General features: G+C 38.4%; 2 protein-coding genes and 1 non-coding gene across 15 annotated transcripts; all 3 read right to left on the bottom strand.

The window, feature by feature from the left end:
* Nucleotides 1-807: 807 nt before the first annotated feature.
* Nucleotides 808-56,106, bottom strand: SLC35D1 (solute carrier family 35 member D1). Of its 3 annotated transcripts, XM_054483760.2 has the most exons (13): nt 55,254-56,106; nt 54,382-54,415; nt 54,198-54,284; nt 53,445-53,512; nt 51,868-51,939; nt 51,209-51,277; nt 48,688-48,790; nt 43,644-43,736; nt 22,969-23,036; nt 21,827-21,905; nt 10,538-10,620; nt 5,756-5,888; nt 808-5,458 (listed from the first exon to the last, which is right to left on the bottom strand). In XM_054483760.2, exons 1-12 carry the CDS (start codon nt 55,454-55,456, stop codon nt 5,780-5,782), a joined length of 1,068 nt encoding a protein of 355 aa, XP_054339735.1. In that variant the 5' UTR covers nt 55,457-56,106; the 3' UTR covers nt 808-5,458; nt 5,756-5,779. The 3 variants fall into 3 exon arrangements, with proteins under 3 accessions (XP_054339735.1, XP_054339730.1, XP_063510459.1); XM_054483755.2 differs by having other exon boundaries at nt 808-5,888; XM_063654389.1 differs by lacking the exons at nt 808-5,458; nt 5,756-5,888; nt 10,538-10,620 and adding exons at nt 10,754-11,982; nt 12,864-12,898.
* A 31,510-nt stretch (nt 56,107-87,616) lies between these two features.
* C1H1orf141 (chromosome 1 C1orf141 homolog) lies at nt 87,617-136,842 on the bottom strand. Of its 11 annotated transcripts, none has more exons than XM_054483678.1 (10): nt 136,765-136,842; nt 132,975-133,060; nt 129,029-129,120; nt 127,597-127,754; nt 111,930-112,042; nt 108,101-108,168; nt 98,846-98,990; nt 91,860-91,929; nt 90,842-91,028; nt 87,617-89,210 (listed from the first exon to the last, which is right to left on the bottom strand). In XM_054483678.1, the coding sequence occupies exons 3-10, from the start codon at nt 129,101-129,103 to the stop codon at nt 88,611-88,613; spliced, it is 1,416 nt and encodes a 471-aa protein (XP_054339653.1). In that variant the 5' UTR covers nt 129,104-129,120; nt 132,975-133,060; nt 136,765-136,842; the 3' UTR covers nt 87,617-88,610. The 11 variants fall into 11 exon arrangements, with proteins under 11 accessions (XP_054339653.1, XP_054339693.1, XP_054339674.1 ...); XM_054483718.1 differs by having other exon boundaries at nt 98,846-98,951; XM_054483699.1 differs by having other exon boundaries at nt 136,753-136,802.
* On the bottom strand, nt 98,252-98,386 carry LOC129023804 (small nucleolar RNA SNORA31). Its single transcript, XR_008496933.1, has one exon. It is a non-coding gene; the product is annotated as a small nucleolar RNA SNORA31 (small nucleolar RNA).
* Nucleotides 136,843-138,175: the final 1,333 nt, after the last annotated feature.

The raw sequence follows: 138,175 nt of genomic DNA, 5'->3' as shown, positions 1-138,175 counted from the left end.
CAATAGCCGAGAGGTAGAAGCAACCCAAGTACCCATCAACCAAAGGCTGGATAAACAAAATGGTACACCTACAATGGAATATTATCCAGACTTAAGGAAGGAAGGAAATTCTGACATATGTTACACAACATGGAATAATGTGAAGGGCATTATGCTATGTGAAATAAGCCAGCCACAAAAAGACAAATATGGTACGATTCCACTTATATAAAATACCTAGAGTAGTCAAATTCATAGAAACGTAAAGAACGGTGGTTATTGATGACTGAGGTGAGGGGAAAATGGTGAGTTTCTGTTTAATGGGTATGGAGTTTTAATTTTGCAAGGAAATGTTCTGGAGATTGGTTGAACAACTGAATATATGTAACACTACTAAACTGTATGCTTAAAAATGTCTAAGATGGTATATTTTATGTGTATTTTACCACAATCTTTTTCTTTAAAAAAGGTTTAATATGCTTCTCCCTCTGACACAACTTAATGTGCTTCCACCTCTGCTGAGTCTGCTTGTACCAAAATGCCTCTACTTGATGAGTAAAGCTACTCAGAAGCTTGGAAACCTGATAATGCAGTTGAAATACCCTGAAAACAGAAAGATTAGCACTTCTTTCCTTCTAATTTACCACAAGTATGCCACAAGACACTGGATATTCAGTCATACGTACTATTCATAAAAGCAATTGTATATAAAACAGTATTTTCTACATACGGAGTCTCAACTAACAGGATGCCAACCTCTAAAATATGGGCAGACTTCTGGCTCTGGATTAGTCTCTGTATGCAGTTACAAAGGAATTTTAATACTTGTTTTCAGGAAAAAGTATTTATTTTACACCATTACAAAAATATTTAGGCACATAATTTTCATGTTTATGTCACCTGATTTACAGATCTCAATTCCTCAGTACCTTTTAACACTAAAAATGGTCATTTGGTAAATAGACTCTAAAATGAAAAAATACTGTGAGAAGCTAACACCTGTAGACAAAAATCAGTTGATCATCAGCATGAGAAAGAAAACATTTGTGAAAAAAATAATCTCTAAAAACATTTTTGTGAGACAATAAATCTAACCAGTAGATTTCTTTTTAAAAAGTATTTTCAAAGAACAAAGCTTTAAAAAAAAAACAAAACTACAACACTGTAAACTATATCCTCATACCATGAAGCAGCATCCTGAAAGTAAGACCTAGAAGACTGGCTTAGAAAACAGTAATGGTGCCAGGGACTCACAATATATGACAACTGAGACAGGCCTGCAAGCAGGGGCAGCATGGGGTCAAGTGCTTTCAATTCAGAGAGGGGAAAAGGAACGCTGGCCTTTCCAGGAGCCATCTTAAGGTAAAAAACTGAGAAAGATTTAACTGAATTGCCATTCTAAAATGTAATTATCTTTCTTTAAGATAGAAAATAATTTTCCTGGCCGGACATGTGGCACACACCTGTAATCCCAGCACTTTGGGAGGCTGAGACAGAAGAGTTACTTGAGGCCAGGAGTTTGAGACCAGTCTGGCAACACAGTGAGACCCTGTCTTTACCAGAAAAAAAAAAAAAAAAAAAGGAAGAAATGAGCCAGGCGTAATGGCACATGCCTATAGTCGTAGCTACTTAGCAGGCTAAGGCAGGAGGATCACTTGAGCCTAGGAGTTTGAGACTGTGGTGAGCTGCTATGATTACGCCATTACACTCCAGCCTGGCTGGCGACAGAGCAAGACCTTGTTTATTTAAAAAAAAAAAAAAAAAAAAAAAAACGAGGGGGAGGAGGGGGAAGAAAATAATTTTCCTTTATTAAAATGTACCGTCACAATATAAAAGCAATTTTGTTCTTTTTTAAAAATAGGTAGAATCACTTGCATCATGTAATGGCCATAATTGTGTCCAGCAGATATTTTTAAAAAAGAAGAGACAGTGAACAGAAACTGCTACCTAAGGATTCTAGAGGCAATGAGACACAGGGTCCTGTTTTTCAGGATATACCATACTGCCCAAACCTCTAGCATTTACAGAGCATAAATTAAGAATCTTGTTTTGCCTTGAGTCTCACCATGAAATAATGACACGGTAGCCACATTTGCTGAGTGCCTAATATGTACCAGGCATTGTGCTAAGTAGTTTCATATCCATGTCTCATTTATTCTGAACTTTTTTCCTCAGGGAGAGAAAAATCAATTACAGTCCTGTTTATAGGAAAAACCAAACTTACAGTTTTGGGAAAGCAAGAACATGTACAGTAGAGGAGAAGGCCTCAAGCTACTTACAGAATTCTAAGAGCTGTGTTGCTATCTCAGAGCTAGAAGATTAATATGAGTTACAAAAGTCCTCTCAGATTAAAAAAATGCTTTAGCTCTGTGGGATGCCCCTAAAATCAGTGATACTCATAACTATGCAGGCAGCTCTTGGTTACAAAATCAGGGACTCCTTTCATCTGTCTCCTTTCTCCCACTCAGGGTCCAGGTTACCATATCTGGTTAAAGAATTACACACTCCTTGAAAGCAAGAACCATGTCTTGTTTATCTTTTTTCCAGAGCTTAGCAAAATGCTTGGCATACAACAGCTGCTCACTAAATTTTTGCTCACTGAACGAGGCTATAAAGTAAGGCAGGCCCAAAGTCCTGGGGTGCCATTTCAAACCAATTCAATGTGAAACTCCACTGTTTCTCTGTGAGGATCCTGCACCAGCTGTACTGACCAAAACCCTCCATGGATTCTTGATAAAACAGGACTACCAAAAGCGTATAAATGCACTTTTTTAAAAAAAAACTAGGTGCAAACTGGAGCCTATAAATGATTGACTCATAAAGTCCACAGCCACATGGGGCAATTAAAACTCAACGGGACATGTTGGCAATGTGTAGCCTGGCCAACTAGGGTTATTCCAATCCATTTAGCCTTGACTAGAAGCAGATTGGCCAAAGAGGGTCTCACTTACATTGAACAGGAGCCACTAGTCATAGAATTTGTCTTTTGGAATACCACAGCTCATCTGTCTCAGTGGGCAAATTTAGGATTTAACTCTATATTGCCTCTTTTTCTCCCAGGAGGCAGTTAACAGGACAAAGAATTTCTGCCTAGTAAATATCAAACATGGGGCAAAAACCAGACTTTCTGGGAGGTGCCACAGTACCAGGTAAATCACCAGTATATTATAACAGGCCTGCAATAATCAAAACACAAAATCCAAAAGACTATTCAGTCTCCAGCTTGTTCACCCTGCTCCATCCTGCAATGCTGGTTAGCAGCTGAAGGAGGCATCCAGGAAGCAGAACACAGACAGGGCAGAAGTTGCTGTACTGCTCTGGTCAGCCAGAAGTTTCAGCATAAGCCAGGGCTCCCAAGGCACAGAAGCCTGTCAGGTGCATTTAGTGAAGCTGTAGCTACACAATGTTCTCAAATACTCCTGAAGAGGTGACAGATCTCCTAGGGAACCTGACCCCCAAAAGGCAGTTCAACTCCTGGTGGGGCTCTAGCCCAACACCTGTTAAAGACACCCAAAAGCCTTTCATGAAGAAATATTCTACAACAAAAATTATTCAAACATCCCTCCTTCATGTTGCTGACAGAAGGAACAGAATCACTAAAAATAGCTCTCACTATGCCCTTTCACTGTACCTAAGCAAAACCAGGAAGTGTTGGCAACATTTACAGCCAGAAGTGCATTAACAACTAAAGTCAGCCTGGAAGTGGGATAAGGGTTCCAGGACAGGGTAACCTGTCACTCTTCCTGATTTGCAAAGTATGCTCCTCTCTGACACCAAATTCAATCAACTGCTTGCTTTTTTGAAAGTGCTCAAGTGAACTCAGGATCTGTTTCCCTACTCCCTCAGAGGGGAAGGGCGGTTAATTAAATGGCAGCATAGTTCAATAAAAAGGAAATGGGTTTGATGTATTAGCAAGTCATCTTTCTCTGAGTTTTGTTTTCTCATTGGTAAAATAGGGAGAGTAAGACGCATATGACACAAGATAATATCCTTTACTCCCAGTGGAATTTTCTCAGGTCAGAAGATGCTAGAAAAAAGTGAGTCTAAGGCTCTTAATGAAGCTTGTAACTTGGGAGTTGGCTGCAGGGATAATTCTAGGGACATAGCACCACCAGCCAAGCTTTAGTAAAGACAAACCAAAAGAGAAAGACAGGAATATGAAAATGATCTCAATATAAATTTGCAAATCAAAAAAAAAAAAAATCAAAACCCTAACTGTTTAGGTCAACAGAGTTCAGTGGATTCCAAACCCAATGAAATAGACACTGGTGTGTGCATTAGTGCAAAGGTACCAAATCTCTTGCACACTGGCTGCACAACTGGCCTAAGCAAACACACTAATCCTCAAAGTCAATGGATATCTCTGAGTCAAGTCATACGATTATGTTTGAGTTAACACCTCCACCCTCCAGATTACCCCAAGAGGCAATTTAGGCAGTGCCCATTCACAGCTGCTCTCCCAAAATGCAGCACTGGTTTTGAGAGAAGTTGGCAAGCTCAGTAGGTGAGCCAAGGGGCATATGATGTAGGTGAGAATGTTGAAAGGAGGGAAGTTTGCTCATTGCTCATGCCATTTAAGAAGGAAGATGATAGTTCTAACACTGACACTGCCAGACAAAAACCAACCATTGACAATACAAAGACATCTAACCAGCCTTTCCCCTCAAACCAATAAATTCAGAAATGTGGGATCTCATCATATTCATCTAAAGAGCAACCAAACCCAAAGGAAGGAGGCAAGGGAAAACAGACTTGCCTGTCTGCAATTTTCACTTAGAGAGGGAGTCAATGCTGAGCTGCACTGGTTTACAAAACACAGCTCTTTACTTGTACCTCATCTCACATTGCAGCATTTGGATTCACACTATTGCTGGATAGGTAGGGCAGGTGTTTTTAATCCAATTTACAGATTTGAGGCTTTTGAGTGCTGAAACAACTTACTTCTAGTGACATCTTCTGAATGGATTAACAGAGCTAAATTCTCAACCTTACCTCAGTCACTATGGCAGGAGTGAGATGTTTCAACTACCTCTGCAAACACCTCTGTATCTCCAGCATTTAGCACAATGCCTGGCACATATACTTAAAACATTTTAGTTGAATCAATAAATCAAATAGATGAAAAATTAGTAAAAGGCCTACTTTCTCACCCCCTTCATTATCCCCATTCTACACAACAAAAAAAGAACGTTTTCAAGGAATGCACTCTGCTCATCCTATGAAAATCAGGGAAGCCAACATAGCAATACACTTCAAACCCCACATATTTTTATAGTGCCAAAGTTGTTTTCCTTGGCAAATGGAATGATGATATGATGAAGACAATGCAATCATAAGAAATAAGATTCAGAGAAGAGAAATTTCACATATTCGTCTGCATTTCCAGCAGAGGAAAGGCTAAACTGCCTCCAGATGCAGCAACAATTTGAATGATGAAGCTCCAGTTGGCAAACATTATATATGCAGCTCTCAGGGACACCTGGATATCAAATTATGAAATAAAATACTTTCAAAACACTGATGTTTCACTGTCGGCATAGAAAAAAATTAAATTAAAAAGCCCAGTACATTTTCCAGTCTGATATAAATTAATTCAAACAACGTATTTAAAATAGAGTCAATTATAAGTTTCTCTCTTCATAAAATTTTAAAAGGCAGCAATCAATCCTCAGATTGTACAAGTGCAAAGGAATGGTTATTTCCTCCATAATCAAGACACCTCAGTGTCTGTGTAGGAACTGCCAGTGTTCTGAGTTGATTAAAAACTTAGGCCTACGTATCAGATGAAGCAATCCTCCGGTCACACTGCTCCTTTCCCCTTAATATCCAGCTTGTTATTAGCCTCTGACTGTTTGCTCAGCTGCTCTTCAGTGAAAGTGATATAGGAATACACCAGGCTCCCAGCAATGCTGCAAAACAGAAAGTCACTATCAGAGATGGAGGAAGGGAAGGTTTTAGTGTAAACACTCTACTCGGTAAAAAAACTTAACGCCAAAAAATTAGATGAAGGGTAAAGTTTCACAGTGGGGAAATTCATACAACGAAGTACTATGCATCTATTAAAATGGTATAAAATACAAACAGGCATTGACACATTAAATTTTATAAGACGGCTTAAATTTTTATGAGAAAATATATCATAAAACATCAAGCATTGTCTAATCCCATTTTATTTAAATGAACATGAATATGTACATCAGTATGCACTGGAATAGACAAAAGTCTGTAAGGAACACACCAAGAATATTAACAGTGGTTGCAGCTGGATGCTGACAATACAGGTAAATTTTTACTTGTATTTTTTTTACATTTTGAAAAATAGGCGTTAATAGGAAACATCCCAAATTAGTTAAATATGCAGACCCTAGGAGATTCAACAGAGCTGATTTTTCTCTGACTAAAAGCAAGTTCACAGTGGGGAACTTATCATCTGGGCCGTCAGCCTATGACAGGTGGTTGCTGGTACCCCTCACTTATCCATCGCACCTACCACCAGGAAGGATCCCTCTTTGGTGACAATGATTACTTGGTCCATTCTCTGTGGGGACCTGAAACTCACCTAGGATACACAGCCTCCTACCCAATTCACTAAGTGGAAAGTAGGCTGGAGGAGCTCACAGATCCGACCACTCCTGCCCTGCCCTCCCTGGCTCTTCCACTGAGACTGCCACCCAGGACTCCCTTGGATTCCAGCCAGCTGGATGCCTGACCTGGGCTCCAATTCTTCTGCCCTGGTTTTGGCCCTCATCTTCTGCCTGACCACTTGACTCATGAACTTGCTGCTTATTTGAAATCAATTCTGTTCTCCTCTGGGCTCTGACATCAGCCCCAGACCAGCTGCAGAAGGGTGAGAGATGCCTAGCTCTTGTTCCCACTAGGAAGAAAGCGGGATCAGGCACTGGCGCTTGTTCTTTACTGCACACGCTCGCATAATACTAGCCATTCTCTGAGACTCCAATCAATCCAAAATAAAGCCTTTTCCAGTTTAACCTTCCCAACCAGATTCTTCCTTTTCCTCATCTGCACCTCACGGCACTTAAGAGCAATCAAATTATTAAAGTCTACCTGTCAAGCATTTTATATACATTTCCTGTTTTTGCAATATTTCTGCAAGGTACACTATCCCTCCAAGGTGTCCATTTTATAGATGAGGAAAGTCCCAGAGTCATAAGATAAATTGCTCAGGGTCACAAAGCATCCTAATGATGGACCAGAATAAAACCTAGGTCAGTCTTTCTCCACTCCAACTGCTGCCTCCCTTATGACCCTTGTGCCACTGAATATTAGTTATCCATCCTCACTTTGTCCTTATCATCTTGTTAATTTCCCATGGCCTTAATTCTTTTAGCTGTACAGAGTCTCTTGCAATTGGCCTGGCACTTCTTAGCAACACAATAAGTAACTGCTGAACTGAGTATCCCCTATCACCCCACTTGAGGAAAGGGGGCCTCATGAACCCAATTCTTACACTTTTTTTTGTCTTTTTCCCCCCTTTCTGTGGAAAATGGGGTCTCGCTATATTGCCCAGGCAGGTCGTGAACTCCTGGGCTCAAGCTATCCTCCTGCCTCTACCTCCCTAAGAGCTAGGATTACAGGTGTGAGCCACCACGCCTAGCATGAACCCAATTCTTATGCCAATGTTCAGAGAGCTTCATCTTTTCCTTCATCTAGCAGCTTTTTCCCATTTAATTTTTTCTGGAATTTGATATGACTCTCCTAGAAACTTTTCTGGTTTTTCTAGTCCCTCAAGTAGATTACTTCCCTGCTAGCTGGCCTGGACCCAAGAAGATGGCTTACTGAAGTCTTTTTTGACTGAAGCTAAAAGTTCTTTAAGGTTCACATGTACATCCATCCACATGACAGTCAATTTCCCTTTGCCTCCAAACCCACCCCAAAACAAAGTAGAAGGGCTACCTCTCCTTTCTTTCATCCTACCTTCCTCTAGCTTCCCCTTCCCACAACAACCTAAAAAATAAAAATGCTTTCTTATTTTTCCTGTTAAGATGATCTTTGATGTTCATATTAACCCTATTTAAACTGAATAGGAATACTGGGGAAGCACAGGGTAGAAGAAGACAAAGAATGTCCTGGAATTTATTCCAGGTTTAGCCCTAATGATAATTCCAGACCCTATATTCCCGGCATAGTCAGTGTATTGAAAAAACATTGACTCTACAGTTAGGTCTTGGTTCAAATCCTGAATGTACTATAGGTTGAGTATCTCTTATCTACAATGCTTGGGACCAGAAGTGTTTCCAATGTCAAATTTTGGAATATCTGCATTATACTTACCAGCCGAGCATCCAAATCCCAAATCTGAAATGTTCCAAAGAGCATTTCCTTTGAGCGTCCTGTTAGCATTCAAAAATTCCAGATTTTGGAGCATTTTGGATCATAGATGTTCAATCTACACTAGCTATGTGACCCTGGGCAAATTAATTAATCCACTTCTGTATTCATCAAGTAAGAATAATGTTATCTATCTAAGCTTGTCTGAGGATTAAATGAGATTACACGGATAATCTTCTCTTCATTCTCTTCTCCCCTACCTTCCCTGTCAGCCCTGACACTGACAGACCAGAGGGGAGATGTACTGCTAACAAAAGGTAAGGTACTATAATTTATAAACGTCTTACTCCATTTGGGTTGCTATAACAAAATACCACAAATGGTGGCTTATAAACAACAGAAATTTATTTCTCACAGTCCTAGAGGCTGGGGAGTCTAAGATCAAGGCAGGTTCAATGTCTAGAGAGGGCTCTCTTTCTGGTTCACAGACAGTATCTTCTCATCATGCTCTGGGATCTCTTACATAAGGGCACTAATCTCATTCATGAGGATGCCAACTCCATGACCTAATCACCTCCCAAAGCCCTACCTCCTAATACCATCACTTTGGGAGTTCAGAGTTCAACAAACTGGGGGAACACAAACATTCAGACCATACAGCAAGGAAATGTAACATTATGAAAGAGGGGGCACACTATTGCCACATGGTTGTAACTTGAGGCAACAATAAAATATTTTTAATTTCATCTTTATTACTGACTCGATCATTATCAAATATAGATTTACAGAAAGGGCAATTCATGAACCACCTGAAGAGAACTGAATATTCATCAACGAGCATACTATGTGTTACGCAGTGATGAGTAAACGCTTTGGAAAGGAACTATAATTTGCTCTCTAGCAGCCTTGGGGAAGGGGAAAACTAGAAGGAAGGGAAAGGGAAAATGAGGAAAAGCCCAGATTTGAAGGAGAGAGGGGTTATATCTGAATTTTTATACATCACTACCAAATGATTCTAAATCAGGATCTTCTACTACTTCAAACAGAGACCCTTTAACTAATCTATTGGCCCCCATAAATATTCACATTAAAGTTGATACCTTCTAGTACTATTAAATTGGTGTTAATACATTAGATCATCCTAAATATTCATTTTTCAAAAGCAGAATCCCTGGTATTAGTACTGGTCAACAAGATTTTTCTTTTAAAAAGTTAAAACATGCATATTGAAAATAAGGTGGAATCATTATGCAAGCCTAAGTTTATGCCTTTTAAAAAATTTTCAAGCAATTTTCCATCTGTCTAATCTTCAAACAACAGCACTACCAACTCTTTTATTTTGTTGGGACGGAGTCTCACTCTGTTGCCAGGCTGGAGTGCAGTGGCGCAATCTCGGCTCACTGCAACCTCCACCTCCTGGGTTCAAGCGATCCTCCTGCCTCAGCCTCCTGAGTAGCTGGGACTACAGGTGCCTGCCACCACATCCAGCTAATTTTTGTATTTTTAGTAGAGACGGGGTATCACCATGTTGGCCAGGGTGGTCTCGATCTCTTGACCTTGTGATCTGCCCGCCTCAGCCTCCCAAAGTGGCACTACCAACTCTTAACTCACAGAGACTTCTGTGGCAGACACAGCTGGGAGACAACCAGAAGAAAAAGACAAAGCTACAGTTCCTGAGACAGGAGCCTTGTTAGAATACTTCAGATCTGACTGGAATGTGCCGAACTGCTTCCTAATCGATTGAATCTACTAAATCTACTTCATCTGCTCTGATCCACTTTTGATCTTCAAAAGCAAGGCAAACAGTCTACTTCTCCTAAACCTACAGTCATGGACATATTCATTAGCCCCTGACAATGAGATATCTATTCCAAAAATATACACTAAAAATCTTTCAATATAGCAACCCCGTGGCCAGGGAACAACAGTCCTAACGTCCACCACCACGCCCAGGTAATTTTGTCATTTTTTTTGTAGAGACGGGGTTTCACAATGTTGCCCAGACTAGTCTCAAACTCCTGGACTCAAGCAATCTGTCCACCTCAGCCTCCCAAACTGTTGGGATTATAGGTATAAGCCACTATGCCTGACCTCTCCCTGCTTCTTAAAAAGCATTATGTAGAGACATTAAATATGTAGCATATAGAAGGCACTCCACATATGTTTAATAATGAATAAATGTTCCATTAATTTAATAGCCTAACTTTATTGTGACACTATTTGAATATCCGATTCCGATTTTGCAATTTAATTAAATATTTTTACTTACCTGATATTTAAACCAATGAAGTTTGTCCACGTGAAAATATAATCTCCACCAAAGACCATTCCAATATAAGTTATTAATATATTCTAAAAATAAAAATAGTAATATACTGTTACATAGGTTTAACTGAGCTTCTTAAATATATATAAAACTCATCCAAATATCTGTCCTTAAAATACAAAAACAAATAAAAGACAAACAACGAAAACCCACCAACCCTAATAAGAGTATAGTATAAGGAAGAACACTATTAAGGAATCAGTGACATTAGCCTCTTCCCAATCGATTTCTCCAGAAGATAAACGCTTTTGCCAATACTGAAGAATACTACCAACAGAATGGGAGAAAATATTCACAAACTATGCATTGGACAAAGGTCTAATATCCAGAATTGATAAGCAACCTAATTCAACAAACACAACCCCATTAAAAGATGGGCAAAGGACATGAACAGATATTTCTCAAAAGAAAACATACATGCAGCAAACAAATATATGAAAAAAGGCTCATCACCAATCATCAGAGAAATACAAATCATAACCACAATGTGATACCATCTCATACCAGTCAGAATGTCTATTATTAAAATGTCAAAAAGCAACAGATGTTGGCGAGGTTGGGGAGAAAAAGGAATGCTTATTTATACACTGTTGGGGGGAATGTAAATTTAGTTCAGCCACTGTGGAAAGCAGTGTGGACATTTGTCAAAGAACTTAAAACAAATACCATTTGACCCAGTAATCCCACTAACTGGGTTATATCCCCAAAGGAAAATAAATTGTTCTACCAAAGAGACACATGTACTCTTAGGTTCACTGCAGCATGATTCCCAATAGCAAAGACATGCAATCAACCAAGATGCCCATTAATGATGGACTGGATTAAGAAAATGTGGTACATATACATCATGGAATACAATGCAGCCATAAAAAAGAAAGAAATCATGTCCTTTGCAGCAACATGGATGCAGCAGGAGGCCATTATCCTAAGCAAACTAACGCAGGAACAGAAAACCAAACACCACCTGCTCTCACTTGAAAGTGGGAGCTAAACACTGAATATACATGGATACAAAGATGGGAGCAATAGACACTGGGGGCTGCTTGAGGTAGGAGGGTAAAAGGAGGGTGTGAGTTGGATGACCACCTGTTGAGTACTATGCTCACTACCTAGGTGACAGGATCGTTTGTATACCAGGCCTCAGTGACACACAATTTACCCACATAACAAACCTGCACATGCACCCCCAGAACCTAAAATATCTTTGCTTCTTCTTCTAAAATGGAAAAAAGGGAATGGTGGGGACTTTACCAATATAATGACTGTTTTTAGAGGAATCTTCCTTGGTATCTTAAGAAAACACATGGGAAGTCATCTCAAGATATTATACCTAAAATCACTTCTGACACTCCCAGGTGCAAACATCTTCTGGCTCCCTTTTAATTATCCTAAGACCATAAAAACAAAAAATAAGTTTCTAAAATTTAAACTAGAGGCTGAATATCCCTTATCAGGGTCCCAAATACTTGGGACCTGAAATATTTCAGATTTCATATTTTGTAATGTTTCCATTACACTTACCAGTTGAATATCTCAAATTCAAAAATCCAAATGCCTCAATGATTATTTCCCTTGAATATCATGTTGGCATTCAAAGAGTTTTAGATTTTGGAGCAAGCATTTTGGATTTCAGATTTAGGGTTGCAAGAAATCAAAAAATTTTACTCCCAAATATATTTCTTTAACATACAGTAATTAAGATAGCAGTCAGAAAGCCAGCAAACAGAAGTAGCTCTGCAAAGCTGTCTTTTGTGAGGGAAATTTACATTTGTAGAAAAATCTACACTGACTGCAGCCAGGCCTCCCCTTGTCCAGATCTAGGACACATTAACTGAGAGTCTGACACCTTTCAAGGTCTAAAAAAGCATTTATCATCTATTCTCTCCAAGGGCTGCTACCTGTGAGGTTTCAACTGTATAACAAGACCACTTTTGCTAGCCAAGCCTCCTCTTCTCTCCCTCCTATAACCTATTTTGCCCAATCTAAGCCCCCATTCTTTCTGTAACTTCAAGATAGTATATAAGCTTCTACACTCCACTGGGGGTTTAGGTAGTCACTCTGCAATATTCTCCATATACACATTAATAAATTAGATACTTTTTCTTTTACTAGTTTGTCTTTTGTGAGCTGATTTTTAAGCAAATTTTCCCTTCATCCCTACAGTTTTGATGCAGTAAGCAGGGTCACCAAAGCTGTTCTGCTCTTTTGGAAGCTGCAGCAAAGATAATCCAGGACTTCACCAGCCAGCATAAGGATAAAAATTTCTTACCAGCCAGGCTCCAGACCTCTTTCTCCCTGTGGAATCTGGTCAAGTGGATGGTAAAACAACAATCAGTTTCTTTTTCCTCTCCAAAATCTTTTTTTTAATTTTTTGCCACCAGGTCTCACTCTGTCTCTCAAGTTGGAGTGCAGTGGCACAATCTCAGCTCACTGCAATCTCTGCCTCCTAGGCTCAAGCAATCCTTCCACCTCAGCCTCCCAAGCAGCTGGGACCACAGGTGTGCACCACGATGCCTGGCTAATTTTTTGTATTTTTGGTAGCAATGAAGTTTCACCATGTTGCCCAGGCTGGTCTTGAGCTCCTGAGCTCAGGCAATCCACCCGCCTCAGCCTCCCAGAGTGCTGGGATTATAGGAGGTGAGCCACCACACCCACCCATAGAGCCACAGAGCCCAAATCTTGATTAATGGGAGAAAAAGATTTGCGTGACAAGTCTTGGTTATAGCTTTTGGTTCTCTGTGGCATGAATACTCAAATTGTTTGATTCCTTTCTTCCCCAAAATAGTCTTTTCCTTTATCTCTGTCTGTGTTGCTCTGTCATAAAAATTAGGGTACTGCTTGAGGTTCTCTTGTCATTGTATGCCCTTGAAAGTTTGACTTCTGATCAAGTGGAAGCACTCTCTCTTGGTCTCTGCCATCTGGGGGCATGATTTTTGAGTCACGTCAGGTGGCCAGTCTAAAAATGGCTAGAAACCCAAGACTTTGTTCCAAATGTGTCAAGCTCTTAGGACAGTCTGTCATAAAAAGTCTCACCTACAAGGGGTTTTTGTCATCTCAACCTTTGTTGCCTGGTTAGTACTAAAAAAGTCCAGTCCCATGAGGGCCTACCTATTGTCACAGATTAACAGGTCTGTGACTGGTGGTACCCCACATATTTGTGGGTTACTGGAGACCGTCTATGATAATCAGAATCTTTCACTATCTGAGCCTATCCCTGGCAATACATTTTTGGTGGCAGGGGGGTGGGGCATGGGAACTTTGGGATAGGCTCTTCTATGCCCTCTCCAAGAAAACATTTCTAAACCTAAAAAATTACATCCTAGGTTTTCCATAAAGAGACTATTAGATTGAGTCACTATTAAAATAAGTACACCATTAAAAATTCAACAGCCAAAAGATGGATCCTTTAAATTAGACTCCTAAATTAAAAAAACATTTTAAGAGATTTCTTATTCTAAACAATTGATGAGAAGGTCACATTTTTTTTAGAAGACACATAATAGTGTCACGGTTAGTTTTAAAAATTTTTCTCTTGACAAAATTAAAAGAGCAAAAATCTGACCTAAAACAAAGTTAAAATCCTTTGTAAGCTCACACTCCCTGCTTTAAATCCCCTGTGGGATTCACAATAAAGGCTGCTGTACCTTATGGCTGGCAATTCAAGTTGTACACTTTCACCACCATAGCCTGGGTTCAATTCCTGGTCAGAGAATCAGCCCCTTTTGGCTCAATATTCATGTGACTTTGACTTTTTGGGGTACCCATTCACCTCTTCAGAGATGCCAGGTGCATCTTTAGTTAAGTCATAACTTTGGTTAAGTCTTACTAGTTTCACTTGCGAAGGTATCTTCAATAAAAAAAAAATTCAAAAGGCAAAAATATCATCTGTTTGTCCCCCCAGCTAAAATCTGATAATAGATTTTAAAAGATTTTTTAAAAAGAGCTCTGTGGTTAAAAGTCAGCTTAATTAAAAACTGATATTCAAATTATACATGCATATATAATTTAAGAACATATATCCTGGATATATATATATATATATATCCTGTTCTTAAATCTTTTTTCAGTAGACTAAAACTCTTTTAAAATTATGTTTTTAAAATTAGACTCTTAAATTTTACTTCCTTTCTTAGAAATTGGGCCAGGCACAGAGGCTCACACCTGTAATCCCAGCACTTTGGGAAGCAGAGGTGAGCAAATCACTCGAGCCTAGGAGTTCAAGACTAGCCTGGGCAACACAGCAAAACCCTGTTTCTATAAAAAATAAAATAAAATAAAAGTTGGCCAGTCATGATCGCAGGTGTCTGTAGTCCCAGTTACTCAGGAGGCTAAGATGGGGGGATCAATTGAGCCCGGGAGGTCAAGGCTGCAGTGAGCCATGATTGTGTCACTAAAGCCTGGGCAACAGAGTGAGACCCTGTCTCAAAAAATATATATTTTTCTCCCATTTACTCTTATTCCTTCCTACTCCTCCTTCCTCCTCTTTGCTGTCTTTGGTACAACATAAAAGAAAATAGAGGGGACTCCTAATGATTCAGATCCCTTAAGAAACACAAAAAAAGGTGCCATCTACCTTTTTCTTGTACTGTGGGAGAAACGTGACTTGTGTGTGTGTGAGATGAGTGGTGAGTCATCACCACGGTAAGAGCTACAGTTTTAGAGGTGACTGGTAACAGCTGTTTACAGTAAACGATTATTACTACAAGAGACTACTTGTTCCTTTGTGAGTTTAGATTTAGAAGATGTAGTTTAAATACTTTTAAAAATGTCTTTGTATCAAAGTACACTATACAAGCACTGCATAACCTGGTTTCATGGCATTTTTCTTTCTGGGGATGTGGGATTCAATGTAAAAGTAAAATTCTACATTTGTAAAGCTCTATATGTTCTGCCTTTCAACGGTGACTACTTTCCACATATTTTAATTATTAGGCCTTAAAAACTACAGATACTTTGTTGACTCTGTTGCTTAATGGGCTCTGCCTTGAGCTCAGTGATCCAGTTAAAAAACAGACTAAATTTTACAATGCCCCTCTAAATAAAATTAGTCCCCTTATAAAATCCTATGATAAGTTCCTATAAGTCTGTTACCTTGACATCCGTTTTTAATCTTCCACTAACACATTTAAACTCCTTTTAAAAAATGTAAATTCTCTCTCTGCACTTTAAAATATAATTTACTACCCTATTTTCTCTAAAACACAATAAGGGCTTGGGCCATGTGAGGCAGATAAACTTTAATCTTTTTCACTTACAAAGACAAAGTTTACATCCAACTGTTCTTTTAAACTAGTGAATTTTACTGGTCTTATGGCTAAAATTTAAAAACCAAAGCTATAAAGTCTTTATTTCTTTCCATCTATATTTTTATATATACATGACTATATGTATATACTGTCTACATAATATCAAATTAATTTATAAGTTAGTACTCACAAATTAAATAAGCCCAAATAATTTTCAAGTCATTGTGATTTTAGTAATCCTTAATAAATTAAAAGTTTAAAAATTATTAGTAAAATAAAATTAAAATATTTTCAAATTTTTAGGTTTTTTTTTTTTTTTGGCCTGGTTGGATTGATCAGACAGGTTTATACTGTCTCTACTAAATGTTTTAAGGTCACAGAACTGTTACTTCTATAATATCTTTAATGCTTACTTAATTTATCTGTAAGCTTATGTCTGCAAATTTGAGACTTTAGATTCTAATGTCTAGACAAAAAGGTCTGGGGACAACACCCAGGCCCTGCCCTCCCTAGCCCAACCATGTCTCTTGGCCATACTAAGGATTAACTCCTCCAGGCATTGTGTTCACAGCTCTATTCTTTGTCTTGCACTGCACATAGTTAAAATTAATTATTTCCTAGGTTTTTCACTAAAAGTAAGTTACTAAGAGATACTATCATAATTAATATATAATTTAAACTACTAGATATTAAAATAAACAATTCCATATGCAAAGTATATTCAAAAAGGAAAATGTGTTTTTCATAAAAAAGGTTATAAAACACATAAAAATGTGTTTTTGTAAAAAAAAAAAAAGATTTTGCCTAGTATAAAAGTTTAAAAAGTTTTCAATTAAAAAAACAAAAATAAAAATTTTAAAAAATGTTTAAATTTAAGAGGCTATTTAAAAACGTACAAAAATCTTGTGGTTAAACTAACTAAAATTAAATAGTTTTATTTACAAGGTTTTATTAAAAATTAACTTTAACATTAATAATACACTAATACAAAAATAAAATCTAATTTTCTCTGGTTTTTTTTGAGACAGGATCTCACTCTGTTGCCCAGGCTGGAGTGCAGTGGCATGATCTCAGCTCACTGCAACCTCTGCCTCCTGGGTTCAAGCCATTCTCCTGCCTCAGCCTCCCAAGTAGCTGGGACTACAGGCGCATGCCACCATGCTCAGCTAATTTTTATATTTTTGGTAGAAACAGGTTTCACTGTGTTGGCCAGGTTGGTCTAAAACTCCTGGCCTCAAGTGATCCCCCTGCCTTGGCCTCCCAAAAGTGCTGGGATTACAGACGTGAGCCACCAAGCCCGGGCAGTTTTCTCTTTCAAACAAAATTTTCATGTACTATTAATAAAAAATAATTTTTAAAAGTTTATTTACCTTCTAAATAAATTACGAAAAACAAAGAGGGGGTAGAGGGAAAAACAGATTCAGTATGACTCATGGTATCTTTATGTCTTATAAGTCTCCACCAAGAGTAAAAGGTTTTGCTTTTTAAAATCTTTAAATTATCACGTTGACCAAATAAATGATATCTTTTAGTGGCCTGTAATCCTGTTTTAAACCTTTGTTATCTGACATATTTCCCCAAATCAAAATTTCAAATTCAGTTTTTTTGACCTCAAACTAACTTTTTAGATAATAGGGCCCCTAGAAGTCCAAGAGAAACATATTAGCCTTATTTAGTATGTTAAAATCAAATGGAAATCATTTAAAAAAATGGTGCTTAACTTTCTCTGCATTATATTTATATAAATGTGTTATTATGTTCTAAACCTGTATGAGATTCCTAAAGATTTGAAATGTCTTCAGATATATTATCAGTAATAATTATGATTATGTTAAATTGGTATATGCCAATGAAATAATGAAATTTCCTTGTCGATTGTTAACTATTCTAAGACTTTTGTTTTCCATTGACAATCATTGTTTTACTTTGATTCTTCTCAAAATGTAGTTTACAATCGGTAGAGTCCAAAATTTGCTTCTTCTTTGGAGAAATTCATAAAAAAGACCCTGATAAGTAGTTGTAAATACAGGTTTCTGGTAACTTTATTGATCAGACCATTAGACTAGGTAAAAACTTTCAGTACTCTAGTTAAAAAACTGATATATTCATGAGGATTGCTAACCTAACATCCAGCAGAATAAGAATTAATTACACAGAATTACATTAGTAAAAGACTAATTTTTATGACTTCAAAAAAAATGCTGTGTTTTCCAGAGTCAAAAAACTTTTTTTTCTTTTAAACTATTTATAATTTACAACGATTGGGTAAAATATACTTTGTGAACAAATTTAAAACATCTTTCTAACTAATTTCTCCAAATTTAAAAACTATTTATAAATATTCTTAACTTATCAGAATATAATTATTTAGATAAGTTCAATACGCATCTGTTTTCTTTGTAACAGGACACTGGTTATTTTACCAAGGCTTTGACTAAAATAACATATTTGCAGATATGACCAGACTACTTTAAGAAATTAAAGTTGACTTTATAAAGCCAATAAAAAGACCCTTGTCTACACAGTTCCTTTATAAGCTTCCTGACCTGTGATAAAAAATGTAACTTTCTGACAGACCAAGGGACCTCGAGTTATTTTATGATATCAAAAGGAGAAAGATTCACCCAATTTGTTACAGGTATTAGAGTCTGGTGGCAAATCCTTGGCTTAGCCTCCTGGCCTTGAGGCTTTTAAAAGTCTAATAATCTAAGATTCCTTATTAAAAAGTTCCAATAAAACTAATCTAAGAAGAGCCTATATGGCCAATCGCTATTCTTATTACACTTTATACAAATAAGCAGGCCAAGTATAATAAGACTAAAATTTATTTTACAAATAAATTGATCCTACTATGATTTATCTTTGGTAAAAATGGGAGACTAGAGGAAAAAAATTATGTTTCAAATAAAACTATAGCACATCTGTTTAAATTAGATTCTAGCCTCATTAATTGTTATTGTTTTTATTACTTCTCTAATATTTAGACTAAAACCTAAATTCTTTCCTGGCTACAAGTTTCCAAACTAACATTTTCAAATTTTTCTTCCATTTTTGACTTTAAGCCACTGAAAGTTGAAACTGTGCTTTTCTTAAAGCCCTACAAACTGAAACTAGACAACGTAAACTTCAGGAAAAATCACACGTTACACACAAACAGCCTTCATGCCTACTGATGTATAGAATACTCAGAAAGTTCACTTCAATACTGATTTGAACTATAATCCAGTAAAATCTGTCAGATTGCCACTGCAATCTGAAGATACCTCAAGGACTCTAAAAAACTCTATACACTACTCCAGACATTAACCTTGGTTTTTTCTTCTGTTTCCACAAAAACATCTCTTATTAAAGATCTGTTTCCCTTCATCATACGTAGAGGCCTAGTGTATCTACAATGCCACCTCCTAAAATGGGACACAAATGTTTAATCCATTCTTAGGACTATGACTAAAAAAGATATGGGGCAAATACATTTAAATTTACTCTTTTCTGCTTATCTAAATTTGTTTTTTCACTTCTTAGTCTATCTCTGATGACCTCTGGCCCAAATGGCTTTTAATATATAAAACTTTCTGAAGTTTTAAAGTAAGAACTGAAGGAAATTAAAATGTTTTACCCCAAAATATATTTATCTGACTTATTTCTCACAGGCCTCTAGATTAGGCCTATGAGACACAAAGTAAATTGACACAGTGAAAAAGGCCAAAAAGAAACTTCAAAATTATTTTTCTAATAAAACGCCCTTTGAGAGAACCTTCAAAATTATGTCAGCCTCTTCTAGGCCTAAGGATGAAGACAGGAGGTTGCCTTAGAAAGGATTTTCCTATTATTTGAAGGGAAAAAATAAAATTAAGTATCATGTAACAATAAACAAGGCTAGCAGGCAACTTAGGAAAGTGTATAACAGGACCTCATTTGAATACAAAGATCCAGGGAGGTGGATTAATTTACATAAGTTGCCCAGGGAACTTCAGAAATGAAGGTGACAGAGAATCCAACCCATGCTGCTCAAAATCAGAAGTTGGAAAACCTGTAGGTATATATTAGGGTATCCTAAGCAAGGCTGGCTATCAAGAAAAGACACTAACGTCTTCAAAAAAGAAATTATCAAGAAGTACAGAAGAGTCATGATAGCTCAAAACTAAGACTGCAATTCTCAAACTTTAGTATTCCCGACAACTGCCTGGAAACCCTGCTAAACATAAACATTTCTAAGCTTTACTCTAGAGATTCTGACTGAGTCTATCTGGGTAGGCCTTGGAATTTCTACTTTAGTGAGTTATCCTAAGTGATTTTCCCACCATGCTGAAGAGAAAAAGGAATGCTGACCTAAGGATCTGCAGGGGATTCTCAAGCACAGAAGGAAGCTTAAAGCCTCTTGTAGGAGGAATGGCTGAGCTAAACGGGTTATAACTGGGACGCTAATGACAGAAGCTGCACTGTGTCCTGTGAGACTTCAGCCCTGCAAGGTTATCAGCAGATTCCCAGCTGTCTGCATGTGCAAGCCATCCTTCAACAGTGATACCCTGCACCAGTATGAAGCAAGAGCAGTAGTGAACTAATCAGACAATTCAGTTTTTGCCTCCCTGTGGAGTTTGTAGGTAAAATTAATCACCCTGGAATGAGTAAATCCATGGAGTTCTTGGACTACTGTGAGGAGAAACATATATCAAAAGGAAAAGTATAAACTTTATATAAGCAAGAATGACTTTATTTGTATCCCATGTTGATAATGATAAAGTACACTAAGAAATTCCAGGCAAATAGGTTTACTTATTAAAATTAAACATAGGCTTTCCTGCATCATCCCTCTCCTTAACTAAAAACATGGCCTATTTCTCACATTCTCGCTGCTCTTATGCTCAAGACGAAAGCCATCCACTTTGCCCTTGAAGCATTCACTTTACAAAACCAAAACATAGCTAGAGCTAATTTGGGGGAGGGGCCTAAAACTGTCTCAGCCAGCCCAATCCCTGACATATAGATTGTCTCTAGCTTTCTAAAGGAATTCACACAAATTGACCTGTTACAGCTTCATTTGGAATTCTATTCACAACAAACAGTTCAATTTCATGATTTGAAACCACAGACTTTCTGGATTTTAACCCAATCTAGTTTCTAAAATGAGATCAGGTGGGCACCACTCTATTGAGACTACAAAGATAAACAGCAGAGCAGTAAAAACTTGACCTTTCTCTGAAATCCCTTCCCTCACTACTGAGTAATGGGGCATCAGAAAGGAAGTCACAAGGGTAATGGCCCTCTTTTCCCCAAACGTTAAGGACCTACCTCTCTGGGTTTTGCCTTTTTAAGGAAGCAGGCCCACTTGGCTAATTCATTTGGAATTCAGACAAGCTGTGGCCTCTTGAATCATAAAGCACTAGAATCACAAAGTCAGATGAAAGAGGCCTCAGGCTTCAAGCCACCAACTTTAGCTCAATATTCAAGTCAACTTGGCTCTCCTGGCTGAAGACAAATTAGTCTGCCTCAAATAAAATGGATCAGAAGGAAATGAGATCATTGGAAATGTCAGACACAGCTTTCAAAAGTGAGCCATTTAAGGTTTGGCTCAGGCATAGGGAAACTCCCCCAATTAGCTTCTGGCCAGCATCCTTTCCCTACAAAACAGCCAGATCTCAGTGAGGCAGAGAACACAGCAGTTCTCACTGGGGGTTAAAGGGACAAGGTTATCACTACCAAGCTATTAATCTGCCCTGTCAGAAATAGACCTAATTCTACTCTTTCCTCTATTCAGATAATACATTTTCCTTTTCCCATGCTCTTCAGAGCTAAGCTGCCTCCAAGTAGAGACTATGCCCTCCCTGCATTCTTAAAGAATATTTCAGAAACTGTCACCACAATTTGTCAAACTAAGTATGTGAGGAAATAACGATTTGGGTCTTAAGGCCATCACCAGACTCTTATCTTAAAGGAACAATTTTCAAATAACGCAGGTACCAAAAGGTAACAGTATTTTTCTACTTACCTTAATGCAGCCAACTATTGTAGTTGTAAGAGCAGAATTATACTGGGTGCAGAGTACTGTGGCGTACATTAAGATAAACCTAGAATGAAGAAAGAGGTATAAAATCCAGTTTCTCACTTTATAGTAATCTCTAGCCAAGATAAACAATCAGCATTGGCCAAGCCAGCACATTCTAGTCACTGACCAGCTATGAATTTTCCCCACCTCACTGCTTCTTATACTGCAGCTTCAGAATTTTTAAAATTTCACTAAATAGAAACACATTCATCTCCTTACCAAGAATTTTTCTTTGCTGCCCTCACCAAAACCCTGAACCATCTCTTACAATCATGACTATTTTTATAGATCATGCTTCCTACTAATACACCTAAGCCAGCCAGAAAGCTCAGAGCTCACAGACCCTAAAATGCAGTTATGCACCTTCCATAAGGCCAACATGTCCTCTGGGCCAGAGGAAGACGAGAGATCCTTGAATATTGAAGAAAACCAAATTAAAACTACTTCACTTAACAACTAAGTGGCAGCAGTTGGAACTCTCTGATTTGCACTGAGGCTTCTGAGCCTGACTTAGTACCAAGGCATCAGGTCAACTTTATTTTGAAGCACCTGCTCACTGTGCGCCAGATCCAGTCACAAATAGCAACTAAACTGACTGGCTGAGGAAAAAAAACACATTAGAGAAATATGGACATGAGGATAAGAGGCATGTTTGCAGGTATCCTCTCAACCTCTATATATTCTCTCCTATGAGGAAGAAAACATGGTAAAGAGGGGTCAAACTGCCCCAAATTCAAATGCTGCCACTGCCACCTACAAACTGCGCAAATTTAGACAATTCACTAAAGTTCTGTCAAATGGTCAGTATAGAGATAAAACTATATAATGCATGTTGAAATATAATGGTGCTTACTAAACAGCAGGTTATCAGGTAAATTGTTTCTTTTCTTCATCCTTCTAAGGTATCAATTCAGTAGCCCTAACAGCACATTCCCAAGAGCTATGAAACCACCTGAATCTGGAGGCTTAATTATCCTAGGCTGACACACTCAGGAGACCTAAAGATATTGAGAAAAGATGCACGCAAATTTCTCTAACCTATTTCTTTAGGAAAACTATCTGCTAACAAGGTAACAAAGGCTCACCCCATCACACAGGAGAGGGTGAACTGCAGAAGAAACAGGGTGTCAGCCCAGCCTTCAAACTCCACAGCCTGCAACACACAAGAAAGCATTAAATTTTAGACCAGGCCTTCAAAATCAGCTATCCCGTTTTAATGTAAATCCTTCTATGAGTCTGCCTCCAACACAGACACAGACACACACACACACACATACAGGTATATGTTTCCCTGAATTACTCCAAGGGTAGAGAGTGATGTTCAAAGATTTCATGTATACAGAGTTGAACTAGCAAGCAGTTTCATAAGATTTTCTCCCATCCAAAATGTAACGTGGGGATTTTATACTTCTCACTATTGGTGCAAAGAAACTGATATTTCCTTGAAGGCACAAGCCACATTTGGCTAATCTCAGTTCTTTCAGATGGCTATTAACGTGCTAGTACTAAAGGCTTTCTCAAACATTAAAACATGTTTCCTTTCTGTAACATGTGAAAGCTTAAATACAGCCTTAGTTATACAAATTCAGCTGAGGTCTATTCAAGGAGAATTACTGTTTTAAAACGGTTCATTCTAAAAACAAGGTATTTTGTGTTGTTGTTGTTGTCTGTGTTAAGCCAAAAGGAAAGGAATAAAGAGAAATGAAAGGGTACACTGATCATCTCATCTCTTGTCCAAGAGGAATGGATTCTCAAGTACCTAGTTGTTTTTGCAATAGGAGTTTGATAAGCAAATGTGAGAAACATTCCACCTTTTATCTCTGCCAACCTGTCCAGCTTCAACTTTTGCTACTTCCACATAAATCTCATGGCACCAGGGCTCCAACAATACCAGGCTCCCTGTGGCTTATAAAACATACCATACACTTTCTTACTTGCATGCCTTTGCCTGGAATGTCCTTCCCCTCAACATTCGTCTGACTCCTGTTCAGCCATCAAATTAAAACTCAAGGCTCCCTTGTGGGGCCTTCCCTGAACAAGTACTCCTTCCTTTGTGCCTCAATACTCCTCTCTAGAGCTCTTGTCTCTTCAAACTGTAAATCTTTCTATACCATGTCTACAGAATGAACTCCCTGAAGGGAGGACCCACATCACATTTATCTAATCATATTCCTAACAGTGCTTGACAGTTTGTTTATAATTCTTTGTTGAGGTAGAAAACATGAAAAATAAATTAATTTTAAGTGTTCAATTCAATGAGTAGTCACAAATGTATAATCATGTAACCACCATTACAATCATGATAAAGAAATCAACTCCTTCCAAAGTTCCCTCCTCTCCATTGAGTCAATCTCCCCTCCATTTCTAGCCCCTGGCAACCTCTGATCTACTTTCTGTTACTATAACTTTGCTGTTCAACAATTTCCTACAAGTGGAATTTCCTACAAGTATAGCATGTACTCTAGCGTCTTCCCTCTCTTTCATTTGGCATTATGCTCCTAGGACTCATCCATCCTATGTATGTATCAGTAATTCATTCATTTTTATTGCCAATTAGTATTCTATCTTATGGGTATACCACAATTTGCTTATCCAAACACCAGGTAACTGACATTTATTTGGGTTATTTCCACAAGGTATTATGAACCTTTGAACCTTCGGTTACAAGTCTCCCAATTGACATGTTTTTATTTATCTTGGGTAAATAGCTAGAAAATGGGATTGCTGGTTCATTTGGTTAGGTGTATCTTTAACTTCGTAAGAAACTGCCAAGCTGTTTTCCAAAGTAGCTACACAATTTTGTATTCTCACCAGCACTATATGAGAGTTCCCACTGATCTATATTCTCACCAACACTTGTGACTGTTACAGGCCAATCTAATAAGTGGCTAAGTGGTATTTTGTCATTTTAATTTGCATTTCCCTAAAGACTATCAAGATTGAGTATCTTTTAATCTTTGACATTAGCATTTCTTCTTTGGTGAAGTGTCTGTCTAAATCTTTTGCCAATTTTTTTTTTTTTTTTTGAGACAGTCTCACCCTGTCACCCAGGCTGGAGTGTAGTAGTGTGATCTCAGCTCACTGCAACCTCCGCCTCCTGGGTTCAAGTGATTCTCCTGCCTCCACCTCCTGGGTAGCTGGGATTACAGGCACATGCCACCACACCCGGCTAATTTTTGTATTTTTAGTAGAGACAGGGTTTCACCATGTTAGCCAGGCTGGTCACGAACTCCTGACTTCAAGTGATCCACCTGCCCTAGCTTCCCAAAGTGCTAGGATTACAGAGGTGAGCCACCACACCCAGCCTCTTTTGCCAAATTTTTATTCACATTATTTGTCTTATTATTGAGTTGCACAAGTTTTTAAAAATATATTCTAGATAAAAGTCCTTAATCATACATATGCTATATACACACATATATAAAATACAAATATTTTTTCCCAGTCTGTGACTCACCTTCCATTTTTTTTTTTTTTAAGACAGAGTCTCACTATGTCGCCCAGGCTGAAGTGCAGTGGCACGAACTCAGCTCACTGCAACCTCTGCCTCTTGGGTTCAAGTGATTCTCCTGCCTCCGCCTTCCAAGTAGCTGGGATTACAGGTGCATGCCACCATACCCAGCTAATTTTTGTATTTTTTAGTAGAGATGGGGTTTTGCCATGTTGGCCAGGCTGGTCCTGAACTCCAGACCTCAAGTGATCCTCCTGCCTCAGCCTCCCAAAGCACTGGGATTACAGGCGTGAGTCACTGTGCCCGGCCTCACCTTGCATTTTCTTAATAGTGTCTTTTGAAGAGCATAAAATGTTAATGTTGATGTAGTCTAACATCAATATTGTCTTTTATAATTCTTGCTTATAACTTTTTAATGAAACCTGAGTGTAATCAAAAGTCAAAGATCTTCTCCTATCTTTTCTTCTAGTTTTATGGTTTTAGCTTTTACAGTTAGGTCTATGAACCTTTTAATATTAGTTTGCTAGAGCTGCCGTAACAAAGCCACAAAGCTGAGTAGCTTAAATGGCAAAAATTTGTTGTCTCACAATTCTGGAGGCTAGAAGTCCAAGATCAAAGTGTCTACAGGATTGGCTCCTTCTAAGAACTGAGAGACAGAATCTTTTTCTTGCCTCTCCCCTAGCTTCTAGTGGTTTGTTGGCAATCTTTGGTATTTTTTAGCTTGTAGAGGTATCACCCTGATGTCTAACTTCATGTTCACATGGTGTTCTCCCTGTGTGCATACCTGTGTCCTAATTTCCCACCCCCCTCCCACCTTTTTTTTAAGCAAGGTCTTGCTTTGTCAACCAGTCTGGAGTACAGTGGCGTGATCATGGCTCACAGCATCCTTGAACTCCGAGACTTAAATAATCCTTCCACCTCAGCCTCCTGAATAGCTAGGACTATAGGTGTGCACCACCATACCTGGCTAATATTTTTTAAGTTCTTTTGTAGAGACAGGGTCTTGCTTTGTTGCCCAGGTTGGTCTCAAACTTCTGGCCTCAAGTGATTCTTCCACCATGGCCTCCCAAAGCACTAGGATTATAGGTGTGAGCCACCCTGCTGGCCCTTGATTTCCCTTCTTAGTAAGAACACCAGTCATATTGAATTAGAGATCCACCCTACTCCCGTATGACCTGATCCTAACTAATTACACCTCAATCATCACATTTTAAAATAAGATTTATTGTGAGGTACTAAGGGTTAGGACTTCAATATATGAATCTGGAAGGGGAGGGACACAATTTAACCTATAACACTTTCCTGATTAATGTTTGTACATTCCACAAGGTCATAGTCAAGGTTCACTATTTTGCATACAGATGTCAAATTGTTCTACCAACATTTGTTGAAGACATTATCTTTTCCTCATTGATTTATTTTCACACCTTTGACAAAAATGATTGCCCACATGGTATATTTCTATTTCTAGATTCTCTGTTCTGTTTCACTGGTCTGTCTACTCTTAATCCAATATCACAGTGTCTTGATTACTGAAGCTTTATAAGAAGTGTTGAAATCAAGTAGGATAAATCCTCTAAAGCTATTATTTTTGAAAACTGATTTGACTATATTAAGTCCTTTGCAATTCCACATAAATTTTAAAATCTGCTTGTCAATTTCTACAAAAATCTTCTGATAGAGTTGGGGTGGTGTTGAATCTGTAGATGAATCTGATAAGAACTGACAAATTAATATCAAACCATCTAATTAATAAACATAAAAATCACTTATTTAGGTCTTTTAAAATTTATCTCACTAGTGTTTTGTAGTTTTCAGCATACAGGTAACATACTTTGTTAAATTTATCCCCAAGTACTTTATAATCTGAAGCTATTATAAATGGTATTTTTTACTTAGTTTCCAAGTGTTCACTGCTGTTGTGTGGAGCTACAGTTAATTTTTGCATATTGACCTTGTACTGTGCAAACTTGCTAATTAGTTCCAATCACTTTTTTCTAGATTCTTTAAGATTTTCTACATATATCATCATGTTTTCAATACACACAGTTTTGTTTCTTCCTTTCAAATCTATATTATACAGATGGAGTTCTTCAACATAACGCTGAATAGAACACTGTATGAGTACAGACATCCTTGCCTTGTTCTCAAATCTTAGTGAAAAAGTATTCAGTCTTTCTTTCACCATTAAATATGTTAGCAATAGATTCTTTGGTAGATGTCCTTTATTATGCTGAGAAAGTTCCCTTCTATTCCTAGTTTATTGAGAATTTTACACTCATGAGTGGGTGTCACCTTTTGTCAAATAGGTTTTCTGCATCTATTTAGGATAGTTCTACTATATTCTTGTTAATATGGTAAACTACACTGATCGATTTTCAAATGTTAAACTAACCTTAATTCCTGAGATAAACACAATATGGTCATGATATACTGCCCTTTTAATATATTGCTGGATTTTTTTGTACTGTACTTTCTCCCTCCTTGTAATGTTTTTGTCAGATTTTGGCAGAAGGTAATCCTAGCCATATAAAATCAACAAGGAAGTGTTCTATCTTCTATTTTCTGGAAGAATTTATGTAGAATTATTATTTCTTCCTTAAATTTTTTGTCAAATTCTCCAGTGAAGCAATCGGGGCCTGAAATTTTATTCTGAGGAAAGTTTTTAACTACAAATTCAATTTCTTTAACATAAATAGGGCTATAATAGCCCTATTATTAATTAAGGCTTATGATTAATTTCAATTAAACAGAACTATTTAATTACTGTATTAGTCTCCTCTCATGCTGCTATAAAGGAATACCTGAGACTGGGTAATTTATAAAGGAAAGAGGTTTAATTGACTCACAGCGCCGCATGGCCGGGGAGGCCTCAGGAAACTTACAATCATGGCAGAAGGCACCTCTTCACAGGGTGGCAAGAATGAGTGCCCAGCAAAGGGGGAAGACCCTTATAAAATCATCAGATCTCGTAAGAACTCACTATCACGAGAACAGGATGGGGAAACTGCCCCCCATGATTCAATTATCTTCACCTGGTCCCTCCCATGACACATGGGGATTATGGGAACTACAATTCAAGATGAGATTTGGGTGGGGACACGGCCAAACCATATCAATTACTTAACAGAGTAGAGCTATTCATACATTACCTATTTCTTCTTGAGTGAGCTTTGGTACATAGTTTGTCTTTTCCAAGAATCTATTTTGTCTCAGTTGTCAAGTTTATTGGCATAATATTGTTCATAATATTCCCTCGCTATTCTTTTAAAATATACCTGCTCTGTAATGAGGTCCTTCTTTAATTTCTGATATTGATAATTTATGTAAACTCACTTTTTGGTCTGATCAATTGGCTATGAATTAGCAATTTTATTAATCTTTTTTTTTTTAAATCCTAGCTTTTAGTTTCATTGGTTTTCATTGCATTGATTTCTATTCTTATCTTATAATCTTACATTTCTTATGTTTATTTTGGGTTTAATTTTCTAGTTTCCTTTTTTTTTCTTCCTTCTTAAAAGACAGGTCTCACTATATTGCCCAGGCTGGCTGTGAACTCCTGACCTCAAGTAATCTTCCTACTTCAGGCTCCCAAAGCATTGGAATTACAGGCATGAGCCACCTCATCCCAGCTACTTTCTTAAGACAGAGGCTTAGATCACTCATTTTAGATCTTTCTTCTTTTCTAAAATAAACATTTAGGGTTTTAATTTATATAATTAATTTTATGGATTTCCCTCTATATACTGTTTTGGCTGCATTCCAGAAATTTTCCTATGTTGTAGTTTTTTTGTTTTTTGAGACAGACACAAAAACAGCCAGGGTCTGTTGCCCAGGCTGGAATGCAGTGGTGCTATCTTGGCTCACTGCAGTCTCTGCCTCCTGGATTCAAGTGATTCTCGTGCTTCAGTATCCCAAGTAGCTAGGATTACAGGTGTGAGACACCACGCCTGGCTAATTTTTGTATTTTTAGTAGACACGAGGTTTTGCCATGTTGACCAGGCTGGTCTCAAACTCCTGACCTCAAGTGACCCACCTGCCTCAGCCTCTCAAAGTGCTGGGATTGCAGGAGTGAGCCACCACGCCCAGCCACTATGTTGTGCTTTGATTTTCATTCAGTTCAAAATATTTTCTAATTTTCTTTGTGATTTTTCTTCGTCTATGAATTATTTAGAGGTGTGCTAATTTGCAAATATTTGGAGATTTTCCAAATATCTTTATGCCATTAATTTCTATCTTAATATTGTTCTGGTCAGGGAATATACTTTGTATGGTTTCAATTCTTTTAAACTATTAAGACTCGTTTTATGGCCCAGAATATAGTTTATCTTGGTATATACCCAATGTGAACTTGAAAAGAATGTGTACGCTGCTGTTGTTGAGTGGAATGTTCTTTAATGTCAAGTAGATCAAGCTTGTTGACAGTATTATCCAAGTCTTCTATACTTTACTGACTTTCAGTTTCACTGTTTTATCAATTGCTGAGTTAAAAATATTAAGATCCCAATCGTAATTGTGGGTTGGTCTATTTCTCCTTTCTGTTCTATCAGTTTTTACTTCATATATTTTGGAGCTCTCTCATCAAGAATATATACACTTAGGACCATTATGTCCTTTTGAGGAATTAACCCATTTTATCATTATGAAATGTTCCTCTTTATGGTACAGTTTCCTTTACATTCTATGTTTACTGAGCTCCTTGTGTGTGTGCCTTTAAAGTTTTCATCCAATTTGGGGAAAAAAAATTTCTACCCCCATCCTTCATAAACTTCTTGATATTGCCCCACAGGTCACTAATATTGTGTTCATTTGCTTTACAATCTTTTTTCCTCTATACGCTTCATCTTGGACAGTTTCCATTACTGTCTTTAATGCACTGATCTTTTCTCCTAATCTGTTTCATTCCTTCCACTTTATTTTTCAATTCAGATATTTTTCATCCCTAAAAGTTCCAATTGAGTCTTTTTTTATAGCTTTCTTTTCTCTTCTCGTCCTTTCTTAACAATCCTTCACAGCCTGTCATCCAAAGACTGAAAAATGTTGTTTGATAAATGTTAGATTTTCTAGTACCTTAATGCAGGAAGGTAAACCCTGTCCGTGTTATTCCATCATGGCTAGGAAATGAAAGACCACATTCAGTTCCTGATTTGAATTATAAACCTGTACCAAATGATGCTTCTACTAGGAAGCTTTCACAAAAACCTAAGTTGCACATTAGTATCTTTCCTGCCAAGCTCAACAGAAGAATAAATGCTACTTTTATCAGGTTCCTTACTGAGCATGTGTACATATATGGACATCTTTATGTATGTGACTATCTCTCCAGACAGACACTGCAAATACCTTGATGATTTATCACTGTATCCATGGTATTTAACAAGTGATCAGAAAATAGTAGGTGTTTAATAACTGTTTGCTGGATGAATGGAAGATATGAGAACTCATGCATACAATCTCATGCTACGCTCTTTCATACCTGTAAACACAACCTCCTCTCTGATGAAAAATCAGTAATGCACAATGAACTGGCCTACAACTCAGGAGACCAGCTTCTGCTGGCAAGACTATAAGTTCCTTGGGAGCAGGAAATGTATTACATGTCATTTCTGCAGAGTTCCATGCACTTAGAAGCGCTAAGCACAAATACTAGTGGTAGTGGATTAAACATCCATGATCTGTGGCCCAGCATCATTTTCTACACACAGATGAGTTGAACTTTGCTTTTTTTTCTTTAATCCCTGACCCCCTCTGAACTTTGCTTTTTAATATACCCACACACCTGCTTGTACATGCTACTAACTGTATTTAAGTTGAATGTTAAATCTACATAATTTGTTTTTAAAAAAATTTTATTTCACATTTATCTGAAACTGGACCAGAATCTCAAGTATGTTTACATTTTAATTGTTCACATTTTAACTGTTTCTTACACTTTCAGTTTGCCCTGTTTCCTGCCCGCCCCCCAGCTTTATTAAGGTATAGTTAACAAAATATATAATTTTAACTTTTCTTCTAATAATTAAAGGTCATTTGAACTGCATATAACTCATTAGCTTTGCACTAAGTTTTTTTGTTTTTTGTTTTTTTCTTTGAACAGACAAGGCATAACCCAGTAAACCAACAATTAGGCAATGGAAAGGTTACGCACACCCTGCAAGAAAAGCCATTGCACCTAGAAAAGTAGGTGGACCAGAATTCAGAAGCCTGGTATCTTGTACCACCTCACCACTGCTTCATTATGCTAGACTGAACTTCTGTAAAAGTGAACTGCACGGGTATTAAGGCTTCTTCCAGTTGTGCCAAGAGTATTAGATCAGCTTGAAAAGTAGAGAGTTTATTTTACTCAAGCTAAAACACATAAAAGAAATCTCAGCCCTAAAACGTTTCCTCCAACTCTAAATTATCTTCGTTTCCTGGCTAAGCTATTCTTTTACCCCAAAGTCATTAAGAATAGAGAATAAGTTGTTATAAGGGACAATGATAATTCTCTGAACCTTAGTTTCTACATATGTAAAAAGAGGAATAGTAAGGCCTCACCTACAGGGTTGTTATCAGAATTACAAAAAATATATATTTGGATACAATCACTGACATGGAGAGAATCTGGCTCAATAAACGATGTCAGCTACTATATATAATCATTATTTTTAATTTTTTTATCAGTGACCTAATCAGTGGTCAGTAATCAGAATTATTTGGCAATGACCTCAAATAAACCTCTCATAAACCTAAGTTTCTTCTCTCCTTTAGCTCTAAATATATCCTCTGCTTTTGGTGTACAATTCTGACATCTATTAAGTCCCATGTGCCAGGCCCCAGGCAGGCTTTGAGGCACAATACTAAAGATGGTTTAATCAGGCTTCCTGATAATCAAGGAGCAAATGATTAAAAAAGTGCTGCCATACATTTTTGGAGTGCTTTATGGTTTACCAAGTGCTTCTGCATGTATCATGTCATTTGATTGTCATGACAACCTCTGGGACAGAAAGGCCAGATTTTATACCCAGAAGACGGATAACTTACTTTAGGTCACACAGGTTATATATGGTAAACATGAGTCTACATATGCTAAGCCCCAAGGCTGTCTACACTGAATGTTACATTTGATTCAGAAAAATGCCCCAAATATATACTGCACAGTCTCCTTTGGGGACATAATAATGATATCTGCAGGATATTAAAATAAATCTCATGGATATGATTCCAGATAAAAATCAAAAACAGAAAAATAATTCTCATGGGATTTTTTTAATTTCTCTAAGTATTTGGCCTGTCTCTGGAGAAAGTCAGTCTATGGCACAAGAACGCTGTTGCATTCCTCTGCTTTGCCACAGGAATAGATCTTTGGCTGCAACAAAAGCAGCAGCAGCCATTTGAAAGTACAGCTGTAGGAAAAACAGAACCCTGGGAGTCCCTACAGTGCAAAGGAGCCCATTCTCCCTGCCATAAAGACAGCATTAAAAAAAATAAAAACTGCTGCTTATTAAGTGCCTATTATGTACCAGGCTCAGAAACATTCAGTAACTTTTCCAAAATTATCTAGCCAGTAAGTACCTGTTCAGCTCCATAGCCTATAGTCTTTCCATCTGTACTGCTGGAAAAAAAACAAAGGCAAGGCAACAACATGTTCTCAATTTTTTTTTCCTTTATGGCTCCACGTGGTTATCAATCAGTGAGTCAAATAGCAGGAGTTCTAATTCTAACTGCCATTAACTTTCCATGTGGCCATGATAGTTATTTAACATCAGTGAGCCTCTACCTATGTCATGAATGTAGAAAACAGTCTGCTCTGTCTGCCTCCTGTGAGGATCAACTGAGAGACTAAAATGCAGTTACTTTAAATGTAGACAGAATTTACATACAGAAGAAATTATTCGCTTAAACTTCCACCACTGTTATCTCTTGGTGGTAGATTTGCAAGTGAATTTTTTATTCTCCCTAAGATAGGAAATAGAAGGCACGGTGAACATACATTTTGTCAATCAGGAAAAAAACAAAACATTTAAAATGAAACAAAACTTCTGCTTCTAGAGAAAGTTCTGATAAAGAGCCATTGTGAAGAGAATGACCTACCTGGTCATTCTGTGTGTGACACAGAACTAAAGAGGCTCTCTGCCACAAGGCCTGGAATCTTCGGTCTTGGCTGACTGGTAGCTGTGATTACAGATTTAATATACAAAGATGCTTTCTTAGGCTTTCCTTCTGTTTTGAATAAAGTCTTTAGTGCTACAGGTGCCAGCAGTATAATTTAAATACCCCAGGAGTGAAAACAATGTCCCATAATCAACGGGAGACAGCAAATGTTATATGGAACTACCACTACCTATAATTACGCTTTTATTTTTTTTAAATTTTTTTAATTGTTATTTTTTGTGGGTACATGGTAGGTATATATTTATGGGTTATTTGAGGCTATTTTGATACAGGCATGCAATGTATAATAATTACATCAGAGGCTGGGCTCAGTGGCTCACACCTATAATCCCAGAACTTTGGGAGGCCAAGGCAGGCGGATCACCTGAGGTCAGGAGTTCAAGATCAGCTTGACCAACACGGAGAAACCCCATCTCTACTAAAAATACAAAAATTAGCTGGGCGTGGTGGTGTGCACCTGTAATCCCAGCTACTCAGGAGGCTGAGGCAGGAGAATAACTTGAACCCAGGAGGCAGAGGTTGCAGTGAGCCGAGATCGCACCATTGCACTCCAGCCTGGGCAAGAAGAGTGAAACTCTGTCTCAAAATAATCATCATCATCATCATCATCACATCAGGGTAAATGGGGTATCCATCCCCTCAAGCATTTATCCTTTGTATTACAAACAATCCAATTATACTCTTTTAGCTATATTTTGAAATGAACAATTATTTTGTTGTGCTACCAAATACTAGTTCTTATTCATTTTTTCTAACCATTTTTTGTATCTCTTAACCCTTCCAGCTTTCCTCCCACACCCCCCTACTACCCTTGCCAGCCTCTGGTAAACCACCTACTCTATCTCCATCAGATCAATTGTTTTAATGTTTAGTTCCCATAAATAAGTGAGAACACATGAAGTTTGTCTTTCTGTGCCTGCCTTATTTCCTTAACATAATGACCTCCAGTTCCATCCATGTTGTTGCAAATTTCAGCATCTCCTTTTTTTTAATGGCTGAATAGTACTCCATTGTTTATATGTACCACATTTTCTTTATCCATTCATCCGTTGATGGACACTTAAGTTGCTTCCAAATCTTGGCTACTGTGAATAGTGCTACAATAAAAATAGGGGTATCTCCTCAATATACTGATTTCCTTTCTTTTGGGTTTTACCCAGCAGTGGGATTGCTAGATTGTATGGTAGCTGTATTTTTAGTTTTTTGAGGAACCTCCAAACTGTTCTCCATAGTGCTTGTACTAATTTACATTCCCACCAAGAGTGTATGAGGGTTCCCTTTTACTCACATCCTTGCCAGCATTTGTTATTGCCTGACTTTTGGATAAAAGCCTTTTTAACTAAGGTGAGATGATATCTCATTGTAGTTTTGGTTTGCATTTCTCTGATGATCAACAATGTTTAGCACTTTTTGTATATGACTGTTTGCCATCTGTATGTCTTCTTTTGAGAAATGTCTACTCAGATCTTTTGCCAATTATTTTAATCAGATTACTAGATTTCTTCCTATAGAGTTGTTTTTCAAATATTTACAAATATTTTCTCCCATTCTGTGGGTTGTCTCTTGACTGTTGTTTTCTTCACTGTGCAGAAGTTAACTTGATGTGATTCCATTTGTCCATTTTTACTTTGGTTGTCTGTGCTTGTGGGGTATTACTAAGAAATCCTTGTCCAGTCCAATATGCTGGAGACTTTCCCCAATATTTTCTTCTACTAGTTTCATACTTTGAAGTTTTAGGTAAGTCTTTAATCCATTTTGATCTGATTTTTGTCCAAGGCAGGAGATAGGGATCTAGCGTCATTCTTTTGCATATGTATACCCGGCTTTCCCTGAACCATACATTGAAGAGACTGTCCTTTCCCCAGTGTATGTTCTTGGCACTATTGTCAAAAATTAGTTTACTGTAGATGTATGGATTTAGTTCTGTGTTCTATTCAGACACATAGATTTCACTGATCTATATATTTGTTTTTACGACAGTACCATGCTGTTTTGGTTACTATAGCTCTGTAATATAATTTGAAGTCAGGTAATGTGATTCCTCCAGTTTTGTTCTCTTTGCTTAGGATGGCTTTGGCTATTCTGGGTCTTTTGTGGTTCCACATAAATTTTAGGATAGTTTTTTCTACTTATGTGAAGAATTTCACTGATATTTTGACAGGGGTTGAATTAAATCTGTAGATTGCTTCAGGAAGTATGAACATTTTAACAATATTGATTTTTCCAATCCATGAACATGGAATAGCTTTCCATTTTCTTGTGTCCTCTTCAATTTCTTGCATCAGTGTTTTATGGCTTTCACTGTAGAGACTTTTCACTTCTTTGGTTAATTTTAAGTTAAAGTATTTTATTTCATTTGTAGCTATTATAAATGGAATTACTTCCTTGATTTCCTTTTCAAATTGTTTGCTATAGCCATATGGAAATGCCACTGATTTTTGTATGTTGATTTTGTATCCTGCAATTTTAGTGAACTTGTTTATCAGTTCTAACAGTTTTTTGGTGGAGTCTTTAGGTTTTTCTAAGTACATGATCATATCATCTGCAAACCAGGATAATTTGACTTCTTTTTCAATCTGGATGCCCTTTCTCTTGTCTGACTGATTTAGCTAGGACTTCCAGTATTACACTGAGTAACAGTGGTGAAAGTGGGCATCCTTGTTGTGTTCTGATCTTAGAAAAAAGGCTTTCCATTTTTCCCTATTCAGTATGACACTACCCATTCATCCGTCATATATTGTTTTTCCTTCTATACTCAGTTTTTTGAGGATTTTTATCATGAAGGGATTTTGAATTTTATCAAATTTTTTTCCACCATCAATCAATTGAAATGATTATTTGGTTTTTGTCCTTCATTCTGTTGATATGATGTATTACATTAATTGATTCGTGTATCCTGAACCATCCTTGCATCCCTGGGATAAATCCCACTTGGTCATGATGAATCATCTTTTTAATTTGTTGTTGAATTTGGTTTGCTAGTATTTTTGTTGAGGATTTCTCCATTACTATTCATCAGTGACACTGGCCTACAGTTCTGTGTTGTGTGTGTGTGTAATGCATCTTTGTCTGATTTTGGTATCAGGGTAATACTGGCCTTGCAGAATGAATTTGGAAGTGTGCCCTCCTCCTCTATTTTTTGGAATAGTTTCAGTAAGATTGGCATTAGTTCTTCTTTAAATGTTTCATAGAATTCAGTAGTGAAGTCATATCCAGGCTTTCCTTTGCTTGGAGAGTTTTTATTACGGCTTTGATCTCATTCCTTGCTACTGGTCTATTCAGGTTTTGGATTTCTACATGATTCAATCTTAGCAGGTTGTATGTGTCCAGAATTTATCCATTTGTTTCAGCTTTTCCAATCTATTGGCATATAGTTGCTCATAGTAGCCAATAATGATCTTTTGAATTTCTGTGGTATCAGTTGTAACATCTCCTTTCTTAGCTCTGATATTATTTATTTGGGTCTTCTTTTTTTCTTAGTCTGGCTAAAGGTTTGTCAATTTTTTCTTTTCAGAAAACCAACTTTTTGTTTCATTAATCTTTTGTGTTGTTTTCTTCATTTCAAATTCATTTATTTCTGCCTGATTTTTATTATTTCTTTTCTTCTACTAATTTTGGGTTTGGAACCCAAAAGAACTTGCTTTTCTAGTTCTTTAAGATGTATCATTAGGTTGTTTATTTGAAGTTTTTTTTTTTTTTTTGATGTAGGCATTTACAGCTGTAAACTTATCCTCTTAGTACTGTTTTTGCTGTATACCATAAGTTTTGCTTTTCCATTATCATTTGTTTCAAGAAATTTTTTAATTTCCATCTTAATTTCTTCATTAACCCATTTGTCATTCAGGAACATATTGTTTAATTTCCATGTATTCCAAAATTCCTCGTTATTAACTTCTAGCTTTATTCCATTGTGGTCAGAGAAGATGCTGGATATTATTTCAATTTTTTGAATGTTTTAAGACTTGTCTTGTGACCTAACATATGGTCTATCCTTGAGAAGGATCCATGCATGTGCTGGGAAAAAGAATGTGTATCCTGCAGCCACTGGATGAAATGTTCCATAAATATTTATTAGGCCCATTTGGTCTACAGTGCAGATTAAATCCAATGTTTCTTTTGTTGATTTTCTGTCTGAAAGATCTGTCCAATGCTGAAACTGGGGTGTTGTAGTTTCCAGCTATTACTGTATTGGGATCTATCTCTCTCTTTAGCTCTAGTAGTATTTGTTTTATATATCGGTGCATTCTTGCATCAGTGTTTTATAGTTTTCACTGTACAGATCTTTCATTTATTTGGTTAATTTAAGTTAATGTATATTAACTTAAAATATATCCGGGTGTTCCAGTGTTGGGTGCGTATACATTTATAACTGTTATATCCTCTTGCTGAATTTACCCCTTTATCATTATATAGTGACCTTCTTTGTCTCTTCTTACAGTTTTTGTCTTAAAATTTATACTGTCTGACGTAAGTATAGCTACTTCTGCTCTTTTTTGGTTTCCATTGGCATGGAATATATTTTTCCATCCCTTTATTTTCAGTCTATGTGCATCTTTACAAGTGAAGTGTGTGTCTTGTAAGCAACAGATCACTGGGTCTTTTTTTTTTTTTTTTCTTTTTTTATCCATTCAGCTACTGTATGTCTTTTGATTGGAGAATTTGGTCCATTTACATTCAATATTATTACTGTTAAATAAGGACTTGCTCCTGCCATTTTGTTCTGGTAGCTCTGTGGTCTTCTCCTCCTTCTTTCCTTCCTTCCTGTCTTCCTTTTAGTGAAGGTGATTTTCTGTGGTGGTACAATTTCATTTCTTGCTTTTCATTTTTTATGTATCTGTTGTATGCTTTTTTATTTGACATTACCATGAGGCTTGCAAACACAACCTAATAACCCAGTATTTTAAGCTGACAACAACTTAACACTGTGCGCATAAACAAACAAGCAAAAAGAAAACTAATAAAAACTCTACACCTTAATTTCATCCCCTCACTTTTTAACTTTCTGTTGTTTCTCTTGATATCTTATTGTACTGTCAATGTGTTGAAAAGTTGTTGTAGGTATTATTTTTGATGGGTTCATCTTTTTGTCTTTATATGTAAAATAAGAGTAGTTTACATACCACAGTTACAGTGTATAAGTAGACATTTTGTTGAAAACTTTTAGTTAAATAAAAATATTTGAAAAAATTTTTAATTTTAAAAATTTTGTTTTTGTTGTTGCCTAGGTTAAGGAAATTAAGAGAGAAAGGGAGTATCTGAGTAAGATTAGCACAAAAACTACACAATCAATACAAAGGGTAAACTCTCATCCAGGGATGCAATCAGATTTTGTCTTTTGTACCAGCTCTGATCAACTGATTCTGGCTGTCTAAACTCCTGTCTTGGTAAACAGTCTCAGGCTATGTGTAAGCATAGCAAGAAAGTGGTGTGACTACTTGGTAATGTCTACAACGAGCACAGGATAACTTAGCACCAATTTACAATTTACCAACCCTAATCTAGTCAGAAGTATGGAAAAATTTCAATGTCCACTTGAGGCAACCATTCCCCATTTCTGAGTCATCAACTCATTTGAAATCTGAACTAAAATCCAAAATGTGACAGATAGTTTCTTAGTGTTTTGATACATCTCTGTTTACCATGAAGTCTAAAAATAAACCACTGAGTTTGCATGTCATGGTAAAGAAAAAAGATTAATAAATGATATTCTATTCCAAAAATTCTTTCCTTGAAAAATTACTAAGAAAAAAATTGAATCCTTATCTGAAAGTAAACTGTTAGGAAACTTGCTAAGGCAGAAAGAAGATAATGTCAGTGGTGCCACCTATATAAAATAATACCTACAGATCATGTCAAAACTACACATTCCAGCTTGCCAAGTAGGTCACTTGCTCTTATTTGAAAAGAGATATCTCAGAGGTAAGAATGGTTAAAAACATAACAGTATCAGTCAAATAATATACTGGCAAAGAGAAAGGTCTATTCATTCATAACTAAAGAATAATTGATCCAACCCACCTGTTTTACATATGGGAACACCAAGGCCCAGAAAACAGAAGGAATCTGTCTCTATGTGGTGAGAATAATTCAGAGTCTGAAAATCAATCTGTATGGTCCACAAAGCAATCCAGAAAAGATGAATAACTCTAAACAGGCTAACTTAACAGCCTAAAATTTCTTCATTATTTAGTCAGCAATGCTTAGCAGGAGACACCTCCAGGCAGACAATTTGTACAGCAACTTTTCCTGTAACTCCCCTAAACCATATCACTAGCCAGTGATATAATGGAGACATTATACAGCGTACCACAGAACTAGCCTTGTGAGATCTACAGCAAGGGGTATATTCTTCCATCCCTATGTAAGAACACCTAGCAGGGTGTGCTGCCAGAAAGCCAAGCTCCAACTCCCGTGACTGAATCACTGGCTTTGTACTAAAAAAAAAAAATCCCATCTGGAGGTAGCAATTAGTAAGTTTAAACACAATCTGTACTGATGCTTTGGAAAGTCATTGGTTAAGTGATGTCCACTCTGCCTTTATCTATGTTAACTAGGTATCTTTTATTAACAGTAAGCTGGTTTTTGCATGAGGTATAGTTTAAAAAAATGTTTTTAAGTTAGAAGATATATGTTTTAAAAACTAAGTGCTGAATATATTTATTTGTTCCTTGGTTTCTGGTAAACCCAGAACTTTGAGAACCTTGGATAAACTTTAAATATGTACACACACACACACACACACACACACACACACACACACACACACTAGATTGGTTTCTTAAAATGCTTTGCCAAGACCTTGCATTATGTGCTCACCGGGATGAGTTTTTCAAATGGAACTTTCCTTTACATTTTTATGGTATTATAATTTCGTTTTTTTCATCCTTGGCCTCCAACTCTTGCTTAAAGGCTGTATCAACCCCATCAACTGCTGTATCCAACTCCTGCCTCTCCGGGGAGCTGACCTTTCAGAGCCCCCTTGCTGGATTCTTGTCCTAACGAAGGGAAGTTTTCCTTATTCTGCCTACTAAATTTAACAGTGAGACTTTCAGAATAATTTGCATCAATTTTGCTTCAGTTTGCAATGTGGGTCAAGAGTCTGCAACTTAGGATAATAACAAACTGACTTGCCATGTCCCCAGTTATTTTCAAATTTAGGGTTAATCACAGGATACTAGTCATTTATAGAAAAACTATCTTTTCCTTATTGTTCCTTTGATATAGTTTTTAAATACATTTACATGGTCCTATAATCAAAAAAATATAGAAAGTTGAATAGTTTGAGAAGTCTCCCTCCCATTCCTGTTCTACTTACCCTGTTCCCACAATATGCACAAAAATTATTTATTAGTTTCATGTATATTTTTCCATACTTTCTTTATTTAAATAAGTGAAAAAATTGTGTGTGTGTGTGTGTGTGTGTGCGCGTGTGTGCATGGGGGGTATTCTTATTTTTCTTTTTATTTTACCCAAAAGGTAGGATACTATATGCACCATTTTGCACTGTGCTTTTTCATTTAACCATTTATCTTGGAGATCTTTTCATTCAATACACAGAAAGTTTCCATTCAAAGTGGCCCCCATTCAAAGTGGGTCAGGAAAGTCTGCAGTCCAACAAATGAGAGCAGTTTATCAGCACTGATTATCGGGGAGTAGTGGGCTCATGCCAGCTGTGAGAATAGCTGCCTGTTTCCACAATGACATGGCTTTTCTCCTCAGAAACTCTGTCTCAACCCCAGAAAGGGCTGTATCTAGAGACTCATTTTACAAGTGATAAAGCTAGGTGGGAGAGCAGAAGGGATTTATCCAAAGTCAGATGGTGGTCAGGCACAGAACTGGAGGTAGCTAGTTTTCTGCATTCTGAGAGCCCTAAATGCTCCCCACTGTACCACTTACATCACAATTTTTTTTTTTTTTTTTTTTTTTGAGACACGGTCTTGCTTTGTCACCCAGGCTGGAGTGCAGTGGCACAATCATGGCTCACTGCAGCCTGGACCTCCTGGGCTCAAGTGACCCTCCCACATCAGCCTCCGCAGTAGCTGGGACTACAGACACACCCGACCATGCATGCTAATTTTTTTGGAATTTTTTGTAGAGATGGGGTTTTGCCATGTTGCCCAGGCTGGTCTTGAATTCCTGGGCTCAAGCAATCTGCTCACCTCCCCAAGAGCTAGGATTATAGGCGGGAGCCACTGCACCCAGCCCTTTGTCACAAACTTTTAAGGACTTGTCACTACCTGCAGAGTAAATGTCAAATTCTTGTGTCTAGCATTGGTCCTAATTTAGAAGGAATCAGGGTGTGGTATGGTGGGAATGGTAATAACACCTGCTTAGAATTTAAAAATTTAGGTTCTAGTCCTCTCTGGGGCCCAGTTTCCCCAACTATGAAATAAGAGGCTCAAACCAGATGTTCTCTAAGGCCTCTGCTAATGTTTCTAAGGTCTTTGACTTCTACCTTCTAATTTGAAGAGTCTGGTCTTTGCAGGTGTGCCTGAGCTCATGCTGTTAGTTCTATCTGGAATGCACCTTTTGTTTCTCTTCCTCCACATTCTTCAAGGTCCACTTTGACTTTTCCTGGTATTTGCCCATTTAAAAAACGCGAAGCACTCTCACCTCAGGACTTGGAACCTGCTGTTCCTCGACCTAGATTAGTCTCCCTCCAAAGGGCCACACAAATTGCTCTCTTAGTCCATTTGGTTCAATGTCTGCTAAAAGAAACTTTATACATTCCCCAAGCAAATTAACTCTTCCAGCTTTCTCAGATTGGCTTCAAGATTTAGAACCATATATCACACCATATTCTTGTCCCAAAGCTGGAGAGTGAGGGGTGCTTCTGCTAGTCGCTAGTCTGCTCCAAAGCCCACAGCCTTTGGAGTCAGGCTTGGGTTTAAATCTTGACTCCACTATTCCCCAATAGTATGATACTGGACAAGTTTCTTAGTCTCTCTGAACCTCTCCTTCCACATTAGTAAAATAGGTATAATTAAAATTTTCTTGACTGTTACAAAAACCACATTATATTAAATATATAAAGTGACTAACACATAATAGGGATTCAATAAACGTTAGTTTCTTGTCCCATTTTTTTTCACAGCCACAAAATACTTATTCAATACTCTTTATTAGAGAAATAGCTGTTTCCTACTTTGCTGTCATTTTTAAGCCTGCTGGCAGGTAGGTCACAGTTCATTAAAACATTTACACGTATATTCAAGATGACCTGGACCAGTTCTTTAAAAGAAAGAGGTATGATGGGGCGGGGGGCGGGGGGGAAACAGCTTCATACGCTGTCAGTCTCCAGCCTTTGGTTCAAGAACAATTTAATAGTCCAACTGCTTTTAAAAATCTCTTTTATTTTAGCTCCCACAAATTTGTAAAAATCACGGTCTTTAGAGTAAATGACCAACATACTTATTCTGAAGAAGTTACTAGCCAGGGGAATCATTAGAAGGAATCTTGGTACAGAAATCCTTGCCATAATTCTGGATTTCCATTTAGTTTGCAGAATTTTGTGAATTCTAACAATATGTTATCAATTTGCCTCCTATATGGGCTTGTTTTAGAGAAAAATTCTTCTCCAGATTTATTTTACTACTCTATTCTGTATTTATTTAGCTAGACATTTGCAGAAAATTGGTAAACACTATATTAGTTGTTCTTTATACGGTTAAGGTGTCACACAATGCTAAACATCTCCTGAGGAAAAAAAGCAAGTTGGGAGTTAAACCAGGATGACAACTGTACACTAAAACTGAGAACTTCTAGCAATGCCTAGCATTTTGTTTAGGATTTGGAGAATTTTACTATTTCAAGATTTTTGTTTCTCAAGGATAGTTTACTACTATTCCTATTTTATAGTTTAGCAGAAATGTAAAAATTCCCTTCCTCTATCCTTCTGGCATGTAAGAAAAGGACACTAGCTGGCAAGCACTATTTTTATGTTGACAGCAAAGCTATTTTGAGTCATCTTAGTACTATCCAATGTTTACGCCAAGAAAAGAGGTTAGCATGACATTAGCAATTTAAAGAGTAAATGCTCAGTTTTTGGTCACTTAATAAGCATATTTCTTTTGAACAACGAAGTCTATCTTTTCATCATAAATAATAATGCAGTTCATCAACATAAGCCATTAAACCATAATTAGAAAGTCCTACCTTTTGTGCATCTCCTGTGAAATACGCAATGGCCAGGGTGGGCAGAATCATGAACAGTGCATTATAATAGAGCAGTCCATATTTTCCCAGCTCCTAGGACAGTAAATAATTAGGTATTTCATCTGCATTTGGTTCTAGCAGATACAACACTGTACAAATTACCACTCAAACCACACACAAATACACAAACACACACACCCTCCCCTACAACATACACAGCAAATGAATTAAGTTAGAAGTTTTGCAAACATTAGGAAATAATCTAAACTTTCATGATCAAACAAAGCAAACTTACAAAATTTTATACTTACTTGAAATAAATTCCTCAAGTGCTTAAGATCAGAGAAATTAAAATGACTACTGGCTGCCTCAAAATAGCAAGTAGAAAAGAGGTTATTTTGAACACATACACACACACACAAACACACACACAGCAATATCAAAACATCTCTCTGAAGCCATTCTCTTTCCAGAACTGAATCAAGAGTCATTGAGTATGTCTTGGGCTTTTCAGAAGCCTAGCACAGTGTCATTTAAGAAAGATGGATGAGGCCGGATACGGTGGCTCACACCTGTAAACTTAGCACTTTGGGAGGCTGAGGCAGATAGATTGCTTGAGCCCAGGAGTTCAAGACCAGCATGGGCAACATGGTGAAACACCGTCTCTACAAAAAATACAAAAACAGCCAGGCGCGGTGGTTCACGCCTGTAATATCAGCACTTTGGGAGGCTGAGGCAGGCAGATCACCTGAGGTCAGCAGTTCAAGACCAGCCTGGCCAACATAGTGAAACTGTCTCTACAAAAATACAAAAATTAGCCGGGCATAATGGTGGGTGCCTGTAATCCCAGCTACTTGGGAGGGTGAGGCGGGAGAATCGCTTGAACCCAGGAGGTGGAGGTGCAGTGAGCCAAGATCTCGCCATTGCACTTCAGCCTGGATGACAGAGTGAGACACTCCATCTCAAAAAAAAAAAAAAAAAAAAAAACCTAGCCGAGCATGGCGGCACGTTCCTGTAAATCCCAGCTACTGCGGAGGCTGATGTGGGTGGATCACTTGAGCCTGGGAGTTCAAGGCTGCAGTGAGCCAAGATCGAGATTATGCCCCTGTACTCCAACCTGGGTAACAGAGCAAGAACCTATCTTAAATTAAGAAAAAAAAAAAAAATAGGCCAGGAATGGTGGTGTACACCTGTAGTCCCAGCTACTCAGGAGACTGAGGTGGGAGGATCCCTTGAACCCAGGAATCCAAGGGAGGCTGCAGTGAGCTCTGATTGTGCCACTGCATTCCAACTTGGGCAACAGAGCAAGACCCTGGCTCAAAAACAAAACAAACAAAAAGCACAAAGCAAACAAACAAAAAAAAGATGGCCAGATTCAGACACACAGACTCAGGCCTAGACCAATACCAACAGACAGCACTTCTCAGTGAAGTATTTCCAAAAATGTGTACATGAAGTACAATGAAGATTAAGATTACTGTAACTACAACTCCTAGAACATGATATGACTCACTGGGTTCTTAGCTACTAGGGAGCAACAAAGGACAACACACATCTTCAAACACAGGGAGCCTATAAGAACTCTGAGTCCACCTTTGATTCACACACTTCTGGGACATTCAGCATGAAGCAGTCTCCTGAAAATGCAGGCCAGGGTTTGAGAGGTGGGAAGTGGGGACAGTGAGGGAGTGGTAAGGATCAGGGCATAACACTTGCCTAACTCCTGTGATTGAAAGATTACTGACTGATGAGAAAAGTCGAACTGCCTTCTCAAAAGCAGCCCTGAAAAACTGGAAATAAATACCCAACAACAGAAAACTAGCTGATTAGGCTGGGTGCAGTGGCTCATGCCTGTCATCCCAGCACTTGGGGAGGCCAAGACAGGCGGATCGCCTGAGGTCAGGAATTTGAGACCAGCCTGGCCAACATACAGAAACCCCGTCTCTAATAAAAATACAAAAATTAGCCTGGCATGGTGGTGCACACCTGTAATCCCAGCTATTCAAGAGGCTGAGGCACAAGAATCACTTGAACCCAGGCGACAGAGGTTGCAGTAAGCTGATGTGCCACTGCACTCCAGGCTGGGCGACAGTGAGACTCCATCTCAAAAAAAAAAAAAAACAAAGGAAAACTAGCTGATTAGATGATTAGACTATAACTAGCTGTACAATGAAACATTACACAGCCACTAAAAATGTTTAATGATGCTGATTGACATAAAAAGGTGTTCAAGAAATGGTATTAAGCGAAAAATACAAGTTAGAAACTATATCATCCCTCTTTTGCTTAAAATTTTAACATACAGATAAGTGTGCACACACATACACATACACACACAAAATAATGGATATCCACCAAAACAGTGCTTCTCGCTCTATGATAGTACTAAGGGAGATTTATGTTTTCTTCCTCTTGCTTATCCATGTTTTCTACTACTTCTATCATAAACATGCATTATTTTATGTAATATTTTAAAGTTAAAAAGTTTTAAATTCGATAGCCACATTCAGGTCTAAAATGCAGCACAAAATCTTTATGCCATATGACTCATACTCAATGGACTATGATTGTAAGCAGTCCTGATATTATCAGTAATAAAACTCCTGACTGGCTGCCCTGCCTATGGAGTAGCCATTCTTTTGTTTCTCTACTTCTAAAAACAAAAGAAAACAAGAAAACTCCTGATGTATTAAAAAGCACCTCAGCATGGCCGTACTGCCTTACTGCCTCTGGGATAAACCAAGTAACTGATTGCTTATGGTCACCACAAGCATCAGTGTAAAGGTGTGCCTCATGTGTACGGCAGCAAAAAAAAAAGCCATACTGGGACTGCCTTTAAGAAGGGTGCCCCGTCAGCCAGAGGCATGAGTGTTATCCAGGAAGTAGAGGATATGCATGGAGGCACACATACACACAAATACACATCATCCAGTAACTGACAAACAGCAAAAACTTAAATGCCAAAACTTCTGTTTTTCTTTATACATTTTAATTGTTTTGAATGTGTTTCTCCCTGCCTTCTCAAATAAAGTACACTGACTAAAACTAGATTTAGGGCATCATCATAAACATGTATTATTACGTCTTATGATACATTGTTATGCATCATGAATCTGTATTATTATGTTTATGTATTATGTTCTTATTCAGTGTTGCCCTTACTGCTGTTTAATAGACCCTACATCTTTTTTTTCTTTTTCAGTATTTCTGTCTTTTATAATCTGACTGTTTCTCTTGTTAGCTGACCTTTTATACTGCTGGTAAACATCTCTGCCTCTAAATAGAACTCTACCTTCTAGTTTGTTGCTTGTAAGATATGAGCTAGGAGAAGTAATCAAGGAACTTAAAAGTTCTAGTACAAATAAGTCATAGTCATTTCTAAGTGAGAAACTGAAGGGCTCTCCTAGGAATAAAACACTCAGAAACTTTCTTGATTTTTTTTCTAGGTTCTAGGATATACTATAGATTGTACTAATATGGTAGCCACTAGCCACATTTAGCTATTTCAATTTAATTATAATCACATAAAACTACTGATTTCAGTTTCTCAGTTATTTTTAAGTGCTCAAGGGTCATGCATGGCTAATGACCAGTTAATGGAAAGCAGAAATATAAATTTTCAATGTCACAGAAAATTCTATTAACAGTGCTGTTTTAGACAACTGAAGCTGCTGGACAAATAAAATGTCATTAATAGTATCTATTTTCCAAAACAGCAAATGGGCTGAAGAAAAGAGTAAGATCAATCACTAACCGCTATCTTTTCTCTAGCTATTTTAAAAACATAAAAATTCTTACTAGTAGCTTCCATTAAAATGCAACCATCATATAGATTCATCAAAGCAAATAAATGGAGGCCAAGACATGTATATTTAAAGAAAATGGATTGGAAACAAATCAACACCGTCCTTGGTTCTTCAAGCCTGTTCCAAAAACAAACAAACAAACAAAAAAAAACTATCTGCAAAATAATGAAACCTACTGGGATAGACATTCAATCTATACTTGTTTTCTAGAGGAGCAGGCAAAGCCCCTGGCCAAGGCAAGGTCAATTCAATACCAATAGTACTATCAAGCAGGTAGGACACTTGTATTTATTTATTATCTAAGCTCCCAAAAAAGAGCTTAAGTAGTTTCAGAAACATTCTACGCATTATAGAAAAGACTAAAAACTAAGCAGTTAAAGTCATCTGACTAAAGAGAAAATATGGGTAGGAAAATAAGATAAAGTCATGGTCAGTTACAAGATGTAATTATGAGATAAAAATGTACCAGCTACTCAGGAAAAACTATGGTGACATCTAAGATAAGTATCTCATATGAGTCCTCAGATAGGATACATTATGATATCAAGGACAATTCCTTCAATTAGCAACCCTAGGATATATAAAGTTGAGGTTCATTTAGTTGTTTCTTACAGTAATGTAATCTCATAACATAATGTTGCAAAAGCAATATGATTCAAATACTCAGCTTTCTAATAATCTGGCTTGATCCAAAAATAATATATTTAAAGTATATAGTAAACAAACAAACAATATCTGGTAAAGCCAAGGCCAGGAAACACTGTGTTGCCCCTAAGAGAGACAGAGATATTAATGTTCCCTAAAATTTCCCATTATTTATAGGGCAAATACATAAAGGCCATTTCTGTTTTGCAGCCCCTTCCAACATTCATTTCCCTTCAAGCCTGCCCAAAGGTTTCCAGGTAGTTCTCTTTCTGCCTCCCAGGTCCCCCGGAAAGTCCTCTTGAATACAGCTATGAACATTTAAAGACACTGCAGTGAACACGCTTTACTTTCCCTACCCCACACAAAGTCAAAATTCATGCAATCCCAGAAAAGCCTGGAATAAAACCTAATTGCTAATTAATTAAAAAATAAAGTTTCTTATATGAACATCAAAGTGCAGGAATTTTACCCTCAGAGAGCCACTATGTCTTTCTCATCCCTGGTAAGTACTTTCTTTATTCCCCACTTTTTCTCCGATGAATTGACATTCCAACATCAGTACACATCTGTTAAAGCTTTAGATTGCTACTTACTTTTGAATCTAATTTTTGTTTTACGTATGCACCATTTGCTGCTGTCAGGACATCGTTTATCAGAATAAAAACATATCCTTCCAGATCAAATGCCAAGTCAGAGCTGCAAAACATAAGCAACACTTTAAGAACAACTTAAAGAACACGCATTTAATTTTAAATAGATATGAGCTAAAATATTTACAAGAACATATTCTCATCTAGGGAAGTGAATATTAGGCATTTTATCAGCTACTAGTATTTCTTGATTTCTGGTCATAGTTTGCAATTTCACCTCAATAAGGGATTCCTCAGAAATAAGAGGCACTAACATTTAAACATATAATTAGCAACAATCATTCATGTCATTTAATAGCACACTGCTCTGCATTCAAAGCCAGATGACAACAAGCACCAAATTACCATTAAGTACATCTGTGAAGCAGGCAGAGCAGGCAGAGCTCAATTTCATAGACAAGAAAACCAAAAGGACGAAGCTGTTAACAAGTCATTTTCTGAAGGTCCACATGAAAGGTAGGACTATCTTGCATAGGCAGCTGGGCCCCTGGGTGAAATTTCTGAAGTGTGGATCATGGTTAGTTCTGAGATCAAGCTAGAACAATGTCTAAGCACATAGCAGGAACTCAAATACTTAAATAGTGCTCAATGAACCTGTGAAGTACAACTTGGGGGTTTAGGGAAACTGAAAATTTCTGGAACTTAGAGTACCAGGCACAAGGTAAGAATTTAGTAAATTAAACAGAATAAATGAAAATCTGAGAAAGGTATGCCTTCAGCATACTTCAGCACCATAGCTAAAATAGTGGCTCCACAGACTATGATTTTGCAGAGATACTGTATAGGAACCAAGACTTACCTAATGAGTTCTATGCCACTGTAATTTTAGGCAGGCCTAACTTAATGCACACTCCCTACCCCAAGCAGTCTAACAACCTTCTGACTGACTCCAGAGGTCTGAGTTCCTTTCCTTTCAATCTTTTTCCAAGTCAAAGGGTCTAACCAGATAAGGCTGGTCCAGACAGTAATCCTTTTCAGAAGTTTTTTGTAGACCCAAGAAAGCCCTGAGGAACCCCTGTTGTTTGGTACAATTTTGGGTCCCATCAGCTTCAAGGAAATGTTTCAAAGACTAGCAGGGCACCTCTAAAAAGAAAGGTAGGAGGCTAGTATAGAATTTTTCTCCAAGGGGGGAATATGACATAAAAGGAAAAGCAGTTAGCTATATAGCCAATTTCTAGTAACCAATTATGCCACTCTTTTTTAGAATGAAATTTTACTTGGAGACTGGACTTGTAAAATAGGACTGGACTGATAATATTTTCTTCCACTTATACTACGGGAATGTGATGAAGGTAAATGAGTCCATTCAAGAAGTACACTGGAACTCCTGGATGGAAAACATAAGTCTGGCAGAATATGTGGCATTAGCAAATACATATATGCATGCCCTAGGCTGATTAAAATGTTGTAGAAGACTTCTAGCAATCATTATAATTTTCTCAGTCTGTAGGTATACATTTCCCTCATGTATTTTAAAACTAAAACTTAAGAAAAACGGGAAAAGCTTTAATAACCTAATAGAATATCTAAGTTATGGCATTTGTGACATATCTTATGTGAGGCCAATTAAAGCAATGTTATTATTCATTATTCGAAAAGGCAAGCAAATGTTTCACAGTCATTTTCCTCACCTCACAGAAGAGGAGACATGCTTTTCTTTAGCAGCATGCAAAATTCAGAAATGCCAGGCCAGGCGTGGTGGCTCACGCCTGTAATCCCAGCACTTTGGGAGGCCAAGACAGGCAGATCACGAGGTCAGGAGATTGAGATCATCCTGGCTAACATGGTGAAACTCCGTCTCTACTAAAAATACAAAAAATTAGCTGGGCGTGGTGGCGGGCACCTGTAGTCCCAGCTACTTGGGAGGCTGAGGCAGGAGAATGGCGTGAACCCGGGAGGCAGAACTTGCAGTGAGCCGAGATCCCACCACTGGACTCCAGCCTGGAAGACAGAGCGAGACTCCATCTCAAAAAAAAAAAAAAAAAAAAAAAAAAAGAAATGCCATATGGTTTACAAAAACACACAGGCTCTGAGGAAAGCCACAGATTCAAATTTCAGCTCTGCCATTAGCTCTGTGACCTTAAGCAAGTTACTGAAGTTTTAGTTTCTTCAACTATAAAATAGGAAAATTATACCCATACCTCTCAGAGGTGTTGTGAAGAATACACAATAAGATGTGTAAAATGCCAAACATATTGTGTGGCACATGCTATGTATTCAGCACAACAACAGTAACAAATTCTAAATTACATCAATTTAAATTTTAACAATCCCAAGAATCTTATTTTTGTCAACCTTTATCTTAATACAGCCAAAAAGATTTAACCTTTTCAAGAGTCTTCTAGATGCTTTTCAAAGATATAATTCTTATTTAGGCTATAAAAAACTGTTATTGATAAGTAATCATTTATTATCAATAATTATTGACAATTTATAATGTGCTAGTAATAGGCCCACATCTTACCTGGCAGCTACAAAGGCTCCAATAATCATTGCAAATACAGTCATTTTAATACCCCAAGAAAAAGTCTTCCTATAAAATAAAAAATTTTAAAATACACACATGACTTTATTCCCACACTCATTTTACAACAGAAGCAAAAAATGTGATATGCTTTCTCAAAAGCTATAAACAATCATATTTTAAACATTTCTGAGAAACTGGATATTTAAAAGAACCCCTTTGATAAAGCAAAAATTTATTGTTGTATGTTATTACACCCACTTTTAAAATTTTCACCTATTGTTACTATTAGTGAGTTTGAATTTTGTAAGGCAGAATTTCTTTAACAGAAATATGTCACATTCATTTGTAGTAAAAGGAGCTAAGACATGAACACTATTTAAAACCTATACCTATGATTCTGATCCAGCTTCTCCCAGTGGCAGTAGTACAGAAATTCTAGAAAGTAAATCTCACATTCAGGTAAGATTTTCAACTCCAATTCATAACCTTCCCAACTACCACTCCCACAAACTATCAATTCCAGCAGCCAAGAGAGAAGGTTGCTTAAACTTCTCAAAAAGTAAGGTAGGAACAAGACAAATAATTTAATATCTCACATATGCTGGGCACCTTTTCAAGGTGATTTAAAGAACAGATATATTAGAAACTTAGCTCACTTGAGTAAAACTCCTTCAGCAAACATTGTAAACAGGATGGAGAACCTTCTCAGAACTGTAAACATTGGCAAGCTGGAAAAAAAAAAGATAATTAGGTAAAATAGAATTTAACAATTTGTTTTAAACTAAGATGTTCCAAATTGGTAGTTAAAATAATGCTATTCTTCCATTATGGAAATTCCATACTGATTCATTTATGGTTAAACCCCTGCTTCTCTCTAGAAACAATTCCTACTTGAAAGCCTATAAGAGTTGCTTTTAAAAAACTACTAGAAGTGAGAAACGTTAAATTAACTACAAAACTTTATCCTGCTAATTATGCAAAGCCCTAAGCTGTAAATATGTCAGTTTTTAATAGAAAAAGGCTTCCTTCTCATTTTTTCACTAGTCTAACCTCCCTTCCCACCCCCTAGACCAGCCAAAAACCATCTATGAAAATCTTACCCCATGAAATGCCTTGACTGTCATTTTGTGGATGTAATTTTGTCTTCATCTAAATTCCCAGAGCATTTTGCTTGTACTAATCAAACATACAGCCTCTTGCAATATAGTTATTTCTGAATATATCTTATCTCACTCCAAAGTGCCTTATACTTAGCTGGCAATCAAAGATAGGTGTGAATGAATGGCTGGATGAGATGGATGAAAAAAAGCAAACTCTACACAAGGAGCACTTTGCAGAAGGCCTGCATTTCTTTCCTGGTGGGTAATGAAATGGAAAAAAATGTGCCACCCATGATAAATCTGACTTCCTTGGAACCTTCTTCAGAGATACCATCTTGGTCATTCTGTCAGGTTTCTTGGGTTTTAAAGGAAGAAATGAAAAACACCTTGTCCCTGATCCTCAGAAATCTCTCCATTCTATTTTACAATGCCAGGGTTTCAGCTTGTGTGGTAGTGGTGAAGCCACTGGGTTTCTGTTAAATGCTTTCTCTATTTGTGTCATTTTAATACCACACACAACCAATACGTACACTACAACAAGAGCAGAAGCCAGAAACCGGGAGGTTAGAGGGAAAGACAGTGTTACCACGGAGAGGAGAGCTACTGCTTCTTTCTGAAAATAAGTATGTTGCCTCTACAGTTACATGCCATGGGTAAGATATTAATAATATTTTTATCAGGGTTCTAGCTGATGTTACCTTACTTCACATGAAAAGAAAAACTGCAAAAGTTCTTGTGCCTACCCTCTAATTTTGCTGTGTGGAAGTTGCCTAAAATATTTATGAACTATATTAAAGAACTGAAATCCCAGAAGCCTAGTACATATCTTCACTATTGTAGCTCTAGAAAAATAATAAAAATTTCCTATCATAGCATTTTATAACATTTTAAGACTTCTAACATCAAAATGAGGGGTAAAAAAACAAAAACAAAAAACTTCTCTTTCTCTTCAAAGAAAAGAGCATAAACTATAAACTAAAACCTTTGGCACCACCTTCATTATTTAGTAGTAATAGAAGCTTTCTGGTCCTTTCATTTTTTTCCAGAATCAATAACAATGTGTTAAATATTTGACATTCAAGTACAATTTTAAGAATACATTAACCTCAGTAGTAAAATAAAGTTATCCATACTTCAGTTTCTTTGTGCTGAACAGTCCCGTGATTTGGTTCCCAAAATATAGTAGAGGTAGTGGAAACGTCTAGAAAATTTAAAAAAGGATAACAAAACTCAATAATAAAGACAGCTAAAACAAGGTCCTTTCAAACAGAAACAATTTTGTTTATATGATCAAAACTTTTTCCACTTAAAACATAAGATTAGTTATCATACACAATTTTGACACCCAAACACCCAAACAACACTTATGCTTGGATAAACAACATTACTATAGCAGAAAGAAAGGGAGGAAGGCAGGGAGAAAAGACAGAAATATGAATATGATCAATGTGAGACAGAAACATCATTTGCTGTAAAATATGATAATGTATTAGAGCCCATAGCTCTAATGTCAGCAGAAAAAGTAAAGGCATTTCATCTTCGTTTGGAGTCAAGCAGAGGCAGACAGTATAAAATAAGCCCAGAGAATAATGAATGCAGGATACACTGGCTAGATGGATAGAGAAACTGCAAAACTATTGTACCTCAACAAGTGTGCATTAATTAAAAACAGAAGAATATTCCTAGGTTATTTTTTCTCTTAAGTTTAAAGAGATTGTAGGCCTTCTTTGACACATATCACTACTTTTATTCTTTACATTCATTATAACCACTCTAGACTGGGCAATTTTGAGGCTGCAATTTTTAAATACGCAAGGCACTGATAAAATATGTGAATACATACTGACTTCATTTCACAAAATAAAGTATCGCTTTTCTTCTTTTACCTTTCGAGGTACGTTTCTGTCAAGGTCAGGAAACTTGACTACTCTGAGCGCCTTTCCCACCCAGAGAACTGCCACTGTGGCCACCATCTGTAAACAGAGAACACAGATTCACTGTTCTACACATAAAGACACACACAGAAGTTCTAACAACATAAACCACGTAATGGTGAGGATTCCAACTAACCTGGCCAAGTCCAACACATAGTGAGGAGGGAAATCTACAAAAAGGGCAAAGAAAAAAACAAGATCAGAACAAATCTAACTTAGCTCCGTGAATTCAATTTGCACATCGGCAACGTTAATAAGGCATTCCGATACAAGCCACACCAACGTCCGCCCCTAAATCAAACAAAAATCTTGGGAGAAAATTCCCTGCCTGTTGGTTGTCAGGCCACCCCGCTGATGTAGCCTCGGGCGGCCGCTTGTCTCATCTTGTCCGAGTCTACAATTTCAGTCCGCTGCCTGCAAAGGATTTCTCAAGGCAGTGCAGATACAGACCTCTGCAACGGTTTCACATACCTTTAAAAAACAAAACAAAAAAAAAAAAACTTCTGCCTCTGGGTTCCAGTGTTAGCAAGGGAATAATTGTCCGCGGGGGTGAGGATGCGTACGTCCCCAGAGGCTGTCAGCGGGTGCAGGGGACACTGAAGCCCCGGCCCCCTGTCCAGGCTGCGGAGGAGGGAGGCTTCCCTCGCTCTCCTCCCTGATCGACAGGCATAAGGGCTCAAAAGTCACCAAGCGAGTCACTTTGCTCCATCTCTCTGAAGGGCAGGGTTTTCGGGGCGGTGAGCCCAGGGCATGGCAAGCAAGCCCCAAACGCGCCGGGCCGGCCGGAGCTCCGCGCAGGGAGCGGACCCCTGCCACAGGCCTGCGCGCCAGGCGGGCTCCGCTGCCCCGGCCGCGCGCGTCAGCCGCCCGCCCTCCCCAGCTCCCGCCCAACTTTGTTCGGCTTTAACTTTGGCAGTCAAAGTCCAGGGAGCCGGCTCCCCGCCGCCGCCGCCGCCGCAGCCGCCCGCTCCTCCTCCGCGGCCTCGGCCGCCGCCGCCTCGGCCCTACCTGTAATTGGTGAGCACGCTCTTATTCACCACCACGATCAGGAAGGAGCTCACGCCGTAAAAGCCGGCGGCCAGCAGCTTCAGAAAAACGGTCAGCGTTTCGGCCGACGCCATCCCCAGCTCCTCCTCATCTCGGAGTGTGGAGGATTTCGCGGGGGCTTCTCCTTTAACCCGAGCATGCTGACGTCTATGAACTTCCGCCATGGCTGCCGCAGCGGCGCTGGCTTGGCGGCGGGGCCTAGCGGCTCGGGGGCCTGCAGCGGCGGCTCCCAGGGGACTCGAGGAGTTGGGGACCGCAGACTAGGCCAGCTGCGCGCTCGCCGCCTCGACTCCCCGCTTGGCCGCCGCCCGTCCCCGCCCAGGGGCAGGGACGCCGGGGTTCACACCCCTGGAGACTTTGCTCGGGCATTGTGCAACGCGAGGTCAGAGGGTAGGGCCGCGCCGGGCTTAGCCTGGGCAGGGGTTGGAGAGAGCCTGGAGAAGGGGCAGTGGCGACCCCCCTGCCCGAGGCGGACAAGGAGAAGCCAGGGGAACTACATCGAGACACCAGAGCGCCGAGTGACAAACCACAGACGCCGGGTGACAGTCGCCGTGCGCTTGCGCACGAGCACGCGCTTGGTCTCTCCGCGGGGCGCGTACCTGGGGCGGGGGAGTCTGGTGGCAGAGGGGCTGGAAGGCCGTATTCTCCAGATAACTGCCGCAACTAAGTGCAGATCCTCCTCCCCTCTGTTACAGGTGGCCGGCCAAGTAGTTACAGTACACTGCGTCTAGACTAATTTTGAATGCTCTTTTAGTCTCTCTTGGAGGGGTTAAAAACCCTTCAAAAGTATCAGATATGGATCAACAGTAAACACTCAACGAAATTTCATTCTGCAATGCCTCGGGCTTCTTACACTTTCTGAACCCAGAAAACACCAAACAATACTTTCTTTTCAGATTGAGAAGTTTTGTTTGTTTGTTTTAAGAAAAATGTTGACATATCCCAAAAAGTAGCAAGATAAGCAGCTTGGGGATTGGTGAAAGCACAAGGTGTTTGGAGCCTAAAAGACTTGATTTCCAATGGTAGGATTCCTAGAAATAACGACCTCCCACCCCCGACACACACACTCTTTATTGTGTGTCTTGGACCAATTAGATGACCTCCCTGAACCTGATCTCTGTGGATGTGTAGCTAGCAAAGAGCTAGTTTTCGGTAAATGGTAGTCATTATTGTATAACAGAAGCAAATCATTATGATCGGTTTAAGCAAAGAAATTACGTATTGAACTTTAATAGATTAGGAAAGAAGAACTTTGAATTATTTTTCTAAGTGCTTGGTCTGTATCTTTTTAAATTTCTTCTTTTTTTTATTTTTTTATTTTTATATTTTGGTAAACCAGGTATAGTGGTTCACACCTGTAATACCAGCACTTTGGGAGCAGGTGGAATGCCTGAGCCGGGGAGTTTGAGACCATGCTGGGCAACAAAGTGAGACCCTGTCTCTACAAGAAAATAAAAAAATTAGCCAGATGTGGTGGTGCACGCCTGTGGTCCCAGCTACTCAGGAGGCTGAGGTGGGCGGATGGCTTGAGCCCAGGAGGTCAAGGCTGCAGTGAGCTATGATCATGCTACTGCACTCCAGCCTGGGCAACAGCACAAGACCATCTTAAAGAAATAAATAAATTGTGGCAAAATATACAAAGTATAAAATATCATTTTAACCCTTTTTGAGTATACAATTGCATGGCATTAACTGCATTCACATCGTTTTGCAACCATCATCACTAATCCATCTTTAGAACTTTTTCACCATCCCAAAGTGAAACTCTTTCCCCTTTAAACAATCACTCCCTGTTTCCCTACTTCCTTCCCTCTCTGCTATTAACCAGTGTTCTACTTTCTGTCTCTGTGAATTTGACTACTCTAGGTGCCTCATAAAAGTGGAATCATGTAGTATTTGTCCTTTTGTGATGAACTTACTTCATTAACATAGTGTCTTCAAGTTTCAGCCACGTTGTAGCATATGTTAGAATGTCATCCCTTTTTAAGGCTGAATAATATTCAATTATATGTGTATAATTGGTTTATATCTTTTGAGTTACCTTGAGAACACCTATGTTCTTCAAGTGTTCCTGAAAAAACTGGCACACAGGATGAGGTTCTTAACGTAGCCTACAAGGTCCTAGATAATGTGGTTCCTACCCACATCTCCAGAGGCACTATTCACATTTCCCTCCCTTAAGGTGCAGATAAATCAACAATGTGGGTTCCGGCTTCTGTGTCTTTACTCTCATTATTCCCCCCATCTGGGCTGCTTTTTCTTTTCCTCCTGTCACCCAGCTCCTGAAAAACTCTTACATTTCCTTCCGTATTTTGGCAGAACATTACCTCTTCTCTGGGCAGCCTTCCTTCACACTGCCCCCCACTTCCCTCTACATAATTGATCTCTCTCCTTTGTGCCTCTCCTACCGCATCTTTATATACCCCCTTTATAGAGTGTCCATCTGCTCCTGCTGCTATAAAAAAATACCTGAGACTGGATAACATAAAAAATAGAAATTTATTTTCTCACACTTCTGGAGGCTGAGAAGTCCAAGATCAGGGTGCTACCTTAACCACTGCATCCTCTGAAGGGGAAGAACACCATGTCCTCACATGGCAGAAGGGACAGAAGGTCAGAAAGGGACAAACACTGTGTGAAACCTCTCTCATAAGGCATGAATCCTACTCACAAAGGCAGAGCCCTCGTGACTTAGTCACCTCCTAAAGGGCCTGCCTCTTAATAATATCACATTGGTGATTAAGTTTCAACATATGAATTTTGGAGGACACATATAGACCATAGCAAAGGGGCTCTGCATTACATGTTTACATATCACTGTCTTCTACTAGACAGTTGCTTCTTGAGGACAGGGGCAGGCAAGGATGCCTAACACAGTTTAGATATTTTAGTTGATTGAATCAATGAAAACAAGGAAAATGATTAAATTTTTTCCTTGACTGCTAGCTTCAAAAGGAAAAAGAACTAAAACATTGTATTTTAAGAAACATCCTTGTAAAAAAAAAATTATAGAAGTAACAATGCCCCTCATAATAAAAAGCAAATATATACATATGTACACATTTTTACACATTTTAAAAAACATATCTGGAATAGAACCAGAGAAGAACACTAATCCTCAAGCCACACACTGCCGCTGACACTTAGTAGTTTTGTGACCTTGGACAAATTACTAGACATCACTGTGCTTCAATTTCCTCACCTGTAAAATGGGGATAACAATATTACCCACCTCATAGAGTTACAATGAGAATTAAATGAGTTAATGAATGTAAAGTGCTTAGAACATAATATGTGTTTATTATAATTACTATTATCGCTAGTATTATTAGGCAGTCTTTCTCTTTTCACTTACTATTCCTTGATGGTCTTTCTGTGGCAACACTTAAACTTAACCTCATTCTTTTCAAAGGCTTCAGAGTATTCCATTAGTTGGATGCATCATCATGTAACACTATAGACATTTAAGTTATTGCTATTTTTCAGTGTACAAACAATCCTTGTCCATTCAACTTCGTGCATGTATAAATTTCTAGAAGTAGAATTGCTTAGTTAAGGCTACTTTTTAATAAAAAAATTAATAGAATTGAGGAAATTCCAAATTAACAACCTCCAAAGAGTTTATACTCATTTTTTATTCCTGCTAACACGGTATGAAAATGAAACCCTCTTTTATAAAGTCAAGAGGGCAGCAATGGAGAACAATGGAAGAAACTTAATATTTCAAGTTCTACCCTGTGGAAATATGAAATGCCAGGTACAAATTTTCAAAATCATAAGTTATGACTACACAAAATAAAAATAAGAGTGCTGATCCAGGCAACTACTGTTTTTCTCAGCATGATTACTTTATTAATTAACAAATATTTAAGACCTATCACAGACCATGAACTGCGTTGGATTTTCTCAGCCCCAGTAATGATTTGCTTGCTGTAGACCCTCAGTAAAATGCTATGGAGTTTAATGGAGTCAAGCATTCTCATTAGGTACTCACAAAGATAAGATAGGTGCCATCTCTAGTGGGATTTTTATCTCTTTCCCATGTTATAGGTACTTAGACTTTGGGGTAAATTTTGGTATTGTAGGTCCTCAGATCTGTTTCCTAACCTCAGTAATATTAATCACAGAATTATATATGGAGTATTTATACATCATTGGGTGAAACTGAATAAATATTGAAATATATCTTAAAAAGTTGTTCAAGATAAGAAAGACTGAATTAAATGTTCTCACTTAGGTACAAGTATACTCTATTTGGAAAGGTCAACTTTGTGGGTTGATAACTTTTACATCTTACTGGGTAGAATTACTAGCAAAAACTCTTCTTAGTATTAAATGATGTCTGTTTATCAAAACATTGCCTTTAGGTATCCTGTTTTTCATTGAGGGAATATTGATTCTATACACAGTTTTTTAAAACATAGCTTATATTACTTATTTTCCCCACACTTCTCCCTTTCCCTTGGCCCACTTGCTCCTCTCATAGTGGAATGTATATAGGCCTCTTTTGTTATCCACCTGCATTCACCAGTTTCCTATTTCACTGCCAACCTAGATCATACCCAGTGACCTGCTGTGTTGCACAGCTGGTTACTTTATAGTCAAGGAGCGAAGGTCATACATGTTTCCTATTTGAACAATACTTTAAAAATTCTGAGAATCAGAGAGCATGGAGCTTTTCTGCAGTGCCTTGTACTTTTCTGTATTGGACTGCAAGGAATGAACTTATTGACCACTGATGATGAGCCTCACAATGTGCTACTCTTGTAATTCATTATCTCATTTCACCCTAACCACTGTGAGAAGCAGGTATGGTGAAACAACATATAAACAGGAAAACAAGGGCTGAGAGGGAGTATTAGACATACACTGCATCCCACAGCTCTAAGTGACTGTGTACAGATTTGGTCCTAGGTTTGTTTAGCATTTATTCTGTGTTCCTCCACTGGACACTCGTGCCTCCTTTGGGGCAGATGGACAAGACCTACTTTTACAAGACATTCTGGCAACGTCAATGCTTTCTTCAATGACCAAGTTTAGTGTTTATCAACCCTATGAAGAAGGATAAGCAGGATAAAGGAACAGTAATGTGTTGAAGTCATAGTCAATCGTGACTCATTCACAAATAGCATACCAGACACCAAGTTAGGCACTGGAAATACAAAGACATTTCAAGCTCAATGTATTTACAACTGAACTTTATATAAATCTCTCCCAAATAAGTTGCTTCTTTGAATCTCCAATTTTAGTGAATTGACCTCACTGTCCACCTATTTACCATGGTTCTGATCTCTCTATAATCACCCTGCAAGCACTCTTTAACCCCCGCCAAACTAGTTTTACCGCCTCCACTACACTGAAGCTGTTCACTGCAAAGTTACCCATGACCTCCATGGGACTAAACACAATGAACACTCTTAGGCCTCCTGCTTGACCACTCTACAGCATTTACATTGCTGATATTCTCCCTTCTTTTAGCTACACTCTCTTCCCTTGACTTCTGGAGCCCCATACTCTCTGAAACCTCTCGTGGTACTCTCTGAAACCTCTCGTGGTACTCTGGCTGCTCCTTCTCATCCTGCTTTGCTGGTTCCTCCTCTTCTCACAGACCTTTAAAGTTTTACATTCCTTAGGGCTCAGTCTTGGGTCTTCTCTATGCTATGTATTCTTACTAAATCTTATTCCATTCCATGGTTTCAGTTATGACTTATTGTTTGCCAGTGCTTACCAAATCTACATTACTTATGTTCTCTCTAACTCCAGATTAATGTGTCTGACTGCCTCCTGAATATCTTCACTTGGATAACTCTCTGGTATGCTGCTCAACATGCCTGAAACTAATCTTGTCATTATCCCTTTTACTCCAACATTCTGCTTCTCTATTGTTCTTTACTGTTATCAGGTAATGAATCCTGACAGTTGAGATCCTAGTTGTCTTATTTTCCCATCCAAAATACTTACTGCTTTGCATTTATCAGATCTGAACAACATAATTTAATCAATGTGTTGAACCAGTTTATTTTGTATGAGAATATTAAGATGATCAAGATCTCTGTGAACTATATTATGGCAAAGAGTAAAAGATTAGATGTCAATCCAGTGATGCTACACTGCTGGCCCTGACATATAAGAGGTAAACTGTTTTAGTTGGACCCTATAAATTAATATAGAGACAAAACATTTGCGATGTTAATAGCCACACACTAGGTGTCAGGAAACGTCATGGTGGTTAGTCCTAGTAACACTACATCTGGAGCATCAACTAACATTGGAGTCACCTCCTGATTAAGTTTATAACCACACTCAGTTATTTGCTAAGATTTCTCTTCTGCATTGGACAAATAGGTGACTTAAATGGAGATGTGATAGGATTCATCCATCTTTCAAGTCTTTGATGATGGCACTAATCTCTGCAGCTCTTCTAAAGATGTGGTATATCTTTTTTTGTACTGTCCTGAAAGGGAAGGAAAGCTCCAGAGGCTTCCTCTTTCTACTATCGTGGTCCTTATTCCATGGGTCACATAGACACTGTGAGGATTTTACCAGCTGCCAAGCATATCTATTATGCCTAAACATATGTCTCTTCCAATTATACGTTCAAGAGCTGGAGACAAAAACACAGTGGATTTGTGGACCTACTGAGCACATCATGTTTCAAAGTTGGGCTAGGTCTCCAATTATCACCTGACTCACTTCTATGGTCTAAATGTGTGTGTCCCCCAACAAATTCATATATTGAAATTGTCATGTAAAAATAGAGATTAATCTCTAAGTAAAAAGGTTTTATTTGGGAATAGTATACGAGAAGTAGGATTGTAATTTGGGACATATATACAAACCAGGATGGCCTCCAGTATATATGGAGAACAGAGTAAAAGGTTAGGATTTTAATGGAGAAAGAGGAGATTTATGCAAGTTGTTTTAAAAGAAAGTTTTTTGATGCTGGCAGCATCTTACAAGAGCTGGAGAGTTCTGATATGTGAATGTCAGTAGTCCTTAGGGAGGACTTGTATTCTTGGAGTTTCAGTTAGGCCTTTACATTTAGAATTGGGTTTGTGAGTCAGTGTGTCAGGCCTGTGTTCTTGTGTAAGCGGCTAGCTGTCCTTGTGCTGCCAGCTGTCTTTGTGTGACTCACGTAGTAAACTGTGGTTTGGAAAAATGTCTTGTGATAGTTTGTGTTATCAGGCAAATTGTTATCGGAGCATAGCCTTCCCTAGCTCCATTTTGCTAGGGTTTGACACAAGTGACTACATTTTGAATCTGACAGTGTTCACAAAATCCTAACCTCTAAGGTGATAGTTTTAGGAGGTAAGGCCTTTAGGAGGTGATTAGGTCAGGAGGGTGAAGACTTCATGAAAAGAATTGGTACCCTTACAAAAGAGCCCTGAGAGAGACCCCTTATGCCTTCCAACACATGAGGACACAGCTAGAAGACACCACCTATGAACCAGAAAGCAGGCACTCACCAGACACCAAATCAGCCTGCATCTTGATCTTGGATTTCCCAGCCTTCGACTGGGAGAAATGAATTTCTGTTGTTTATAAGCTACCCAATAATATTTCATTAAAACAGCTTGAACTGACTAAGACACTACATAAGCCCCCAGTTTAACTGGTAGACTGCAGGGCTGTGAGTGCCCAGGAATTAGTATCGGTTGGCCAGTGTTTGATAATCCCACAAAAGGTCTGGGTATTTCCCTTTTGTTACTACACAGTTACCCTAGTAAATGGCTGCAGCTTCCTTTGAGGAAGACTTGAAAGAAGATACACAGTATACACTTGTGGCTATGATATAGGGCCTTCCTCAAAGAGACCTGATCTCTCCTTCAATCCAAGAGCTTCTCGTACTGTACATAGCTTAGGTCTGGAAACTGAATAAAAGACCGTGACTGTCCATTTCTGAGATTCCAGTCAGTTTTCTTTGCTGTCAGGTCTGGTTTTTACTGTTATAGAGATTAAGGACCATTTTACTAGGTTGTGTAACTATTTCATTCTAGGGACATTATAATCAATAGGATACTGCCCAAAATTCCTACGGCTCAAAACTATGATTACCACTATGTTACTGCTTTCCTTTTGTAATAAATATGCCCGCCACCTTGTCTTCTGTGGTTAAGTACTACTGCTTGCCTCTGATACTCCAGAACTTCCAACATCTCTATTAAATTGCGGAGCCCATCTCAATACTGAAAATTCCCATTATACCTAGCTTACAGAGCACAGCCACAACAGAACTTCTCAAGGATGTACATGGTCTATACACAAGTGTGTTTCTCCACATGTCAGTTATGGGATTTCCTCTGGATTCTCTCAAGGATGTTGTTGAGGGATGGGTGTGTAGATTACATGTGATAAATATGCTTCACCATTCCTGTTTCCCTAAGCACTGGAATCTTTTCCTCAACATTATAATATGGAAAGTTCTGGTATCTCAACCTCATTAAATAGACGCTGCTGTTGTGCCCAACTGTCAGTAAACCAACATATTAAATTGTTAGAATGCTTCCACCTGCATGAGCCAACACATTAAATCCAGAACCTCAGGTAAGTACACCCTTATCAATACATATGGCCCAATCCAGTGTTATATTTAATCTTCCTTAAGCTCCATTCCTATACATATTCCCTAGGTTGATGGTGATATAAATTAGAAAAATCTTGCAATTCTTTTGGTTTACCACCTGCTTCCTCCTAAATTAAACTTCATGCTGGCTCTTTAGGGTATGTTGATATCTGACCTAGTTATTAGAAAAATCTTGCAATTCTTTTGGTTTACCACCTGCTTCCTCCTAAATTAAACTTCATGCTGGCTCTTTAGGGTATGTTGATATCTGACCTAGTTATGGGTATAGTGGGTAGAGTTTTCAAGCAAGAGAAGGCTAATCTCTCAGACACAGGAGGACTAACTGCTCCCACTCTCAGAAGAGGCTCAAAATGACTTGACAACTCAAAATTCTTAACCCCATTTAAGCCCAAACAAATGTGTACTCATTCCAAGTTTTAGGGTCATTTTCTTTCCTTTTTTTTAACTTCTACATGAGAGACCTAGCAAGGTTGTAAATTCAACTGATGTTGTAAAAATTGTAAACTGGCCTATTAAGCCTTTTTTTATTTTTAACAATATCAGCCCTGTGACTGCAAGAAAAGAGAGATTCTTCTAGGACTGCCGTAGAATCATTTTGGCACTCTAATGAGACTTTATGAAGAATGTAAAGACCTGAGTTTGTTATTCTTTCTGTATGTGTTTTATTAAACTCAAGAATCTATCCCACACCACAGTCCTCACAGTCATTACTACTGCTAACAGTTAGATGCAGCAGGCCCATGCTCCTAAGGCACTTGGTTCAGTAGGAATGTCATCACAATTAACTGCAGGTGACAATTTAATGAATCATGATACTTCTGCATGACATGGGTTACCAGAATTTATTTCACATTAGTGGGGAGCTCAGCACTTCATTCAAGCTCAAGGACAAAACCAAACAAATCCCAAATCCCAACTTCTAAAGTCTTTTCTAGAACCAATTTCTATATCAATCAAGGTCCAGTCAAGAGACAGAAACCACACACGTTATTTGATTAGAGATAATTTTACATTAAAAAATGTTAACTAGGTAAATGAAAGCTTAAAAAGAAACACTTCAAAAGCCCCCCAAACCATAAGATATCATGGAGGTAGCAACTGCAGGAAGGGCTGAGGGAACAAACGAAAGAGGCTAGAATTATCAAAACTTAGAAACTTAGAGGAGGAACTCCAATAGCTAAAACTCAGACTTCTGAGGAAGAAATGCTGCTCAAGTGATTCCAGGGTCTCTGGGTTCAAAAAAGGATCCCCATAAGCCTGAAATTCAGACCTTTGAAGAGAGAACACTATCTGGTTAGTGCTGTGGGCTCAGTGTCACATGGCGGTGGGAGGGGAGTAGGGGAGAGGGGTAGGAGGGGGAGTGGAATGGGAACACAGTGTTGTGATATAGGCTGTTCTCTAAATTTAGGGAAAACTGCAAACTGCATTCAACTACTGCTAAGGGAAGAACTTGCTACTTCTGGGACGAACAATCATTGCTACTTCTGGGACGAAGAATCATTGCTACTTCTGGGATGAAGAATCATTGCTAGACTGATGCTACCAGGAAGCACACGGGAAAAAGCATTTCTTTTCTCCTCCTCCAGCTACCCAGTATCCCTCTAGTGCCATGTATGGAAGAGTTTACATACAGCCAGCCAGCAAAGCAGAAATGTGTTTTGCAAAATACAAGCATCAGCTTCACAAAGTAGAATATAGAAGAGTAGGTTTGCAGCTGAGAAACAATTAATATGTGGCACACCCATTTTAGTAAACGTATCGCCATATGCCAAGTTGCCACCTTAGAAGTCTAGTAGTCATTCTCAGAGCCTGTCTCTTCTAACTTGCCATATATAAGCTGCTAAATATCTCTCAAGTCTGAATCCACTACCATAGCCATCATTATCAAGATGTCTGCAATGACATCCTAACTAGTCTTCAGGCTAGATGACTCTTCCCCTCCAATTCATTCTGTAAAAATGCAGATCTGGGCCGGGCATGGTGGCTCGCACCTGTAATCCTAGCACTTTGGGAGGCCAAGGCTGGTGGATCACAAGGTTGGGAGTTTGAGACCAGCCTGGCCAACATGCTGAAACCCCATCTATACTAAAGATACAAAAATTAGCTGAGCATGGTGGCGGATGCTTGTAATCCCAGCTACTTTGGAGGCTAAGGCAGGAGAATCACTTGAACTCCAGAGGTGGAGGCTGCAGTGAGCCGAGATCACACCACTGCACTCCAGCCTAAGCAACAGGGTGAGACTCCATCTCAAAAAAAAAAAAAATGCAGATCTTGTTATTAGAATAAAATCTATCTCCTGCTTTATTTCACAATACTCTCAATTTGGCTCTCCCTTCTCTATTTATGCTTGTTGTTATTTTACTTTGTCAAACACATCTTCTCATTCTTGGACCTTTGCATCTGTTCATCACTTGGCTTATGGACTAACCTCCCATTCCTACAAACTCCAACTTCCTCCTCTGGCTAACTCCTTTAAGTCTCAGGTACATAATCTTCAGTGAGGTCTTCCTGAGCCCCAGATATCATTCCTACATGCTCCTTTAGAGGCATAATAACTTGAGTTACTAATTAAAATATTATTTTCCTCCCCTCTGCCTATTGCCTTACCCTCACCATTCACATTCAAGCCATAATGCATAGGCTGCTGTTTATCCCGGATGGTTGCTATTAGAATGTACTAAGATGTATGATGCAGGTTCTTAGATCCTGTACTTAAAATTTAATAAATATTTTAGAATCTTTTTTCCCCTGCCTATTCATTCTAAACTAGATAAACAATTTTGAAACCTCTACTCTCACAGTCTTCCCCAACTTAGCTGATGGACATGCTATCCTTCTAGTTGCTTGGAACAAAAACCTTTCATTCCTTTCTTTCTCTCACAGCCCACATCTAACCCTCAGCCACTCACATCAGTGCTATCTTTAAAATAGATCTATATTCCAACATTTATTACTTCCTGTACACATGCCTTAGTCCAAGCCACCATCTGCTCTTGCTGAAATATTGTAATTGTCTCATCATTAGTTCCCTGCTTCTATCTTGGACTCATCTTTTCCCATCAATCCTTTCTGCACACAGCACTCAGAATGATCTTTTAAAAGATAAGTCAGACATCACTCCTCTGCTCAAAAACATTCAGTCACTTCTGTTCTTTCTCTGAATAAAATTCAATGCCTTACAGTGGCTGTAAGACCTTATATAATCTGGCCTTTTGTTACTTTTGTGATATGATCCTCTACTCCTCTTCACACCACTTCACTCCACTCCACTGGTTGGTGCTGTTCACTAATGAGGGTGGTAGGGGAAGTGGCAGGGGTGGTGTGGGAATGAGGCCAATTCTGCAAATTCAAGAAGAACTACAGACTCCATTCAGCTACTGCTATGGGAAGACCTTGCTGCTGCTGGGGTGAAGAAATAATTGTTGGAGTAATGCTACCAGGAATCAAACAAGAAGAATTTTCCACCTCCTCCTCTAGCCTCCTTACTGTTCTTAGACTACTTCAACCACACTTTACTTCAGGACCTTTGCATTTATTATTATACTGCCTGCCTGAAACACTATTTGCACTTATTATTATACTGCCTGCCTGAAACACTCTTTCTACAGATGGTTCACTTCCTCACTTAATTCAGGTCTTAACTCAAATGTCTCCTTATCAAAGTGGTCTTCTCAAAACTGAAAAAAGAAATGAATGAACTAAATAAATGAAGAGCTGTACTATGTTCGTAGATAGAAATGCTCAATATTGTTAGGATATTAATTCTCTCCAAATTTATCTACAGTTTTAAGGTAATTCCTATCAAAATTCCAGCAAGATTTTTTATAGATAATGACAAGATTATTCTAAAATGTATATGAAAAGACAAAGAAAATAGAATGATCAAAAAATTATAAATAGAAGAAAAAACTTGTAGAACCCACACTACCCAATTTCATGAGTCACTATAAAGCTACAGTAATTAAGACTGTGGTACTAGCATAAGGATATTCATATAGATAAGTGGGGTGGAATAGAGAGCCCAGAAACAAATACGCAAATATGGTTGCCTAATTTTTGACAAAGGCACACAATTTCAATGGAAAAAGAATAGTCATTCACATAAATAGTGATGGAATAATTGGATGTTCATATGCCAAAAAGAAACCTCACCATATACTTCACAGCTTATATAAAAATTAACTAAAAATAGATCATAGATCTAAATGTAAAACCTAAAACCATAAAACTTCTAGAAGAAAACAGGAGAAAATCTCTATGAATTTGATGATGAATTTTGTGTTTTTTCATTAAAAAACATGCTGATATGATTTGGCTGTGTCCCCACCCAAATCTCCTCTTGAACTGTAGTTCCCATAAGCCCTACATGTTGTGGGAGAGACCCAGTGGGAAGTAATGGAATCATGGGCGTGGTTACTTCCATGCTGCTCCCATGATAGTGAGTGAGTTCTCACAAGATCTGATGTATAAAGGGCTTTTCCCCCTTTTGTCTGGCACTTCTCCTTGCTGCTGCCATGTGAAGAAGAATGTGTTTGCTTCCCCATTTGCTTCTGCCATGATTGTAAGGTTCCTGAGGCTTACCCAGCCTCTGTGGAACTGTGAGTCAATTAAACCTCTTTCCTTTATAAATTATGCCGTCTTGGGTATGTCTTTATTAGCAGTGTGAGAACAGACTAATACAGTAAATTGGTACCACACAGAGTGGAGCACTGCTGTAAAAATATCCAAAAATGTTGAAGTGACTTTGAAACTGGGTAACAAACAGAAGTTGGAACAGTTTGGTGGGCTCAGAAGAAGATAGGAGAATGCCAGAAATCTTGGAACTTCCTAGAGACTTGTTGAATGGCTTTAACCAAAATGCTGATAGTGATATGGACAATGGTCCAGGCTGAGGTGGTCTCCGATGGAGGTGGAGAACTTGTTGAGAACTGTAGTAAAGGTCATTCTTGCTATGCAAAGAGAATGACAGCATTTTGCCCCTGCCCCAGAGATCTGTGGAACTTTGAACTTGAGAGAGGTGATTTAGGGCATCTGGTGAAAGAAATTTCTAAGCAACAAAGCATTCAAGAGGAAGCAGAGCATAGAAGTTTGGAAAATTTGCAGCCTGCCAATGCTATAGAAAAGAAAACCCCATTTTCTGGGGAGAAATTCAAGCTGACTGCAGAAATTTGCATAAGTAATGAGGAGTCAAATATTAATCACCAAGACAATGGGGAAGACGTCTCCTGGATATGTCAGAGACATTCATAGCAGTGCCCCCACCTCCCACCATCACAGGCCCAGAGCCTAGGAGGGAAAAATGGTTTCATGGGCTGGGCCCAGGGCATCCCTACTGTGTACAGCCTTGGGACATGGTGCCCTGCATCCCAAATGCTTCAGCACCAGCCTTGGCTAAAAGAGGCCAATGTACAACTCAGGCCATTGCTTCAGAGGGTGCAAGCCCCAAGCCTTGGCAGCTTACACATGGTGTTGGGCCTGTGGGTGTGCAGAAGTCAAGAATTGAGGTTTGGGAACCTCTGCCTAAATTTCAGAGGAGGTGTGGAAAGGCCTGGATGTCCAGGCAGAAGTCTGCTGCACAGGGGAGCCCTCATAGAGAACCTCTGCTAGAGCAGTGCACAAGGGAAAGGTGGGGTTTGAACCCCCACAGAGAGTCCCCACCAGGGCACTGCCTAGTGGAGCTGTGTGAAGAGGGCCACTGTCTCCAGACCCCAGAATGGTAGATCCACTGACAGCTTGCACTGGGCACCTGGAAAAGCCACAGGCACTCCATGCCAGCCTGTGAAAGCAGCCGGGAGGGGGGCTATAACCTGCAAAGCCACAACAGTGGAGGTGCCCAAGGCCCTGGGAGACCACCTCTTGCATCAGCATGACCTGGATGTGAAACATGGAGTCAAAGGAGATCATTTTGGAACTTTAAGGTTTAATGACTACCCTATTGGATTTCAGACTTGAATAAGACCTATGGCCCCTTTGTTTTGGCCAATTTTTCCCATTTGGAATGGGTGTACTTATCCAATGCCTATATCCCCCATTGTATCTAGAAGTAACTAACTTGCTTTTGATTTTACAGGCTCACAGGTGGAAGGGGCTTGCCTTGGGCTTGGACTTTGAGTTAATGCTGGAATGAGTTAAGACTTTGGGGAACTGTTGGAAGGTCATGATTGTGTTTTGAATTGTGAGGACATAAGATTTGAGAGGAGCCGGGGTGGAATGATATGGTTTGGCTGTGTCCCCACCCAAATCTCATCTTAAACTGTAGTTCCCATAATCCCCATGTGTCATGGGAGGGACCTGGTGGGAGGTAGTGGAATCATAGGAGTGGTTCCCTCCATACTGCTCTCATGATAGTGAGTTGTCATGAAATTCTGATGGTTTTATAAGGGGCTATTTTTTTTTTGAGATGGAGTCTCACTCTGTCTCCCAGGCTGGAGTGCAGTGGCATGATCTCAGCTCACTGCAATCTCTGCCTTCAGGGTTCACACCATTCTCCTGCCTCAGCCTCCCGAGTAGCTGGGACTACAGGTGCCCACCACCATGCCCTGCTAATTTTTTATATTTTTAGTAGAGACGGGGTTTCACCGTGTTAGCCAGGATGGTCTTGATCTCCTGACCTTGTGATCTGCTCACCTTGGCCTCCCAAAGTGCTGGGATTACAGGCGTGAGCCACCACACCTGGCCTATTTTTCCTTTCAATTGGCCCTTCTACTTGCTGCTGCCATGTGAAGAAGGATGTGTTTGCTTCCCTTTCCGTCATGAATGTAAGTTTCCTGAGGCTTCCCCAGCCCTGCAGAACTGTGAGTCAATTAAATCTCTTTCCTTTATAAATTACCCAGTCTTGGGTATGTCTTTATGAGCAGCATGAGAATGGACTAATACAACCATTATACTTTATGCTTCTAAAAGTTTGACATCTTTAGATACCTCATATTAGTGGAATCATGCAATGATTGTCCTTCTGTGACTGACTTATTTCACTTATCATAATATCCTCAAGTTTCATCCAAGGTGTAGCATATGACATGATTTCCTTCTTTTTAAAGACTGAATAATATTCCATTGTAAATATATACCACGTTCTCTTAATTCATTCATCCATTGATGGACACACAGATTGTTTCTACCTCTTGACTATTGTAAAATGCTGCCAATGAACACTGAGGTGCAAATGTCTTTTCAAGTTCTTATGTTTAATTCTTTTGGATATATACCTAACAGTAAAATTATGAGATCATATGGTAGCTCTATTTTTTAATTTTTTGAGGAATTTTATACCGTTTTCTATAGTGGCTGCACCATTTTATATTACCAAAAACAGTGCACAAGAATACCAAAGTTTCCACATCCTTGCCAACATTTGTTATTTTCTTTTTTCTTTTTTTTGAGACAGAATCTCACTCTGTCACCCAGGCTGGAGTGCAGTGGTGCAATCTTGGCTCATTGCAACCTCCGCCTGTCAGGTTCAAGTGATTCTCCTGCCTCATCCTCCTGAGTAGCTAGGACTACAGGTGTGTGCCACCACGCCTGGCTAAGTTTTTGTATTTTTAGTAGAGATGGGGTTTTACTGTGTTAGCCAGGATAGTCTCAATCTCCTGACCTTATGATCCACCTGCCTCAGCCTCCCAAAGTGCTGGGATTACAGGCGTCAGCCACCATGCCTGGCTTATTTTCTATCTTGTTGCTAATGGCCATCCTAACAGGTGGAATCAATTTGCATTTCCCTGATGATTTGTGAGATTGAGCACCTTTTTATATACCTGTTGGCAATTTGTATGTCTTCTATGGAGGAATGTCTATTCAAGTCCTTTGCCCATTTATAAAATTGGGTTATCTAGGATTTGTGTTTGTTTGTTTTTGCTATTGAGTCATAGAAGTTCCTTTTTTTTAATATTAACCCCATCAGATATATGAATTGCAAATATTTCTTCCCATTCTGTATTTTGTCTTTCCATTGTGTTGATTATTCTATTTGCTACACAGAAGTTTTTTAAAGTCCTATTGGTCTATTTGTACTTTTGATGCCTGTATTTTTGGTGTCAGATCCAAGAAATTATTGCCAAGACCAATGTCATGGAGATTTTCCCCTATGCTTCTGTTAGTGTTGTTCAAGTACTGTTTCCTTATTGGTCTTCTATATGGATGTCCTATCCACTAAATTTAAAGTGGATAATCAAATTATCCTACTATGATTGTGTTGCTGTCTATTTCTCTCTTCAATTCTGTCAGTGTTTGAGTCTGATATTTGGGTGCTCTGATGTTTGGCACATATGTATTTATCATTGTATATATCTTGATGAATTTGCCATTGTATCATTATATAACGTCCTTTGTCTCCTATGACTTTTTAAACTTAGTGTCTCCTTTTTTCTGATATAAGTATGACTATCTCTGCTCTTTTTTGTTACCTTTTGCATGAAATATCTTTTTCCATCTTCATTACTTTCAGCCTATATGTGTCCTTAACTCTAATGTGAGTTTCCTGTAGACAGCATATAGTTGACTTGTTTTTTAAATCCATTCAGTGCTACTCTGTTTTTTGATTGGGAAGTTTAATCCATTTACATTAAAAGTAATTACTGGCCGGGTGCTGTTCCCAGCACTTTGGGAGGTGGAGGCGGGCGTATCACCTGAGGTCAGGAGTTTGAGACCAGCCTTGCCAACATGGTGAAACCCTGTCTCTACTAAAAATACAAAAATTTTTGGCATGGTGGCAGACACCTGTAATCCCAGCTACTTGGGATGTGAGGCAAGAGAATGACTTGAACCTGAGAGGCGGAGATTGCAGTGCACCATGATCGTGCCATTGCACTCTAGCATGGGTGACAGGAGCAAAACTCTATCCCCCTGCCCCCGCAAAAAAAGTAATTACTGACATGGAAGAAGTTATTATTGCCATTTTGTTAATTGTGTTCTGTCTGTCCTATAACTTTTTTGTCCCTCTTTTCCTCTCTTATTGTCTTCCTTTGTGTTTCCATGATTTTTTAGTGACATGTTGTGACTCTTTTCTCATTTTCTTTTGTGTATTTTCTATAGGTATTTTCTTTGTGGCTACCATGGAGCTTACATAAAAAATCTTATAACAATGTATCTTAAGTTGCTAACAGTTTAACTTCAATTGCATACAAAATCTTTACTCTTTTAATCCCCTCACACACTTTATGTTATTAATGTCACAAATTACATATTTTTATAATATGTAACATTAGCATATTTTATAGTCACAGTTATTTTTATACTTTTGTCTTGTAACTTCTATACCAAAATTAAAAGTATGTTATGCACTACCATTTCAGTATTACACTATCTATATTTATAAGTGAGTTTTCTACTTTCATATGTTTTCATGTTGCTGTTTAGCATTCTTCTTTTCAACTTAAAGAATTCCCTTTAGCACTTTTTGTAAAGCGATGAATTCCTTCAGCTTCTGTTTACCTGGGAAAGTTTCTATTTTTCCTTTTTTTTTGTTGTTTGTTTTAATTAGAAATGGGTTTCACTACGTCACCGAGGCTGAAATGCAGTGGCTCTGCGGTGGCTATTCATAGGTGATATCATAGTGCACTATGCAGCCTCAAACTCTTGGGCTCAAATGATTCTCCCAACTCAGCCTCCTGAATGGCTGAGGCTACAGGTGCACAACACTGTCCGCAGCTCTGTTAATTTCTGAAGGATAGTTTTGTCAGTTACACTGTTCTTGGCCGACAATTTTTTTTTCTTTCAGCACTTTGAACATTCATCCCCCCTCCTTCTGGCTTGCAAATGTTTCTGCTGAGAAATTCACTCATAGCCTAATAAATGATGAGTAGCTTTTCTCTTGCTGTCTTCAAAATTATTTTTTTTTTTTGCCATTTGACATTTGATTATATTTTGGTATTGATAAAAGAAAAACTTCACCTGAATTAAATTTAAAGGAGTTTAATTGAGAATGAATGATTCACACATTGAGCAGCCCCCAGAATCACAGCAGATTCACAGAGACTTCAGTGCAGCCACACGGTGGAAGAAGATTTATAGACAAAAAAAAAAGGAAATGATATATAGAAATCAGCAGTGAGGTACAGAAACAGCTGGATTGGTTACAGGTTGGTGTTTGCCTTATTTGAACACAGTTTGAACAATTTACGGTTTAGGAGTGGTTAAAGTATGGCCGCTGGGATTGGCCAAGACTCAGTTATTGTTACAGGCACATACTCCTAAGTTAGGTTTTAAATCTTGTCTAACTATTAAGCTGTGTTACGGTGCATCCACAAGGATTCACATACAGAAGTATGGAGTCCTTCTCAGGCCATATTTAGTTTGCTTTAACAGTGTACACTTCTTTGGAATCATCTGGTTGGAGTGTTTTGTGCTTGCTGAATCTGGATGTTCATTTTCCAGATTTGTGAAATTTTTGGCCTTTGTTTCTGCAAATAAACTTTCTGCCTCTCTCTCCTTCTCTTCTCTTCTCCCATACGCATAAGTTGGCCCACTTGCTATTGTCACATTAGTCCCTTAGATTTTCTTAACCCATCCTACTTTGTTGTTGTTGTTGTTGCTCTGGATGGAAAATTTCAAATGGCTTGTCTTTGTCTTTGCTGATTCTTTCTTCTGCTTGATTAAGTTGACAGTTGAATCTCTCTAGTGAATTGTTCAATTCAGTTATTGTATTCATCAGCTCCAAAATTCCTGTTTGGTTCCTTTCAATATTTTCTATCTCTGTCGATATTTTCATTTTGTTGATGAATCATTTTCCTGAGCTTGTTGAACACCTTTACAACAGCTATTTTGAGTTTTTTAGGTAATTACACTCTTTAAGGTTAATTTAGGAGATATTTTGGTCCTTTAAGTGGACCATGTTTCCCTGTTTCTTAATGTGTTATAACTGTGCTGACATTTATACACTGAAACAAACAACCACCACCCCTTCCAGTCTTCATGGACTGTCTTCATACAGAGAAAGGCCTTCATCAAGCAGCCCAGCTAAAGACTGTGAGGGTTTCTCAAACCTTTTCTGTGGATGCATTTTCTCTGGAGTTGTGCATATAAATTCCCAAATAGAAGGATTTACTGGTTTCTTTTTTTCAGGAGCCCTTATCTCTTGCTCTCTTTGGTGTCTGTCTGTAGTGCTGTTGGTTCTCTAGAGCTTATGCAAGCCACTCAGCTCTTGGTTTTTCTCAGTGCCCCCTAGGCTTCTAGAGTATGTTGAATCCTATCAGCAATTCAAGTCAGGTAAGGCAGAAACCAGTTCTTTGGGCAGCTCCTTTAAAAGCCAGAGCGTTGGATGTATAATTCACTGTTTCCTTCTATCTTTAAAGGAGAGGTTGCTGAGCTGTATGACTTTTGTCTGCTGTTGCACAAATCCTCTGGAGCAGCAACAAACTGTCTAGCTATCTTTTGTTGTCAGTGGCCCTGACAACAAAGTATCTATAACATACTACATATTGCCCATGCTCTGAGGTAGGAGAGACAGAAATCAGTCCCCTGAAAAGCCAGAACATTGGATACATGTTCCAAGTCTTTCCCTTCCCAGGAAGAAGCTAGGAGTTGAGGGTTTTCTTCCACTTGTTCTGCACTGAGCCAACAGGAGGAATTATGATGAATAAGTGCATGCTACTTCACACTGTCACCTTTAGTGGTCCCCATCCTCACAGACTTTCCTGTTAGCACCTAGATTTCGGCAAGACAGAAACCAGTCCCTTGATCAACCACCCCCAAAAATCAAATGTTTAAAGTATGCTTCAATCTTCACCTTCTCTCTACAGGGAGAAGGCAGAAGCTAGGAATTTTATCCTGATCCTACCACACTGATCCAGGCAGAGGACTATGGTCAGTGAGTGGCACAAATTTTCACATTGGCTTTGACGCAGCTGGTTTCATGCTCTTCAGGAGTGCAGGGGCATCTTAAGGGGTTTCTCGATTTCTCATAAATGAAATTGATCCATGCATTGTTGCTGCAAGTTGGTGTCTTTGTCAGGCCAAGGAAGCTCTCTGCCTTCCTATTGTGCCATATTGCTGATACCAGCCTCTTATGATGAGTTTTAAGATACAACACCAAAATCACATTCCATAAAATTAAAAAACAGGTAAGTTGGACTTTATCAAAATTAAAAACTTTTGTTTTGCCAAAGACAATGCTAAGAGAATGATAAGGCATGCCATAGACAAAGGGAAAATACTTGTAAATTACATATTGTATAAGACTTCTATCCAGAATGTAGGAGCTCTTACAACTCATTAATAAGAAACAAATAAGCAATTAAAAATGGGAAACATCTGAATAGACACTTTGCCAAAGAAGATATATAGTTAGAAAATAGATATGTGAAAAGATGCTTGACATCATTTCTCTTTCGGAAAATGTAAATTAAAACCACAATGAAATACCACTACACACCTATTACAATATGTGTTCACAAATACTTGATATTTCTTCCTTCAGGAGGTAGAGCTTATTTCTCCTACCCTTGAATGCATGCTGACTTTTAGTGATTCTAGCAAATATTCTGACAAATAAGAGTAAGGAAAAGGAAAAATAATAGCTTTACAACAGAAAAACATGAAAGACACTACCTTAACCAAGTGATCAAGTTTAATATCACCAGTAAAATTATGTTGTTGACATGTACTAATGGATATGATGTGATAAGAAGAACACTTCACTTCTATAGTATTGTTCCCCAGAACTCATAACCCCAGTCTAACCATAAGAAAACATCAGATAGACCTTCTACAAAATATTTGGCCAATATTCTTCAAAACTTTCAAGGTCATAAAAATAAGAAAGGACTGAACAATTATCACGGATTGGAGAACAGTTTGGAGACATGATGATTAAATTCAGTGGGACACCCTGAATTGGATCCTGGAACAGAAAAAGGACATTGTAGAAAAACTGATGTGATTCAAATAAAATTTGAGTTTTTTTTGTTTTTGTTTTTGTTTTTTTTTAGTGCTCTTCCTTGGCCAATCTATCTAAAATGTCGTACTTCCTGGGCTTCCTGTCCTCTAACCTTGTCTTATTTTTCCTTTTAGCTTTGCCACTTTTTGACTATGTTATATTTGTTTATTGTTTGTCTTCTCCCAACAAAATATCAGCTCTATGAGGAGTGGATCCAAGTTTTATGATTCACAAACAAGAAGATTTTGTAAGCCCTATATAAGAAAAATAAAGAATGTTAAATGAGGTACAAAACATACGTCTAATTAAAATAAGAAAAGAAATCAGAACAAAGACTTTTTAAAAATCTAGGTAGCAAAAAATTAATACAATATTTTTATTAATTCAGCACCTGTCATGCTTCTCTATTTTTTTCTGTTTGGGGCTACATATTCATTTGACTGTCTCTGTATGTGAAAATAATTTTGCAATATATTTCTGATAATAGAAACATAATTCAGTCTTTCTTCTAGCACTTGGACAGTTTTGTTTTGTTTTGTTTTGTTTTGTTTTGTTTTGTTTTGTTTGACACTGAGTCTCACTCTGTTGCCCAGGCTGGAGTGCAGTGACATGATCTCAGCTCACTGCAACCTCTACCTCCTGGGTTCAAGCGATTCTCATGCCTCAGCCTCTCGAGTAGCTGAGACTACAGGTGTGAGCCACCGTGCCGGGCTAAATTTTTTTTTCTTTTTTTTGTATTTTTAGTAGAGACGGGGTTTCACCATGTTGCCCAGGTTGGGCTCAAATTCCTGACCTCAGGTGATCCACTCGTGGAGGCCTCCCAAAGTGCCAGGATTACAGGCATGAGCCACTGCGCCTGGCTGGCCAGTTTGTTTTTATTATTGATAAATGGAACTTCCAAAACATGCATCCTAACACCCAGACAAGCCTACTGAAATATTGCTACAAATCTGTGCCCTACAAACACAGGAATTCTAATGAATTCTATTTTGTACAATTCCCATTAAGAAATGTATAGTGCATTTATAACTGTATACTTTATTGAGTATATTGCCAACAAGAGAGAAGTTGTTTGAGTAAGAATTAATGTAACTCAAATTCTCTGTAATAATTATATTTGTCTAATGACTGGAAGAGTGTTTCACAACTAGCTTCTGACTCAAATCTTGTTTCAATCTTGCTTCTCCTACTCTGGTTACAGACTTTTAGAACTTGTTTCTGTAGGACAATTTTATTTCATGGTATATTTTTTGGGTCTGTACTGTTGTGTCACACAGTTGGTAAATTAGTACAATAGGCAGTGGTAGTAACCTTGGAAGCTATCCCTACATGAGAACAACTAAATAACTTCATACAGAAGTAACTGCATGCCACCTATATACATCCTATTAAGCCTAGATTAGATCTATTCCTAACCCAACTTCTCCTTTAGATGGAGTCCAAAAAATATCTTCTGCCACTCAAATATTACCTGATATAAAAAGAAGTGTAATGGTGAAAAAATTGGAGTGAAGACAGCATTGTTAACAAATTGCAACTAAAATACCTTCTGCAGATTTCATAATTTTTAAAAAATATATAAATGAGTTGAATAAGTTGCTAGGGCCCCTCTTGGGGCCTAAGAAAAATCTCATGCAAGTGAAGAGCCCTGAAGCTTAAACTTCATTAGTTTTTCATCCATGTCCCTAAGAGTAGAAGACTTTGTTTTTGGTTACATCTATATTCTCAGTACTTAGAATAGTGCCTTACATGAAGTAGGTATACAATAAACATATTTTAAATGAATAAATAACAAAGGAGTGGGAGGAGGAAGGAAGGGAAGTAAGGGAGGAAGGGAATGAGGAAGGGAAGATGTGGAATAGTACTTTGCATAATTTGTGTTATGGAAGCATAACATGGTTTTCCTACACTTGGCGGAAAATAACTAGTGTTACACTATTTCCAAGGAAGAACATTACACTGGGACACATGAGGTAGTCCAGGACCCTAAGCTGCACCACATTTTAAGAGAACAAGTCAATACAAGGAGGTAATGGATGAGCCTACTTTGGACTCAGAAGAAGGAAGAACTATGATATGGCCCAGGAGAGTGGAGTACTGGGTAGAAGAAATTTGGATAGAGTCAAAAGAAGAAACTAAAGTTATGATTAAAGGTTTATATACACACATAAATCCAAGAAAGCACCTCTAAGAAATGTTGGGTTCCTGAAGTCTTCTCCTGGTGACTCTGGAAAGGCAAGTGTTATTGATAAATCACATAGCTGTGTGTCTACATTGGCTCATCATTTCTACTTAGGGTTGATATTCAGTAGCAACATACCGGTATGGCCATCCTGCAGTTGGAATATTTAAATATTTCCATAAGAGCTGGGAAAGAGTAATCTCCCCAGCTCCTTCAAGACTTGACCTACTGCTATGGTCACCCTAGCCCCTAATCTGGAATTCCCTAGATCCCCAGCAACTAAAAGAGTAAGTCTAGGGTCAAATCCTGCTTCATCCATAAGTTTGTTTTAATAGGCTGACACCTTTACTGTGCTCATTGTTGAGTCATTTGCATATATTCTGTGGTTCTACTGAGCAGTCAACATAGCTGTATGGAAGAAACCATGAACTAAGGGGAGGTCTTGTCTCACTCTTTGGTACCCCGTGTGTTAGCCTAGGAATACAGCAATACAATCATTTGCTTAGACTGATGGCTCTCTAGGGTTGGGCTTTCCTAGGGTGGAGCACTGGACAGGTAGTCAGCTTTCCCACAATGCTACATGAGGGCAGAAAACAAATCTCTTCTAGTCACTGTTGCATTTTTAGCAGCTAGCCCAGTGATGGAACATAGTAAACACTTACAAACATTTTTTGTTTACAAGTTGAACAGTAAAGAAGATTACTGTTATGATTAAAGGTTTATATACACACATAAATCCAAGAAAGCACCTCTAAGAAATGTTGGGTTCCTGAAGTCTTCTCCTGGTGACTCTGGAAAGGCAAGTGTTATTGATAAATCACATAGCTGTGTGTCTACTTTAAAGTTCTAGACCTGAAAAAGATCATCTAAAAATCTTAGAAAAAAATTATTTAAAAAATTTCCCTTTTATGCAGTAGCGAATCTGAGGCCTGAAATACTGAGGGTCTTGCCCAGAAACCATGAGTTATTAACAGGATCTGTTGCAGAACCCTGGCCTCTTGTATCTTCATTCAGTGTTTTTTTTCCCCTATATTGGGCTTCTCCGCTCAGATCCAAGGAGACAGGTAACCCCAGTACAAATTTCTCACAGCATGGAGAAATTCAGAGATGAGCACAATTCTCTATTACCCTGTAGGAACTGAAAATTTTAAGTGAATATCAGAGTTACACAAGGAAGTAATCTCATATAACAGCTGCAACTGTTTTGCTTTGCTCCTGTTCTTGGAACTGGTGGGCAGGGTGAGGTCAAGAGTTTGAGCAGAGTAGGAAAGTTTGGAAGAGCCACTGTGGAATGTGTGAGGAGAAGACAATAGGAGTTGAATATGAAGATTGTTGAAGGCTGGAAGAATGAGGAAGAAGTTGAATAGGATGACTGCCCATGGACCAGTTACTCAGCATGGTAGATTTATTTATTTATTTATTTATTTATTTATTTATTTATTTGAAAGTCTTGCTTTGTCACCCAGGCTGGAGTGCAGTGGCATCTTGACTCACTGCAGCCTTGACCTCCTGGGCTTAAGGTGATACTCCCATGTCAGCCTCCTGAGTAGCTGGGATGACAGGTGACAGGCATGCACCACTGTAACCAGCTGGTTTTTTAGTGTTTTTTTTTTGTTTTTTTTTTTGAGAGAGGGCTCTTGCTATGTTTCCCAGGGTGCTTTTGAACTCCTGGCCTGGCCTCAAGTTATCCTCCCATCTTGGCTTCTCAAAGTGTGGAATTACAGGCATGAACTACCAGGCCCAGCCAGTAGAGGAATTTTAATAAATAATTATCTAGTCCCAACTTTCAAAAATGCTGAGTTTGAGAAATCCTGTCCTAGAAAAATTTTAAGTGTTTAGTAGTCACTTGTGACTAGTAGCTATTAACAGCTCTGATAATAGAACATTTCTAATCATCATTCTATCAGACAATTCTAGTCTAGAAGATTTTCAAGACTCTTTTTACCTCTGAGGTCCTAAGCAAAACAGTGAAAGAAACAATAAAAACAGCAAGATAGTAAGGATAAATCTTACTATCCTTACTAGAAAGACAAAAAAGACAATGAAAAAAATAAGCAAAAAAATAAAATAGAACTGCCTTTGAGGCATTAATTTCCGATTAAAGCACTTAAACCTGCATAGTTCTTTACTGAAATAGAAAGCTCATATTTTGATTCTGCATTTATTATTCCCACAAAAGTGTGGTATTTGGATCAAATGAACTATGGTCTCTCTGTGGGCTCGTTGACAAACTAGATGCTGCTTTGTAATCTACTGCTGTGCGTTACTTGTCTCACTAATCCTATGCTTCTTTCTTGTTATCCTGCTGTTATAGCTATAAATGCATAGTCTTACCTCTTTTCTTGGCAGACACTTTAGAGTGCAATAGAGAGTAAATGGGATTTACATTTACTATTATCCCCTCAGCTTTAATAAAGACTGGTTTTAATTTTCCCTTTGAGTGCTGAAATAAAACACCTTCCTGCTCATACCACACCTGCATCCAATCCTGGGCACCTGATTTCTGGAGAAAAATGAGATGTCTCTGGTATTTTAAAATATCCGAATAGCTTCCAGGCAGAACATAAATGTTTTAAAAAATTATCCAGTACTTAGAAATAAGAGAGGTGATTACTGAAGGTCCTTTCAGTGGAATGCTGGGCAATTGTTTGATGGATACTTAATGAATTAAGTCTATAAGTTTGTGCACCTTTGATCGACTCTCTATTTGGAAGAGGTTAACTGGTGGAAAACCAATAGCAGTGCAAATGATTCTTGCCCATAGCAATGCAAATGGAATTTATCTATAGAGATATAATTGATTTTCCCCAGTAGAAAAGATAATTCTAAAGTTTTCAATTTATCACCTTATAGGGTATTAGCCAGTTTTGCACATATTAGCATATTCACTTTAGTATTGACTGCCTTGACTACATAAATCTGTCTTTACATTTTCCTTCAAACTAGTTTTAACATCTTACTCTTTATTCACTAATGGGTGGAATAAAATCTTTGACCCATTCATGTTATATTTCTATGAGAGTCATGCTTTTTAACTTTTTGAAAAGTATATTTAGAAGAAATCTAGCTTGGTCAGCTGTTGCTCCTGGATTAAGTGCTCCTTAATTGTGCCCCGGGTGCCTCTTACCTCCCTAGCCTCACAGTAGTGCTAGCCTTGTCTTAACCCCCAACTTCTGGTCGATTTTAGCCAATGGGAGGTAGCACAGGTTCAAGAGGGCAAGGGGAGAGTGAGGTTCTGGTATTTATTACTCCAGATTCCTCCGTGGGATTTTGCCTTGGATGGGCAACATGCTGCTGTCTATTTTAGGATTCCTGTAATCTCTTCTTTTCTTCAGTTCGGTAGGCCTGGGGTGGTTGCTAGCTACATTATCTCTGTGGTTTTCCCACACAATGGCCCCTTATTAAATTCCACTTTTGTACCACCCGATTTCTGTTGCAAGGCCTGCAAATAGAATGGGCTGCTTTTAGAAAAGTGACTCCACTCCATTCCAGGGGTGTTCAAGTCAAGGCTAGATGGTCAGAAGACACTAGTGCCATGAAGGAATTCTCTGCTCTCGGAGAAGGCAAAACTGTGCAATTATGATTTCTAAATATGGAGGCTGCATAGGTCTACAAAAAGCTATCTTGCTTCTGTGTGTGTGTGTGTGTGTATGCACGTGCGTGTGTGTTGTATGCAGGAGTGATGGGGATTGGGAAAGAGAAATGTCAGAAAGGAGAAACATATTGTCATGTTATCATATACGTAGCCAAGGGAGGTTTGTTGATGGTCTGGAAGAGACATCTAGGTTAGTAAAAGAGAGGGCTGAAATTGAGGGAGAGATTTTGCTGGATTAAATTGAGAGACAGGACTAGTTGGATTTCCTAGGCCGACTAAAAATTCCTAAGCCTAGCTGGGGAAGGTGACTGCACCTACCTTTAAACACGGGGCTTGTAACTCAGCTCACACCTGACACATCAGGTAGTAAAGAGGGGTCACTAAAATACAAATTAGGCTAAAAGCAGGAGGTAAAGAAATAGTCAAATCATATATCACCTGAGAGCACAAGGGAGGGACAATGATTGGGATATAAACCCCAGGCATTCAAGCTGGGAGTAGGCAACCCCCTTTGGGTCCCCTCTCATTGTATGGGAGCTCTGTTTTCACTCTATCAAATCTTGCAACTGCACACTCTTCTGGTCCGTGTTTATTCTGGCTCGAGCTGAGCTTTTGCTCACCGTCCACCACTTCTGTTTGCCGCCATCGCCCACCCGCCGTTGACTTCCACCCCTCCAGATCTGGCAGGGTGTCCGCTGCTTTTCTGATCCAGTGAGGCGCCCATTGCCACTCCGGTTTGGGCTAAAGGCTCGCCATTGTTCCTGTGCAGCTAAGTGCCTGGGTTTATCCTAATCGAGCTGAACACTAGTCACTGGGTTCCACGGTTCTCTTCCATGACCCACAGCTTCTAATAGAGCTATTAACACTCACCACATGGCCCAAGGTTCCATTCCTTGGAATCCGTGAGGCCAAGAACCCCAGGTCAGAGAACAAAAGGCTTGCTGCCATCTTGGGAGTGGACACCACCATCGTGGGAGTTCTAAGAACAAAGATCCACCAGTAACAAAATGTGTCAAAATTGGTGAATGTTTAGGTCTGCTTTTAAAAAATGTGACTACCTAACTGTGTGCTCCGAGTAAGAGTATACCAGTCTTGTGTTCAGGTATAGATTTAACTTGGATATGCTAAGAACTTAGTACTCTATGTAACAGAAAAAAGTTTCCGGATGTGCTGCCTATAGTATGATCAAGATGGTGAAATGTCATCTCAGATTTAACTGTGCAATATTCTCATAAAAGGCCTTCTTTGTGGTAGAGAACCCATGTTAAATTTCAGTCCCCATGCTAGAACAAGTAGAGGCCTATGCTCAGCCTCGGCTGTTTTTATTTTTAAATTTTTATTTTTATTTTTATTTTTTTTTGAGACAGAGTCTTGCTCTGTAACCCAGGCTGGAGCACAGCGGCATGATCTCAGCTCACTGCAACCTCCACCTTCTGAGTTCAAGCGATTCTCCTGCCTCAGCCTCCCGAGTAGCTGGGACTACAGGCGTGCACCACCATGCCCAGCTGATTTTTGTATTTTTAGTAGAGATGGGGTTTCACCATGTTGGCCAGGCTGGTCTTGAACTCCTGACCTCAAAGTGATCCACCTGCCTCAGCTTCCCAAAGTGCTGGGATTACAGGTGTGAGCCATTGCTCTGGCTGGTGCTTTAAGAGCTGGTGTAGGTATGGAAATGGGTGAAGCTGGCCCAGGTTACCAGAATCTCAGTTCCAGGAAAGTGTGGCTCAGCAAGGAAGGGAAGATTGATGACTTGTAAACAGTTTGAATTGCTCTAGTGGTTCTCCCTGCCACCCCATCCACACTCACTGTGGGCTACTACCTGTGTCAGATGCTGGGGATCCAAAAATCACTAGTAAGACATAGATCTGCCCTACAAGACTTTCCCACCTCTGACAATATCAACTGAGTGATCTTTTAAATCTTAAATATTATGTAATGAAATCAATATCTTTGACAAGAGGCCTTTTGGGAAAGCACATTGGAAGATATGTGTTGGGGCTTGAGGGGACTAAAAAATAATGCCCGTCTTCACCACCCAAATTTGAAAGCAATTGATAGATGCAGCAGGTATGTTGATGACAATTATAACATAGTTATATGTTTGCACAGCATGGCTTAGGTTCAAAGATGAATGGACTTGTTTAGGACACTGTTCTGCCTCCCAATCTCCAAGTATGGCATTGCTCATCCAGTTGGAGATTCAGTAGACCATCTGAGTCTACTGAATGCACACATCAACCAAGGAATGCTGCTCCCTCTAAACTGGGACAAAAAGGGAAGAAAGTAATCAATTGTCTAGTGCTTACAATCTTTTAATAAATTAGTCTTACAGTTCAGAAACGGGCTAACTGCTGTCACCCCAAATCAGATTTCACACTCATCAGTGGGGAAAAGTAAGTAATAGATGGGGTGGAGGTTATGAGTGTTTCTACAGATAAAACTTTCTTCCAATGGGAAACAAGAGGAGTGGGGAAATAAATGTTCGTTCTAATTTTCCCCTACCTTTTGATCTTAATCATTAAGTTTATGGTCAATCAGGGTCTATCTATCACCCCTTGGAAAGGAGATGAGCAGCTACGAGGGAAGTCTTGCTCCTAACTTTTGAGATTGCTTCAGTTTTGTGCCTTTTTGGCTTCTCCTAGGAGTGTTGGTGAAGAGTGTTAATTTTGTAGCCAGGGGTTCTTATTTCAGATAAATACATTTTAATCATCATATTAATTAACTCCAAGACCATTATGTGTCAAGATAAAAACATCTGGCTGCTAGGTCCTTTACATGGGTTATTATTTTTTCTAGTTGGCTCAGGGAAGCTCAGCTCTGTTTATTGCAGTACCTTAGTGACCATAGTTCTGTAAGGGGTGGAAGGTAAATGCCTTGCCCACTGTGGGCTGGTACTATAAAAATGTTAAAAGAAAAACTTTAGACAAATTAAATTTCACAGTTTATCTGAACAAAGAACAACTCATGAATTGGGCAGCACTCAGAACCAGAAGAGGTACAAAGGATTCTGCTTAGCATTGTTAGTGGAAGCTTTTATAGGCTGAACACAGAAGCAAAATAGAGAAATCACCTGATTGGCTACAGCTAAGTGTCTGCCTTATTTGGGCTTGGTGTGATGAGTTGGCTGCCTATGATTGGCAGAAACCTGGCTGAAATCTGGCTGCTTGTGATCAGAAGAAACTCAACTATTTGTTATACTCCTAAGTTTCAGTTTGCTTATGTATGAAATTAGGTTGCAGTTTGTTATATAAAAACTCAAAGTACAGAGACAACCTCAGGCAAATGGCCTCCTGCTTATTTAATTTAACAGAAGTAAGCAGACCACAGTCCCCTGATGAGGCATTTGAAAGAAAATTGATGGATCTCTGGTTTCCCAGCTATCTTACAGACATAGTGGCTCCTTTTTGGCGTCCTAGGGGCCAGTAAGACCAGGAACATTTACAGAGGGACAAAGACAACCTTTACCTAGAGTAATCCACAGATCCCAATTAGTCCAGGAAACAGCACAAACTCCATCCTCTGCCTGGAACAGAGACTGGCCTCCAAGGCCATACTCAGATCTCAGTATCAGAATAGAAACCAAGTCTGGCCTTGCACTCTGCTGCTTGAAGACCCTAGTAGCTGTTTAGTTTAGGAGATGATAAATTAAAGCTGGAGTAGAGCTTAGGTTGTCATCTTCTCAGAATCCACTGCTCCTTGTTCTTGAGCTGCTTTAATGGAGAATCCTTAGCCAAATGTAATTTTAAAGTTAATTTAGTGCCTTCTTAAAGGATAAAGCTCACAAGCTCAAGCAGAAACTCCCAAAAATAACTAACACAGAAATTCTCAGTAGTAGTTTCAGCCCACCTTGGGTTAAAATCTGAATACTGTAGTTTTTAGCATTTGATTTAGAAAAGATTGGAGTGAGAGATTTTTGGGAGTATCTTTTTAGAAATTACACCGGCTGGGCGTGGTGGCTCACTCCTGTAATCCTAGCTCTTTGGGAGGCCAAGGTGGGTGGATCACTTGAGGCCAACATGGTAAAACCCCCGTCTCAACTAAAAATGCAAAAATTAGCCAGGCGTGGTGGCACACACCTGGTGTGTGCCAGTTAACTTGGGAGGCTGAGGCAGGAGAATGGCTTGAACCCGGGATGCAGAGGTTGCAGTGAGCCAAGATCGCGCTACTGCTGCGCTCCAGCCTGGGTGACAGAGCGAGACTCCATCTCAAAAAGGAAAAAAAAAAAAGAAAGAAAAGAAATCACACTTACATTAAGAGCAGGCTTACAGGGAAAGGGAGGGAGTAGAAAGGAAATTTCTACTGAATGCTACAAGGCTCAAAGCACTAGATGCTGTTTTATTTAATCCTGAGAATAGCAGTGTAATAAATTATTGTTGTCTCCATTTTAAGGTGGAGATACAATTTAACTGAAGCACAGATAATTTACATTATTTGCCCCAATTTGCTCCTATCTGCCCTATTCCAAGGCCCAAACTTGTTTCTCTGATACTAAGTATCAACACAAACTACCATAATGACTAGTACTAATATTAGGTATATTTTCTAATTCTTGTTATTCTGATCGTTAGTGCTTAAAAAGAGTTTGTGTTTTATGTTCTGAGTTGGCAGTGTAGTTAGGGAAGCTGTTCTGCTTTGCAGTAAGTCTGGATGGAGGGAAAACAGGGGGAGAACGTATAACAGCAACCAGAAAAGAATGAAGGGGAAAAGAGAAAGACAGCTTCATGACTTGGAGCTGCAGCAGCTTCTCCTTTTCCCAGCCAGCAACCGGAAGCAAGGGAACCTGGTATGCCCCTTCCCTACCTCCTACAGACCCGAGCCCAACACCTTATCTCGAAGCTTTTCTCTGTTTCTCTTCTCTCATTCACACAATCTCCAGGTACATCTCTCTTCCTCCATCTCCATTTTTCTCTCCTTGTCATTCTTTTTGAGAGTCCAACCTCCCTCTCATTGTGAAGATGCTCCTGAGTGGTATTGATGATTATGCACAATAAAGAAAATCTCCAGTCTGAAGTAGAAGCAGAGGAACCTAAACCAGTTTCCCTCCTCACCCTTAAATGTTCCAAAAGACCCCCGAAAGCCTTTTCTTAACTTAAATGCATTTAATTCAATCTGTTTCTCTTCAAGTAGTAACAGTCAAGATTGAAAAATTCTTTCCTTACTCAGTTTTCTCTATTAGTTATTGGAATTACAAAATTATTGCTTTTTACGATTTTCACATAAGCTCTATGGGATAAAATTTTAAGTAAGCTTTTGTTAGTTAATTTTGGAATTTATTACTTCCAAGATTATTTTTATGTGAAATACATTTCTGAATTCCAAACAAATGGATTACAAATAAACTTTCAAAATGCAACTTATTTCTAAGTTGAATTCTGCCTTTAAACTGTTTGGGTTAATGAGAAACAGTAAAACAGCAATGTAATAATATACTTTAAAATGTTTAATACCTTATAGGATTTGCTACCAAAATTATTTAGATTAAGGATAGTTATTCTTTTATTTAAGAATTCAGAAAAAAGTTAAAGTTTGCAAAAACATTATATAGTAATGAAGTTCCAACATCTACTAACAACAATAAAAAACTATTCAAAGTTTTACAAAGCCTTTTTAATTGCATAAATTGCTAATGTAATACTATTGATGATTTGCTGAAATGCTGATATACAATTAACTCCACAGTCATTAAATTAATGGTAATTTGTCTTATTTGATATTCAATTATAGAACAAGAGTATTGATGTTATTTGGCTTCCAACAGCGCATTTCCAGAGTCAGACTATGCCTTTCTTGGTCCTGAATCAGAGTTTAGTATAGGAAGGCTGATGATTGAGCAATCTAATTGAGATAATAGAAAGTCATGAACTAGATCCTCTTGGTGATAATTATTTCCTAATTTTGTCCTATTATTTTCTAAAAATGTTGATTGTTCTTGAACAGACCACTGCTGACTTGTAATTCTAATGTCTATGCTTTGCTTTCTTATATGATCAATTAGAACATTACTATTTGGGTAAGAATTTCTTTTATAATTTTGGAACTTGGATATTTGCTTTTTGTTACTCAAATATTTCTGCATGCATGATATTTTATGAGGCATTTAAAATTTCATTTGACAAGTTTAACAAATTATCCAGTGGTGTTACATTATTTAGTTTATATATATATTTAAAAGGCTTTGAGTAACATTTGACAGGTAAGGCACTGGATGTGGGTATGCTCGTTGGTTTTCCTGCAGAAAACATTCTTTCAAATTTTCCAGTTTGGGCACTCATTTCATGAATAACAGCTTTATCAAGGTAATCCACAAATTGTTTTGTTAGGCTAGAAAAATTCTGTGAGAAATTATAGAGTGTATTCCAAGATCTGTTTTCTAGTGTCTGCTTATTAGTTTTCTTCTTTAGTTTATCATCTACGGTTGTGTGGCCCACTTTAAAAGACATGGGGATCTGTATATCTTTTCTCTGTACTGTAGGCATAGTTTTTTGGGGTTTGAAAAGAGAAATAGATTGATTGCCAGTTACAGATTTGAGGATTTCACAATTTCTTTCTAAAACGAAATTTGTTCTTTTATGTGGGTAAATGTTTTCATTTTCCAAAGGATGAGAAGAAAATCTATTTTTTGTCAAAAGTAACATTCGTACATATTCTGTGTCATGGAAAATTATGGGATTTGTGTCCTTTTGTTCCTGTAGATTAAAGAAAAGAATAATTAGTCGTAAGTTCATTGAATCAAGAAAGCTCCATATATTTTAAAACATGTAAATAAAATTGTAAAATATTCTAAAAATGACTACATACAAATATTTAATATGAACAGTAGCATTATTCAAATACATGAAAATACTGTACATGTATGTAACATACATCCTTCTTATCTTAATATTCTATAGAGATGTTAGTGATAAAACTTGAACTTTTGGCCTTAAATGTTTTTTGAAATAAATTGGAATATGAAAAACTTAATATATTTGTTAAATATCTGAGGTACTGCCATTGAGAAATAAGGTAGTTGTTCTGGCATTTCTTAGGTTTCCATGTTCTAGAAATTAAAAAGCATACCAAAAAATGGATTGAGTCAAAGTTCAGAAGAGACATAACTGATTACAGGCCAAAATTACAAATCTGGATATTCTAGTAAATAATTCAAAAAATTAAAAATTATCTCTACAACTGTTATTATTGTACCCTAATACTTAGCACAATACCTGACACCTAAAAAGTGCTCAATATATATTTGTGGAATAAAATAGCCAAAGTAATAGATTGACTTAAGAATAGATCATTTTTATCACAGTAATATCCAAGTCTGCTATGATTACTGAAAAGATGACAAAGATCTAGTTTTGCAATCCACTGGTGAGGCCAATATTACCTATTTAGCCATAGTAATGGATGTTTGTAATGTTTTTGGTCTGTCCAACACCTTAGGGAATTTTCCACTTGACAAGTCTATGTACCCTTAGGTAGAGGCAAGAACCATGTTTGTCACCTTCTTTGCAGTTAGGACATAGGCATTTGCCCTAGGCTGTGCCATTCAGATACACCTATGAAGTCTTCAGTTCAGAGAAAGCAAGGACTGTGAAAAAGTATTGGGAAAACTATTCTAGTGAGGGTGGTAGGAGTTACATCTAGCCTTGAATGACAGCAGTAGCAAATGTCTTAGAGTATTCCCTGCTCAGCATCAGAGTTGTAAACTTTTATCTGTGACAATAGCTTGGGCCTCAGTGGAGCAGTCTGGGGCTATATAATTAGGTGATTCCTGACTAGGCAGCTTTCGAGCCATACTGCCTCTCTAGAGAGCATGAGTTACTAAATAGCCTTTAATAAATGCACTTTCTGGTTGAAAAAGCCAAAACAGATTGTTAGAAAAATTGACACATGGTCAAGGTCCCATCATTTTAGAACTGGGGTCTTGTTATATTGCCCAGGCTGGATTCAAATGCCTGGGCTCAAGCAGTTCCCCTGCCTCAGACTGCCGAGTAGCAGGGATTACAGGTGCACACCACTGCATTCTGCTAGATTGGTACAGCCATTTTTAAAAAATTCTTTTTATTCTACAGTTCTATTATAATCAAGCAAATTTGGTAAAGCCTTCTTCTTAAAGAAAAACACTGAATTTTCAGCTGGTGTGAAGGAATCCTCGGTTTGGGGGTTGTGCAAAGTGCATTAAGAACTTAAGTGCTGTTATCACTTTGGAATATGAAACCAAGAGGTAAGAAGGATTTATCAAAGATTCTGGTCACTAAAATATATGGGTGATTCCCATGAGTCATATGACTACACATATTTACTTAACGATAGATGATATGCTTATTACCATGTGAGAAGTTACTGTCTTTGTTGGACTAACGTTGATTATCTTGGCATGTGGATTTTTCAATTCATCCTCAAAGCACAACGGGAGCAAGCTTTTCTTTCTTACTGACCTATACTTACTTAATTGATAATTTCTGACCAATTTGTTTTCTTTTATATTAAAATCATTCATCTGTGAAGATTTTTTTCTGAAAATAAACACAGTTCAGGGTAATGTTCATGGGGCTGATTACAGCTTGTCAGTTTTTGTCTGCCTCCTTTTATCCCTGGAAGTCACTGCCAACTTCTGCACCAACCTCTCTCCCACAGACTTTCAAACTGACAAGATCATCCCGTCCTGCCTGGTTTGTGGGAGAAAACAGCAAGAGTAGGAGTGGAAGCAAGAGAGTCATATATATGCCTCTTTGGATTTTGAGTGGGGATGAGTTGTACAATTACGTAGGTTGAGGAGAACACCAAAGGTAGAGAGGTATTTGCAACGTCCTATGTTGAAATTCTGGAAGAAGCTTCACAGGGCAGCTTCATGCCAACACAGGGTGGCCCCAGCTTTGTTAAAAGGATAGAATAGTGTGGTCAGGCAGAGACAGGATATAGTTTTTAAACTGAGTTAAACCTAAAGTGGTTGTTCATTATTGATTCAAACAAAATTTGAAACACACTGGATTAATGATTTTTTTCATTATATAGAGATTGAAGGGTTCATGAGAAAAATGAGAACTTTATCCAAAGAAAAGCTACTTTTTCATGTCCATGTTGTCATGTAAGTAAATGTGTGTATTTACTAAAAAAAAAAAAATTGTATTCCCTCTATTCATTTTTCCATGCCTTTCTCTCCATTTGACAACACTCAAGGTCTGGATGTGATATCTAGTGGCTAAGCAGTCTTGGACCATTCATTGGATTGTGCTATGGAACTAAATAATAAGGCAGAATAAATTTATTCTTGTCAATTATAAAATGTGTCCTACTAGAAACATCATTAAACAGAACAAAATATTAAGCATTTTAAAATAAATTACCTTTTATTTCTATCACCTTCTATGTGACCAACAGAATCCAATGGTTTCCTAGGTTTTTTTTCAATTTGAGCTGAAATTTTAAAAGATTTTCATAAAAGACACATAGATATTCTGACATTTAGGAAAATATCTTGCACAAAATATTTTACAATTTAAAATAACATATGGAAAACACCAAGTATAGTGCCTGGTCTGTAGTAGCTACCCAGTAAATATTTCTTGAATGAACTAGATAGAACTGGAAAAGACTGAGATCAAAGCCCTAGTATTTGGCTAAAACAGATCAAACATAAAAGTGGTCTTGGAGATTTTTTTGTGGAAGAAAGACATTCCTAAATTTTCAAATCTCTCTGATATGTGGAGTCATTATTAACCAGTAGGAAGCTTCAGACGGTTATCACTTGGTAGGCAGGGAAGACAGTTTGCAGATATCAAACAGATCTTGCCATGTGGCATGAAGTAAGCATCATCCAAGGTTGATCTCTTCCAAATATGTCTGGTGGCCACTCCAGCATTTTTCTAGATACACATGCTATTAGCAACAGTTTTAGCTTTTTCCTTGTCCTCAAGTAGTTTATATTCTAGTGCAGTACTTCCCAGTCTTTCCTATATAATGGCAAGCATACTAATTAATATTATTTGTACAGTATACTGGAATAAATGCTTGAGTCTGGGCAGGCTACCATAGGGCCAATTGAGCAGCCTTGATGGCCAAGGAATCAATATTTCAGCACACCTAAAACCCCCTCCAAGCACAACAGGTTACCACAGTACTATTTGGGAAGCTCTGTTCTAGAGGGAGGAAATGGTCAATAAACAAGTAAAGAAGGGGCATGGTGGTGTGCCCCTGTAATCCCAGCTACTCAGGAGGCTGAAGTGGGAGGACTGCTTAAGGCCAGGAGTTTGAGGCCAGCTGGGGCAGTATAGTAAGACCCCCATCTCAAAAAAACAAAAACAAAAACAAACAAAAAAAACCCGACAACAACAAAAACAAGTAAACCAACCAACAAATGAATGTATAATATAATTTCGAATAATTTGGAAGTATTTGCAGCATTCAAGTACTATGGAAGAATATAAACATGGTACTTCACCTAGAGTGGCTATAGAAGGACTCTTTTAAGAGGGGATATTTGAGCTGAAATCTGAGTAAAGAGAAAGAGGCAGAGGAAATAGCAAGTGTGGAGGTCTCAGTGTGAAGCCAGCATGGAATGCTGAAAGAACAAAGAGGCCAGTGTTGCTTGGGTGTGGTGAATTAGGAGGAGAGCAGAGTAAGATGGGTTGAAACATGTAGCAGGGCAAAGTCATCTAGGGTCACATAAGCCATGGTGAAGAGTTAAGATATTATTCTGGTTACAATAGAGATCCTTAGGAGGGTTTTCAACAGAACAATAATGCAGTTTCATTTATGCTTTAGAAAGATCACTCTGCTTGCTCAGAGATGGATGGTCTGTGGGAGAAGGGGGAATGTGGGTGGCAAGAGCAGCAATGGAGTAACCAATTAGGAGGCTGTTGCTGTTGTCTAGATGAACATGTTGGTGGACTCGATAAGGATTGTAGCAGTGTAAGTGGTGGGAAATCATTGGCTTCAGTTTCTACTTAGAGGGAGATCCAACTTTTTCCCATTTGCAGGAATGGGATAGGTAAGAGAAAAACAGGCCCACTGACTGAAACAAGGTGCTGGGTTAAGGATCCCTGGCTTGTGAAAGGAGAATAAAAATCACTCCTTTCCATTGCCAATTGGCTAACCTGGAACTAAGTCAAACTACACCAGAGATGGATGACTGAATCTGCCAATCTGCCATATCCCCAACTGTCACCCCGGCAGAGGAATTCCATTCACAACTCTAAAATCTGGTCTGGCCTGAGGGTCAGGAGGTCTGAGTAATGGCAACTGCAAAACTTCTGGAAAGGAAAGAGTGACATATAGTGAGTGGTGAATAAGACACAGAGAACCTTCTAAAATTCTAAAACCTATGAAAAATATTGCCAGTTGCGGTGGCTCACACCTATAATCCCAGCGCTTTGAGAGGCTGAGGTGGGTGGATCACTTGAGGTCAGGAGTTTGAGACCAGCCTGGCCAACATGGTGAAACCCATCTCTACTAAAAGTACAAAAATCAGCTGGGCACTGTGGTGAACGCCTTTAGTCTCAGCTACTTGGGAGGCTAAGGCAGGAGAATCGCTTGAACCAGAGTCGGAGGTGGCAGTGAGTGGAGATCGTGCCACCGCACTCCAGCCTGGGTGACAGGGTGAGACTCAGTTTCAAGAAAAAAAAATTATAATAAAAAAATATGAAAAATATAAATTTTAGAAAGGCAGCCAACAAAATCTACAAGAGGGTCAGCAATACAGTTAAATAGAAGAATCTAAAAATAACCTGAAAACGCTTGCCATCTTAAGACACACACCTCAATTTTAAGATGTATATTAGCATGTGTCATAGTTTAATTAACAGTGTCAATTGATGACATCTTAGATTTGATGAAATATATTTAGAAATTTCAAGGTATAAATAAAAAATACTCACATTAGAGAATAAGCTAGTATTCGATAAAAACAGACTAAGGTAAAAATAAAAACAGGTCAATATTTTAAAAACCGGAAATCTTGGAAGTAAGAAATATAAATCTAGATTACATGGACAAAGGGAGAATTAACAAATTGAGAAAAAATGTTGAGGGATTTGCCAAGAATGCACAGAAAGATAAATAAAAAACCTGAAAGAACAGTTCAAAATCATGAAAAACAGACTGCAAGTCTTGGACATTTATCCAATAGCTTTGGAAGAAGAAAATAGAGGAAATGGTAAAGAATCTATATTTGAAGAGATAATAACCAATAATTCTAACTGACAGAAGTGTATTTCAAGGATTGAAGATGACAGACAGAATACATCTATATCCAGATACTTTGTACTAAAAATGCAGATCGTAAAGAATAAAGAGAAAAATCCTAAAACTAACAGAAAGTTAAAAACATTTTGTCTGTAGAGGAATGACAATTGGACCATGAACAGAATTCTAATCTATGAATGATTCAAGAAGATAATAAAGTTATCTGTAAAGTGCTGAGAAAAAATAATTTACAGTGTAGAAATTTACATAAACTCAACTGTCATTCAAGAGTGACAGCAAAATAAAGGCACTTCAGATATACAAGGATGAAAAGAGTTAACAGCCAACAGGTCACCATTGAAAGAATGACTAACACATGTTCTTCAGGAAAAATGTAATAGAACACAGACGGGGCTGAGTGTGGTGGCTCACGCCTGTAATCCCAGCACTCTGGGAGGCCAAGGCAGGTGGATCACCCGAGGACAGGAGTTTGAGAGCAGCCTGACCAATATGGTGAAACCCCATCTCTACTAAAAATACAAAATTTGCCGGGCGTGGTGGTGCACACCTGTAATCCCAGCTACTTGGGAGGAGGCAGGAGAATCTCTTGAACCCAGGAGGCGGAGGTTGCAGTGAGCCAGGGTCATGCCATTGCACTCCAGCCTGGGCAACAAGAGTGAAACTCTGTCTCAAAAGAAATAAATAAATAAACCACAAATGGCAGGATACAGGAGTCAATGATGAGCACAGAATTTGATAAACTACTATGTATTTAATCGGCATTGTCTTTAAAAACTAACAGTATTTTGTATTTTAAATGAAATATTGTGAATATTTGCTGCACTTGTGTAAGCTTTTTGCAGTTATTTTAATCTATTGTATTTTTGGCGTTTTAGACTTCTGTCATGTCAGCCTTTTGTTTTTTTCTTTAACTTTGCTTTACTGAGGTATAATTTACATACAATAAAATACACATATTTTAATGTAATGCACAGTTTGATAAACATTGATAAATATATGCACTCATGTAAGTAAAATCAAGATATAGAGTATTTCCATTATTCTCAGATCGTTTTCCCCTGCCCCCATTTAGTCAATTCATTTGATTTGTTTTGTTCTTTCCTTCAGACACACTGGTTATCTCAGTGTCGGATACCTGTTTTCTTCCCTCAATATCTTGTCTAATGTGGTCATATTTTTGTCCCCTTACACTGCACGCTGTATATATTCCTACACCTGCTTTTCAGATTTCAATTCGGTTTACTTCAACGTTCATTTTACTCTTTGCTGCTTTTAATACAATTTTAAGTTACCTATTAGCATTACTTGTTTCTTTAAAAATATTTTTAAATTCTGGTAGCATCATTTCATCCTTGATGATTATCTTTTACATTTCCAAATCTTATTTCATAAAATTCTGATTTTCTTTAACTCCTTCAGCATATAGAACAATTATTGTTTAAGTTTTTTCCTGGTTCATGGGGTACAAATTCTGCCAAAATGTGACCATAAGCTATCTTTTAAAGTATGACCTCTCTTTGCTACGGAACTTTTTCATAGGTCTCATGCTTTGTTCTTATTTTCTTTCTGCTCAACTTTGAATCAGATCACTTAAATCTGGGCTTATTATTTGTCCAAAAACAACAGATGTACATTTTTTTGATGTTCTCCCTGTTTACTCGGGCACTGTTAAACTCTCCCCTTAGAAATTAACATGTAAATCCAGATGTTGTTACCTTATATTATGAGTTCAGGCACTCAGCTACCTGAGTAGGCTGCTAAGGAAGCTGGAGCCCTGGAAGATTGTGGAGAAATTTGTTTCTGGGCACTGTATATTTTGTGAAACCTTTTCATGACCCCAGGGTGGTGGTGGTGGTGAGTACTCTGTTTATGTGTGAGGTGTCACTTGGGTTTCATTTTTTTATCTCTTTCTTGGGGTAAGCAACTTAGTTTGGTAGTTGGGGGGAGGAATTTAGTCAAGTAAGGGCCTCATGGCTCACAGGCTATTTGATGGAATCATGTTTTTTCTTTGCACAGTTATCGTTGGTCACAATCCAAAAATCGTTCCTAGAAAACTGTATTTTGTCTCTTCTGTTATCAACCCTCCTTTCAAGTCCCTGCTCCTTCAAGTTAGGAGGTTTTTACCCTAGCTCTGAGTACATCTAAAGCATACGAGGAAGCCAGAGAAAAAAAGTGACAAGTTATGATCGTTATATTTCTCTCCAAATATTGCTAACACGGACTCTGAATGCTGCTGACTTACAATGAGGAAAGTAATCCCAAGGGGGAGAATTTCGCATCTTTCTCTGACCTATCATTGATAATGATAAAACTCTATTGTTTTATGTTGAATGTAAGACTGTGTGTGTGTGTGTGTGTGTGTGTGTGTGTGTGTGTGTGATGGAGCAGGTGTTATAATAGGGGATTTTTTTTTCAGAATATTCTCCACTGGCTCTTTCAATGGTTATTCCTTTCTCCTAAGAAATGAAATTGTGCACTGACTTCTGGAAGATTCTGTCAAACTGCTTCATATTATAATATGAGGCAGATTTTCTTTGAGTTAGGGATAAAATGTCCCACTTTCAATTTGATAAATTTTTCTTCTCTATTTTCAGTGTTATTCATTTTGGCCAGGATGAACTGAACTTGTATTTATGTTGACAACTTTCCCAGAAGTCTTACTTTGAGACTTTGATAAAAAGTATAAAATGCTTCTTTAGAGAGGCTTAAGAACTTTTCTAAAGGGAGATTGCTTTGTGAACTAATAGAACATCCTGTCACTGCTTTCAGGGAACACTTCAGAGAACACTTCAGAGAAGATGTGGCATCTGAATGGAACCTTAAAGGATAATGTAGTAAACAGAGGGTTGCCTACTTCACAGTCCTTTTTTGCCCTTCTTTACTAACAGCACTCCAATCTTATCTCCTTCCAAGCAACCACATCCTTCAAAGAAGGCTGGGATCTTTCCCGGCTCAATAGAGTAAATATTGAGTAATCTAAGCTGTGTTTTTCAAAATGGTGAGCTACAAACCGCTCATGTCTTGTGAAATCAATTTAGTGTATCCTGAACAGCATTTTGAAAAATGAGGTAGAATAGAGTATAACAGAATGTATCATCTGGATCCTTAGTAATTACTGTACAAAATACAGAAATACTACAATCAAATTCAACTGACAGAAAAAGAGATAATTAGGACTCTAGGAAGCTGAATCTTCTGCTCCATATATATGTGTGTGTGTGTGTGCGTGTGTGTGTGTGTAATATAAAAAGTATTTCTTGCTGTGGCCATGTTAAAAGTTGGAAAAAGTGATCTAAGCCAATGATGATTTATTGGTTTAGATGTGGATGCATGAGGCTATTTGAGTCAAAGAAACATAAGGGGGGGTCGGCTTTGGGAAAACATTTTTTTTTCATTCTTACCAAGGCATAAAAAGCATTTCCAGTCACACAAGCTATCTTGAATAGTTGTCATCATATTGTACAGCAAGGATAGGAGGACAAGCTACCTGCTAAGACCATTGAGGAAAGAGAGAGGAACTGGACATTTTTTCCCCCACTGTATTCCTCTATTCAATCTCAGCAGCCACAATCAGACAGACAGAAAACTCGAGAATATTTTTTTTCTTGCATCTGTAGTGGAAACCTTAGCAGCAGACAGTAACTACTCCAGGTCTGTCAAATAGATGCATGGAACTGAATATCTGATGACATTATAAAGCCCCTGAATGAACCAACCCTGCAAATACCTTTCTGATGCACTTCTTGTTTTTTTTTTTAGATAATAAATATCTTTACTGTTTAAGCTACAGGCGGTTGGATTTTCTGTTACTTAGGGCTAAAATCTCTTAACTATTAAAGACAATCAGGAATCCATCAGGTGAAAACATATGTTTTAACCATAGACAACGGACAATGAATCAAATCACACAGTAATTTGGTTAACTAAGTAAAACAGCCTATTAAATATGACTAGAATCAGTGTGGTATGGATAGGTTTAAGAGGAAGAAAAGAAGGCTGGAGAAAGATCGTTATGGTAGTGTGATCAAAGACTAATATTCCTTGGTTAAAGATTTTCTTAATGCTTACACACTAATTTTAGATGCAGATAACTTTCAGTTATTTCAATGTAAACATGCAATTTGTATACCTGTAAATAAAGTAGAGTCTTTTTCCTTTTTGTGAGCATTAGACTGAATGTTGAATGTAGGAGAAAAGTCTGTAGAACCCAGTGATCTTCTACATGCTTGTCTATGCTGTGAATATAGAACATTCAAAGGCCCTGCATTTTCCATCTAAACATCAGGAAAAATGGAAAATTATCTTAGAAACTATTTCTTTCCATGTATATTAATAATTTATGCTTGAGTATTCACATTTGCAATATTGAATTATGATAACTAACAGCTGTCTGGTTCTTTAAATATTTTCAAATGTGATTTATTTAATTCTCAAAAAAATCTACTATGAGATGGGCATTATCAATAAGAAAACAAACCTTCAGAAGTTAAAAGATCTGCTTATGCTCACATTTTTTACTAATTTTTATTTTCTTTGTCTATAAAACTTAGCCTCTATATTCACATAAAATTTATCTCTCTAAGTTCAGGGGAAGTCTAAAGTTCAAATGCTGAGAAATAAAGCCTTCTCTGTTTTGACAAACTATCACTCTCTCTAACACAGAGTAGGTACAGCAGATCAGTTCTGAGTAGAGAAGAAACTGAAAAACAATGATCCGGCTTTTCCTAAGCTAGAGTATCAGATTGGCAGATTGGGTCCATATATTTTTTATTAAAATGCACATATCTAGGCACTCAAAATATACACATGCACATGTTAATATAAACTGAATACTTTGTGATTCTCTGTTAACGAGCTAAACAAATAAATGTTTAGAACCCATATGTTTTTCACACTAGGCACAGAATATATTTAGTTCTGGATAATATGAAATAAAAATAAGGTATATGACAAAAGTCTAGGCCACAAAGACCTCACATTTTTATGGTATAGATAGGATTTGCATACACAAAACAGTAGTAAATAAAATAGAGTAATATTACTAAAAAGCAAACCAATCAATACAATCTACAAATGACAAAGAGTTTTAAAAGGGAGGGATATCAATGAAGACTAGAATAGACAGGAAAGATTTCATAGAGGAAGAAGAAAATGCTAAGATTTAAAAGATGAGGGCATTTCAGGCGAGGTCAACAGCATAAGCCTGGAATGTTCATAAGACAGGCAGAAAAATAGCATATTTATAGTAGGAAGGCATTTATTGTTTATTGGGATTAAAAGATAAGTTCACATAGGTAAGAAGACGAGTTGTGAGAGGGATAGACCACAGATGTCTTGTAAGACAAATAAAGCAACTTTATCCTAAAGAAAAATTAACAAAATTGTCATGAGGAATAGAAAATTGGAGCATATCAATAATTCTTAAAAGGAATGTAGGGGAGTTTCAAATAACTACCTTTAAAACATAGTTTAAAAGAGTAACCAGCCCCAGATAGATTTACAAATAAGTTGTTTTAAGCTTTCATGGAACAAATTGTTCTCATGCAATATAATATCAATTAAATTAAAAAGTAAACAGCTTTTCAGTTCTTTTCATAAGCTGGCATAGTCTTAAAAGCCAAAGTCTGAAAAAATATAAAGAAGCCTACAAGATAATCTTACCTATGACTTCAGGATTTTTCACAAATTTAAAATAAAATACCAATCAACACTAGACTAGTACAAGTTTACAACAGCCAAATAAAATCATCGAGCAATTAAAGGTTTCTATATGTTATTATAACTAATTACCCATAAGTCAAAAAGGATTAAAATGATGTAATTATTTTAATAGCTGCAATACTGATAAATCTGATAAATTTAACAACTATTATTGATAAGAACTACAATAAAACTACATAGAGATAATACTTTCTTAATGTGATAAAGAATATTGGCCAGGTATGGTGGCTCATGCCTGTAATCCCAGCACTTTGGGAGGCTGAGGCGGGTGGATCACCTGAGGTCAGGAGTTCAAGACCAGCCTAGCCAACATGGTGAAACCCCGTCTCTACTAAAAATCCAAAATAAGCCGGGCATGATGGCGCACACCTGTAGTCCCCACTACTCGGGAAGCTGTGGCAGGAGAATTGCTGGAATCTGGGAGGCAGAGGTTGCAGTGCACTGAAATCAAGCCACTGCACTCCAGCCTGAGCAACAGAGTGAGACTCTGTCTCAAAAAAAAAAAAAAAAAAATAGAATATTCAAACATAATTTAAAAAATATATATATATGTAAAAGTAACAGCCAACATCATCATTAATGGTAATATATTAGTCTATGACATGGCAACAGTAACATCTATCACCACAATTATTTAAAAATTTTTAGGGAGTACCCAGTAATGCAACAGGAAAAGATAATATACGTAGTAAAGACTGGGGAATTCTGATTCAACATAGCTGAGTAATACTCTATCAGACCTACCCTCCCACAGATAAAAACCACCGACTCTAGACAAAATGCTCTAGACAAAATACACACAGACACACACACACACACGCACACACATGCATGCATGCACACACATGACCTTAAGGTCCTGGAGAATAAACAAAAGCAGGTGGCAAAGAAAAAGTATTAACACTTGGTATAACTGACTTGCATGGAGTGGAGTTGCTATTTGTATAGCTTTTAGCTTGAAGGCAGACTGAAGTTGGCATCGCATGGAGCATCTAAAATTCTGCTAGGAAAACCATGTTGTTTCTGGCCAGAAGAACCAGAAGACAAATTTAGGGCAAACAAAGCTGCTGGAAAGTGAGAAAGGAATGCTGGAAAGAAGAGAGCCAAAAATGGCAGCTCCATTCCCTGCATGAGAGACTCCTATGTGTAAGAGACTACCTGTTCAAGTCTCTGGTTAACCCCTAAACCATGCACGTTTAGAAACTCCTGCAAGCACACAGCTAAGGATAAAACAATTGAACTAAAATTTGAGCTGCTGTTCACGAGTCATTTTGTATTTTGAGTACAATCAAGATAACTGACTGCTAGAACAAAAACATCAATAATTTTTGTAGGAAAACAAGAGAGTGCAGAGTCTTCACAATACAATAGTCACAATGCCCAAAATCAATCCAATTTGACCTAAAAGAACCAAGAAAGTGAGACCTAGTGTTAACATAAAAGATAACCCAACAAGACCAAGCCTGAAATGACCCAGATATTGGAATTAATAGATTTTATAGCAGCTATTATAACTATGCTTGATGGGTCAGGCACAGTGGCTCACGCCTGTAATCCCAGCCATTTAAGAGGCTGAGGCGGATGGATCACTTGAGGTCAGGAGTTCGAGACCAGTCTGGCCAACATGGTGAAACCCTGTCTCTACTAAAAATACAAAAAAAAAAAAAAAAAAAAAAAAAAATTAGCTGGAAGTGGTGGCACACATCTATAGTCCAGCTACTCAGGAGGTTGAGACAGGAGACTCGCTTGAACCTGGGAGGCAGAGGTTGCAACAAGCTGAGATTGCGCCTTTGCACTCCAGCCTGGGTGACAGAGCAAGACTTCATCTAAAAAACAAAAACAAAAACCAACCAACCAAACAAACAAACAAAAACTATGCTTCATGAAAAAAGTAAAATATGTTCAAAGTAAAGGAAAAACATAGGGAATCTTATCAGAGAAACAGAAACTGTTTTTTAAAATGGAAATTATAGAATTAAAACACGTAATATCTGTTAACTGGTTGAGCTTAAAACAAAGTGAAAATATCGGAGGGAAGAATCTGAGAACTTAAAGATAGATCAATAGAAATTACTTAATATGAAAAAATAGAGATTCAGGAACCTGTAAGATAATAATGAAAAGTCTGACATGTTTAATAAGAGCCTCAGAGGGAGACTCTTGTCCCCTTTACTTTCTTTAAAACACAACAAATTGCTGAAAGCAAAAATTATAATACTGTCCTGTAGGGTTTATAGTATTACATACAGAAACTATAGTACAAAGGTTTGGGGAAGTAAATGGAACTATACAATTTAAAGATTTCTACATCTTTATGTGAAGTAGTACAATTTTACTCTAAGTAGACTGTGACAAGTTGATGATGTATACTTTAATCTATACAGAAACCACTAAAAATCCCAAACTAATAAAAAGAGACATAACTGAAAGCCAACAGATATATTAAAGTGAAATTTTGATGAATATTCAAATAATCCAAAGAAAGGCAGGAAAGAAGGAACAGAGAAACAAAAAGCACAGGGACAAACAAACAAAAAAGAATAAAATGATAGACTTAATTTCACCCATATCACCAATTACATTAAACATTAATGAAATAAACATTTCAATTAAAAGAAATTGTCAGAATAGATTTTTTAAAAAGCAAGACTCAAGTATATGCTGTGTATAAAAAATGTACTATAAATATAAGTTGAAAGTAAACTGATGGAAAAATATATACTATGTAAATGGGATGCATAAGAAGGCTGCAGTGGTTCTATAAATACCAGGTAAGATAGACATCTGGCCTGACATAGTGGCTCACACCTGTAATCCCAGCAATTTGGGAGGCTGAGGTGAGTGGATCACCTGAGGTGGGGAGTTCGAGACCAGCCTGAACAATGTGGAGAAACCCTGTCTCTACTGAAAATTCAAACAATTAGCCGGGCGTGGTGGCACATGCCTTTAATCCCAGCTACTTGGGAGGCTGAGGCAGGAGAATCGCTTGAACCCAGGAGGTGGAGGTTGCAGTGATCCGAGATCGCTAAAACAAAGAGTGCCCTTCTCTTAATAAACTTCATGCTAGTGTGGGTTTTAGCTCCTGAGAGCAAAATTCTCTTAATGGTAGCATCTGCAAAAAAGGCTACCAGGCAAACTGCCTACTCCCTGCCCTCATATCCTAAAGTAAGGTGGTTGAGAACTCTGCCACATACACAGAACAGTTAGGTTTTCATTCTGGGGATAGACTTACCTGTAAAATTAGTGGCAGCTTCCTGGAAAAATTAACCCCATCTTCATTCTTAAATATCACAAATAAAAATGTACCAATGCCTTATTCTATTCAAGCTGCTATAATAAAATCCCTTAAACAGGGTAATAGAAATAATAAAAGTTTTCTTCTCACAATTCTCAGGCTGGGAAGTCCAAGATCAAGTCATCAGCAGATTTGGTGTTTAGTAAGGGCTTGCTCTCGGATTCATAGGTGGTGCCTTATGGCTGTGTCCTCACATGGTAGAAGGGGCAAACAGCTCTCTAGAATCTCTTTTATAAGGTCACTAATCCCATTCGTGAGGGCTCTGCCCCATGACATAATCACCTCCTAAAGGCATCACTCCTTAATACCATCACATTGGCTATTAAGTTTCAACATATGAATTTTGGGGGTACACATTCAGACCACAGCAACCACATATGATAAAAATCAGCAATCACCTGAGGTCAGGAGTTCAAGACCAGCCTGGCCAACATGGTGAAACCCCATCTCTACTAAAAATACAAAAATCAGCTGGGCATGGTGGTGCATACCTGTAGTCTCAGCTACTCAGGAAGCTGAGGCAGGAGAATCACTTGAACCCAGGAGGTGGAGGTTGCAGTGAGCAGAAATCATGCCACTGCACTCCAGCCTGGGTGATGGAGTGAGACTCTGTCTCAAAAAAACAAACAACAAAAACCAACAAATAATCCCATCAAAAAGTGGGCAAAGGATATGAATAGATAATTTCCAAAATAAGATATACAAATGAAAAAATGCTCAACATCACTAATTATCAGGGAAATGCAAATTAAAACCACAAAGAGATACTGCCTTATTCCTGAAAGAATGGCCATAATTTAAAAATTAAAAAAAAAATAGACCTTGGCATGGATGTGGTAAAAAGGGAACACTTTTACACTGTTGGTGGGAATGTAAACTAGTATAACCACTATGGAAAACAGTATGAAAATACCTTAAAGAATTAAAAGTAGGCCGGCGCAGTGGCTCACGCCTGTAATCCCAGCACTTTGGGAGGCCGAGGTGGGCAGATCACGAGGTCGGGAGATCGAGACCATCCTGGCTAACACGGTGAAACCCCGTCTCTACTAAAAACACAAAAAAATTAGCCGGCATGGTGGCTGACGCCTGTAGTCCCAGCTACTCGGGAGGCTGAGGCAGGAGAATGGCCTGAACCCAGGAGGCGGAGCTTGCAGTGAGCCGAGATGGCACCACTGCACTGCAGCCCGGGCGACAGATCGAGACTCCGTCTAAAAAAAAAAAAAAAAAAAAAAAAAAAATTAAAAGTAAAGCTACTATTTGATCCAGCAATCCCACTACTGGGTATATACCTAGAGGAAAAGAAGTCATTATATGAAAAAGACACTTGCACATGCATGTTTATAGCAGCACAATTTGCAACTGCAAAAATATGGAACCAGCTTAAATGCCCGTCAACCAACAAGTGGATAAAGAACATGCGATATATTTATATACCGTGGAATGCTACCCAGTCATAAAAAAAGAATGAAATAATAGCATTTGCAGCAACCTGGATGGAGTTAGAGACAATTATTCTAAGTGAAGTAACTCAGGAATGGAAAACCAAATATCATATGTTCTCACTTACAAATGAGAGCTAAGCCATGAGGATGCAAAGACATAAGAATGATACAATGGACTTTGGAGACTCGGGGGAAGCGTGGGAGGGGGATGAGGGATAAAAGACTACACACTGGGTACAGTGTACACAGCTCAGGTGATCCGTGCACCAAAATCTCAGAAATCACCACTAAAGAACTTATCCATGTGACCAAAAACCACCTGTTACCCCAAAACTATGGACATAAAATTTTAAAAATAAATAAAATATATTCTAGGAAAATAAAGATGAAATCCAAAAAGAAATAAGAAGGCCGGGCGCGGTGGCTCACGCCTGTAATCCCAGCACTTTGGAAGGCCGAGACGGGCGGATCACGAGATCAGCAGATTGAGACCATCCTGGCTAATACGGTGAAACCCCATCTCTACTAAAAATACAAAAAAATTAGCCAGGCGTGGTGGCCGACGCCTGTAGTCCCAGGAGGATGGCGTGAACCCGGGAGGCGGAGCTTGCAGTGAGCCGAGATTGCGCCACTGCACTCCAGCCCGGGCGACAGAGCAAGACTCTGTCTCAAAAAAAAAAAAAAAAAAAAAAAAAAAGGAATAAGAAGACATGGGGTACTAGAATCTGAGGAACTGAGCCAAGGAATGGAATGACAACGTAAAAGTAGGCTTATAGGTAACAGGTCAAATTTAGAACAAGAAGTCACTGGGCTTCATGAACAATTCCTCCAAGAACATTGGAATGGATTCCACACAATAGAGAGAATGAATGAAAAACTTGATCATTTTCACATATGATAAGAAAGTTACATGCTTCGTTTTTGGAGGCTGCAGATCTCAGTGACAATGAGCATGAATCAAACTGCTGGGTTCTTCCTGGTTCTGTCATATACTATTTGATCCCAGGCAAGTTGCTTATCTTCCTTGTGCCTCTTTTTTCTCAGGGATAATAGTATTTACGTCATTGGGTTGTTGAGGATGTAATTTTTCTTTGAATAGTGCTTGAGGCACATATGCAATTATATGTTTGATATTATTATCATCATTTCCCACAAGAAAAAAGAAAGGCCATTAGAAATTCCAAGAAAAAACATAAAAGTGTACTGGACAGTTAAGGTCTAAATATGAGGGAAACTAAAACATGGCATTTTTTTAGTAACAGGGAAAAAAGAGTCCATTGTTGTTAAATTGTACCCACTGAGAAGAAAGGTAATCCAAGCACATTACTCTGTTCGGTAACGATTATTACAGAGACATTACTATAATGTAAATGAAATGATTCTTTACAATACAATAATATAAATGCTGTTAATAGTATTTTGAGTTCTAGAATTAACCTACAAACAAAACATAAAGGCCTAATCAGAGTTCAAAGCTGAATATAATAGTTGACCTAAAAAATGTAAAAGTAAATATATACTTGACCTAGGGAAGAAGTGTGGAAGATAGTTGGAAGACAGGATAAAACTGTTAAGATCTTCATCGTATATAAAGGGGAATCAGGAGTTAGTGATTAAAAATGATGGGAAAAAAAGTTACATATATTATTTCAAGTTGCAAAAATTAACAATAGAAGAAAGGAAAAAAGTAACTATCAAAGATCCAGAAGAGGAAAGTGGGGAGAGGCAGGATGCAGAGTGGTATAAACAATCTTTGTTATTGATTTTCAGTAGATAATGTTTAAAGTTGATAAATTAAAATCAGCAGTAGAAACTCATTCTTTACAAATATGGAGTTAATCTTATAAAGTACTGAAACCCAAAAAGGTTAAACTTGGTTGCCTCTGAAAAGAGGAAATCAGAAGAGGAAGCAGAGAATGAAAGGGCTATGTGTTCTTATTAGTGTTTCTCTATTATTTGCATTTAAAATATCACATGCGTATTTTTATTTTTAAAAAACTAAAATTTTACAATTTTTACATAAGATGCTAGTAAATGTATTATGATAAGTAACCTGATTGTGATGTTATGTTGTAATACATATCTTGGGGGACTTTTGTTAACCATGAACCTAAATAAAACATGAAATTAAATAAACCATGTAGATGAAGATAAAACTGATAATCCTTTTAATATTTTTTAAATTATAAAATGTAGCAATATGCAACAAAAATTTGTTATTAATTATGGCTGTAAGTCTGTATTTCTCCATATTTCTTTATATATATATATATCATATATATATATAAAATACAAAAATTAATACTTAAGAGACTCTCTAAAGTGACTTTCCCTTGCTAATTCTCTGGTTTAATTTATCTCTATAGTTCCCTATATAAAAACTACTGAATGATGTCCAAGGCACACTCAATGCTCAGAGCTAGTCACTCCTCAGCATGCCCATGAACTTCTGCTCAAGTGATTATCAAGAGTCAATAGTGTTGGTTCCAAACCTGTTTGTGGTAGTTGCTATTGCAATTATGTAATTTGATTAACCACCATAGATAGCATGCACAAAAAAAGGTCTTGGTTACACATTAAAAGATTAACAAATTGATATATATTTTTATTTGATAAATTTGAATGTTTAAGTTATACATGTATGTTTTTTATGATGCTCTGTCTTAACTGACTTTATAAGTGCTAGTCCTTACCATGTTCAATAATCTCTACTGTATTGAAATATCTCCAACAAAGAATATATTGTCTTCTCTACTGTCTCCATATATAAAGTTTTACACAATATCAGAGATGAAATCACTTTAACATTTTATCATTTTGAATCTTAAAATTCACTTTAATTTTGATTTGTAGGAGCATATATAAAATTATTAGGACTAATTTGAATTTCTATTAAGTAATTACAGAGTATACAAATTACACCTACCTCAGTTGTATCCTTAAGATAAAGATAGGGTCTAATAGATCTTGATTTTAGATGTTCTTCTACTGGCTCTAAAGAAACAAACATAAGTATTTCCATGCTATTAAGTTACTTCTAATTAAACTCAATCAACCATTTTCTCCACTGCAGTAAACTTTTAAGAAATGTAAATGAATAATTTTATTTACTTACATATGCATTGCTTGTACATGGTTAGAGCTAAATCTATTGTAGAATAATTTGCCCTAAAAGTGAATTTCTATTAACAGACTATAACTTTCAATTATTTACTATTATACGATAAAGCTATATTGTCCTGGAAAATGATGGATTTCTAAATAAAATAGAATCATGTGTGTTATTCAAAAAATATTTTGGCTAATTCCTTTGAAAAGAGAAATAGAAATAGTCCCTTCTACCTGCATTTCTCTCATATTCAGTTATGAGTTTTATTAATCTGAATTATCATCCAATGGATATTCTTAAAGTAAGTATGGTGCAGGGGTCAGGCATACAGACTTTGGACTTAGATAGCCTGGGTCCAAATTGCACCTTTTTGTGTGAGTTGCATAGCCATAGCCATAGGAAAGTTACTTAACATCTGTGAGTCTTACTTTCCTCATTTGTTAACTGGAAACAATAGCACTTATAGAAATACTTTCAGAGTTAAATGAAATAATAGATCTAACAAATTTAATATGGAGTCTGGTAGTCATTCAATCAATAGTTATTTGTTGAGCAACTACTATATACCAGACACTGATGGACTCTGGAATTGTGACTCCTGTCCAATGATGCATACATTTTAGTGGGTAATATGGAAAATAAATAAACAAAAAAACAAGACATTGGACTTGTGCAGAGTCTTTCACCTATAACCCCAGCATTTTGGGAGGCCAGGACAGGTGGATCACTGGAGCCCAGGAGTTTGAGACTAGCCTGGGCAACATGGTGAAACCCTGTCTCGAAAAAAAAAGTACAAAAATTAGCTGAGTGTGGTGGTGTGCCTGTAGTCTCAGCTACTCAAGAGGCTGAGGTGGAGGGATTACTGAGCCCAGAGAGGTCGAAGCTGCATTGAGCCGTGACCATACCACTGCATTGAGCCGTGACCATACCACTGCATTCCAGCCTGGGCAACAGAGTGAGACCGTGTCAGAAAAAGAAAACCACCAAAAACCAAAAAACCAAGGGGTGAATAATTGAAATTGATTCTGTAACAGAAATAAACACACTTTGGTGAGGGAGAACCATAAAAGAGGTATATTTGTTGATAGGGTAGTCAGAGGAGGCCTCTCTGAACAGATGACATTAACCAAAATATGCAAATGAGCTATAAGCTGCATGAATAGAGTATCAGTGTGTCTAAGCAGAGGGGAAAATATATATTCCTTTCAGGCAATCTGGCAGTTGTACTGAAAAGAGGCTAATGAATTTGCAATTTGTTTATTTATTTTGAGATAGAATCTTGCTCTGTCGCCCAGGCTGGAGTGCAGTGGCACCATCTCAGTTCACTGCAACCTCCACCTCCTGGGTTCAGGTGATTCTCATGCCTCAGCCTCCCAAGTAGCTGGGATTACAAATCTGCACCACTACACCTGGCTAATTTTTGTATTTTTAGTAGAGATGGGGTTTTATCATGTTGGCCAGGCTGGTCTCAAACTCCTGACCTCAAGTGATCTGCCTACCTTGACCTCCCAAAGATCTGGGATTACAGGTGTGAACCACCCTGCCTGGTTGAAGATGCAATTTAAATGAAGGCCAGGGAGGTAGGGAATGAGGCTGAATACACACACAAAGGTCACAATATACAGGTCTTTGTTTCTTTTCTTTCTGTTTTTTTTTTTTTAGATGGAGTTTCACTCTTGTTGCCCAGGCTAGAGTGCAATGGTGCAATCTCAGCTCACCGCAACCTCTGCCTCCTGGGTTCAAGGGATTCTCCTGCCTCAGCCTCTCAAGTAGCTGGGATGACAGGTGTGTACTACCATGCCCAGCTAATTTTGTATTTTTAGTACAGACAGGGTTTCACCATGTTGATCAGGCTGGTCTCAAACTCTTGACCTCAAGTGATCCACTTGCCTTGGCCTCTCAATGTGCTGGGATTACAGCCATGAGCCACTGTGCCCGGCCAGGTCTTTGTAAGAAGTACAAGTTTCATACTAAGTGCAGTGAGAATCCACTGAAGAGGCTTTAATCAGGATCAGCCTACTTTTAAAAGATCACTATATGATTTAAGGAAAAAAAGTGGATTAGAGATTTTTGCTACCCTTATGGAAGGCCAGGTAGTTAGTACCAGCCCTCCTGCTGAAAACATCTTAAAAGGCTAGATGTAATATTTTTTAAAGTCTAAAGAGAATCATCGACTTAAAAGATGATAAGGGACCCCTGGTCTTAAATCTAGGAGAAGATAAGAACTCAGATAGGGAAGCCCAACATGCCAAGCCACGTTTTCCCTGAGAGTATTTGTGATGTGAAAGTAAGATCAAGTTTTGGAAGCTTCATGGCTTGAGATAGAAAAAAACAAAACGCTGACCAAAGGTCCAAAGTTTTGATATTTAAATGTTCTCCATTTCCTTTCCCCTACACACACAAAAAACCCACACCTATTCATTTTACCTGGGATCCAAAAGTGTTACAACCTTAGGGTGAACTAGAATAGTTAAGCTTGCCACCTGGATGTTTTACGGAAAGTGAAGCCTTGAATGTTTTGATATGTTCTGACAAGTACTGCCTCCAGATACCTGGCATAAACAGTAAAAAAAAAAAAAAAAAAAAAAAAAAAAATCTTTTCTGGAGTAACGTATCATCACCCTAGTTCTCAAATTGTTCCTATAAATAATTTTCCAAGTAGTGTCCAGCACACATTCAAAGATAATAAGACACATAAGGAAATATGACATTATGAAAGTGAATAATGAGAAATAAAATAACAATGTGTATAACAAATCCTTTGAGAAATCAGGTTATGAAGCATAATAGAGAAATTAAGCAATATGGGGTGATGTGAAGTCAAGAAACCTCAGTTAAGAAGGTTGATGAGAATTATGCAATTGAATGATTGATTGTTTGATAATGGAGAGAAAGAGAAAAACAAAGGCAACAGGAAACGCTCAAATTCTCTGAGAACTGATAATGCTGATTCCTAGCTCACAGATTCCTAAAATTTCTTTTTTATTTTGAGATGGAGTCTCGCTCTTGTCACCCAGGCTGGAGTGCAGTGGCACGATCTCAGCCACTGCAGCCTCTGCCTCCTGGGTTCAAGCAATTCTTCTGCCTAGTCTCCTGAGTAGCTGGGATTACAGGCACGTGCCACCACGCCCGGCTAATTTTTGTACTTTTAATAGAGATGGTGTTTTGTCATGTTGGCCAGGCTGGTCTCGAACTCCTGACCTCAGGGGATCCACCTGCCTCGGCCTCCCAAAGTGCAGGGATTACAGGCGTGAGCCACCGCGCCCACCCAGCCAGATTCCTAAAATTTCTAACTTGAAAGTAAGTTTCTATTAAGCAAGCTGTTCATATTTGACTTTTAAAAAACAATAACAAGGAAATTCTCAGCATTGAGCTGAAAGGAAACTCAGAGATTTTCTTTCTAGAAGAAAAAAACACATAACACTATAAACATAAAAATATATTCCTATTTTGTGAATTGTATAAATTGTCCATTCTGATATTTAGCATCTCTTCTTCTTAGTAAGTTCTTTTTTATAGTTCATGGAAATGCTTTTGACAGAGATCAAATTATCAATAACTTTTAAGACACACATCAGTAAATAATAAAATAAATAAAGCACCCATTAATAAATCAAAGAAGTATATATGTTACACAAAGCATTACCTGTTGACTCACTTTCTTTATTTTTTACATTTGTTTGAACAAAGAATGGTCTTATATTTGACTTTTCAAAATTACTCTTTCTAGGTTCAGGCTCACATTTGAAAGAGACATGCCTGGAAGAAATAAAAATTAATTTAAATTAAAATAATGAGAAAAATTACAAAATAAATCTAAAAAATAAATTTGGAGAAATGTGAAGTCCTAGTTACACAGACGGGATGTTATGTTAATGTTGTCATAGTACAAAGTGTGAAACATTGGACTGATTAAATAGGAGCTGAAAACATTAGTTTTAGTCATTTAAAGTGTAGGGGGACAGAAAACTATTTGCTGTTGTGATAGGATTGAGGGCACTCCAAGAAACTATTATTCACAAGCTGATTAACCCTTTCAGAAAAATATGCTGGAAATTACTTCAATGAGACATTGAGGACATTACTGGATCTGAATCAAAGTGGTGGGACATAGAGTTAGGGAATTCAGATACTAGAAAGGATCACAGCATTTATTTATTGTAAAGACAAATTATCCTCCTCTAAATTTGTTAACTGGCTAGTGATGGTATATTAGAAAATTAATAGTATTACATGATTGATGCTCTTTCTGACCTCGAAATGCTAGAACAACCCATGACTCAGCCCTCAGACCTCAGATACTCACCCTTAGTTGGTATAAGCTGGTCCCACACTGTAACTGTTGTCTATAGGCCAATGTCCCAGATTTATAGTCCAGACTCTAACCTCTTCTCTGAACTTCAGATTTATATATCCAACTGCCCACATGACTCCTGCACTTAGCTTAATTATAAGTATCTCGAACTTAACATACTCAAAACCAAATTATTGATTCCACCACCCCCTTCCTGATCTTCTCCTCACCCATCTCCATTCAACCAGAGGCTTAGGCCAAAAAGTTTGCAGACGTCTTTTCTTTCTTTCTCTCTTTTTCCACTCCCAACCTATTAGCAAATACTGTGTCTTTCTTTGAAATAGATTCCAAATCCAAACACCTCTTTTCTCATTGCCCCCATCCAAATCCAAGACCCCTTTATTTTTCATCTGAACCCCTTCCATATGTCTCTAGCCTTCTGTTTGCTCTCCCTGATATTACACTTGTCCTCAACATTCTCTTCGCAATACATCCATAGCAACACTTGTAAAATACAAATGTGACTATCATTTCCTTCAACTGTTTCCTATCAGACTTGATTAAAATTCAAAATGCTCCCTAACAGACAGAAACTTTTCCCCCGTTCTCATTTCTAAGTAGCAGAATTTCCACTGAATGCCACTCCAGGCCTCTGTCTGCATACCCCTTCACCTCTCAGCTCCACATGAACGCTGAGCAAATTTTCTAGCTGTTTGGTTCAGGGAAAGGAATTTAGGCTCCACTTAAGGACCTTGCTCTTTCCTCTGCCTGTAGTATTCTCCCCACAAGGGGTTGACGTGGCCTACTCTTTCATTTCAGTCTCCACTCACATTTCCACCTCTTCAGAAAGATCTTCCAAGCCCACCTCACTTCCCCCATCTAAAATAGTAATCCCTGTTGATTTTAATTCCCTTAATTTACTATATTTTCCTTTATAGCAGTCATCACTGGTAAATTTATATTATATATTCATTTGTTTATTTAGTTTATTATTTCTCTCCCCATCTTATCCTAGATTGTAAACTCTGAGGGCACACTATTTATGTGTTTTATTCACTGTGGTATTTTAGCACCTATAGCATGACTGGTACATAGTACATGTTTAATATTCATTGAATGCCTAATAGGCCGGGCACGTTGGCTAATGCCTGTAATCCCAACGCTGTGAGAGGCTGAGGGGTGTGGATTACCTGAGGTCAGTAGTTCTAGCTCAAGACCAGCCTGGCCAACATGGCGAAACCCCATCTCTAGTAAAAATACAAAAATTAGCTGGGTGTGGTGGCATGTGCCTGTAGTCCCAGCTACTGGGGAGGCTGAGGCAGGAGAATTGCTTGAATCCAGGAGGCAGAGGTTGCAGTGAGCTGAGATCGTGCCACTGCACTCCAGCCTGGGTGACAGAGAGAGATTCTGTCTCAAAAGAAAAAAAAATTATTGAATGCATAAGATTTTTGGTAAATTTTTATTTAACTTTCTTATCATCTTATACTTTTTAATGGGTTTTCAGTTTGTTCTCTCTTTTAATAAATAATTATGTAATCTCCATAAAATAATGTATCTGTTCCTTTCAAAAAATGTATCTTATGTTCTTATTTAATATCATTGGGGAGGACTTCTAGAAGAGTGTAGTATACTAGTGAGAATGGGCATTGGTCTGTTTCTAACTTGAATGAGTCAAGGGTTTCTAAGGATGATGCTGGCTATATAGTCTTGTTAAGGAGGTAATATTTTATCCTTATCTTAAAAATACTTATGTTGCTAAAGTATGTTTTTCAAATTCATTTGCAGAATATATAAAGATATTCAGATGTGAATTTCCTTGTGGTGAACCAAAGAGCATAGGCTTTGAAGTTAGACCTTACTTTGCATCTTGACTCTATGTGAACTTCCATAGAATATTGAATACTCTGAATCTCAGTCCTTCATGTGTCAAATAAGGTTAATAGTTACCTCAAAGGATTGTTGTAAGAATTATGTAAAATAAAGTTTAGAAAGTGATCAACAAAATGTCATAAAAATAAATGAGGATACTCTTTCTTATTCCTGAAATTTACTCCACTTAGTCATAGTGGAGTAATATTTATTTAATATAGTGTTGGATTTCATTTTGTTAAAATAAGTTGTTGAGTGGCAATTATTCCGTTGCCTTAAAATTGGTGACCAGGTGACTTTTTACTCCACAGCTGAGTAAAAAGGAGCAATACATACTCTGTATTCTACAAAGATCCACCAATACTTGGAGCAAGAGATTCTTTTAGGCCTTCAAATAAAAGAAAACTGGTGAGGGAAAAAAGAAAAATATCAGAATGTGAGTCATTGACCTGTTAGGGTCTGCTGTGGCTTTTTCCTTTTTTCTCAATGTGGGAGGGGCAGGGATGCTTCCTCCACAAAACTGATGAGGGAATTCCCAAAGAATCACTCATAGAGACTGGCATCTTATTCCTCTGTTGCACATCTGTTAGACACCACACTTGCTGATTTGCCCTATGTCAAATTTGGAGTGAGTGGAATAAGCAAGTAAAGTAGACACCCTGCACCACACTGTTTGGCATGGCCAGGATACTTGAGTTTCTGGGGAAATGCTAGGGACTGAATGTTTGTATCCCCCTCAAATTCAAACGCTGAAGCTTAAATCTCTAATGCTATGGTATTTGCAAGTGAGAGCTTTGGGAGGTAATTCGGTTATGAGGGTATAGCCTCATGAAAAGGATTTGTGTTCTTCTAAGAAGAGTTGGTCTAACTCCTTCTCCCCCCTCTCTCTATTTGCCTTTCTATCTCCTCATGACGTGAAGATACAAAGAAACAGCTGTCTGCAAACCAGGAAGAATACCCTCATGAGACACCCAATCAGCTGGAACTTTGATCTTGGACTTCCTGGCCTCAAGAACTGTGAGAAACAAATTTCTGTTGTTTAATCCACCCAGGCTATGGTGTGCTGTTGTAGCAGCCCATACTAAGACAGAAATTAGTAATGAGCAGTGGGGTGCTGCTGTAGCAAATACTTGAAAATGTGGCAGTGGCTTTGGAATTTGTTAATGGGTAGAGGCTGGAAGAGTTTGGAAGTGCATGCTAGAAAATGCTGACATTGCCATGAAGGAGATATTAAAGATGACTTTGGTGAGGGCTCAAAAAGAAAAGAGAAAAGCTTCCATTTTCTTAGAGAATCCATAAATAATTATGAATAAAATGTTGGTAGAAATATGGATGGTAAGGGCCATTCTGATGAGATCTCAGATGGAAGTAAATAACATGTTATTGGAAACTGGAGGAAAGGTGGTGCTTGTTATAAAATGGCAAAGAACTTGGCTTAATTGTGTTTGTGTTTTAGTATTTTGTGGAGTGTAGAACTTGCAGGCAATGAAATTGGATAGTTAGCTGAGGTTGGTTCTAAGCAAAGTGTTGAGGAGTGATTTGGTTCCTACTGATGTTTATAGTAAAATGCAAGAGGAAAGAAATGAATTGAAGATGAAATTGTTAAGGAAAAAGGAACCAGAAGTTAAAGATTTGAAAAATTTTCAGCCTGCCCATACAACAAAAAAATGAAAAAGTATGCTTGGGAGAGAACACTAAAGGTATAGTAAGTTGACTGTTTGATAGGTAGGTCAGTGTGGATGTGTACCAAGGACCAAATCAGCCATCTCAACAGAAGCCAGCAATAGAGATGGGATTATACCAGCAGAAACACTGCCAGCTGGCACTAAGGGAAACAGAGAAAGTGGGACAAAATGAAAGAAAACTGTTGAACTTCTTAGATTCTACAGGACCAGATCATAGAGCTACTGTATGCAGCTGTTCAGCTATAACTGTGCACTATTTTTCAAGACAAGGGAAGAAGGACCTCAAAAGCAATTCAAAGATGATCAGGGATGCCACTCCCACAACAGGCCCAGAGGGCATGTGCTCAGGGGACAGGGCTGCCTCCACTTCTATTTCAAAGGGTAAGACCCCTGCCCAGTGGAGCCATGGGTGTGCAACTCCCACCAGGCAGAGCTTCAGAGGTGAGAACACTGCCTGAGTGCGTTCTGGAGGCAGGACCACTAGTCTAGTGAATCTAGAAGGCAGAGCTTTGAACCAAAGAGGATTATTCTCAAACCTTAGGATCTCATAGAGTTTGCTTGCATGGTTTTAGTATTACTTAGGACCTGTCATTTCTCCCTTCTTAATTATCTCTCCCTTTTGGAATGAGAATGTCTATCCTACACCTATCCCATCAATGTAGCTTGGAAACAAACAACTTGTTTGCCTTCACGGGTTCACAACTGGAGAGAAATTCTGTCTCAGGATACTCTTACCTCAAGTTTCATCCATATCTGATTTAGATGATATTTAGATGAGAGTTTGGACTTTAGAGTTGATGCTGAACCAGTTAAGACTTTTGGATCTATTGGGATGGGATGAATGTATTTTCCATGTGAGAAAGATGTAAATTTGGGGGGGACAGGGGTGGAATTCTACAGACTGAATATTTGCATCCCCCCTTCAAATTCATATATTGAAGTCTAAATCCCCAAAGTTATGGTTTTGGGAGGTACAGCCTTTAAGAGGCAATTAGGTCATGAGGGTGTAGCCTCATGATTGGGATTAGTGCCCTTATAAGACATGAGAGAGGTGCTATCTGTCTCTTTCTCTCTGCCATATGAAGATACAAGAAGAAGACAGCTGCCTGCAAAGCAGGAAGAGTGTCTTCACCAGACACTTATCTTGGACTTCCTAGCCTTTAGAACTATGACAAATAAATTTCTGTTATTTAAACCACCCAGGGTATGGTATTCTTTATAGCAGCTTGAACTGACTAATATAGGGGATCAAATGGATACTGAGGTAGTAATTGTGTTTGGGTCAATTTGCTGATACTCTACCCAGATTGCTGACTGCAAGCCTGGGGATCCTTCACAGAAGACATTGTGGAGTATATTGGAGAGTATGGGAGTTGATGGAGAATTTGAAGAGTTGTAGCTGCACTCCTTGGTTGGAGAATGTGTTCCTCTGAGGATCTCTCATATGTGCTCTTTATGACTAAAGTTGGCCAGAAAATGATTGGTGACTAAGGGAAAAGTTGGAAACAGTGTCCAGAAAGAAATAAGAAATTTTGTCTTCTTCTCTCTCCCTCCTCCTTTACTCCCATACAGGAGGATGTGCTGGTAAATTTTTAATAACCTTGCCTTTGGGTGTAGTTTTAATGTGGAATTTTACTCATTCATCAATGGTGTAAGCTACTTCTTTGCTGAACCAAATAATAGTTTTTGAATATTTCCTTATTTTTCATGCTATTCAAAGCATAATGGCTATAGGTAAGGCATACTTTTTTTGGTAAGACTTACTTTTAAGTTTAATGTTCATCATTAACATTTTCTTCCTCACTTTCTTAAATCTAGACAGACAATGACTCAAGCCTTGATTTGTAGTGTTTGCCAATTGCTGTGGTGTAAATACTTCTGTTGTCAATTTCTACCAATGTGATATAATTAAATGTGAAATTTGGAAGAGATGTGTAGTAGCATACTGTTATACAAATTTCTACCATATGGATATAGTAGATGTAAATAACTTCAAAACCATGGATAATAGTAAAATGTACAATAATTAGGAAGTGATGAGTTTTGAGTATTATCTTTATTTTTAGTATGCCATTGAATTTTAAGTTTACATAATTTAATTATTAGTGGTGAGTGTTTAATAAACATCTCACAAAATTGCTGAAAATTCAAGAAGCAGCTCTAATGAATTGGTAGGAGCTGGCTTTAGCACACCACTGTACCCATATAAGAGAAAAAAGAAATTAGAAGAAGAGTGAGGAGGAGTTGTGCTAGAAGAAGGCCATATCAACCTCCTACTCTCAGTTGAGGGAACAGGAATAATCAAATTGCTGGCCATACTCCTCTCCATTTCAGCTCCCGGTGTCATCAGACTGGCTTGTATAGGGACGGGAAAGCCATGACGAGGGGTGAAATCAAAATGCTAAGTTGGACAGACTTTTACTAACCAAAGTGATCAGGATGAAATTAGAGAAATATAAAACTGCTTTATTATTATTACTATTTTTGAGATGGAGTTTCACTCTTGGTGCCCAGGCTGGAGTGCAATGGTGCAATCTCAGCTCACTGCAACCTCCACCTCCAGGGTTTAAGCTATTCTCCTGCCAGCCTCCTGAGCAGCTGGGATTACAGGAGCCTGCCACCATGCCTGGCTAACTTTTGTATTTTTAGTAGAGATGGGGTTTCACCATGTTGGCCAGGCTGGTCTTGAACTCCTGACCTCAGGTGATCAGGCCATCTCGGCCTCCCAAAGTGCTGGGATTACAGGTGTGAGCCACCATGCCTGGCCTGCTTTAAGTTTTTATGTCCCTGAATCAAGAATAAGCAATGAAATAGTTAAAACCAACATTTTATTTTATATTTCTTTAAAAATCTATATTTGCTTTCTATTCCTGTGGTCAGACTTAAGGATCAAATCTACCTTTGCAAAAAAGATCTGAGAACTGTTCCACCTTTGTCTATGTTCCAAAACTATTTAAATAGTTCTTTGAAACTACAAAGAAACTCACCCTTGACACAGCTTCAAAGTGGTACTTTTGTAAAAGAATTCTTTGACTGCTTCCTCAAATTTTTCTACAGCTATTGATCTATTTATGTTTTCTTTTTTGTTGAGATTTTTCCCTTTCATATTTTCCCAAAAGTTCATCCATTACTGCACCCATGTGTCAAAGCAATGTAGTTACACAAAGCATTCATTGTAATTATTTTAATGTCTTCCATATCCATGGCTATAGCTTCTTCTTCATTACCAATATTGTGCCTTTATGTTGCCATTGTTTTCTCTTCAATTTTGCAAACTGTGGTCATTTTAACATTCTTTTGGGAGGTGTTAAACATACTAAGTTTCCCAAGTACTCTTAAAAGTTCAGTGTGCTAGGCCGGGTGCAGTGGCTCACACCTGTAATTCCAGCACTTTGGCAGGCCAAGGCGGGTGGATCACCTGAGATCAGGAGTTCGAGACCAGCCTGGCCAACATGGTGAAACCTCATCTCTACTAAAACTACAAAACATTAGCTGGGTGTGGTGGCACATGCCTGTAGTCCCAGCTACTCAGGAGGCTGAGGCAAGAGAATCGCTTGAACCCGGGAGAGGGAGGTTGCAGTGAGCCGAGATCATACCACTGCACTCCAGCCTGGGCAACAACAGAGCAAGACTCTATCTCAAAAAAAAAAAAAAAGTTCAGTGCGCTTATGAGAGGAAAGCCAAAGTTTGGTGAACATACTGGGAGATTGACAGCTTTTCTTTTTTTTAGTCCTCCAACAAATGCATACTTAACATGGTTTATAAGCAATGTATTGAATTAAAAACTATTATACATTTGATTTATAAGATTAATTATACACAAATCCTGTCCTCAACTGATCTTGACTTTCTTTTCTAGTTTATATAGTCTCTTGTCATATTTTTTAAAGTTTCCATTTTATTATATAGATTAAGGTTTTTTATTTGGCTGAGGTATAACTAAATTATAAATTCTGCTATCTAGAAGCAGATAGAATTGTAAGATCGATAAAATGGATATAAAGTTTCCTTCTAGGCTGACAGGGACCTGGATAAGGGTGTTCTATAACTCACTGAGGACTGAGCTACAATTACTTTTACCACAGTTTTTAAGGAGGATCCAAGTATCAGTTATTCTACTCCTAAGCTTCCCTAGAAGTAGGTGTTAAAAACCACTAAGAGTCTGAGATTTGACCCTACTTACGAGCTAACAAGTTTGCCTGCCAGTTTCATCAATGCTGGCAGAAGATACGAGACTCTTGGATCAGAGACAAAGGACTATTAATTACTCAACAATAAGAGTAGCCATACTGACCAGGCATGGTGGCTTATGCCTGTAATCCCAGCACTTTGGTAGGCTAAAGAGAGTGTACCACTTAAGGACAGGAGTTCAAGATCAGCCTGGCCAACATGGTGAAACCCCATCTCTATGAAAAATACAAACAATTATCCAGGCGCAGGGGTAAACACCTGTAATCCCAGCTACTCAGGAGATTGAGGCAGGATAATCTCTTGAACCCAGGAAAGGGAGGTTGCAGTGAGCCGAGATTACACCACTGCACTCCAGCCTGGGTGACAGAGCAGGACTCTGTCTCAAAAAAAAAAAAAGAAAAGAAAAAAAGGAGCAGCCAGATTATCATCTTCTGCACCAGTTCTCTGCGCTAGGAATAAAAATTTTGCTCCTAAAACCAAGCATCGTATGTTCTCACTGATATGTGGAAGCTAAGCTATGAGGACGCAAAGGCATGAGAATGATGCAATGGACTTCGGGGACTTGTGGGAAAGGGTGGGAAGGGGATGAGGGATAAAAGACTGCAAATAGGGTGCAGTGTATACTGCTCAAGTGATGGGTGCACTAAAATCTCAGAAATAACCACTGAAGAACTTACTCTTGTAACCAAATACCACCTGTACCCCAATAACCTATGGGAAAAAAAAATGTTCCTAGCTCTAGGTTCTCATAGAAAATGAGAAATAGAATTTGGAATTATAAATTTGGTGGGCTCACCAGTATAACATCATAAATTTGTTTTTTGTAAATTTTAATGGTTTGTCCTTTTGCATTAAAAAAATTCATCCCCTCTTCCCTCTGCTCGTTTTTGTTCTTACATTTAAAAAAAAAATCCCTGTGAAATTATACCCTGTCTTAGTTGAACTAAGAGAAATATACATAAAGGCCTTGATTTTGAGTTGCATAAGCTAGAATTATAGGAAGGTGACTGCTTATCACTGGGACGGGTCATTGAAATGGCACTTTCATGCAAAGGGAAGAAACCCACGGGAAGGGTAAAGCTCAGATGGAAGCATGGGGTTGCTCTGAAATCTCCCCCTTCCCAACTAGAAATTGCTTATGGATTACTTCGCTGGAAATTCTTTGGAATGTTTTATGTTTTTATAGGAAAGCCGCTTTGAGAAAGAATCCCAGAGCTTTCACTGTGGCACCGCAGAATAATTTTTAAAATATTTTTTCTGTAATAAGATACCCAGCTTGGGATCTTTATTTTATTCATATTCAATTTTAATTTGGGAAAATACTCTTCCATGTAATTTTCTCAGAAAAAAGAAATACATAGGTAGATTACTTTCTAAAACCTTTCATGTCCAAAAAAATCTTTTTTGTTCTCATACATAAATGATGTTTCATACAAACAGAGAATTCCTCAATTGCCATGCTGTTCAAAAGTTGAAAATAATTTACTGTTTTCTAGCCTCGGAGGTGCAGAGAGATCTATAAAACTGAATTTATTTCTTTTCCTTTGTAATTAACTTGTTTTTCGGAATTAAGTAATTTTACCTTAAGTTTAGCACTTGGTGACCCTTTTGATCTGAAACTTCAAGTCTATCTTCAAACTATGGGCATTTTTTTTCTAATATTACTTTATTTCCTAACCATCTGTTTCTCTCTCCTCTAATTTATGTATTAAGTACATACTTACATATTGAGTATCCCAAAACCATACTAAATGTTTCTTTTCAATATGACTTCCTTTTTTTTTTGTATTTTTGCTGGATTGTGCTTCTATTTGGTCTTCTACGTTATTGACCCAGTTTTCACCAATATTCTATTTTTTTTTTAAGTTTTCTTTTTTTTTTTTTGAGACAGGGTCTTACTCTGTCACCCAGGCTGGGGTGCAGTGGTGTAATCATAGCTCACTGCAGCCTTTAAGTGCTGGGCTCAAGCAGTCCTCCTGACTCAGCCTCCCAAGTAGCTGGGATTACAGGTGTGAGCCACCATACTCAGCTTGTATTCTATTTTTAATTTTTCTTTGTAGTTTTTGATTCAGAAATGCTTATTTTTAATGTCCTTTTTCTTCCCCTGATTATTTCTATCCTTAAGAGACATATTGTCTAAAGTTTTCTTCTGTTCTTTCCATGAAGTCAGACTCATTAGGAGCCACCTGTTCTGATTGTTTGGCTTCATCTCCCTCCTTCAAATAAGAGTCCCCTTCAATGATCCGTGATTTCTCTTTGACTGCTCTTTATGGCAAGTGTAGATTCCTTCCACATCTCAGAAACTCATGCTATTTCAGTCTCAGGTAATATCAGACAGTGACAGAGATGATCCATTTGCAGTGAATGAGTGGCAAATAGGCTGTCATATTGGGATCTCTTGATTGAGGGAGCGAGAAATAAAGAGGCCTGTAGTAGTGCTTCTTAAACTGCTAGCTGTGTATTAAAATCACATGGAGTGCTTTGAAAAAACATCTGCAGGCTGGGCACGGTGGCTTACGCCTGTAATCCCAGCACTTTGGGAGGCCGAGGCGGGCAGATCACGAGGTCAGGAGATCAAGACCATCCTGGCTAACACGATGAAACCCCGTCTCTACTAAAAATTCAAAAAAATTAGCCGGGCATGGTGGCGGGTGCCTGTGGTCCCAGCTACTCGGGAGGCTGAGGCAGGAGAATGGCGTGAACCCGGGAAGCAGAGCTTGCAGTGAGCCGGGATCATGCCACTGCACTCCAGCCTGGGTGACAGAGAGAGACTCCGTCTCAAAAAAAAAAAAAAAAAGGAAAGAAAAGAAAACACATCTGCACCCAGACCAAAATTCAGCATACTCAAATCCCACAGTCGGCCCTACAGAACCCCTGAATAATAAAATTTGGCCCTCCACATATACGTGGTTTCTTATCCTGCAAATACTGTATTTTTAATTTTTAATGTGTGTTTGGTTGTAGATGCAGAACCTACTGATATGGAAGCCTGAATGTATTTATTGAAAAAAACCCACATATAAATGGAACGAAGTAGTTCAAACCTGTGTTGTTCAAGGGTCAACTATATTACACTAAATAGCAATTTGGGTTCCACTTCTGGAAACAGAAGCTGGTGATTTGGACTAGCTATCCCGCTGAGAACAACTAGAAAAGCTGGACAAAATATCAAAATATTTGAATGTACCCGAGAGCTCCCAAAGCAGTAAGGATTTGAGGGGCCAAGAGCTGTAAGAAGAGTGAAGCTCAGTTAAGAATGGCATTTGGACCTGAATGTTTGCCAATTCCAAATCAGCAGGAGAGATCGAAAAGCCCTGTGTTGCTTTTAGCAAACTTATAGGGCTATGGGAACAAACTGAAATTCAGTGCCCACTGAAGAAAGGTCCTAGAATACCCTTCGGACTTGGGTTGGGACCCCAAAGGTTTATAGTTCGTAACCTATTTAATGGAGAGCAATATATAGACAAGCCCTCAAAAGAATAGAAGTCTAGTTTTGAACGATCTCTACCGAATCTAGGATTGCTGATGCCCCCAGCCTAGTCATTTGCCAGCACAAATTTTCTCTGGAGAAGAAACCATCTAGAGCTTCAAATATCTATACTTTTACAATGGCATTTTCTCATTCTCAATGAAAAATAACCAGTCATGTGAGGAGATAATACAATAAGCTTCTAAACAACAAAAAAAGGTAATAGACAGAGACCCACAGGGGACTACATAAAATAACAATGATTGATATGTCCAGAGAATTAAACAGCAATTTACAACATCTGTTATATTTCTTCATTTTTGCATAAATTAATTGGGTTTTTATATTTTTAAATATAGCAAGTAATTAATATGTTTTGCTATTTTAAAGAGTTGTATTTGGGTTTTTTTTTTTTTTTAGATAGAGTCTTGCTGTGTTGCCCAGGCTAGAGTGCAGTGGTGTGATCATAGCTCACTGTAGCCTCGAACTCCTGGGCTCAAGCAATCCTCCTGCCTCAGTCTCACAAGTAGCTGGAACTATAAGTGCGCACCACCACGCCTGGCTAATTTAAAAAAAAAATTGTGTTCAGTAGAGACAGGATCTTACTATGTTGCCCAAGCTGGTCTCAAACTCCTAGGCTCAAGCAATCCTACCTTCTCACCCTCCCAAAGGGCTGGGATTACAGGTGTGAGCCACAGCCACTCAGCCAAGCGTTCTATTTTATTAAACAAAAATTATACAGGGAGTGTTAAAACTATGAGTGTTACTAGGAACTGTATCTTTTGGTTGAATTCACCAATATCTAAGGAAGTTTGTTTCAGTCTGAGGAATAGTACAAAACTGCTGCATGAGGAAAGCTACTGAGAGACAGGCAGGTAGTAGATAGGAGTGGTCTTAGATGCAGATGCCATAGTTTAGATAGGCTGCTGCTTGGACTTAGCTACATATTCAAGATCATCGTCTCAATTATTTCAAACAAATTTTATTTCCTTTGGCTAGAGTTATACCCTAGTTCTTGTGTAAATTCTTGAACGTTTTATGTACTTTTTTTTTTTCTGGGGTTGGACACATGGTTTTTGCTGGTGTTGGACATACGGATATTGATCAAACCGAATTTACTTGGTCCTTGAATCTTAGAAATATGTGCCTGTTTGTTTTTTATACTTAAGACTCTGGCTTTGCCTCTAGCCCCAAACATCCCAGTCATCCTGGTTACACTTAAAATGAGCATTACTCAGTTATTGATGGGTTATATTGTCAGTAACACAAGATAATGATGCCTGTATAAGTTACTTAGAAAATAATCCTATCAGGCAGGAAAGGGTAGCAACAGTATAATCCTGGGAAATAATGCCATAAAACATTGCATGTTACCTTTAAATGTGTCTAATGAGTCATTAGTCATATACTATACTGCTACACAAAGGCATATATAACGTAAATATAAAATATAAAAATCATAATATGACATACATTTTCCCTTCTCCACATTCTCAACTTCCATTTTATGCAATGTTTTTCTGTGTATTTCTAAAATATTCCATTTCACTATGGATAGTTCTATAAATTATTTGGAAGCAGAATTATTGGCTGTGTCTACATAAGAAATAAGGTAATAATGTAAGAAGTTTGTGATAAAGCTAAATTATATAAACTACTGATATGTATTTACTTGTGCTAGAAACAAATTCTTTTTCTTATCTTACATTTCTACATGGAAACATGTTCTGATATCCTGGTAAATCATAAATAACAAAAACCTGAGTGAGTTGTATTTTGTGCCATAATCAGAATACTTACATGAAAATGACAGATATTAGTTATACAAATAATGGTTTTTTTACTTTAGATTTAGACTTGTTTGTCCAACTTTCTTCCAGATATCTCTACCTGAATGTATAGATGCCTATGGGCATCTAAAACTTAACATCTACAAAATAAATCCCAGCCCTTCTCACTTTGATCCTCTTATCTACCCCAATCTCCTTTTCCTCATTTGGTCTCTGCCTAAGTACAAAGCACTACAACGCACCTAGTTACCAAGACCCAAAGCTTGCAGGCATCCTATTGAATGGGGTACAGTAGTGATGAAGAACACAGGCTTTGAAATCCGACTTCTAACATTCAAATCCAGCCTTGCAATTTGTCAGCTGTGTGACCTTGTGCAAATTGTTTAACCTCACCCAGACTTAGGTTTTTCATCTGTAAAACTGCACTAAAGCATTGGGCTAAAAAAGTTTATTTCACTCTGAGCAAACAAAACTGTTGCATGAAGAAAGCTACTTCGAGACAATCGGGTGGTAGGCCTTAATCAGAATACTTACATGACAATGTAAGTAAGTAGGAGTGGTCTTAGATGCAAATGTCATAGTTTGTTTGTTTGTTTTTTGAGATGGAGTCTTGCTCTGTTGCCCAGGCTGGAGTGCAGTGGCATAATCTCAGCTCACAGCAACCTCTGCCTCCTGAGTTCAAGCAATTCTCATGCCTCAGCCTCCCAAGTAGCTGGGACTACAGGCATGCACCACCAAGCCCAGATAATTTTTTAAAAATATATTTTAGTAGAGACAGGGTTTCAACATGTTGCCCAGGCTGGTCTCAAACTCCTGACCTCAGGCAATTCGCCCACCGCAGCCTCCCAATGTGTTAGGATTACAGGCGTGAGCCACCATGCCCGGCCCACAGATGTCATAGTGCTCATGTGGGCTGCCTAGTGCAGTGTCATAGCTGCTGCCTATCTAAACTATGTGTGAAAATCAAGGTCACATAGCTAACAAGTGGCAAGGCTGGATTTAAGCCTTAGCAGTCTGATTTCAGAGCCTGTGCTCTTCATCACTACTGTACCCCATTTAATACGATGACTGTGAGTTTTTGGGCTTGGTAACTGGGTGCACAGTAGTGCTTTGTACTTAGGCAGAGAACAAGTGAGGAAAACTTGTTACCCAGAATAAATGAGATAAGGACAGTATCCACACTACTACTGATGTCCAATTAATTTGAAGTTCTATTGATTCCACATCTTTGTACTTCTTTTTTCCGAACTCTCCTTTACAATTCTGATGTGCTTGGAAAAATTTTATAGCATTATGCATGTACTAAACGCCAGTGAAAGACCAAGTATGACATATTTAGGCTATCCCTTTTAAGTGCACAGAGAAATTGCCTTACTTAGTTTTCTAGGCAGACTTTTTCTTAAGCATATCAGTTAAAGTTTGCAATAAATCCTGACATTAATTTGGGGCAATATAATTGAGCTCAAGAAAAGCCTTCCTTTAAAAATTCACAATTGTAATTACCATCTACACTAGTAAAATATTATACATAATAAATATTTTATAAACTAGGAATATTCAAAAAGCTAATCTAGTATATTTTAACTCATAACCCTTATAAAATATGCCATAAAACTTTCATTTAATATACATTGCATAATCTAAGACAGACATAAAGTAATGTTTTAAAACTCTGAACTGGACCAGGTGAGGTGGCTCATGCCTGTAATCCCAGTACTTTGGGAAGCCTAGGTGGGTGGATCTCTTGAGGCCAGGAGTTCAAGACCAGCCTGGGCAACATGGGAAAACCCTATCTCTATTAAAAATACAAAAAATTAGCCGGGCATGGTGGTGCATGCCTGTAGTCCCAGCTACTCTGGAAGCCAAGGTAGGAGAATCACCTAAACCTGGGAAGTTGAGGCTGCAGTGAGCCATGTTTGCACCACTGCACTCTAGCCTAGGCAATGAGTGAGTCCTTGTTTCACAAACAAACAAACAATTCTGAACCGAAAATTTAAGGTGGTTATGATAGTTACATTTTTGATTTTGTAATGCTGCATGACTTGTCTTCTTCGATCTTTGATATTGCCTTAGATGCGGATGTAGCAAGAGCTTCTTCAAATTCCAACTGAAAATCAAATGTCAGGGGTATAGCCATAGTCATTTTTCTTCCTTCACTCTGAAGCCTGTTTATCTGCAGCAAAGCCGAAAGTGAAGAAAAAAAAAGTACTTTTTATATGGGGAAAATCTTAGGTGGAAAGAAAAAAAGTCTCACTTTACACACACACACACGCACCACCCACACACAGAATTTAGGTGGCAGGCAATAATGGAAAAATAGTACAGATTGAAAATTGGGGGTCTAGTGCACCAACTGTTTTTATGCCTTTGCTGTGTGACCTGAGTCATTCTTTTCCCATCTGTAAAATGTGGGGGTAGGACTTGAGGATTATTAAGGCTCCCTCCTAATTCTAAAGTACAGAATTTAAGGTAAGACCTACATATTTAGATACATAGAGTTCTTGGAACCATAGTAGGCATGTCCCTCCAGCCTGCTCCTCTTCCTGTAGCCACACACATGATGAATCACACCAATCTTCCTCTAGTTGTGAGAGCCAGAAACAGAGTGAAGAAAGTAATCAAAAGAGGACTTTGTTAAAATCCTTATACAAATGGATTGAAGAAGAAAAAGGATCTAGCTAAAAGGTGAGTAAAGGAGCTGAAAGTTTTCTCTAAAAAATTATCTCAGAGCATAGCACAAAAGAATAAAGAGATGAAAACCCTGAAAGCAAAATCAAAGGATATGGGGGACTTTTGCTTCTGCCAATAGATGAAGCACTATGGGAATTAGTCTCCTGCTCTCAACAACTAGGAGCTCAGGCAAAATATATGAAAACAACTGCCCCCAGCTGTTAGAGTAGGACAGATCGCTGAAAGAAGGGAAATAACTGAGGTCCACCCTCTAATAGCCCAGCTTACTTCCCGGAGGTGGTTTCGGGGCTGAGGTGCAGGGAGGAGAAACCCACTGGACTGGAGGAACTCAAACCAAATCTTGCGGCTTTGATCTTGCTAAAGTTAAGAGAAAGATCGCACCAGCAATCACACTCTCACACATTTACCTTAGAGAAATGGAAACTCATGTTCATACAAACCTGGATGCAAATGTCCATAGCAGCTTTATTTTATTTTTTAAGCAGCTTTATTTTTACTAGTAAAATCGTGAAAACAATCCGAAAGCCCTTCATTGGATGATTGGTTGAAACTTTGTACATCTATATAATGGAATACTACTCAGCAATAAAATTTTTATATTTGTATACATTACCTTTTCATCCAGTATAATTAGTTGCTTTTTATAAATTAGTTTATATCATATTAATGTATCATTAGCTAAAAAGTAAAATTATTCCCATTTGAAATGTTAACCTGTTAATGATTAAACTGAATTGTAGCTTATACTTCACAAACCTTTGTTCTTCTGGCCAAGATTATCTCTGCTTGCTTATCAAGGACATCCAACTTCTCTAAGATTTTTTCTGCCATCGTCAATCACTAAATTCCTATTTTAAAATGAGGAAGAAGAATAAATCAATTCAAATTTAAACATATAACTAGGCATAAGTTTTCAAAAGACTCACTTTTACATTACTGTTTTAGGTAAATAATAGAATTGTTTAAATCATACAGTAAATCATAGAATTGTAAATGTACCCAAGTTTTTTCAATTGAAGGCTATATGATCAGAACTCCCAGATATGTATAGGCCCCATGAATTTTTAAATTTATGATAAAGGTGAGGGGGAGAAAGTTCACGATTACCATGAGAACCATATGTGACTTATACTTGAAGCAAGACCATGTGGCTTGACTTATATCTATTTTCTTTTTAAATTTTTTTAATTAAAAATATATCAAGCTAGGAGTAGGACTTAATTTTGTCGTTGTTGTTGTTGAGACAGGGTCTTACTCTGTCACCCAGGCTGGAGTGCAGTGGTGTGATCTTGGCTCACTGCAACCTCCACCTCCTGGGTTCAAGTGATTTTCCTGCCTAAGCCTCCTGAGTAGCTGGGATTACAGGTGTGCACCACCACGCCCAGCTAATTTTTGTATTTTTAGTAGAGACGGGGTTTCACCATGTTGGCCAGGCTGGTCTCAAACTCCTGACCTCAAGTGATCCACCTGTCTCAGCCTCCCAAAATGCTGGGATTACAGGTATGAGCCACCGTGCCTGGCCAGGAGTAGGACTTTGGACGTATCTGTTTTCTTTTTGTCATGATATAATTTTAATGAAAGTAAACACAAGGAACTCATATTTATATAATTAATTGCTTCAAATTAAATTGGTCAATGATCCAAGACTGTTAACAGCATGTAGCAGGCAATTAGTCACACATAAGTAGCAGCAACTAAGCTGGTTAGGTCCCATTGCCATAATAGTTCATATTTCCTAGTTAATTAATATTGCTAATAGTCTCATCTGAGGTCAAGCAGTCCATATTAAGCTTAGGGAGCTGTATGAGACATCAGAACCTGGTCTAATTTATTACGTCTTCAGATGAGAAAACTGAAGGCCACAGAGTACCCTATTAGTGTAATAGAAATAGGGCAGAGTGGAGGCAAGAATCCAGGAATATCAACCCAAAACTCCCTTTATTTATTTATTTATTTTAAAAATTGAGTAGATGGGTCAGGCACAGTGGCTCATGCCTGTAATCCCAGCACTTTGGGAGGCCGAGGTGGGCAGATCCCTTGAGGTCAGGAGTTCAAGACCAGCCTGGCCAACATACTGAAACCCTGTCTCTACTAAAAATACAAAAATTAGCTGTGCGTGGTGCCACATGCTTGTAATCCCAGCAATTTGGGAGGCTGAGGAGGGATCGCTTGAATCCAGGAGGCAGAGGTTGCAGTGAGCCAAGATGGCACGGCACTGTGCTCCAGCCTGGGGGACAGAGTAAGACTCTGTCTCAAAAAGAAAAAAAAAATGTGTAGATGACCATGCAGTCAGTATATTTTTGCTCACTGAATTAAATGGGCTCCAGTGGCATTTAAGTGTAAAAGTTACATGGTTCACAGAAAGCACAGAATCACCAATGTTTTCAATGAACATTAATGTTAATACTAAGGTTCTTTCCAGCTCAAAAGAATCTGCGATATTTCTCCTATATTGTATATTATTCCAGCAATGCCACATGGAGACAACAGTTCATGAAAGGAGAAAGATTCAGGATCCTACGCCAAGAGTTTACATTATTTTGTAATTGGTTTCTTTCAGCTTTTTTTTTTTTACTCTTTTTTCCTTCACCATACATTGCCCTGAGTATGAATTCTTCATGCACTGAGTGACATCCCATCCCAGCATGCCTTGTATCACATCACTACATCCAGATTTTCCCTCCATCACATGATGTAGTCCAGTGTGATAAAGAAATTATACAGACATGCTGGGTGTGGTGGTGCATGCCTATAATCCCAGCTACTTGGGAGGCTGATGCAGGAGGATTGCTTGACCCTAGGAGTTTGAGACCACTCTGGGCAACATAACAAGACCTCATCTCCAGAAGAAAAAAAAAAAGTAGCCAGGCACAGTAGCATGCAGCTATAGTCCCAGCTGCTGGGGAGGCTGAGGTGGGAGAATCAAAAGGATCATTTGAGTCTAGGAGTTTGAGGCTGCAGTGAGCTATGATCATGCTACTGCACCCCAGCTTGGGTGACAGGCAGAGCAAGACCCCATTTCTTTAAAAAAAATTACACAGAGGAAATTCTGGGCCATGGGGATGCAAGCAGATAGCCTGCCTTGTGACGAACCACACAACCTCAGGTTGCACACTGGGGAAGGAGAGATCCAGGATTCTGAAAGCTGATCATATGAAATGGGTCACTCTTGCGGTACCTAACTAAAACACAGTGAGAAGCCAGGGTAAGAGAAAACACTCAGGGCACAGAACATCGCTCCAAAAATGCAGCCCTTCTGCAAGTCTGGCAGCTGAAATTGACTGCTGTAACCTAAACCAGTTGTATCTAATAGCTACTGAAAAGACCTGTGGCAACTCTAAACCAATTTTGCCCACAGCCTTCACTTACCAATCTTGTCAGTGCCTCAAAACCTCACTAGTGCCAATTTGTAACATTTCCTGGTTTTATAAAACCTCTAATCTATTCTTTGTTCTTCAGAATATACTGGAGACTACTGCTCTGTGTGTATGCCCTAATTGCAATTATTTCCTCCCAAATAAACATTTTGATTTTAGAGATTAGTCTCTATATTTTACTTCACATTGACAGAGTAAAGATATTAGCATAATGTGAATGCTGATGACTTTCTGGGTTTCTTACAGGACAATAGGGGACAGATTTTGAAAGAGAATATACATTATGATTATGTGGACATATTTTCTTTTCAGACCCAAGAGACGTCCCTCTTGTAAAACTAAACTAAACTAAAACTCTCCAAGGAGTTTTAGCTTTTGTGTTTCCCTTAAACATAATACGAGTTCAAGGGGAGGGAGAAGGCTCTCATATTCCCCACCTAAGTTTATTTTACTGGAGACAAAGATTTCTATTTTTCAGCAAGACACAGGTAAATAACTGGAAGAATCAATGTATTGAGGTGCATGAGTTTCCCAGTTTGGGGAAGGTATAAACTACATGAGGGCCAGCTGAAACAATGCTGCTCACTTGTGAGAAAGAACAGAAAGCAGATATTTTTAGAGTAAGGTGTCCTACACCTCTCACTTTTAGTCACCCCGTCTTCAATACCACATAGGACATTTTAAGAGGCAAAATGTCACCCCATTATACACACACACACACGCACACGCACACGCACTCACATGCACACACAGCTGTATTTTTCTATATACAGTTAACCATAGCATGAAATAATTTTTATGTTTTTGCTTTAAAAATATTTTGCTAAGAGTAATTTATTTGGCTATGAATGATTTCTGGAAAATCACTGTGCAGATCATGAATTTTTTTGAAGTGAGAAAAACTAACCAATTATTTTCAAGGTCAACAACAGTTTTATGAATACTAAATTTGACAGCTAATGAAATTGACTGAATGCTAGTTTTGTAGTATTAATTTCATATTTTGGAACTAATACAATTTTTTCAGTTTGCAAATTATTTTCTCCCATCGGTCTTTGGCAATGTGCCAATGGTGCCTAATGGATAAATGGCCCTGGGAAAAAGTGGAGGTGAGGAAACACTATAGATTAACTTGCTTGCTTTCATCATTATATTTCATAAGTTCATCAAGGGCCTATTTTGTGTCTCCTCAAATAAATGCTCAGAGCAAAGGAACATCAGTACTAATATGATGGTGTTCCCCAACTACTTTGCATAAACTACTAATCTTTTAATGCAAAATAAATCAAGACGATATTAAATGGGCTGGGCGCAGTGGCTCATACCTGTAATCCCAGCACTTTGGGAGGCTGAGGCAGGCAGATCACTTGAGGTCAGGAGTTTGAGACCAGGCTGGCCAACATGATGAAATCTATTAAAAAAAGAAAAATACAAAAAAAGAAAAGAAAAGAAAATTAGCCGGGCATGGTGGTGCATGTTTGTAATCCTAGCTACTCTAGAGGCTGAGGCAGGAGAATCCCATGAACCTGGGAGGTGGAGGTTGCAGTGAGCCAAGATCACACTACTGCACTCCAGCCTAGGTGACAGAGCGAGACTCTTTCTCAAAAATCAAAAAACAAACAAACACAATGCCATCAGAGCTGTCTTTCTTAAACAGGACACTGATCAGGACCAGTTCCTGCCCACAAATCTTGGCTTGCTCTCATAACCTGAAGAATACCCAAACTCTTCAGATGACATATGAGACCATTCAAGAAAAGATAGTCCAGGATCTGGCTCAACCCACCTTTCTAGTTTATTCATCCTACCCCTTTCTGTTCCACCATTTTCTACCACTCTTACTTCCTGGACACGTTCTGCTCTTTTCCCAAGCACACCCTTCACTCATGGATTTCCTTCTACTCAGAATGTTCTCCCACATGTCTTCCAGTCAAAAGCCTACTCTTTATCAAATACAGTATGAAGACTACCTCTTCTTTTTTTTTTTTTTTTTTTTTTGAGATGGAGTCTCGCAGTCTAGGCTGGAGTGCAGTGGCACAATCTTGGCTCACTGCAACCTCCGCCTCCCAGGTTCAAGCGATTCTCCTGCCTCAGCCTCCTGAGTAGCTGGGATTACAGGTGCCCGCCACCACACGCAGCTAATTTTTGTATTTTTGGTAGAGATGGGGTTTCACCATATTGGCCAGGCTGGTCTCAAACTCCTGACCTTGTGATCCGCCCACCTCAGCCTCCCAAAGTGCTGGGATTACAGTGCCCAGTCATGACTACTTCTTCTATGAAACTTTCCTTGGCGTCATCTCATTCCTTGTCTCGGTGACAGTCTATTTGTTGTGTGCTCCTGGCCTCAAGCAATCCTCTAGCCTCTCAGCCTCCTGAGTAGTTGGGATTACAGGCAAGAGCCACCACACCAGGTTTTAAGAGGTTTACTCGCTGGGCGTGGTGGCTCACGCCTGTAATCCCAGCACTTCGGGAAGCTGAAGCAGGTGGATCACTTCAAGTCCGGAGTCGAGACTTGCCTGGCCAACATGGTGAAACCCTGTGTCTACTAAAAATACAAAAAAAAATTAGCTGGGCATGGTGGCGCACGCCTGTAATCCCAGCTACTTTGGAGGTTGAGGCAGGAGAATAACCCGAACCCAGGTGGCAGAGGTTGCACTGAGCTGTGATCGTGCCACTGCACTCCAGCCTGGGTGACGAGCAAGTCTCCATCTCAGAAAAAAAAAAAGAGGTTTACTCTTTGGCAGATCTCTTCCTCACTGAGTTGAAAGCTCATTTAAAGCAAGAACTGACTTACCCACCTCCGACTCTCAGCCTCAGGCAAAGCGTTTTACATCTAACGGGGATTTGAAAATTACAATTTAATTTGGAGATGTCTCTGAATATAAATTTTTAGGAAGAGTAATCCTAGTTTATCTGTAATAAATGATGTTACTTCATAATGATTTACTGGAAGATGAAATAAAAAGTTGAGTGAATTATTATAAAATGGGGTTATTGCCAATCTAAAGTTGGTAAAACTGTTTTGAAAGGAAACTTGGATTTATGTTCTTAATTTCCAGCTCAGTAGTGACAGTTTTTTGCTGTTGTTTGTTTGTTTGTTTTTAAAGAACACAATGAAATAGAGGCCATGCCAATTGGGGCAGAATGAATTCCCAATTACTCTCACAGTGAATCATCTACAGGCCTCACTGCAAAGACTTGCTCACAACAAAAATTGTAGGTCAATATTATTAGCATATCAGAGACTAAGTCATATCTAAAATAAAAATGTCTTAAATATTTTAAGAGAACAATTTTATTTTAACAGCACCTTTGGGACTAAAAACAAACAAACAAAACATGACAAAACCCAGTGTCGTCAATATAATAGGCTCAGCTGAGAGTTCTTCAGCAAGTTCTAAACAACTCAGGAAAACTAAGAATCTCTAAAGTCACAAACTAAAGGCCTGAGAAATTATCTAGAAAATGCAGGCTTAAATTAAAATTCACTTCCCTTATGTGGCTTTATCAGTTCAAATGCTTGCTCCTTGAGGACGAGGCCACTGCTTACACTTTTATCTGACCCAGTCCACTATTGAGATCACAGTAAGGATTCACTTCATCTGTTAAATGATTAATGTGTACTCAATAATTAGATAGCTGGCTGAGTTATCTCCATCTCACATTCCAAGGATAGACTTAGGGGAATCTTTTCTCTTTAAATCTAAAATGTTGATAAATGGCCCATATTATAGGCTGAATTATGTTGCCCCTAAATTCATATGTTGAAGTCCTAGGCCCCAGGATCTCAGACTGTGATTGTATTTGGTCATACAGCATTTAAAGAGTAAAGTTAAAATGGGGTTGTTAGGGTAGGCCTCTGGCCAGTATGACTGGTGTCATATAAGAAGAGGAGATTGGGACACCGAGGATACACAGAGGAAAGTCTTTGTGAAGATTCAGTGAGAAGGCAGCCACCATCCCAAGCCAAGGAGTGAGCCTCTGAAGAAAACAACCCTGCACACCCCTTCATTTCCAACTTTTAGTGTCTAGAACTGTAAGAAAACAAATTTCTGTTGTTTAGCCACTCCGTCTGTGATGTTTTGTCATGGCAGTCCCAGCAAGCTAGTACAGCCCAGGCACTGAGAACTAATTTAAAAACCCGACCTATGTGCTTAGTTCCGCATTATGAATTTTCTTGTCCCTTATTTATTTATTTTTATTTTTGAGACGGTCTCACTGACTCTGTCACCCAGGCTGTAGTGCAGTGGCTGCGATCTCAGTTCACTGCAACCTCCGCCTCCCAGGTTCAAGCGATTCTCCTGCCTCAGCCTCCCGAGTAGCTGGGACTACAGGAGCCCACCACCATGCCTGGCTAATTTTTGTATTTTTAGTAGAGACGGGTTTTCGCCCCTGTGGCCAGGCTGGTCTCTAACTCCTGACCTCAAGTGATCCGCCCGCCTTGGCCTCCCAAAGCGCTGGGATTACAGGCGTGAGCCACCGCGCCGGCCTGGAAGGGAGGTTTATATGAAAAACTATTAAGGAATTGTAAAAGTATGATGTACGTGGACTGTGGAGTATTATTATGGGCGACTAATCAGATAATGATTGGAAGAATTGATTAGCCAGCTCGAAATCCCAGCACAATTACCGCAGGGGTAATCAGCTTCCACCATCCATTCCAGGAGGTTGGGAGTCGTCAATTTGGAAATGTATCAATTAAGCGGCCCCCAGCGCCCCTCGCATCTCTTGCCCCGCTCGAGTCACCTTCCCCCAGGCGCCTCCATCTCGCTGGAAACATAGGCAGCCCGACTCAAACGTTCAATGCCTATGGTCGTTTCATGGGAAAGCAAAATTAAGGGCAACATTGAGGAAGTTCATTAATATTTAGTTTAGAAGATGCGGAGGTTCTTTAGCGAACCTGGAAGAGCCCCCCGGGCCCGCCTCCCGCCGCGGCCCCACACTTGCCGGACCTCACCCACACTCTCCCCGTCCAGGCCCCGCTGGAGAACGTCCCATCGACTCCGGGGACAGAAAGGCCGTTTACGTAAAACGATGTTTTTCCTATTTCGCCTCCCACCCTGGTACAAATTTTGATTTTCAGCTTTTCCAGCGCTTCCGCACCCTGAAACAAACCTCATCTCCTTTCCTCCCTCTTCTGGCTCCGCGGGTTACGCGCCCCGCCCCCACCCTTCAGTCCCTTAGCAACGCGTCCTCGGTCCATAGAAACCGGTTGCCGAGATCTGCCTACCTCTGAAAGGCCAAGAGAGCAGAGTTCTCTTCTCAGAGGGGCTTCGCCCACAGACTTTTGTCACTAAAAGCCCAGGTGACTCCCCAGATGCTTACGGATATTAAAACCGATTATGCTCAAGTAGTGGAAGGAAAGTCAAGTAAAGGAAGAAGATCAAGTAAAAAGAACTGGGGAACAGTGACTTTGTTTCCCCTTATTGTACCTCCTTTCTCCTTTTGTGCTTTCCCGGAAACATCGAATTTCAAAAAGAAGCTTACAAAGTCCACCATACAGCTTGCAGGTCTGAATGCAAGTCAACAGTTTACATTTGAATATTTGATGGAAGATTGCTTTCATAGCTTATGATATTAAAAACAACAACAACAAAGAACCATTCTTATTTCCAAAGCCAAGAAACCTCCTGTGTGGTTAGTAAAATCACCACTGTATTACGCAAGTTGTATAGCAGACTTGGCTGCACACACACATACCACTTAGCATTTTTATGAGACATAATGGAGATACACTGACATAAATTCTGCTGTATTTACTGTATCCTAAGGAATCATTTGTCCTTATTGCTCACTTGTGTGAGCAGAAAATGCACTAAGGCCATGGTAATCATTTATTTTTAGAGCCATAATCTAAAAATGACTGACTTGAAAACAGCTTGTATTTAATTTAAAATGATGGGGAATTTCACAACATTGGTTAAATTTTAAGTCAGGGGTTGTTCATCATTCCGAGAATGTACCTTATCTGATGCATCAAAATAGGGGGAAAAGCTTTAAAAAACAGCATTCAACATCTGTGAGAAGAAAAGGAAAAAAAACACCAGCATTAATCATCACAAGTCCGTGCTAGTGGCAATGGCAAAACTGCAAAAAAAAAAAAAAAAAAAAAAAAGTATAGTTACGTAGCAATCCAAATTTGGCTACAAATTGATATTAATAGTCAATGCATGAAAACACTGAAATCAATTTATTTCAAATATTTAAAAAACAAAAATACAATAATTAAAAGTAGACGGTAGTTTGATTCTTTTCTGTTGCTCAGACTGGAGCACAGTGGTGTGATCATAGCCCACTGCAGCCTCAATCTCCTGTACTCAAGTGGTTCTCTCACCTCAGTCTCCCTAGTAGCTAGGACTACAGGTTCATGCCACTATGCCAGGCTAATTTTTTTATTTTTATTTTTTTGTAAGGACAGGGGTCTCACTATGTTGCCCAGGCTAGTCTTGAACTTCTGGCCTCAAGTGATCCTCTTGCCTTGTTCTCCCAAAGTGCTGGGATTACAGATGTGAGTAGCCACTACGAC

Source organism: Pongo pygmaeus, chromosome 1, assembly GCF_028885625.2.
Source record: "Pongo pygmaeus isolate AG05252 chromosome 1, NHGRI_mPonPyg2-v2.0_pri, whole genome shotgun sequence".
Taxonomy (NCBI): Eukaryota; Metazoa; Chordata; class Mammalia; order Primates; family Hominidae; genus Pongo; species Pongo pygmaeus.
This window is presented reverse-complemented; position numbering and strand designations above follow the sequence as displayed.

What these genes read in the sequence shown, in the direction of transcription:
- SLC35D1 (XM_054483755.2), bottom strand. Translation starts at nt 55,456, where the DNA reads ATGGCGGAAGTTCATAGACGTCAGCATGCTCGGGTTAAAGGAGAAGCC. An exon ending in ACAGAAACGTACCTCGAAAG is followed by an intron (nt 53,513 to 54,197) that starts GTAAAAGAAGAA and finishes TAAATTTTCTAG; the next exon opens with ACGTTTCCACTACCTCTACT. An exon ending in GGAGCCTTTGTAGCTGCCAG is followed by an intron (nt 48,791 to 51,208) that starts GTAAGATGTGGG and finishes TATGTTTTGCAG; the next exon opens with CTCTGACTTGGCATTTGATC.
- C1H1orf141 (XM_054483678.1), bottom strand. Translation starts at nt 129,103, where the DNA reads ATGGCAGAAAAAATCTTAGAGAAGTTGGATGTCCTTGATAAGCAAGCA. An exon ending in ATCTTAAGGATACAACTGAG is followed by an intron (nt 98,991 to 108,100) that starts GTAGGTGTAATT and finishes CCTGATGTTTAG; the next exon opens with ATGGAAAATGCAGGGCCTTT. An exon ending in AGACTCTACTTTATTTACAG is followed by an intron (nt 91,930 to 98,845) that starts GTATACAAATTG and finishes TTAAAATTTCAG; the next exon opens with CTCAAATTGAAAAAAAACCT.